The sequence below is a fragment of the Pagrus major genome, chromosome 22, assembly GCF_040436345.1.
Source record: "Pagrus major chromosome 22, Pma_NU_1.0".
NCBI classification, from domain to species: domain Eukaryota; kingdom Metazoa; phylum Chordata; class Actinopteri; order Spariformes; family Sparidae; genus Pagrus; species Pagrus major.
Window position 1 is genome coordinate 17348155 of NC_133236.1, and position 121896 is coordinate 17470050.

Consider the following 121896-nt stretch of genomic DNA (forward strand, 5'->3'; position numbering starts at 1 on the left):
ACTGAGGGATTCGTCTGCAGAAAGCAGGACCAACCCGACAAAATGTGTAATGATTATCGTGTTCGTTTCCGCTGCCATCCCCCTTACTGTGGTGTAAAAGGTACTGTATGAGCACATTGTACATGTGCAGTGTTAAGCTGCTAATTCAAAGTACATTTCACCTTGTCTTTCATTGTTCAAGTGCATAAACACTCGTTTAGAATGGCACTTTGGTGCCGCAGCTTCCCACCTGTCACCGTGTCTCTCTTTATCGCTTGTCGCAGTGTGCTGGACAAAGTGGTATGACAGGGACGATCCCAGTGGAACAGGGGACTGGGAGCTTTTGAGCAACCTTAGGAGTGAAAACCCTGGACAAATCTGTGACAACCCACTGTCCATTGAGGCTGTTACCACTGGCAGTAACCCCCTTCAAGCCAGCAGCACTGGGGAGACCTTTCATGTGTAAGTTGCCTCATAGGGAGAGAACTAAAACGTTTATGTGTGGTAATTTTAGCCCACTAAACAATCAGTACGTCTTAACATGAACCTCTTTTCCAAAGTTTTCGAAAAACCTTGAAAATGTACTGCCTGGAGCTAAAGCCTAAACAGTGAATGGAAACTTTGTAGATGTACAGTTACATTAGATTAGATCAAATTTTAATGAGCCCCATGAGGAACCTGAGTAGAAGGCACATGATGTCTGAAATCTGAAACGTAGCTGAGCCTTATTTTATTCTTGAACAGCTCTGACTGAGAAAAAAGTATTTGTGCTCAGTAGAAGAAGCACAAATAACCCAGTGTGTTGATTATTGATTCATTCTTTATTTATGATTATTTTCTTTCATTTTCCTTGGATTTCTGAGACATTTAACTTTGAAAAGAGGTCACACCTGACCCTACAGAATCAAGAACAAAATGGTAATAAACAGAATGATACGTGGATCTTCTACTTTGACAAATTAGATCACGTTATTATCATAGTTAAAGAATGATTTGTGGTTTTAATAATTTACTTTTTAAAGCTGGGGTTGGTAAAGTTGAAGAGAATGGGTTGTGTACTGTTTATCGTTGTCATTGTTGTCGTATCCAACTACCTCATGTCTCTTTCACATGCAAGAAAACTGTTGATGAATTTTCATTCATGTGATCAACCAAGGCAAAAAAGGAGATTCAGGAGATGTGAAGCCTTACGTGATAGTATTTAATGAAGCTCAATGGAGGAGAACAGACTCAATGTGACCATTTAACCGCTACACAATACTCTTTGGAAACCTAAGTCACGTTGTAATTGGTGGGAGATTATGAAGTTCGGTCTATCATGAAGCCAGGGCATCTCTCCTATGAGATATAGTGAAGGTTAGAGTAGGTTGCTAATAGTTTTAGCGATACGTGAATACCAGATTGGAGTATTGGATGTATTGATTGCAGCCAGGATGTTCACAGATTTTCAACAAATATGACAAAAAATGCTTCTTAAATGAATTACCAACCCTAGCTTTAAAGAAGTTCTTGTCATATACTGATTCATTAACTGCTGGGTATCATTTTTCAGCTACAATCCAACTGTAGGATTCGTTTGCCGCAATAAGGACCAGAGATCTGACAGTTGCCGTGACTACAAAGTTCGCTTTGGATGCCCGTGCTCGGTTCAGCCCTGACCCCACAGCCAACACTGAGAAGAAGAGAAGATATTCGATTTCTTATTCCTAATCTGCTTTTTCTTTTCTTTTATAGTCTAGTTTTCCTGCGCCTGATGAAGGAAGTGTGATGAGCCTGTTTTTTTACAAAATACATTTTGACTTGGATGAAAAGCAAAGGTGATACAAGTAACACTGAAGGGACGCTGGCACCTTTACAGCTAAATAGGATTCAGCCACAATTCATTTTATCTTGTACGCCTGTGCTTTTCCCACAGCGTCGAAATGTCTTCTGTGCAAAAGGCCCATTAAGTGATTTATCATTCTATCTTGTCCTTTTAGTGATCATGAAATTATTACCTTGTAGAACTATTGTAAGAAATAAATCAACAGTCAACAGCAATAAAAATACTAATGAACAGCAAGTCCCCTTTGTCATTAACTTCCGCTCATAACTCTTCACAGCTTGTTAGGATTATACAAACGAGCTCACGGGCTTTCACAAAGTTATGATTTAGTGTGAGCGATGCAGACTTGTGTGTATTCAACAGATGGTGGGACCTGATATGATATACAGACAGTAGGCGGTGCTGGATAGCAGTGCTGTTCAATGGCATTGTGGCCATGTGGAAGAGCATAAGCCAGCGAATCTGAATTTCATATCCAGAACACATGCATGCATTAACGAGCACAGTTAATGCAGGCGCAGTTTCTCTTCCTTTCTCAACCTTTAACTTCCTCTCTATTTATAGAAGTTTGTGTTGTCAGTGCAGGTCTTCAACCTCTTCTCTTCTGACCTAAATCACACCTCTGCCACGTTTCTCTCAAAGTCAAATGCTCCTGATGTGAGCCTACACCCACACTAGCTGCTGCAAACCCTTCAGTGTACACACACGCGCACACATCGAGGGGTGCAGGGAGGTACAAGGTGATTCCTGCTACATCAATGCCGTCAACATTTCCTCCGGAGATGAGCACTCGTGATAGGTGCTGCTGGAAAAGAAAACTCTGCAGTGCATCATTCAGAATGTAAAATGAGGGGAGAAAACTTTCCCACTGTCTGCTGTGGGGAAACCTTGTGTACTTTATGTTTTGCTAATGCCTGCATGTTTGCACTGCATCAATATTTCTGCCAGTATATATATGTATATATATATATATATATATATATATATATATATATATATATATATATATATATATATATATATATATATATATATACATATATATAAATACATATATAGGCGCCATTTAGCTTGAAGTGCACGCATGTCTGTCCTCCAGTATGCTGGAGTAAGCAAAATGTGAAAAGAAGACAGTAAAGAGGAGAAGGGAGGGAGTCAACTGGGTGCAACCTGGTGAACTTCACTTTTTTTATGATGAAAGTGAAAAGGAGAAATTGTGCGATTGGTGGTGAAGTAAAATGAAATCTGCTTTGAAGCGTTATGGTGTTCCATTCTCTTCTATTAATCTCCCAATATTCCATGGTTGTGGAGGCCTATTTATAGACCAGGGGATGATTAAGTGGTGAAGCACTGTGCCAAAGAGGGAACCAAGCTCATTTTCTTTTTTCCCGTCCTCTCTCTTCCTTACTCATTCTCTACATACTCCTCTTTCTTTTCCCTCCCTTGGTGACTTTATCATCTCACTCTCGCTCCCCATCCTCCTCTTTTCCATAAGCACATACAGTATATTACACACCAAGCTTCTTTCACATAGTTTAGTTGTCAGTTAAATTACGTTAAACTCAAGGGGGTGGGGATAAGGTCCTTAAATTCCATTTTTTTTTTTCTATTAAGCATTTAACAAAAGGGTTTATGCAAGTGTTAATTGTTATGAGGCTTCAAGAGGAAGAGTGACAGCCTTAACGAGAGAGGATAAACCCCAGCGCAGCGTTTTCATCGCTAAGTCAAGCTGGATCAAAACTGAAGGGTGTCCATTAGCTGGAATTGCAGGAGGAAAAATATGCACAGAGAGATCCCTACTTACACCTGCTATCGCAAGGTGTCCTTGAGTGCAAGTAGAGCACGTGAAAAAGGGTTTAGCTCATTTTCGTGTGTACAGACGTGATTAATGGGGGAGAGGAAAGGAGGAAAGGAGAGGAGAGAGGAGAGGAGTGACCTCGGCAAGCTCAAGACCGGCCTCATTTCATCACCTCCAGAACAGCGAGGGCATAAATGAGATCAAACCCTTTCTTTATGTTTCAACGCTGACGCTCTATCTGCTTTCTGGTCCACATCCAGATTTTATTCTCCGGGTTTTACAGGGGCTTAAGTGGCAACATTTTCCTGCAGGATGGACTTTGCACAGGGCTTACTGTGTAGATGCTAAGGACCTTTGTAACAAGTATTTGTCTATTAAAACCACACCAAGGATTTGTGCAAGGAGGAGAAACCGCTGACAGTAATTCAGACGGCATGAGGCTTGAATATGTTAAAGGAGACATATTATGCATTTTCCATTTTTTTCTTTTCCTTTTGTGTTTAAATGGGTTCTTGTGCATGTAAAAGACCATGAAAGTTAAAAAGGCCGAAGTCCACAACAACAGAAGCTCCACTTTCCCACAGAGAACACTGCTCCAGAAACGCCTCGTCAGTAGTCCCGCCTTTAATTCCGTGACTTTGTGTCATCACACTACGTCAGCGTATCACACATTTGCATAATTTAAGCCTAGTGGCTAGTTTGGCATGTAAGAATGAATTAAGCACAGCTGCTCTGTTGTTGTCAACAGTGCTGGCTCAGGCATGTGTGAGCTGACCAATCAGAGAGGACTGGGTGTTCAGGAGGGGGCTAAAACAGAGCATTTTGAATACAGTGCTGCAGAACTGGACAATATGAGAAAACTGATGTGTTTTTTACATTTAAACCTTCTAGTAGTAACCCCAAATAAACCTGAACCTGTACCTGAAAATGAGCATGATATGTCTCCTTTAAAATGACAGGAAAAGCAGAAAAGTGTCTTCTTATGATCGTGAGTGGGATGTTTAGAATTTCATACTGAGAGTTTATGCCAACATTTATCTATCTCTTATGCAATGAAATTGCATGAGCGAAAGAGATGTATTTCTGTCACTCAGCATAAGAGTTTCAGATTGAAAGTAGCTACATTTATTGCGCATCTCATACAGTATGTCCTTAAATCTCTCACAGCTCTTTGCGAAAAGCGAACAACCGGTGCTTAACAAATCTGTCACACTATTTACTATTTCTGTTTATCTGTCCAATATATTTTTAAACTACTGCAGTCTTGGCAACCCATGAAAACACTTGAGCTGTTGAAGGCACAGTCCATGTACCTTGAGTTATATTTAATAAATCCCTAACCAGGCAATTTCATAATTCTCAAATCCATGCATCAAATGTTATTTATTCTAAAGACCCAAATTTATCACATTTATGATGCTATAAATTTGATTCATGCTGAATTATGTGTAAATGAATGAGCTGAGCCTCCATCACTACACTCTCTGGATAGTGAAACAGCAACTTTAAATCCCTCTTACCAAAGCAGTATGAGCCTGAAAAGCTATTAGAGCATGACTCCTGAGAGATGAACAAGACAAAAGCGTTATGCCTGTACCTTTCCGGAAGGTGAGAACAATACCAGGCTATTTTCACTCTGACAAGCCATATTAGTCGTGCCAGCTTTTGCCTGCCGGCAACTCCTACATGATAGCTGTCTGGGACATTTTGTTTCCAGTCACACTAGCTGATCCCTTGATTGAAAACATTGAATGCTGAGAGGGTGTTATCCCTGTTTGGAGTTTCTGATCCTGGATGTCTGAGGCGAATGCTGGGCCCTCTCATCCCTCGCTGCAACAGTTGATCCCCGGATCTTTGTGGAAACAGAGTGGATTGCATTACTGAGGTGGAAACGTAAAAAGGTCAGGGATGTGTTCCTGCTGTCACCCCTCCCTGAGAAGATGACTTAAAATGTTCATGTTACAGAAGGTAAAACAGATTTTAAATGGAAAAGTTGTGGCATTCTTACACTAATAAAAATATCCTGCTAGATCTACTTTAAAGATATTAAGACAGGTTTTTGCATCAGATTGTTATATAGGTCAAGTCAATTTGTTGTTTGTGAGTGATACATTTCTAAGTAAATTCATTTTATTTTAATTTCTTTTTGTGTGTCTGTATGAGCTACTTAAGAGAATAAAATGACTAATTTTAATTGGGATCTACCTCGTCTTTTGAAACTTGCTGGTGTCCCTTAAGTGACATTTACTCACATTTTCTTGTCAGCGAATGAGTAATGTTTAATACTGTAAATATCAAATAGTTAATTATTAGTTAATTATTTACTTCAGTAATGCAGGTAGGGTGAATGAGGTTATTATATTTAGCCTGAGGTTGGCACTAGAGGAAAGGTCATGTGGTCACCAAAGGGTTATGGTTTTCAACTTATGGATGGGCATTAAACTGCATTGAAATAATTCTTGTTCATTGAAAAAAAGCCAAAGGTACAACACTCATTCAAAGATAAGTCAAATACGAATCCCATCGTGCATTGCCCCAAGTTGAACAAATGCAGATTAATCCTGAATCTTCGTTAAATCTATCTGTGAAACCTGATTTTAAGTTAAGTGAAATTGAGAAAACAAGTCATGTCATGTAACCTTAAGATATACAAGTGGCCCAAACGATTCTGAAACTCAGAGCTCACACGTGTCCTTAACGTCTCTGTAAGGACACTCCCGCACAGTTTAAAAGCCTGCAACTCCCCTCCAGTTAGTTAGAGCTGAAGAAGCCTCTATGATGAGAGGCGAAACGTCTTCAAGAGACGCACACATCCAGTTGCCTACAGCACTTAGAATCAGACTAATGAATATTTAAAAAGAAAATAATATTCCTTTCACATTTTCTAAATTTGAAGAGAGAAATCTACATTTCACCAGAGTACAACTGCAGCACCTCTCTGTCGGAGCTCCTGTTGTGTTTGCAATTGGTGCAATAATAACATGTCTTAAGAACATCAATCGTGAGAGTGTAAAGACTGAAGTCAATACTAACCGTTGTCATGGTTAGCAATATCTTCATTATTGTGAAAACAAACAACCATGACTTATTTTAATGTTTTGAAAACACACAGCAATTTTCAATCGCACGTTTTCTTCAGACTAGGAAAAAGAAGGAGAGTTTTAACTCCCAAACATTGCATGCTGGGAAGTCTGCTAATATGCGTATCGTGTTTTCTTTAGAAACTTAATTTAATAAGATGATTTAACTATGTAAGGTACATTCATCCAACTCATCATAAGAAATATAGAGTTTAATTCACAAAGTATTTACATTAAGTTAATGAAAAAGGATTAGTTGATTCCACTCAATTCCTGTGTGACTTTTTACAGTCTAAAGACACAAACTTATCTTCTTATAGTTAATATCACAGATCTAATTATGATCTGACATGCCTGAAAGCCACCCTGTGATTTCCTGCATTACTGTGTGTCGGTTTTATGTCACTAGTTGATGTGTGTCATCATGTTTCCGCCATTCTTTTGTCAATAGTGTGTAAAATGGTGAGCATTAGATCAAGCCCTGACGAGTCACTAATAGGCACCTAGAGAGCCCATTAACAAAGCCCCAGATGTGCACAAATCAGCTGTGTGTGTCCGCTCTTTATTTACACTTCCATGTCTGCCTTTGAAAGGCCCTTCTCTTACTCTTGTTCACGGACACCACAGATTGAGATGTTTTTGCAGGGGGAAAAAAGGAGTGTATTCGAGGCTTTCCTGTATCAGAATGTAGAGACTTGTGAGTTCCTCTCTGATTCTCCAGTATCTTTCTCTGCAGGCTAACCCTTGGCACCGACTAGTCCGATGGGAAAAGTCACTTTTTGCAAGCAGTGCCAAGATTTCTGTTTGATGGCCAAAATACTATGTAGGCAGACAGATGCATCTGTCCACGTTCTGTCTATTCCTCACGTTCAAACTTTTCTCTCCCGGTCTCTATCAGTCTCTCTCTCGCTCTCTAATGCACACATGCACGTACACACACGCACACACACACAAACACAGGGGGCTGTTTCCTCATCATTCACACTGAGAAATGCCCTGTAAGGACGTCCTTATCCTGCAAACCAGACTCTGCTGGATGCTCTGTAATAACAACTCCAGCCGTCTACCATCCAATCAGCCTGGCTCTCTGCTGTGTATGCCTGTGTGTGTGTGTGTGTGTGTGTGCGTGAGTGTGTGTGGGTCTGTGAATATGTATGATTTTTCCCTCAGATCTGAAACCACAAAGCACAGAAAGCATTTATTTTCCTGACAAGACCAAAGACACAAACAACTCATACAAAAATGAAGGGGGAAAAAAGGGAAGATATTTATTTATTTAGACTTATTTGTGTTGTTATGTGATAATGTTTAGATGTCATTATTTGAAATATCTCTGCATATTATATTTGTCCTATGAATAATGCTGTTGGCATCTGGCTAACTATGCAGAGGACCATAAATAAAGTGAAAAAAATAAAATTTATAATAAATGAGTTGGGATATAGTGAGCGTGCAGATGGACGGAAGTGGATTATGCTGCAGGAGAAGTTTGAGAAGTTTGGACATCCTGACTTTTTATACGCAAGAAAACTGGGTCAGCTTTGCTATCCAGAGGAGTCAATTGTAAGTGACTACAGCCACAATAAACTTTTCAGTCCTAACTTTCCTTTATTCCTTTGCAATGGCACGGTACAGATACATTATAATAATGGTAACAAGGGTCGTCATTTGTAAATGTTGAATACACAGTCTGTTGGCTTTTATTATGTACTTTTGTGCAAATGAATATGAGCCCTTTAGGACTATGAAGCATAATCCTTTAATTCTTCTTGTTCATTCTTGTCTGAAATTATGATGCTATCTTCAGCTAAAACTAATTTAAAATTATGGACCCAGAGAGTGAAATCGATTTAACTTAAGATACACAGTCCAAGAAAAATCTGAGCATGGGCCAACTTAAAAGCCCTGCAAAACCTGTGGTGTGTGAACCAACACAGATGTTTTCACTTGTTATGCCTGATTAAATGTCTTCTCAGGGCTACGTGTGCATGTAAGCAGAGGGCTCGATGCTCCTGCGCTCCACCTGCACAATGTAGTGTGACGTATATCTGCTTTATGACCTGCACATCCTTTTGCTTCCAGTGCCAACTCAACAGTACACGTCTGTGATTATCTCAGTGCTTTTTCATCCCTAACTTTAGCGCCTGACCCAGCTAATGTCGCTGATTATTATTTTAACTAAGTTACAGATGAAAAAGCACCCAGATAACTACAGATGCATACTGTAGATAGACAAATAACTGTTAGCGAAGTTAGCTAGCAACACGCTAAGTTGCTATGGCTCATTTTTAAACTCTCTGCTGATGAAGAAGCCAAAAATGAAAGTAAATGGTAGCAGTAAAGCTCCGACCTCATTTCTGGATAAGGGATATAAATCAAGCGGTTCCACTAGTATGTGTATATGCAGAGCTTTTTAGGAAGCCAGCTAGGCTAGCTGACAGGCTAAAACACCCACAACATGATCAAAAATGTTAAAAACACTATATACAAAAACAAACGGTAAACTATTAACAATATATGTATATAAAGCAGAGTGTGAAACTAAGTTATGGATGAAAAAGGTACTGAGATAACTGGAAGCAGATATAGACTGTGTTGTGCAAGTGGCGAATCGTTGCACCTGTTTTGCTGGGAGAAGTTGCATCTTTATCATTTTACTGGTTTGTGAAGTTTAGTTCACTCATGTTATTCCAACGAGGCGCCACCTACGTTCAACATGAGCACAGGTCTAATCAGGCAGAATAAGCAGAAACACCTGCGAGGCTGAACAGAGGCTTTCAGTGTGAATACACCCCACAGTGGCAGACATTTTGACTTGTCATAGCAGGAAAAAGCACAGGTGGAACTAATGATACTGACAATGGCTCAGTTCCATTACGTGTCCCGGTGAGCCATTACACTGAACCAGAATGCACAATATCAAGAGCCCTGGCTGGAACTGCTACTCCGAATGGAAAGCATGTTGTTATTAACGTTATTGATTACATCTGTGCTTTTCCTGCTTTGACCTGTCAGAATGTCTGCCGTGAAAAAGGTCCACACTGGTCTCATTACAGATCTGGGCTGTAAGTATCTATGGCGGGCGGAGGTGTCGCAATTGTCAAGGCAATCACTGGTATTGATTTTTATGATACGATACACTGCAATGAGGATGCACAAACATGACTTGACTACACCACAATGAATAAATACACACAGACTTTACAAACCAGGGGTGGAAGTAACTAATTACAGCCACTCAAATTACTGTAATTAAGTCATTTTTGGGGGTGTACTTTTTGTGCAAGTACTTTTTTTTTCAAGTCTGTAATATTAGGTATGCATTACACCATGTAGTCTACTAAGTTACTTTTAAAATCAACTCCACAACAGTGTGCAGCAGGTGCAGGTTTGGAGAGGTGACCACGACCACTGAACGGAACAGGGCAGAAGTTTGGGAGTAATTTAGACTGAAGATTTGGAGAATAAGAAACCCTTTTGATTGAATGCCTGCTATTGATTATGCATTTAACATCAACTGTGAAAAAGTAAGTAATCTGAGTTGTATTTGAGAAGAATACTTTGTACTTTTACTTATTATTACTTTAATACCAGTACTTTTACTTGTAATTGAGTAATATTTCACTGTACTTGTACTTGAGTACAGATTTTCAGCACTCACTATTTTTCCCCCAAAGCTTTATTCATCATTCATCAGTGACAAGGTAACAATACGAAAACAACTAAAACAAAGGACATAGGCATCATGATAGCATAAAGTTCATATAGTGGATAGCTTTTCTCTCAGTGAGACGTATCTGTATTATAAGGAAAATATAATATAGTGATATAAAATTATAACTTAACAGAGACTTCAGGATCTCTATGAAGATTTCTTGCAGCATACTGACTGTAATTGCACATAATTTGGGTAGACTCATAGTATCTCTTAAATTCAATCCTTAAGGGTTCAAAAGATGGGCAAGACTTTGAGAACTTTAGCTTTATGGATGTGAAACTTCCCCAGTAGAATTATTAAAATGACAGTCTGCTGAAATTTCTGGGTTTTATTCACATAGTACAATATTACATCTTTGGCTTCCAATTTAACTGTATAGTTGGTTATGGTATCAAGATAATCTTCTACTTTCTTCCAGAATCCTGACGTGTACTGACTAATAAATTAATTTATTATCAGTATCAACACACCTTGACACACACGGTATATTAGTGTGATGAATGTTATGCACAACTTTGAAATTAACTTTAATGTGTTGGGGACACCAAATTTATATGGTAGAAGCTATGTGTTTTTCTCTTGTTAAATCCATGCCAGGTGTGACGATGGTCCCGCCCACAAGTAACCTGATTGGACAGGCTCTCGAACAGCCAATCCCTGAACAGTATCTGTCTTCTCCTGCTTCACGTCACGTGATCTCGGTAAGCAAATTGTGATTTAGTCCATCTGATGCTTTCATTCATGCTTTGATGGGGATGTCAGTCAGAAAATGCTAGCTTAAGAACATTAGCTCTGATTCAGGACGTCACAGCATGTAGGCTAGTATGACAGGCTAAAAAAACGTTAGCTTGTCATTAGCATTAGCTATAAATAGGACTACAAATCACGTCGACCTTTATGACTTTTACCACGTTGTGGAGGTATTTGCCAGTGTCAGGTAAGCTAGCTTTATACTTCAGCTGAACTTGCTGCAGTTTGTCTCTGCTGTATTTCAATGTTTATGTCATATTTTAATGTTGAGCCAGTTAGCTAAACATTTTTTTCTAAGTTATATTAGCATTAACTGTATGTATGTTGCATACATTTCAACCTAAATTGACGAGCTGTAGAAGTAACATACATTTTCTGTTGTCTCATAAACCTACAGGTGGGATTTTGTACTGTGGTGCTGTAGTATGCTAATTTGGATGAGTGAATGAATTAATACATTTATTTTGGTAACATACATCTTGAGAAACAAAAACGCAAATGTTCTCATAGTCATTGACTGAAAAGGGATCAGCCCAAGGCTTATTTTTGCCCATCCTAAGAAAGAATATAAATTAAATACTAAATGAATACATTATAGGCTACTCCTTAATTATGTAACATTTTAATTATTTAACATTATAATCTGTGATTGTTTTGCATTTGAAGACTTTTTTTTAAAACCCAACAGAGAGAAAGTCCTGAAACACGTCTGTATTTTACATTGATTCTCACTTTACATGTTAAATTATAATCTCCTGTAAAAAAAAACATTTTGAATACAGACAGGAAGGCTTTTGTTCACAACTCGAAAGAGTATTTCCAATGTTTTTAAACACACAATGTCTCGATTAGCTCAATTTGCTCATTATAGTCCTGATAAAGCTCACAGAAGTGAAGTGACAGTGGTAATTTGCACGCAATTATGATCATAGAATTGGTAGAATGTACCATATTACTCAACCATCATGCTTCTGACAACATTTCCATGCCATTTTTGGCAGTATCGCCATGATAGATGGAAGTTACAGATGGCTGTCACAACAAAGTCAGAGTGCAGCTCCAGAAGTAAGTCTGTCTGACTGCGACTGCTGGAGGGGGGGATTTGCGGGCATCCGTCAGCACTAACAGGAAGTGACAGTGTGCAGAGAGGTCCTAATTACTGTCTCACTTGACTAATTGTCGTCTCTGAAGAATGTATTCCCACTGAGGTCCCGGGGAACTCATTGACAGCATTGCTCAAGACATATAGGCCACTGCTGACTTCAGCATGCTGTTATGTTCAAAGGCTCTGCTGAAGCAAAGCCACAAGTGGGAAAATGTATTGAACTCAAAACAGCCATGATTACGGGCTCAAGTGAGGCGCATGGTATGGTGCATTTGCAAGGATGGACGCTGTTATATTGCAGCTGTGAAAAAGGAACAGGTTGACACGCTTTGTTATGTAAGTGTGAGTGCTAAAGTGGAAAGTGTGCATGTTTTTGTAGGGCCCTTCTTCAACTTGCAAAAAAAAAAAAACGCCAAGACATTCTTAGCTACAGTCATCCTGACATAATGGGCTGATGAAGTGAGACCACTGTTGGATCTCTGGAAGCAGCCGTGTTAGAATAAACTTGTAGCATTCAGAACAATGCAGTAGAGATGAGCCTTTAGTACAGGCCGACTGAACTGAATGAATGTCTTCTCTTTCAGGGTCTTAACCATTCAAAGTGCATCAGCTTCTCGTTTCCATGGTTTCCTTCCCTGTGCCAATGCTATCTTTCCACCAGTCTGACTGCGAGAGAGAGGGAGGGGGAGAGAGAGAGAGCAACAGAGAGAGAGAGAGAATGACAGAAGGCTTTTAGCAGTGGTTATCTCTCCTTTGCATAAAGTCCCCTTTGCATTACCCAGCGCCTGAATGGCGTCTGAATAAACACACCAGCCCAGCTCATGTGGAAGCCTCCGTGGGTTACAAGCGAGTGGGTGTGTATAAAGTAATCTAATTTGTGGTCTCCTTCAAAAAACGACACGTTTTGATCACGGATGAAAAAAAAGAGAGTACATCTCCCAAATGGCGTTTTTCCTATTAGTCACAACGGCGCTGAAGGAGCAGGAGTCATTTTAACACCATAATGAGACAATTTGCCATTCCCCATCACCTCTTCTTGTCGAATTGGTTTACACACGCAGTTATCTAATCCTCACTGGCTTAAAGGGAAGTGAAAAGTTTGTTAAAGTGTGATTTCTCATTTATAATCAAAATATCAACAAACATAATCTCAACAGGGGTACTTACAGGGAGCGTGACTGATTCATTTGTCCTTAAATGCCCCGTGCTCAAGCACAGACATGCAATGCTGTTTAGATTTATGTTAGAAAATTAAGTTAGAATCATTTGTGGGAACCTTAATTCTATTTCACAAATTAAATTGTGGGTGCATTGAGTGTAGGGGGTACCTGAGGACTTTTCTCAATGTAATACCTTATTATTGAGCCAGAGGGCGCTGTGACTTTAAGAGGAAACCTATGTGCCTGTCAGTTGATGTCTTCTCCCTGAGCTCAATAAGCATTCCTTTCATGCTGTGTGAAGCTCTGCTGACTTCCACGGAAACCCCTGAATTTCTCCATAATTATGCTAATGGTCCAGATGGTAGCATGATGAGTGGCTTTCTCTTTGATATCCTCACGCTGCACAGTGCTGCTTGTGTGCAAACCCACGCAACCTGCCACACGTTCAAAGTCAGTGCTCCCACACCACGTGTACTTGATCCCCTCTAATTGCTTCGGTGTTTCCTTTAGCTGATACACTCTACTCTCTAACTACTAAATGCATTTGCTTTTTTTTTTTTTTTTGCGAATGGGGATTTGTCAGATCCGATGATGTATAATAGAGTGGCACTCCAACAAAAGAGTGGGTAGGTGCCTGTATCATTTGCTTATCCACACATTTACTTTAATTTTCATTATTTTGCAGTCTCATAAAGATGCAACACATAAGCAAAATACAGTGATGAAACACTTAAAGAACACTTTAGTGACATCAGAGAAGATAAATATACCATAAAGTACACCAAGGTCACCTGGAAGCCCAATTTTAAACAGGTCATACAATAATATTGTAAGGGAGAATGGGATTGGTTGTCACATTCGTCAGCACTTGCTCGATCTTCCTAGAGTGCGCTGCGGTCAGAGGTCACCTTCAGGGTTTGTCATGTCAAAATGTAAATATCCAGCTCTTGTGTGTTTCTTTTCAATGGCTTTATAATAAAACAATTACGTATGAGGAGTATAGTAGATAGTGTTTTTTCTTTACTGCTACAACATAGTGCTTGTCAGGGATGGTTGCCACAAGTGACAGTGAGTGACTGACAGAAGGATGAGTCGAGTATTATTGCGCTCTGTATTGTTCTTTTTGTTGTTGTATCAGAAACGTTATAAGAGTAGAGACAAAACACTTAAAGCATTTTGAATAGCAAGAGATGGCAGTTGTACGACACGTATCCCGCCCCTTCCCCCCCAAAAGCCAATCATCTGCTTTATCACAGGTGAACCAGGAAACATGTCAGCCAATCGTGTTGAGCGCACAAGTTTGGATTCATGTCGAGTTTAATCGACTTGGTGCAGCTGCAGACGAAGCTTCTAATAAGCATAGAACAGGAGGACGTCACACTAATGCACAGGATTACCAAGAACGCTGAGGTTATTCAAACATTAGACTTTCAGCTCGCGTTTGTTCAAGTGCTCTGGTGGAATGAGCTGACGGCGTCATGTCACGGCACTGTGGTTTGAGCCATAAGAGAGGTTGGTGTTGGGAAGCTGTGTGCTTGCGTAGTGGGGGGGGCAATAAACCTTATTTTTGGGTAAAGTCACTTATCCTTTTTAGCTGTATTTCATCAGATTTGACTGGTGATTCTGTTGATGCAGTTTTTCTGTCCTGTTGACCACTGAAAGGGAGGTTCTGGCTCTCTCTCTATTCATTTAGATAGAGGTCCGGTCTCGTTAGCCAGGAAGAACTGCCCAGGTGTGGCAAGACTATCTTAAAAGGACTGTGGTTATATACTAATTATACTAGAGTATTATACTAATACTCTTAAGGATAGTCCGTTAGCTTGATGCTAATTCATGATGGGAATTACCCTGACGTGCTTACAAATTATCCATTTTACTTCCCCTTTAAGATAAACATGACCTGTGCTTATGATCAAAGGCATATACCTTCATTATCTGCAATGTGGAAACAAACTATTAACTGCTGACTTCACATTGTCAACTCGCTCTGCTACTCTGTAGCTTCAACTGAGCAGCTACAGCAACCTCAAAGGGTCAATTATATTATTTTATATTTTATGTATTATTCTTATTGCACTCGTTTGATGAGCAGGAACAGCTAAATGACCGACATGTGATATGTGTAGCTTTTGGAAATATGAGGAGGCGTATGATTCTGATTCTGATTCTCTTGTTGAGGGCCGATGATTAGAAATCAAGGAGATTGAAAACCGATAGTTGGGACTGATTCATTTGCAGTAAAAATGAAACTCTTTGTGTCCAAATTTTGAACGACCAGTGATGAAATTAGGTACAATTTTGAGGAACTTAACTTAAGTATTTTCCTTTTCTGCTACTCTATACTCCCTCTGCACTACATTTATCTTATAAATTTAATTGTGAGGTGTTACTAATCAGATAGTGTTGTTGGTGGAACATTGTGTGAGAGCCAAAGTAGCACATAAATGTATTCTGAGCTGACTGAAAAATCACCGATATCGATAATCTGAAAATGCTGAATATCGGCCCGATAACCAGTCTACCCTTAATAAGCACATCCACACAGCTCTTTTATATTCAGGATTAAAAAAAATGCACTTGTAGGAATGATTTTTCTCTTTATGTCCTCTCCATGCAGGAGATGTGTGAGGTCGAGCCGTTCAAATGAAATGAAATGTTTAAAATCTATTTTTAAGACTCGCTCCATTTGTAATTTCTTTCCCCCTTGCAAATGACAATGGGACATCCAACCCCCTAGTGTGTGACAGCAGTGCACAAGACGTATTAAACAGTCATCATCTTTTGAATAGAATACGTCTGAGGAGAGTAAGGTCACTCCATTTCTACCTGACACTTAAGGCTTCCATTACACATAAAAGGGGAATCTGTTAAAAGGCTACAGTTCTTGAGGGATTCAAATGGAAGTGAAGAGTGTGACGACCAACCCTGTTCTCCCATAGTGGCTTTATTTTGGAGTAGTTCTACACACACACACACACACACACACACACACACACACACACACACAGGCACAGGCCAACCATTCACACCGGAGTCACACAATGACGGTGTTCATTCAAGCCCCAGGACTCCGGTGGCGCCGATCAAAGAGCTCCTTTCACATCTCCGTTGGGATTAAGTAGTCCTCCACCCTCTCCCCTCGGCGGTGCACCACTGTATACCTACTATAGCTCCAGCTGATGCACCGGCCCATGAAGAGCTGCTTCGGTGGGGGCGGACGCTGATAAGGTGCATGTAGTGTTAAATCAATAGCATGTAGGCCCGAGCAGGAGCTGCAGATATCCATCTTCTCAGAGATGCAAGCCACATTTGAATTCAGTGATCAGAGATGGAAACGTGATAGGCCTACTTACAGTCACAGATATCAGGGTGGCTTCTGCTTTGAGAACTGTAACCAGCAGAGGATCATTCCTCTGTGTGTGTGTGTGTGTGTGTGTGTGTGTGTGTGCGCGCCACTCACACCTTCACATCGGAGGATGGCTCTCTCACACACACTCACACACACACTTGAGACTAGTCTGTTGCTGGAAGGCTTTCAAGTCTAAAGTGGAGTTATTTGCATAGGTTAAATATTCGTGCCTTTCAGCAGCTACTGTCGATATTACGGATTTGCTGTTCTGCCAATTTTAATTCCTTTCATCCCACTCCTCCCACATTTCTGGAATGATGCTGGAAATTGTTGAAAGGTCGCAGCTTGAGATCCCGTACAAGAGGTTTAGAGAGGGAAGTTGTGAATGATACAAGACAGACAGACAGACAGAAGGTGGGCATCCTACTCGTGTGTGTGCACGGGAGAAGAAAAACAATGCAATTAAATCCTGCAGGCATGAGATGATCTCGCCAGTGTGCAGAGGTTGGCCAGTTATTGTGTGCAGTGCAGTGTGTATGTTGTTATTTCTTTACGTGCCAAATAGACGGAAAACACGTCTGTGGACTTGGCCAAGCGCTTCACATCGGCTACATCGGCTGGTTGTTTGAAGCATGATGAGGATGACTTCCAGCAGACTGTGCTGTGTCTCTGTCCGTGGTGCTGAAGAGAGATCCCGCCTCACAAAAACAGCAGCGATTAAAAAAGAAACGAGCTCGCAGTGGCTCCTACTTCATTATAATAACTAATAAGTAGCCTAACTCTGTTTTTTATCCTGGTGCGGATCTGCCGTGCTTTTGAGAGCTGATGCGCATCCGGTGGCCATCTGGACGGATTGCATGCAAGCAAAGGTTCATCCTGAAGTTGAAAACAGTTTTATTTCAGACAAATCTTCTAAATGCGTCGCTCGAGCGCAACTTATGGAAGACACGGAGCAGCCCAGACAAGGTGGCATGAAATAAACTTTCCCACTCCTCCTCCTCCTCCTCCTCCCCTCCTCATTATATCTCTCTCCCCCACCTCTCTTTTCCACCTCTTTCTATCCATCTGTATCTCCATCTCTCTTACTCACTCTCCCTCCTCGCTCTCTCTGGTGCGCGTTCACAACACTAACCTTGGCTCGACGTCAGAGCCTGTGCAGCAGTGCAGTATAATGGGAGCGCAAGCAACCCAGAGCGCCTCATAGGGGGGCTGCATATCGCTGCTGTATCCTCTGCTTGGCGCTCTCTCTCTCTCGCTCTCGCTCTCTCTTGTCTCTCGACCCTCTCCAAGCCTCTCTCCCAGCACCTCACCCCACAGCCCATGCTCGGGCTCCCCCCTCCTCACTGGATCCGTACCCTTCGACATGGATGTCCCGCCGTCCCTCGACCCGGAGGATTGTTGTTTCTTGGCGCAGTGAAGGAGGAGAAGGGGAAGGGAGAAAGGAATCATGCCGGGACTGCTAATGGATTTAGGGAAAGCGCAAGTGACCATGCCGTGATCTTGCGCATCCAGGGCCGCCGTCACCCTGCCTTGCCCAACGACCGTAGAAGAATTCCGGGGGAATCGAACCCGCGCACCGGGTGGATTAAAAACCACTGTGCATTTTTTTAAAAACAACATGAAGATTACCTCCCATCATCTGATGATAACCAGTCTCGTTTTCAGGTCCAACCTCAGGCTGATCCCGCTTCTGCTGCTGTTTCTTGGTTACTCTCGCGGGATGCCACACGTTTTAAGATTTGGTAAGAATCTGTTTGTTTATTAAGACACGATTTCATCTGTAGCGATGTCCGGCCGCACCAGCTTGGCCGTGTTGATCGTGCAACCGTGGGGCGACATTCACGGCACGCAGAGGCAGATGTGAGGAGACGTACATGGTCTCACTCCTGCCGTGTTCTGTCACGAACAGTCGGCTGTAAAAAAGAAGAATTTTGTCGAGTTACAGTCTTTCGTGTCTGATCGTATTTCGTGACAGTTATTTCGGAGGCTTATAACCGAGCGCAACACGAACCTCCACGCACCTCCGATCCGGTCTTACAGTAACTTTGAGTGTAAATGAAGTGTTAAAGGAGTTTCTCCTATGCAACAGTTCACAGATACGTGCAGCTGATGAAACTCCGCCACCGGCAGCAGCAGAGTCTTGTATCTACACGGCCCTTTTTAAACTGCTGACACCCCGACATGTCCTCTGCAGCAGATGTTTACATGTAAACATTACACCTCCGTGTAGGCTGCCGATCAATCACTGTGATCTCTCTGGCGTAGGGTCGATCAATAGTTTACTTTTCATCTTTAATCCCGCTGAACTGCCATCCAACGGGAATCCCCGTGGTTTTGATAAAAAAAACTGATGGAGGGCATAAAAGTAACATGCTAAAATAAAAGAATAATCAGCCACGTCTCTTCAAGAAGAATTATTGTTGATTATGAAAGTGCTTCCTCAACAGTTGCTGATTCATAACTTTAAAAAAACAACAACTGTGCTCTGAAAAATCACTAGATCACATCCTCTCGTGGCTGTCGCTTAATTAGATCCGTGTCAGGCTGGCTGCTCAACGTAGGCTACACACAACATATTGGAGTGACAGGGGAGCCCCCACCACCACCACCACCACCCTCCTCCTCCCTCCTCTACCCCTGACTAGCGGATGTCATCAAATGTTGACAACACATCCTTACAATCCCCCCCCCCACCCCCCCAAAAAAATCCTCCCCCGAGGGTCCTGTTTGAGAGTCAGGCAGCGTCCGCAACAGCCGCCGCTATGGCAACGGGATGTGCTTGTTGTCTTCCTGCTGCATCCTCGGCCCGATGAGCGATTTCCCGTCTCACACGTTGTCTGACAGACGCCGGGTGTCTACTCACTAATCCTCGGGGGCCGGAAAAAGTCCCCGAATGATAGTATTGTGCACGAAAGTTTCCAAGCTGGAGAATAATGAGCACATTCTTGGGAGAAACACTGAGGGAATAATTGATAATGTATCTGTGGAGGGAAGTCTGGTATGTGTCCAACAATATAAGATTAGATTCGCCTCTACCTCAACTTGCATACACAATATGCCGCCTACGGTGACATGCTGGATCTGGCATCAGATTAATTATTTTTTATTTATTCAGCCCAAAATCACGATCACATTGCCTCAGTGGGCTTCACAATCTGTACAGTGAACGACGTCCTCTGTCCTTAGACCGGCATCAAGCACGACAGACACAACATGCGAGATAAGAGGTGATTCGTGTCCCTCAGATCTTGATCTCTCATGCCCGTGTTCAGGTGTGCAGAGATGCTGCCAGAAAACGCTGCTTAAAAAAGCCAGATCTCTGTCCGTGGTCCTGAAAGAGCAGCTGCACAAGCTGCTGAAGCGCCTGCTCAGGACCACAGACAGCGAGCCGGCTCCTCGGTGCCTGTTGCTGCACAAGAAACACGACACTAAATGCCTCCTGTAAAAGCCCTCGTCTCTGGCTTTCACATCTCTCTGTTGTAACAAGGCTCCATTTCGTGTAGCGTAATTCATTCCCTTTGGTAAAGATGATCTGCTTATCTTGTCTGTGTTTGCTTGTACTGCGAAGGAGCTGAGTCTCCAAAAGAGAAAGATAGATGACGATAGAGTTGTGTGTGCGTGTGGCTGATTTTTATCAAAAGAAGAAAATGTATGTCAGTGTGTGAGAGAGAAGAGAATTACAAAACTGCCTTGAGAGACAATAGAGCCCACTGGCCTTTTTTCCTCGAGCATTTCCTGTCCTGCAGGATGTGCTTGCTCAGCAGATCATCCCAGCTGCTCCTTGCAGGAGGCTGGCTAAATGAGGAGGTCAGCTCCCTTGGGTCTGCCTGTTCCCTCACTGCCCCAAGTTCCATTCTGCCTAGACAGGCGGCTCACATTGTACAACCGCTGTTCTCCTGTCAGGCTGAGACCTTTACACACACATACACACTGTAAAAGCAAAGCACAGTCAGCCCTTTGTATGTATGTAGAGCGACAAGTGTCAGAGGAAGAAAAAGAAAATCATGAGAAGTGTTTTCCGGCCACCAACTGCAGCCAAATACGCTGAGCTAATTTCCACACAGAATTGGATTATTGTGCTCAGTGTTCCTCGTTTATAAATCTTACAGGTAATTAATTTACTTTGATTCAGAAATGGACCCGCTGCAGCCCTCAGAAGGTATAATAAAATACCTTCCAGTGAAGATTCTCCTCCTTCTTACTAGCTCAGACTTGCCTTTTGGGAGCTCTGAATGAGACTCTGTAGCTACCGATACTGCTAAGGGTCTCACAGACCCGGAGAAAGAACTGAATGTTTTTTTCTTTCAATAGCCACTTTGGCTTTCGCTCCACTTTCACTCACACCGTAGGCTGAAGAAAAACGCTGTAAAAATATCCACTTTAAACACGAAATGAAATCTTGCTGCTCAGTAGTGAGGCACAAAAGACAGAAGTCGGTGTTGAATTTGCAAGCTGAATTATAGTTTGGCGAACATGCTTCTGTTTTCCTTGAATTTTAGAATGTAGTCACGTCCGACCTTCGTCCTTAAATTATTTCAATACGGTAGCATTTTAAGATGCTGCTATTCTCAGTTCAAAAGTTCATCTTTCTCGTTTGTTGTAGATGAGCTGTTAGGACTGAGTGATCACAATCACAGTTTCAATAAATTCTGTGTTTATATGATAATATGTCAGCTAACCTTAATCCTACTGACTGGGGTACCTGTAAACTTTTTGTCATATCTCACAGGCGCTTTACTCTATTCCAGTTTTTCATAACTTCAGTCATAAATGTATTGAGGACTGCACCAAATTCTGCCTATGCAGTTTTAATAGATAGGACTATTTTATATCAGTAAGACGATACTGTTGGCCGATATTGGCCGATCACAGATGCATCGATATCAGCATTTTTATTGACCGATATGTGCCAATATAAATACTTAATGCAGAAAAAAAGACTTGGGGTCATTTCTTGACATTTATTATTTCAGTGCATTGATGTCATTTTAGGCTAAACAATTTTTTATAAAATTTTAAAAAAAGTGTATATATGTATAAATTCTACTTAACAAGAATATTGGCAGATATATCGGTATCAGATTTATTTAACCTCCTACTATCAGTACTGACATTGGCCACTAAAATCTAGTATCAGTAAAAGAATTTCCCTCAATCCCTCAAATGTGGACATGAAACAGGACATTCTGCCGTTTGACAGTAAACTTAATTGTCCAAGATGATATCAGTGAACTGAAACAGTAAACGTCACTCCAGATTTAATAATTATAAATCACCCCAATCTTTCTTTTCCGCACTGGTTTCTTCTCATATTAGCTGATATCGACAACACATCCACCAATACGATTTATCTGTGATATACCAATATTGGACGATAATATCAGCCAACCGTATATCGGTCGGGCGCTAGACTAATAATTGTGTTCATTTTGCCATGGGCTCTGTGACACACTGTCAGGGTGGACGGGCTCACTGTCAGTCATTTTTAAGGAGAAAGACAGCAGACATGCAGCAGACACAGATTGTGGAAGTTTAAATGACTGTGGGTTCATTTCAATTATCTTATATTGAGGTCAAAATTCCCTTGGTTAGTTTCAACATAATGTAAATATAACACAAATAATGTTTACTTGAAGGAATTAATGACATAAGAATCAAGGGATGGTAAATAAGCTTTTAAAGGGGCTCTATGAAACAATTTGTAGAAAAATACATGTATGAATCACTTTTTATTGGCCATATGTGAGCAGATTGTAACGTGACGTAAAAAATGAGACCTTCCCTGTCTCTCTCGGTCGCCTATACAAGCCTGTAGATGATTTTTTTAAGTTGTTTAATGTTGCTGGACTGCAGATTTCTTTGTGAAGGACTCGGGTCGGATTTTCCGTGACTAGTCTAAAGGATGTGACTTTATGCACGTTTGAGTGCCCCGGCTAACAGAGAGCAACAACGCTACCGCTAGTTTAGAAATGGAGTCCACTTACATAAACTAACCAGCTTCCAGCACAACACAGGAGTCCCACAGACCCTCTTTAAGTAATAATGTGGACTGTACGTGTGATAAGAGCTGCGAATCATATAGTTTCATTTGCAAATTAACTGTAACATTCCTTAAAAACATTTTTTTTTTCAGATGACATTAATTACATAACTAAAAATGTTAATAAATGGTAGATTCATAGTTAATTAGACTTCAGTTAATAGTTATTTCCCGATTAACAAAGATTTATAAAGCATTTGTCAAGCAGTTATTTATTGTTAAGTTGCAACTGATGTTGACAAGACTTTGGCAAATAAGTTAACAATTTGCTATGATGGTTGTGTCTTCCAGTAGTTTCTTCCCAGGATGTAGTGAGTTAAATATGTCAGGGTGATGGTTAAAGGAGCTCATATTCCATTCTACCATGGAAACTGTGCTATATGTACATGATCTTATTTGACTGTCCTCATAGCAAATGTTTAGTCATACGAAGAAGAGTCATCACATCTGCCATCCTGTCTGAGCTAATCAAGTTTTACTAACCGACATGTGTCTAAATCATAAAGGTGCCTGAGGAAGAAGTAAAACAGAAGAGGAATCAACAATGAAATTGAGACAGTTTTTTAAATTCTGATGGCTATAGTTGGTCTGCGGCTGTGAGGTTGAGTGATAACATTATCACCGCCATCTTCAAACAGCATTGGCAGACGCAGTGTGTCCCTGGGCTGTCAACTGCTGCTGAAAGCATTGTTGACTCAGAGATGCTCATTTTGTTTGTTTATTTCCTGCTTATGTTTAGATTTTCCCAGCGCAGACATGTCTGGGAATATTTATGACTAAAAATGCAACACTGTTTTTCATTTTGGAAAGGACATCAAGTCTATTTTTTCTCCCTCAGTCCTCTGGCAAAAGACACAATCCCCTCTGGTAAAAGCTATGTTTATCTAGCTACTTCCACAATGCTGTGCCAGGATAAAGGTCCTTTATTGCATTTCTAATATTTAACAGTCTTTTCATCCCCTCGACTGTGCTATGGTTGCGAAATTACAAGGCTGTCAAGAACAAGCAAGGGTAGAGGGAACAAATTCAAGGGGAGTTTGTAGTTAATTGACTTTATTTGCTTTTGCTTTTTCCGCCAGCCTGGATTATCAGCGCGCCGGAGTTTAGTTTGGGATTGCAGGAATTACGGATAACACCCTGTGCTCTGGCCCACTGCCAGCGCGTTCACAGCAAACACATTTAAATAGGCACAAAGCTGCTTAAAATATTCATGTGTCACTTGGCCCTGCTATAGCTTATAGAAATATGAAACTATCTCCTCTCTGCTGGCAAATGATTTCCATGGTTTAAAAATACCCACCGTGGGTTTCAAGAACAAAAAGGAGATCTGTCCTACATTAGCATGCAGCACCACACATGGGCTTCAAGCAGGGAACTATCTAGATGGATTTTTTAAAACATGTTTACGTTCCTGAGTCTTTGAAGGTCTTGCTGTCATGCATCAGTTACAAAAGGCTCAATGGTGATTAATTCAGGTTTTTAAAAAAAAATTTTTTTTTATCCATTTTCAAATGGAAAATATCTGTGAGGTATGAAATTAGTTGTTGTGCTCAGCATTAAGACAATCTTTGACATTTACCAGCTACATTCAAAAAGATTATTTACATGGAGGCGGCATTAGATGATTGATGGTTGCAAGGTTAACCAGTTCCGGCATAACTGCCTCTTCATATTGTCTATTTTGAAAATCAAATAGAATACATTTGAGTCTTTCGTTGAAGGCTTGACTACTGTATTCATTTATTCACAGGCTCTCACTCTCTGTCATTGTCACTCAAGGATTTTCCCTGGGTATAAGGAGGGTTAGGGGGTCATGTGTGCAATTGTTCTGTGAAACTGTCCCTTGAGAAGAGCCCTGCAGCTTGTCTTGCTGCTTGGTTGTCTGGCTAGGAGCTGACTGAAGGTCAGAGCTGAAAGCACTCACAAGGAATCATGTTTTTTTTGCATCTTTTAACACATGTGGAGCTGTCCTTCTCACAATCCCAACGAGCGAGATGGAAGAAAATTTGAAGCCACTGAGAAGTGTAAGAAAAACAAAGAGTGTTTGTGAGAGAGGAAAAAAAGAAAGAGACAATGGGGTCTGTGTAAAGTGTGAGCGAGAAGAAAAACAGCAAGTGTCGAGGCCAGCAGATACAGAGTAAAGATAGATTAGTTTGCCTCTGAGCAGTCCACTCTCAGCCCACTCTCAGTGTTTTATTACTGTTTTCTGATGGTTTCTGTGAAGAGAGACAGAAAGGACAGTGGGAGTCCAGGAGTCAAGCACTGCAACTCTGAATAAACATCAGCTGTGTAGTATTAGCAAGCTGAGAACTTGCAAGGGACTAGACTGCATTGATTATTTTCATTAACCATTCAACTGCCTCAGGCTATAAAATGTCAAAAAATTGTAAAAAAAAAAAAAACATTTTCCAGTCCAAAGTCCAAAGTCACATCTTTATTTTGCCAGTTTTGTCTAACCCAAAGTCCAAAACCGGAAGAAGAGCAGCAAGTACTTACATTTAGAAAGCTGTAACGAGCAAATATTTAACACTTTGACTGAAAAAAATTCATCGACTATCAAAATAGTGAGCGATTAAAGGGTAACTCCGCCAATTTTACACATTAAAGTGTGTTTACAGGTCATGGGAAGTACTACTGAGTGTGTGAAAAAAGTAGTTTAAGCTGCATGTAATGTGATAAATTGCCTCCAGTGATGTCACTTAATGGTTAAGTTGCATTGTGGGTAATGTCGGGGCCAGGGTTTTGAAAAGGAAGAAAAATGTGTTGAATAAAATAGGTGATTTCTCGTGTTCTGCTGTGACAGTTTTGGTCATTTGTTTTAAATTGTCCATATTATACATATACAGTATATACATCGTCCTGGTGCCTACATTACCCACAGTGCAACTTAACCAACAAGTGACATGACTGGAGGCAATTTATCACATTACATGCAGCTTCCTCTGGAGCCACAAAATACTTTTTACTACTTTTTCACATATGCAGTAGTACTCCCCGAGACCTGTAAACACACTGTAATGTGTAAAATTGGTGGAGTTACACTTTAATTGTCAAATCTTTGCAGCTCTGCCTGGGACTATACAGATACACATGAAAAAGCTATTAAAGGAAAGAAAAATGATAGAAAAACAAAAACATAAGTAACACAGTTATCCTTGGGGAGTTAAACCCGAAATGTGTTTTATTAAGATCTCATGCATTCATCTGTATTGTTTCATTACATACATGGCTGTCTCCACTTCCAGTAGACTGCAAAATGGTTGGAATCAATAAAAATCAATATGTTTGTTTTGCTAAGAGGAACAATAGGGGAAAAAAAGAAAAACTGGCAGCAAAGCAAGTAACCAGTGCCAAGTTGCGGTTGGCCTCTCCTGTGTGCATCTACCACAGGTTTCCTTCCATCTGTGAGAATGCAAACACATAAACCAAGAAAAAAATGAACAAATGTGTACTATAAGGAGGATGTGTGGGATCAGATTAATAATGCATGTAGCTGTGAATTAATGACGACTTTAAACAGCCACGAGCTGCAGGGACTTGTGTAGGACTATATGTTATTGATGTTGTCATTATCACATTTCTTCTTCCTACTCGACACCCTTCCGTTACGTTCAAACCCTCGATCGAGTTCATTTACGCTGACTGATATGCATTCTGAGCCGGCTGAGCTTTAAACGGTGTGAAAAATAGACCTTCCACTTGCTGCAATGTCGCACTACTGTTTGCGTCATATGTGGGAGTAACACGTGAGCCCTTTGACTTCATAGGAGCTCAGCTGCAGTGATTAAGTATTAAGTGATCGCTTAATAGAGGGAAACACAGCTTGTCAATGGTTTGTTATAGAAGCTGGTGATAGTGCTAATTGGGTGCCAGAGTAAATGTTTACTGTGTATCTACTCTAATACAGTGGAGGGTCATTGATTTTCTTTTGCTGGGTGTGTTTGTTGCCATAGAACCCAATGGTGAATATGTATATATAATTTTATTCCTGCAGCGTTATGTATTCTGTAAAACGGAAAACATCGCATGTGAATTTCAAGCACGCAGAGCAGATATTCGGAGGCACATAACACCGTAAATGCAAGCATTGACGTCCAAACTACCCAGGATTCAGAAGTCAATCGATTACAGAGAGCCCTCCTGTGCTTGCTATGATGTGAGGCACCGATCAGGTTAGGAATGTGGTGATTCACCTTCATCTCCAGCCAGCTGAATAAAAGAGTAAGAGGAGGAGGAGGAGGGCGGGCGGCTGACTGAAAGAGAGAACGCAGCAGAGTTCGGGCTCCCATTGACAGCACAGTCGGTCGGATGTATGAACGTTTCTCTGTGTGAACCAAGGACACGGGGGGAAATGAGCTCTGTGGGAGGACGTATTGAGGCAGGCTTACTTAAAATCATGTTCTTTGAATCAGCATGACACTCTATTGTCCGCGATCCACCAGGGCTATGCAAAACGTCTCCTCCTGCTATGTTGAATTTTATATTTCTGTCCTTCCTCTCCTTTTGCTCAGAGGATTTTGAAGTGTTTGTGTAGCTTTCTCAAAATCAGTCTTCTTGTTTTGATGATATTTTTGAAAGGAAAGGTGAGAGCAGAGGATAAACATGCACAGGAAAGAATGCACTTCTTTTGTGTCAGCTTTTGCCAAAGTAAATGGACCAGAGAGGAGCACGAAAGTGTCTTTATTTGAGGAATTAACACAATCTCCTAGGGCTGTGCGATACTGCAGAAAGTATTGTCACGATCAATTTAATCCCAATCATGATCCAAGATCTATACTGCAATCTTTTTTTCCTCAATTTTAAGAGTGTAGTCTACAGCCAGACTTGAAATGTCCTATAAATTCCTCCACTTGCACCAACAAAACACAACATTGTCTTAAAGATAGCTCCTTATTTGCCATGTTGTGATCCATAAAAATGTATTACTCACATGGGTCTTCTTTGGGTCTATTGTAAGTAATTTGTCCAATCAGCATAGCTATGAAGTTGGCAACATCATTGGTTTGTTTATGTAATGCGGATATGCTAGGTTATGTTAAGTTTGGGAGCAGAAGTAAGAACATGGTAAATACTGCAATCTCTATGATTTGCCTGAAAAGCATAGGCAAGGAGGCAAGAAGGGCATTTTACAGCAAGCTTGGTACTACTGTCTTCTGTTACAATAAACGTACCACGCAATAGTTGGACTGTATGTACTCACGTCAGTTGAAAAATGTTTGCCCTCCCTCAGTGCAATCTCCACCTATGCTGAAAAGTAGATTGTAGATGCCTTAAAGCAACATTATGTAGAAATTGGCATTTTGTGAGATTTGGCGCCCCCTACAGTTTCTGAGTGTAACACAACTGTCGTAGACAAAAATCCCAGGTCTGTAACAACTTGTCAGACTTAATGTAGGTGATAACTACGTCTTAACAATGTTATATGTTTAAAAATTGAAGTATGTTGAAGTAAACACATATGTAACGCTGTGATCCTTCCCTCTCACTGAAGTTACATAGTGCAGATACAAGTGATGGGGCGTGGAGTGGCTGAGACAGAGACAACATTCACCTTATTAGAAGGCACTGTACCATCACAATGATTCTGAAGCTGTTGTTTTAAGGTTATAACCTGCCTCATTTTGGAAAGCAAGCTGTAACACTAACTCAACTTTCTGGCTGCAGTAGCGTCTGTCAGGGTTCTGTTGCTTATCGCCCTCACCTGAGAAGACACATTTCCTCATTTGTTTGATATGACCCACCAATCCCCACCCTTATCCATGTGCACAGAGCATTACGGGGGATTGGAACAGACTTGGATTGATCTCCTGTCTTACATCTTTTTAAAGAGTTTGAGGAGACATAATGAAGCCAATCGACTCTGTTTCCCCTTTGCACAGCTGCCGGTGCGATTATACCCACACTCGGCCATTACTTTCTAAACATGACAAAAGACACTGAATTTCCTCCCCAGCAGGGTGCGGATGAATATGAGAAATGGTGAAATAAACAGTAGACTGCAGAACAGAAGAAAGATTAGAACAGCAATCTTGATTTTCACCTTTATTCTCCTTTTTTACATTTATCCTCAAGATCTTTTCTTATTTATTGAGAGGAAACGAGTGCACATATTTGAGGAACTTCATTATTCAGTAATTTCTTTTTTATCGGCAAGCCTCTGGCTGTTTCCCTCTGTAAAGTCGGGTCTCTTTCATTTGGTTTTCTTTCTCTGCTGCTGTGCAATTGCCTGTGTGTGTTTGCAGAACAAGCAAGACAAATTGACACACCTTTGTAGGAAAGTGTAGCATATTGACTTGTACCTGTAGCTGTGATTATCGGCTGGCTTGTGTACAGCAGTGGCTGATGGGATGCTGATGAACCCAAACTGGGAGCTGACATTATCCTGCCCTGTGGCTGAGGGAGAGGGTGGAGGTGGGGGGGATGCAGGTGTCCGTTCAGGTCTAATGGGCCATCCATTCAGTCGTTTAATTGAGTGTCTTTTATCTGCCTCCAGTGACCTCTTTTATTCTCCATTTCTCCCCCTTCGTTTCCTGCGCTCATCCATTTTTTCCATTCTCCCTCCCTCCCTTCTCCAAACTCTCCTCTGTGTAGTTGCCTGCAATAACACCTGACTTCAGTCATCATGGCCATCACCTGTTGTTTTCTAAGCACATCTGACGGGTTGTGAGGAAACAGTTTGATGGCGAGCTACACTTTCAGAATCAAATCAATACCCAGAATACAGAAAGTATTTTTTCTCTTCCTTTCCTCACATATTTTCCTCTCTGTCCTTCACTGTCCTTCTCTCAGTGTCATCTTTGTCTCCCTTTGGCTCTCAGCTTGTGTCCCAGTCCTTCCACTTCTACTTTGTTCTCTCACACTATCATCGAGCCTTACTTTCCCTCATCCCCTGGTCTCAGTGTCCTTGCGCACAAAGGCACGAATATGACATGCACATTCCAGACCATTTCCTATCGTACATTTGAATTTCAATGCAAAGAATACCTTTTCAGTCTCAGACGTCTCCGAACTGTGGGTTTTATCATCACAAATTTCTTTATAACATGTCTTAACATGTAGGGGAGCTTAAAATGAGCCCTCACATTGTCTCCACTATAGTGCCATTCTTTTCATGACGGAAATAGCTTTGATGAGGCAATATACTGAAGACACAGTATGAATTTATTGTGGTGAAAGAACTCAAATTCAAATGCAATCTATAGAAAATGGGAACCTCTAGCAATGACTCTCCTTGTGCTTGTAATTTAATTTTTGTGGGTAAAAAAATATTGTCCGATCAGCTGTAATAATTATATATCACTTCATATATATTTGACATATTAAAAGTCAGGGTTAACCAGCTTCTGGGTCATTACCTATCTGAAAAATGATAATCACCTTCTGTGCAAGCATATCTAAATTTATGAAGATTAAAAATTATTATAATCAGATTATCGAAAATCCTGTAAAATGTCTTCTTTTCCTCTCCCATCGCCCTTCAAAAACCCAGCTGTGAGCAATAAAGAGCCGCCTCCTGAATTAATTCTTGACCTTTGGCTCTGACGGGAGATAACATCTGCCCTTCTACAAGAAAGAAAGTCTAATTTTACAGCCATTTTGTTCAGAATTACAATGGGAAGAGTGTAATACAGGGCCATTTTGATGAGCGGGAGAAGAGCGAGAATAAGAATGAGAGCAGCGAGGGGAGCAAAGAGACGATAAAGTCTCATATAATTTGCTGTGACCTAATTGCATCATTATAAATTGAACTTCTTTTTAGAAGTTTTACACCAAGGTCGGCTTGGCTCCATATGATATATGTTAAATGCATGTTGGAGATGTTGTAATTTAAGTTTTTTGCTGGTATCGCTCTCTTTTCTGATAAGAGTTCATGTCTAAAATGCAAATGTTCAGAAATGGCACAAGTGTGAGAGTATTCTGGCGAGTGTGCTGAGAGACAGATGGAAATCCCAGTGCTTAACTTTCAGAGAGTTAGTATAAGACTCCAAGATTACTGTTAGTCAAGTTCTCATCTATATTTATTTTGGTGAGCGATGCAGCTTGAGGGCTGCTGGAGTATTGAGGGACGCTCGAGACACCCAGTCCATCCTGCCTTGTACTTCTCTGCTGCAAAGCCATAAATGGATGGAAATGCCTTTATCATAATGTGGAAAGTGATTATAAACCAGAGACACACATTGTGCATGCAAAGTCACAATGTTCTCCAGGCTGGACTCCTGCCTCTCTCTTAGCCTGCAGTGGATAATTAGCATCTCTCACACGTGCTTAGGCTTGATTAAAACTCAGTTTACAGTGAGCAGCGCTGTGAGGTCGCCATCTGTCACCTGCCGAGGCCACCGTGAGATGTACTCTAGTCAGAGGCAGTGGGGAAGGCGGTGTGTGTGCGTGTGTGTGATTGTGTGTGCGTGTTCGGTGTGGTCGTTTGATAAAGCAGGCAGGGGGAAAAATAAAAATGGGGCACAGAAAGAGAAATGGCGGTGACGGGTGCGGCAGTAAGCATTAGGATGCATTCTGTTCAATAACTGGTCCCTCTCACTCCCCGGCTGTATATTGCAGCCAAATCACATATTTTCTGTGCTGGCAGAAAAAGCTCCCGAGTGCAGTTTTGGGATTTTGTGTTATTTACTTGAACTTATAACCTTGCGACGGCAGTTCTGGGAATACTCATGTTTACACTTGGAAGTCAGATGGGATGTGTGAGAGCTCATAAAACCCAGTGTGTGAAAGCCGCGGTATTTGTCCCTAAAACACAATGTTTTCATGCCACAGACGCAATATACACTCCTGTCACGGCAACTACTTTTGTTGGAGGATATATTGTCTGAGAAATAATTGCAATAAACAGTATTATTGTCATTCTAACACCATTCTAGGCCATTTCAGTAATATAAAAGTGAAATGAAAGAATATTCAGACATTGGATGTTGCAATGAAACAAATACACAAATATCCTAAATAGATAAAACATAAATAAAATAAAACCACACAACCAAAACATTAAATAAAATGGATTCTTGGGCACTGTCAACAAAATCACATGTTGAATATTTAGGTCATATATCAGAAAGTCACAACTTAAAGGTATCATATTCTGCTCATTTTCGGGTCATACTTATATTTTAGGCATCTACTATAACATGTTCACAAGTTTAATGTTTGAAAAGCACATTATTTGTCTCAGACTCTCTATTGCTGCAACACATTTATTTACCCTCTGTCTGAACGCTCTCTGTCGCTTTTAGGCCCCCCTCCTGAAAAGCCTTGTCTGCTCTGATTGGTCAGCTCTCACAGGCGCGAGCAGACACCGCACACCATGTTTCTACATCAGCTCTGCCATCAGTGCTGGGGGCGTGGCTGAGGGCGGTGACTGTATCCTTGTGACATCACAACCTTTCAGAAGTCACGATGGGTCGTTTAAAGTCACAGTTTCCGATCACTGACTGTGTGCATTTCACCGTGGATTGAGCGTTTTGATACTTTTACAGTATTTATGTGGTAAATACATAGACCTGCACTATAATTTAAAAAGAAATGTACATCTCACTCTCAACAACATGGGACCTTTAAGATATCTACAATAAATTGATAAGACCATTATCATGCTTATGTTGTTGACAAACTTGAATGAGTGCATTTACATACCATGTGCTATTGTGGAAAGCTTGACTACATTTGCCCTATATTTACAAAAAATGTAACGGGGAAAAAAGATTCCCAAAGTGGCCCGCAGGGAAACAACATAAAGAGCTATATTTAGAAGGATATTTGTCAAACTGGCAACCCTGAATGATGCCTGAGGAAGCGCTCAAAAACACGCTGCCTGCATGTCATTTTACTGTCTTCTGGTCTTCCGTTTATTTTCTTCTCAATTTCGACAGACTGAGAACTTTAGGCATTTTCCACAAAGGAAAATATTTGATTTATTAATTACATTTTTGAAAAAGCAATTACTATTTACTTCACACTATGATCTTTGCTTGCAAACTGTTTTGCTTGGGTTGATAAAACACCTCATAAATGGATGACATTATCAACAGAAAATTCAGCTGTAACTATTTTGACTATCATTAATCTTTCTTTCATTTTTCATTTAAAACATAGTTCCAGCTTCTCAGTCCTAAGACTGCATTTCTTTGCCTTTAGTAAACTGAGGACCTATTGGTCATACAAAACAGGCAATTTTAAGATGCCACCTTAGGCAACTGTGATGGACATTTTTCACTATTTTCTGATATTTTACAGACCAAACAATTAAACAAAATTTGGTAAAGCAATAAGGGCTCTACAAAATGCCATTATTTTTTAATTTCAAAGCTTCTATTGAGGTTTTTGAATGTAACCTTGAAAGTCTGTCGTCATATTTTCTTTAAAACATCCTTGAACAAAATCCTCAATGTGAACAAAGGGATGAATCATCAGCAATCTTAAAATTCTTACAAAACCTCGAGACCTCAAAACCTTCTTTGAGATCTTTACGCAGTCGTTGTTGCCATGAAAATGATGACGTTTTGATATAGCTCCGAGCAAATGCAGATAAATAGGCCAATATGACCCCTTTTTGTAAAGCCTTCATTTATTTACTATAGTCGTGTAAAAGCACAAATTTGCCTTGTTGAATGTATTTGCATGACACTGCAAATCATGCGCTGGCCTCTCACTTTGTTTCTGTCTTTGTCTGAGCAGGTAGTTGAAAATAATTAATTTCAATACAACACATCCCACATGATGAACTCTAGTTGTGACCTCATGTTTCTGTAAGAAGCTTTTATAATCTCAGGAACAATCTGTCAGTTCTTTATAGTGTGTGTGTGTGTGTGTGTGTGTGTGTGTGTGTGTTTGATGATACTACAGAAGCACCACAGCATTTGACTCGAGCTGTGTTCTTATGTTTCTTTAAGGAGCTCGTCTAATCTCAAGAGCGGGCACATATTTCAGTGAAATGTGTTCGTGTGCATCCGTGTAATGTACGTGTGTGTGTGTGTGCGCGCGCGCGTGTGTGCACTTCCACATCTTATTTTCTCAGTCGTGTTTCTTTTCAGTTGCATTCACAGTTTGAGAGCGGTGGAGAGGTTGGAAACTGCGAGCAGACAGAAGTCATTTGGGACTTCAGCAATTCAAGGCCCGTGGAAGTGTACTCACAGTTTGGCACAATTAGTACCAAAAGGGGTCCCTGCTTGACAAATTAGCACACAAAATGTCAGCCGGTAGTTTAGCACATCCACAATGAGCCCTTGCAAATTAGCACATATTTTGAGGAGGGAGCTGGCACATTATTATGAATAGAGAGAGTCTGGCAAATTAGCACATCTGTTGCCAGCGCTCAGAATTAATAGATGTTATATGATCACTGGTTTCCCACTTGGAGCTGGGTCAGGGACGAGGGTGGTGGCACACATTTCTAATTGAAGACTGTATGTGTGCTCATTATAAGAGATTGATGAGATTGAACTTTTGGCGATGGTATAGATGATTATCACCCTGAGTGTAGCTGAACTTGGTTACCTGCGATCGCTGCAGGCATGGGCTTTAAATTCTCACATCGCTCACATTTTCCCTCGGTCTCAGTTGTTTCTTACCTGACACATTTGTTTAGGCTCAATCTTCAAGAGTGTGTGTGTGTATACACACGTGTGTTCAAGTGTGTGTGAGTCAGCCCGAGGCTTAGCGTCCAGCGGTGGCAGGTGACAGTCTTGTCCAGTGTCAGGAGGCTTTAGGGTGACAGGAGTGATTCTATTCTGGAGGAAAAACACACAACAAGCCAAACAAGTCGGATAACAGGAGCTAAACTGTTGTTCACGTAAGCTGCTTTCTAACGGTTTCATGTTCAGTTTCCATAACTCCAACAGAGTGATTGATTAAGCTATTGATTGATGGCTGACTCGCTTTTTATTGTGCTCATTTGATTTATGTTTTCATCTGCTTTTCTCGGCTTGTGGTTCCTTTTTCACAGCCTATATAGCTTTGTCTTACATGATATATAACAACTGATTTCTTACTCTAGTCATTAATGGGAACATGTACAAACATATTTTACAAATACAAGTAATTTACTCTTTATTTCTCAGTTTTGACCCCTAAATAAGTTTACAAGACTCAACCAAGATCTCTATCATGTATCTTCTTAGAAAATGTGCCTCTATTAACAAAATTTACTGCTTTCCTTATCTTTCTCTTACAAAACCAAGGCTCTATATGATGTTATCTTCGAGCCACAGCCAGAGAAGATATAGCTGGTCAAATAATACACTGATATATCACCTCTGCAATGGTATTAAAGCAGTGTTTGGCTCTGCCCAATACAAGAGAATACACTAATGGTCTTCCTTTTTATTAGAAATAAGGTCAAACGCCAGGATTTCATTTCCTTTACAGGCTGCATTGATGATAGTTTGTTTGTGTGATATCATAGCACTGGCGAGCATCCTGCACAGTGGATGTATCCAGTGCCCATGGTCACATTTCTGGGGATCTTCAGGGAGAAGGAGAATTGGCCCTTGTGCAACATAGGAAGGTCAGTCCACCGCAAGGGGAGCTTCAGATTAATGACCAGGGGCGGCGACTCTCTGCAGGCCTTCATGCATCATGTCCCATTCACCGCCAAACATGTCAGGGAGCGCTCCCACTGGGAATTTCGGGGATATTTACGGAGCATTTCCATCACTTTTTGCCTCCTGCCTGTTGGCTCTGAGTGCCGATGCTCAGCAGCTGAAAGACTGAGGGAGACAGAAACAGGCTGGGGTGTTGGGGCGTGGTGGGTCGAGGTCTTAAAGCCTAACTGACTTCATACCTGGGCCGCTCGCCCTAGCGACAGTGTTGCTAGCTGGTTGCTATGGCAGCCACCCCGCAGCCCACCGCCATCCTGCAGCTGCGCTGCTGGTCATTAGTCACAGAGACAGGCCGTATGCACTACTATCACAATGCTCTTCCTCCACCAATCAGCTGCTCACATTCCGAAACTGCCGATGTCTCTCAGCCATAGCATAGATGTATGAGTCACCATGGCAACATATCTGTCTCCCATCTCCCAGCGTACAAGAGCATCCTTGAGCAGAGAGGGCTAATTATATTTTCATTCATAGTTTAGTAAGTAACAGCTTTCTGTTAGTTGTAAATATATTGTCTCTGCTGGTACTGACGGTGTACTGACTTCTCAGAAATTTGGAGTTTAATCTAAATTTAATGCTTTATTTCCATATCAACATGATTTATTGGAATTTGTCTGATTGGACTTACTTACACAAAAACAGAAAAAGACAGAAATCATAAAACGGCTCTCTCCTAAAAAATGTAATACATTAAGTGAGTCTAAAGCAGTCAGTTAATATACGACTCACTAATCCCAAAAGCATAAAACATGTGAACAGTAGAATATATTTTACCGAAAGTGAAAGGCATTTTGATAGCCGCTACATGATCTCCAAGGTTAATCTCTGTCCTAAATGAAGCCAAGTTACTTTATAATGTTAAACCCAAAACGCACTTGATTAACTGTGGACAAACATTAAAAGGGAGTCAAATTTACATAGAGGAGACGCCCTCCCACACGGCCTTTTCATTTCCACTTTCAGCTCCAGCTCTCTCTCTATCTATCTCTCTCTCACACACACACGCACACACACTAAGACACTCAGATCAGCAGGCCTGTTTTCTCGTCAGGGTGATTATCCAGCTCATAACTCACTCAGAGCTTTCATTTGCACGATAATTCACACCGGTCCCAATGATGGCGGCTCCATAATTCACACACGCGCTGATTATCTCGGCTGTAACTCACACACCTGCAATCAGACGGACCACGACGCCAAGTCGGGAGAGGAGGATGGATAGATAGATGATGCAGACCGAGTGTTATTAGACTTTCAGCAAGATACATTTATATAATAGGGATAGACCGATTATAGGATCGGATATTCAGCTAGGACAGCAGCTAATGGTTATTATCATTTCATCCAAATGCCTTGTTCTGTTCACCAAACCAAAAGATATTGAGTTTACTTTCAGAGAGGAAAAGAAACCGCAAAATATTTACATTTAAGAAGCTGGAATCAGTGAATTCTCCTTTTTTCTCTTAAAAAAATTACTCAAACCAGTTAATCAACATTCAAAATGGATGGCAATTCATTTAATAGTTGACAATTAATTGGTTAATCAATTAATCATTGTAGCTGGTCGTCGATAATTTTTCTGGCTATTTGTGGTTTTTGTTGTCCGATTGCCAAATTTAAAAGTACACTACTTGGGCTCTGATTTAGCCCCCACTCTCACAACACTAGTCAAGTCATAGTCTGTCTGAGTTTGTGACTAGAATCTGTAACTCGTAACAAAAATTATCAAATAAATGTGCAGTAAAAAAGGAGTGAAAGTATATGGTAGCAGAAAATTTTAATATTCAAGCGGTGTTGGGTAACGCTACTTTTAAAGTAACTAAGATGAAGATGAGGAGCTTAGGACCCCTTGGAGGAAGAGGTTTACAGGCCCAGGGCTAGCTGGTTAGCATGCTAACTTTAGTGCTCTTCAACACAATACAGAGACATCTTTGATCATTCTTGACATTTTGTTGATAATTAAGTTAATTTTTGAATGTTTTGAACTTAAATTCTTACATATTACACCTTTTAAATCAAACAATAACCATTTAATCTTCTACATATCATCTTGCAGTGAAATCTAAAGCTTGACATCTCCTTTGGAAATATTAAATGTAACCCCTTTGCGGGCTTAATTTAATGTTCCCGCTCGCCTGTGTACTCAAAGGTGTATGATTTCTTTTAAACCACCGTGTCCAATGCATACAGTGTGCCGAAGAAAATCTGATGAGCATAACTTAATACCCTCACGCTCATTTCCACACTGGTTGAGCGGGCCCATGGAGCTCAGGCGGCTCCCTCAGGGCAATAGAGTCATAATTATCTATTAGGTCGGACTGACATGATTCCAATCATCTTTAATGGTGATTCTCGGGTATTCGTCCTTTTGAAGATTGATGTGCTATTTCAGTGAGATGAAATGCCACGAATAGCAGCATGTTAACATCACATCACAGTATAACGGGAGGACCAACACATGAAAAACTCATTATAGCTCACTCAATTACAGCGAAGCACAAAACATGTACTCACGTTCTTACACTGTGGCATCTTTCTCTCTTCCTATTCACCTCCTTTGATTCTCTGCTGGACTTTATATAAAAGAAAGTCCAATAAAATAAACCAAGGAACCACAACATATGATGGTGACAGTGATAAAGCTCGCTTCCCTAAGTTAATGACATCTTCTTTGCCCTCCTGCACTTTCGTTTCTGTCCCTCCCTGCCATGGTCAGATGCTATTTATAGCGTCTGTGCCTATAATTGCACAGCTCTCCCTCTCTTTCTCCTCTCTTTTAGAAATGCGTCACTCTCTCTGTCTTTTTCTCTTTCCGTCTCACTTTTCCCCTCACTCTCTCTGTAATTGAATCAATAAACAGGCTTTAAACTTTTTTCTTCAGTTTTCAGGATTTCGTCAAACTGACTCTCTGTCCTCAGTGAGGACGGGAGCCGTGGACAGACTACTGAGCCGAGCTCTGGACGCAGAGAGTGTTTTCTCAGAGCTGCTCTCACAACCTCCCTTTCATCTTTCCCCTCCCTCATCCATTCTCTTTTAAGTTCGATTTCTGTAAAGCTTTCTCATGATTTAGTCCATCCTCAAAGGTGTCGTAGCTTTTCCGAACGTGGGTGTCGTTTTTTTTTTTTTTTCCGTTATGTTTACTGTGAAAGTTGAAAGTAGTTGCTCGACTCTACAGCTGTTTCAGCTGTTTGACATCGAGAATTTCAGTGTAAAACTTGAATGTGCTACATACCCCGCAATATTGCATCAACTACAACATGACTCCATCATTCCAATAATGGATGTGTGAAAATACTGACATCATTCTCACTGACTCCATTGGAATCAGGGATGCAAATACGATACCTTCACATAATTTAGCATTTTTGCATTTTAAAAAGAAGTATCTCCTTCTTCTTCTCCTTCTCCTTCTCTATGTTTATTGGCGGATTGTAAACCAACTTTAGAGGTGTATACTGCCACCTACTGTATGAGAGTGTGTAGACGCTGAGTTTATTAAACGTACTGCAAGGAATCTTTAACTGCTTTTGAAACGGTCTTAATACTGATGCCTCTTTATGACCTACATGAGCAAACAAGACCATTAGTGAGAGGATTCTGTATTTCTGTGTAGTTATTGTAGTTATTTTTAGTGCCTGACGGATTCTCAGATAACTCATAAAATTAACTATTACTATAATTAACTATTTTCATTGCGCAGTAGTAAAGTTTAATTTGTTTCACTGTTGTCATATTACAGTTATTATTCGTACATATTAATAGATATGTTACCTCTGCATCATGCATCCTGCAAACAGCTGGATCAAGATCTTTGCAACACTAGGTGGTGGTGCTCATACCACTTCTGACCACAGGGGCCGCCAGATTCAACTAAAAATGAAAGTTCCATGTCGCTGCTTTAAGTCAGTGAAAGAAAGTTAGCTTCTTATTATAAATTGCTATATTTATCAGCTATAATTTCATTATAGGAATAATACTTAATGATATACATTTTACATTACCAGGTCGATATACAGTACATCGTGCTAATTCATTTAAATTAAATCTGTCCAGACTAACTGGTTTGTAGATTAGAAATTGACATATTTTGTAAATGTTCCCAAAAAGATGTGAATTTGATTGAAATCAAATTTGACAAGCAATTTTGTCAATTGTCAAATGAATGCAGATAAATTATGTCCTGACATAATCTTGAAATGAGACACGTGGGCAGGTTTGAACGTTGCTTCCCTTTGTTTTTAGGTTTCTGAACCATATTGATGGACCATCTGGAGACTTAAACGTTTTTGTTCAGCTCAGAATAATTGACAAGTCTGAAGGGAGCTGTTTTAAGTTGACAACACCTTACTTTGTGTCGGTAATTATATTGTCTGGCTTGCGTGGCGTGGTGAAACAGCGTGTATTGTTTGTTTTTTGTGTCGAGGCTTATTACTTCATCAATTATTGGGCATCACGAGGTGTGATTCACATACATCTCAAAGGCAACAAGATTTCTCTGGCAGGCACAGCTTGAAAATCAGGATGCTTTTCCATTAAAAACTAGCAAGAGTAACAGAGAAATATGATGTAGAATTAACAATCTGATCTTTTTAGAGTAATTTCAAAAATCCCTTATGGTTTATCTCAATTTCTGAGGTTTAATGATCAGCTTTCTCCTTCACTATCTCTGTCTTTCTGTTCTTGGAGCCCTTTTTATACCACTTTAAGTGTTTCCGATTTTCCCATCGCTTTAATTTTCTCTTTCTCAATTTTGCATTCGTTTCTCTGCTCCCTGCACACTTTTTTTTTCTTTGCTCTCGTCTCATTTGAGAATCTTTGAAATCAATGGGACAAAATGGAAGAGTGAACCTTCCTGTCAAGGCTGAGTGAGGAAGTTAAAGAAGGGCACCCACCCCTGAACTCACCTCCCTTTGTAACTAATTGCCTATAATTACACCGACGACTGCCACAGAATGCAAATCAGATGAGATCTGATGGCCTAATCCGAACTGTAAATCAGTTTCATGTCATTGTATGACTGAGTTATGTCAAGTAAACACGATGCCATCAATAATATGAGAATTAAAATAGGAAAGTGTTGATATCGATAGCACTGCTGTGGCTGTGGTTGCCTGCATCGTATCAGTCATTTTCTTGAATGTCACTTTTGTTAAAGAATCTATTGCAGTTACAGGAGAACGAAGTGGCTATTCATAGGTCTTTCATCTTGGCTGATTTTTTTATTTTCTTTTTATCGACCCTCAGGAGGAATATTTGAATCCATTGAGAGCGGCCCCTCCGGAGCAGAGGAACTAGCCTTTAAATTTGCCTTGAACACAATCAACAGGAACCGCACCTTGCTCCCCAACACTACGCTGACCTATGACATCCAGAGAATAAACATCTTCGACAGCTTCGAGGCCTCCAGGAAAGGTGAGTCATGGGAAAGTATGCACCATGAGTGCATGTTTTGTTGCTTATCACTTTTAGTTGCAACAAACTATGACGTAAATGAAGTAATAAATGGTGTATGGTTCCCATGGATTTAAATAATTTATTCTTAAAAAGTAATGAAAACTACTCCAATGATAAAAGAGAACATAAATATTCAGTGCGAGCAAGTAAAATTCATCCGTAATGAATATATAAAATGTAATACATCCAAAACAACATTTCTTCAAATCATTTTTAATGTTTGACATTGACTGTTTGGTGTAACAGCTCTCAGATTATGTGAATTGAACATTAACATGCTGCAGCATATAATACCATATATAAATTTAACATATACACATTTTCATATATGTACCTATGCAAATTTTCCTATGGGTCTTTCCTATCTTACAGGTAACATATGGTAGCATCACTCTTGATATACAAGCATACAGTATGTTATACATTACAGTTTCATATGGGAAGTCAATTTACAGTACTGCAGTCTACTGTATAGTGACATCAAAATGTGGTGCGCGTGGCATCGACACAGGTTTAAAATTTCCTAATGTGACGTGTAACATTTGATAGATGCAGAAATTACCACAGCACACAATGAGGATGATAAATAAGTGTCTGAAATCTCAATTTACTGCTCACTATAGTTTCTAAAAGGAGTAGTGGATGAGTGTACACGACGGTGATTGTAGTCACTGCCACTATGTCAATTTGATTGACAACATATGTATAAACACCAATACAGTCTGTATTATCAAAATCTCCATGAAGGCTAGACGTTACAAGATGAAGAATTTACCAAAAGGAAACGAGAGGGGAAAAGGCTGAACAGTGTCCCCGCAGCAGATTGTTATTCACACTAAAGGTACCTTGTGGAGTTTTCTTGCAAACTTCCAGTGTTACTCTCCAAAATTCATCGTGCTGCTTGAATGACACGGATGGAAACATAAAGGTATCCTTAACTTCAATGCACATCACAGCATGTCACTGGAAAAGGGGCGAAAATTAGGTGTCGTATTTCCATAACTGCTGATCAGAGCTGGAGCCAATGAATAACAATGACTATAGGGTCATTTGATGTGGGACTGAATGCCGATTGTACCCTTTCCCGCTGAATACAAAAGCCCTATGTTAGAGTATAAAATGGGTGTTATTGTTTTTTTGGGGTGATATGTGGGCAAATACAGAACAACAAAAAACGTTACAAACAGTGACATTTTTCAAAGCCCATTACACTGACTTGTTCCTTCTCACTCTTTCTACCTTATCAGCATGTGATCAGCTTTCTCTCGGGGTGGCGGCCATTTTTGGCCCCTCACACAGCTCGTCAGCCAATGCCGTCCAGTCCATATGCAACGCTCTGGGAGTGCCCCACATCCAGACCAAGTGGAAGCATCAAGTGTCCGACAACAGGGACTCGTACTATGTCAGCCTGTACCCCGACTTCTCCTCCCTCAGCAGAGCCATCCTCGACCTGGTGCACTTCTTCAAGTGGAGAACTGTCACTGTGGTGTATGACGACAGCACAGGTACAGGTACAGTTGGTGTCTGTCTTCATTTTCCAGTTGTGCATGATGAGCATGATAATGTTTGCAACATGCAGCCTTTACACCTTAAATTGTCCAGAAAAACAAGAGGTACCATGTGAACAACAAAAAGCAGCACTGCTGCTCAGAGTTCAGTGAGTGCTTTGTAACCTGTCAAGTTAATTCAGAAATCAATAGCTTACTGTTCTGCTTCAGTCCTGCAGGTGCTGCCCATGTCAGTCTTCCAGAAGAGTGAGCAGCAGCTTAGAAAAAAACCACATTACCCAGAATGACCCAGTGTCTCTTCAGATTAATGCCATGCAGAACTGTAGTATGTGGGGGCTGACAACAGCCATTAATAACACACAGAGACACTTGATCTCTGAGGGTGGCCATCAAATGTGTCTGTGAGCCATTTCATCAATGCTGTGACTTTGTGGAGAGGCTCATAATATGCATTTTAAAAGACGAGCTGTATTTTAGTGGGAGTGCCGTGATATTTTTACGAGGTAAAATGTAACCGGCGCAGAGAATATAACGATATTCAAATTCTCATTCGCAATTTATGAGCTATTTGGCATGATGTGGTTGACAAGTTAATGTAAGTAAATTAGATAAAGTTGAAAGGAGGCTGAAATTTTAGACAGATTGAATAATGAATTCACTCCCTACTGAGCGAATGAATATCAGCTTGTAGATGACATCCTAAATGGTGCCGCTAAATAGGAATTTGAGCCCCTTTCTGTTCCTTTAAAAACCATCATTGTAACATTGTAATAGCTTCATGTTATTTAGCTTCCTCCAGCATCTCTACTTTCACATTTGTTGCATACATGCATGTTAGCACCCGTACGTTAACCTCCCTATGACTCGTCTCACTTGCCACATTATTCTTACTCATCTCCTTGACCCTGAGTCACTTCCTGCCTCCAAGCTCAGTACGTTAACACCCTCATTCCCTCACAAACTGCCCCGGCGAGTTGCCAAAGTTTGACCTCTCGCCTCGCTCTCTGTCAGATAGGAGCGGCTTGGGCCTCAGCGGTGGAGCATTTCTGCTGCAGCACACCTGACGCCCTGGAAAGTGTGACAGCTGCATAGCCGCGTTGCTTCCCCCACCCCTTCCACCTGGTCCCAGGCTGTAATCACACAGCTTCATGCTCCAGGGCCCCGCGCTGCTGATTGGAGCCTATCTGACGGCTGGCAGGAAAAACTATCGGAGGGGATAAAATATTCACACACAGCCGTTAGAAGATCCAGGGGGAAAGTCTGAAGGCATTAGCCAGAGCCCACAAACATCTACACTGACAGTGTTTCCCAAATGTTGAGCTCCCTTGACAGATTCTTTTTTCTTGCTTAACACCTCCCAAAGTGTCAGTACGAACAAAAACAGGGAGACGCTGACATGCCCTAGAGTAGGGATCTATTGGGATTACCTGAGGAAAGCTCTAGGAGGTTCAGTATTCCTCCCTACAATGCCACTTTTCACAACAAGACCTGCATGTTCCTATTTCACACCAATCTTTCCATAGGCTTCAGGGAGACCCAGTCCCACTCACAGTAAGACCATTAAACTGCTCACCCAGCACTTCATTTCAAAATAAAAAATAGGCTGAGCTATCTTAAAGTGGTTCCACGGAAAGAAAAAAAAAATCCTATCTCTCCAGTTCCCTCTCAAACTATCCTCGCTGCTCCATCCATTTTTATACCCATGACAAGTAATCATCTCTCCCATCAATCCAGCCTCTTTCATCCCTGTACTCTGAAGTTCTTTACTGAGGGAGAAACTCATTGTAATCTCATCACAGTATCTCCCGGAGAGCTTTCTACCTGAGCGTGTGGTCGAGAAATGAAAGGTGAAGATTGTAGCTCAATATGTGACGGCGGCATCGGGCTCCCTAGGGGCAAGTACAAGCTGGGCAAACAGAGGCTCTCTCATCAGAGCACATCTTAAGTGTGTGTGTGTGAGAAAGACAGGAGAGGCAGGATTGACCACGGCTTTCCATCAGGATAAAATTGAACCCATTCCACGCTGCTGTACGGTATCATGGAAGACGCGAGCGGATCAACATTTGTGAGGCTTCTGTGGGATTGGAAGTTTCTGTAGGCGGGTGCAGATCGAGGCTCTTTTCCATTTTGTGCTTCTGGTATAAAAGAGTGCAATGTGCTGGGTTGGTGTTAAATTCTCTTGATAGGTCTGTAGCAGTCTGTTTGCCTGCCAAGCGTGAGTAGGAGGATCAATAGACTGTGGATTAGGAAGGCATGCATATGAGCCTTTTTCTGCTGAGAAAAACCTGAATCCAGTTTTTTGTTTTTTTTGTGGCCTGCTCAGAATAAGAGATACTTCAAAATGGCAGCAGATCAAACACGTAATGTTGCAGCATCTTTAAAATTCCCTTTTCACACTATATGTATCCTCTTTGTCTGCAGGTCTCATTCGACTGCAGGAGCTGATCAAGGCACCGTCACGATACAACATTCGTTTGAAGATCCGACAGCTGCCCACAGAGACCAAGGACGCCAAGCCACTTCTGAAGGAGATGAAGAAGGCAAAAGAGTTCCATGTCATCTTTGATTGTGGGCATGAGATGGCTGCCTGGATCCTAAAGCAGGTATGAGCTCAGCTAATGAGCCATGATAGTTCATTAGAGTACTTTCAAAAACAGAGCCTGGGGTATATTTAGGGCGCCCCACAGTGATAAATATTAAATGAAGAGATGCATGAAAAATTAAAATTGAAATGGAATTAGAAATTGTGTAACATATGTATAAATATGTGTATATATATGTGTTTGTGTATATATGTACATATGTATATGTGTGTGTGTGTGTGTGTGTGTGTGTGTGTGTGTGTGTGTGTGTGTGTGTGTGTGTGATAATTTGGGAAATTATTTGGAAATTATTAATTAAAGTCATTATTATGAAGGGTGTTCATTATTCTTTTATAAGTTATAATAATAGTTTTTATCAGAGTTCATTCAAATGTCTGTTTTTATGTCATAATAGCATTTCTCCCAGCGACACTATTCATAATGTCACTTCATGAAGTGTTTCCACCCTCTCAACTTTCAACCAGTCATATGCCTCTTAAGCTAACAAGCTCAACAGCTGCCACCAAATTTAGTCAGTAAAGCACCTGTTAGCTAACGTAACGTTAATGTCAAAGTAATTTTGAGTCACTTACATGGCTGCTGCTCTGAATAACACAGTACACAGACACAGAGAGTAACATCTTTCATTCACCCATCTAAAGAATGCTTCACATGCTACCCACCTAGCTTGCAACTGACTGAGGTTGGTTTATTAACTTACTCAGCGTCATTGACGACGCAGTGTTAACCTCAGTGACTATCGTTAGCCGGGTGACTCCGAGTTAAGCTACCTCAGCTATGTTTTGATTCTAACTCAGTAAAGATCAAAAAGACAAGAGTCTCTAACATTGCTAACATTAGTTCAGGCTTGAAAAGCTAAAGACAGACTATCTGTCTCTGTGTGCTGATTATTTACAGCAGCAGACTCTGATTCAGAATAACTTTGACATTGTTATTTTATTATAAGGGTACAAACTAACTTAATGCATAAATTAGCCTGTTGCTAACCATTAACAAATGGTAAGTTTTCCTACGATGACTTAATGTGATTCACACCTAAGAAATACATTCCCAGTCATTTCATACATTAATTGATCAGCTGGATAGGCTAGTGTATATAATTACAGTTACATAAATCAATGTTTATGTAAAACATAGGAAATTCAGCTGACTTGATGCATATAAATGAATGTATGAAGTGACTGAATTCCTTAACTGATGATCTGTGAGTCTAACTGTGGACTCATCACATAATGTTCATAACTTGTTCATGGTGAGCAACAGGAATTCATGACACACCCTGGATTAATTAATGCACTAAATCATCATGTGTCATGCATTAGATAAGCTTTACTTAAGTTTATGATTTGAGCTTTTATTTTGAAGGGTTATTTTGACAAGAAATGAAAGCTCATTGGTGAAAATGCAGATAAGATGTAAATACAATCTTGAAAAAGGAAACAAAAAAATGAATTATTTTATAACATTTCACATTGATATGTTGAGTTTTAAGAATTCCTTTAATCATTTCACACATTGTGAGTTCATTTATATATTTTGCGCAACTTATTCATATAATAATTGAATTCATGATGTCTATTTTACTGAACACTTTGTGGCTCCAAATCCACCTTTAAGTTCAGTACGTGAGCAGTTTATTAAGTTTATTGAACGGTCTGTTACATTTGTGTACACGTAATTGCATCATAGCGCTTCCTGAACTGAATGAACCTCAAAATGTACATTATTTACCCTCACAGAAACATAGACTCAGTGCTCAATAAATACACTCATAGTTCATTCATTATGAATATGTACTAAACCAACAAGCTCATATGTGTTCCCATTCTCTCTTTCTCTAAGCACTGATGCGAATGATTCAGATACCTACGTTCTGCTCTGTGCATCTTTAATCTCCCTGTAAAATATTGGATCTCTTCCACTGACCCGTCATAATGGATGCTCTCCATTGGACAATAAAGGTTTTTTAATTAGAAAGTCTAATTCTGCTCACAGGCATGTTAAATTCATTTAACAGAGGCACATTATTTATGAGAATGGAGGGGGGTTCTTATTGAATTGAAGTCTTCTCAGAAGCATATTGCACTGCATGAGTTCTCTATACAGCCGTGAGTCGAAGGGAAGCAACAAGAATGATTATTTATTGATGTTGAATATACTTGGTAGACGCCACGAAACTGTGTGTCAACAGCTCAATTCGGTGTCTCTTTCCTGGATTCGTTATGGCCACAGTGTTTTCTTGCCTGTGAAGAGCCGTAATAGTGCACTCACAGAAAATAACAAGGACATCAGAACGTTTATTTTTTGCCTTTTCACATCAAGCGGGAGCTGTGAAATAAACAAAATCACATCAGTACAAACATCACATGTTGTGCGAGAAATATCTTCTTAAAAATCCTTTTTTCACAACAGGAACAAGAAGCTTTAGATGTGTCATTGGAGCTGTTGTAAGATGTTGGTCCACTCCTTTTATTCATATTTTAAAATAGATTAGATGATGCCATTTCATACTTTTGTGTAAAATGAAGTCAATATATGTTTTAATTGTTTAATTATTTAATTTGAATTTAATACAAAGTAGTCTCTTTTAATCTGAAGCTTTTTCTCTCTCACCTTCCTTGATGATTAGATGTCAGTATCAGAGTGACTGTGCAAGTTCTTTTAAAGCAAAATGATGATCTGAATGAAAATAATAGAGTAATAGGCTCATAAAGTGATAAATCTTTGATTTCTAGTTACTGTTCTTTTCTCCCTGTAGGCACTGGCCATGGGTATGATGACAGAGTACTACCATTATATTTTTACCACCCTGGTGAGTACGCTGGCACCTCTTTTTTTATGTTGTCAAAATGCAATTATATGCAATGTTGTTTTATTATATATTATTTATTTATGTTTCTTATGCACTGCGCCGTCCGCTTGACAATGCATGTGTGCGGTTTGAACTGTTTTCTTTTCATTGCATTGCAAACAATCACGTTTTTGGCTTTTTGCAAGGCAAAGATACATCCATCTGTCAAAGTGTCTGACAGCCGTTTTTCTTCTCTGAGAACAAAATTAAATACGACTCAACCGGGAGGCAGTCGAAGAAAAACACGCCATTATTTTCGTTTTGTGTGAAGCGTTTTGAACCCGAGCTACAACCTGAGTGTGCGCTGATAGAAATAGATGGTGTTCAAAAGCCGACTCATTGTCATGTGGTTGATTTATAAATACACTCTTTGCATTTTAAAGGATCAGTCTTGAAACTTCTTCTAGTTTATTTTCTAAATTCTGTGCCAACCTTTTCACCCCACCTGCCTGTCCACAACCCCGCGTGTAGGAAACCAAAGCACTTGGATATATTTTATTCCGACTCTGGCAGCGATTGAAGTTTTCCAAAGTTCTTTGATCTAGCCACTACAAAGATTACTTGCCACGCTGCTGATGAACAGCAGTGCATCTTCACTGAGCCGTGGAGAACAGAAGACTGAGAGCTCTGATAACAGCCCTCAGCAAATGAGACTGTCACCCATTTGGTCCATTATATAACAAACAAATGGCATGCTCTGAAAGGCTGAGGAAAAGGTCTGACAAAACTGACCTAAAACAGACATTTACCGGTGCACAGGACACGTAACTACCCCTTGTTCGTCCACATAAGAACCTGGCTAGATGAAAGGGGAGTGAGTGACAGCAGGTATGTCATTGGGAAAAGGGAAGAGAATAGTGATTATAGGGCTGTTTCAGTGGCATGCTGCTGCTTGTCGGGGTGGAAACATGCCTACTTTAACATCAGCCAGTGTTTGGCAGGTTGGAGGCCGCTGTGCTGGCCAAAGCCGCTGTACACTGGTACTAAGCCATCCATGCTGCTTTCGGAATAGGACAGCAAACATTGACCGTGGCACCCCCATTCTGCGTCCATCACCTGCTGTTGCTCTGTCAACTGTGTTGCTGCATCCCAGAGACATCTGCCTGGTGAGATGCCAGACATGCTGTATGCAGGACAATTGGGTTGTCCTTTCACTTCCACATGATAGATGGCAGTCCACCAAAAGCCTGCCTGTAACCTTGAAAGCCTTGCCTTAATCAAAGCTACTGCCTCAGCATGAAATAAAATAACCCCTGAAAAACCTTCAGTGGTGCTCCTCTGCTCTTCTTTTGCTAAAGCTGCCACTCAAACAGAGCTGCGACCATCGAATAGAAAAAAGTAATCTCAACTATCTTGCTAATCATTGAAGTCACTTTTTAAGCAAACATTTGCTGGTTCCAGCTTCATAATAGTGAATAGATAGTAAATGAAGAGTTGTTGGATTGTAGTCTGTTGTTTGGACAAAAGAAGCAATTTGAAGACGTCACTTTGGGCTCTCGCACATTGTGATGAGCATTTTTTCACATTTTTTTTTAACATTATATAAACTAAAACCACTAGTCTCAAACTGTGTTGCGAGTTGCAATAGTGGTACACGATCTTCCTCTAGTGGTACCCAGAGGAATCCAGAAACTATCAAAATACTGCAGAATTTTAAGAATATTTGCCTTTCCTGTAGTATTTTTGTTTTAGCCTGTTACGTAGTCATGTTCATGTTCGTAAATACATCATCCATGATTAGTTACGAGCTTAACTCAAACTGTGATGGCAAGATAAGCGGAGGTAAAATTAAAAGTTCAAAAAACTACAAACTAAATGGGACCTGTCAGGAATAGAAGTGCAGTGCTGAAGGGGAACATTTTGAGCAGCCCTGTTGAACCTGAAGTTGTTGACAGTGAAGCCATCATGAGTGCTAATGGCTACTTAAGCGTCCATTGGCTAACATTAGCAACAAATGAAAAACAGTAAGCTTATTGATAGAGTAGGCCTACGCTACTATATTTTAAAGTTGGTAATAATGATGGGACTTGGACAGCCTAATATTTATTGAGGTGGTACACGATGTATAAAGTTCGAGACACACCGAACTAAACAATTAATCTAAAATGAAAATAATCATTAATTGCAGCTCTGCACCCAAATGACTATTGACGACAGATGAGAGATGTACATCATCAAATATGAATATTTTCTGGTTTCTTTACTCCTTTATGACAGGAAATTGAATATCTTTGTGTTGTGGACAAAATAAGAAATTTGACAATGTCATCTTGGACTTTGAGAAACACTGGTTGACATTTTTTCACCATTTTCTGGCATTTTAGAGACCAAACAACTAATGGATGAATCGAGAAAATACTACGATTACTTAACAATGAAAATTAGTTGCAGCCCTAAGTGAGCAAAGTGTCTCTGCATCTCTGACTGTTATCTTCATGCATCCAGGACCTTTTTGCCCTCGACATGGAACCGTATCGTTACAGTGGAGTCAACATGACGGGTTTCCGCATCCTCAACACAGAAAACTCTCAGGTGTCGTCGATCATCGAGAAGTGGTCAATGGAGCGCCTACAAGCCCCGCCCAAACCGGACTCAGGCCTGCTGGATGGATTCATGACGGTAGGCTCAACACTTCTTATACTGCTGAGGTAATGCATATGTTATGCTGTGTTTGCAAAAACACGCTTAGAGCTGCACTTCATCCTTGTGTGTCCATATGACCGAATCAATTGGGAGCCATATGTAATTTAACAGCACCTCTCAGGGTTTTATGCTGCAGGCACTTGTGTTAATCTAGAATGATCTTTATGAAGCTAGGTGACTGTAGATTGAAAAAAAAAATCAATTCTTTGAAATACACAATAATTTCAGAGCAAAATGAACGAGCAGCAGTTGTCAATCACGAGATCCGTGGCGCAGAGCTCCTGGGGTGGGCACACGAGCAGCATGAACGCCCTCTGCGTGGAGCCTTTGGGTTGGTGCTCCTGGGTCTAAATGCTCAGTAATGAGCCGGTGTGAATGGTAATAGCCGTTTATCTGCCCTCCTGCCTCTCACAACTCTCCTCTGGGAGCGTGGCCAAAATATGACAATCTGTCAGTGCTCATGCAGAGAGAGGGAACAAATTGGATGGAAATTATGGCCTTGGTTTTTTAGGATGGCGTCCAAAAAAGCATGGGATAAGGTGATTTGAAAGTGAAAAAGGGAATGGAGCTCGTCATGGACGTTCAAGGTCCTTCTCCGGGTTTGTTGTCGTAAACAGTCAATTTACTCCACCTCCCGCGCAACACCTTCCTTGCAGACAAACACCTTTTTTTTTCTCCGTCTTTCAGCCAGCCTTTTCTTTCTTCTTGCCAGATTTAAGATCGGGTATCTGAAATTGGTGTAATGAAAGAAGTGTCTTTACATCATAGACTGAGGGACAAGCCTTTTGAATGGTGCATGGTGTCTATTCATGTATCTGTCACAGCCTTAATTCGCACTTACATGTGATGAAAGATGGAAACACATAGCAGCAATAGAAATCAATGTGTTCCTTTCTTTACATAGCTATGTAAATGTACCACAGTTTACTCTCAAGTGTTGCCAAGAACATGTTGTGAATATAGAAATATTACATTTTATTTCCCTCAAACTAAAGTGTGTGCCTCCCTTTCGTCAAGCAAAGAAAAAAAGATTAATGCAACGCACAAAGAGGTTAAACCACTTGTGCTCTTTTTTCCCTCCACCGGAAATTAATGGACATTAGTGGAGAATGTTGAATTGATTAATTGCATTGCATGAATCATTTTGTCAGATCCTATAGTACATATTGACATATTTCACTGGACTAGAACCACCGTTGAATAATAAATAATAAGTCCGGAGGCTCATGCAAGTTTGATAAAGTACTTCATTAGAGTGCTCTATTTATGAATCCCGGCTCTGTTGTGTTTTATTCTTTAGAGTGTTTCACCCTAAGAGGATTCCTTATAATGAGTGACTGAAGAAATAGCAGCCTGAATATAAAAACATTGTCATTTTAATGTTTTAACAAGCAGATAATGGAGACAGTTCTGCTTGTGATTTAACAAATAGCCTCTACCTACATTTTAAATGCATCCGTAAGAATAAGATTTCTCTGTATCTCAAATACTGAATTCATAAGATATGCCTGACATATATGTTACTGTGGGATGAGAGGCCACCTTGAAGGGCATCGTTAAATGAAAGCAAGAGAAGGCTGCAGCAGTCAGCGTTTGACCTTCCACCCCCGACCCTCCCTCCGGCCTTTTATTCCCTCTCCTTTCATACCTTCTCCTTCTCTCTGCAACACAGAAGCCTTGCTGGGCTCTGGGCTTGTTTGTGCTCGGTGACCAGGCAACAGTTGTATAGCAGTGGTTACCAGGACAACGCCGTCCGTGTCACCTTGTGATTTCATGAAGGATTGATTGACTGAGATTGGGAGGAGGGAGAGCGGGATGGGGAAGGTGAGATTGTGGCAACAGCAAGAGGAGGGCTGATGAGAAAGAGGGGGGATGGGAGGATGTTCCGAGCGTTGAGAGGTGCATGCGATGTTTTCTCACGCCACAAGGCTCGCATTAATGCAGGGTAGTGTATAATCACAGTGACACTCTGTGCCCTGGGTGAGGCCGAGTGTTGTCTCAGGGAAGACTGCATAATGAGGAGTCCCTCCTCGGTCCAGGCAGGCTCGCGGCCACAAACACGTACGGCCTCTGCCTCCTAACTCTGTTTGTCAGGGGTATCTCTGACGTGGAGGGATGCATAATAACAAGGGGAGGATGCTTATTAGTTCAGTTCATTTGTGTGCCGACGTGCAAGTGTGGGTGATCTCGTCTGTTTGTGTCGATACTTGAACCGCATCCCCAGAGTAATTAGAAGCTCAAATTGTTGTAACCCTCCATCTCTCCCTCATGTGAATTAACAGCAGTTAGAGACCCCACCGCTAGATAGATAGATATACAGACAGACAGACAGACAGATAGTTTGTCTCGTCTGTGAATAATTGCCGCTTGCAGCTAATGAGATATTTGGTTTTAATGTTTTGTTGTAATTTGAATTCTTTTAAATCCCCATTCACAGAGCTAAGTATATCCTTGGATTTAATTGAGGAGAAGAGAGAAAAGAAAAAAAAACAGCATCCCAGTTGTGCTCCTCACTAAGGGCCAGATATTTTCTACATCTGCATCATTTCATTAATGTCTACATCTCAGTGCGCTATAATTACCACAACAGAGGGCTGGGTGTCTTCAACGCAATTGAAAATTCTGGTGTAATAGCTCAAAAAATAATGACTCTGTTATTAATAGAGAGCAGTCGTTTGCGTAATATGTATGACACGATGGGGCTGGTTCACATGGGACACGGTAAAAAAGCGTGTTGGTGTAACGCGGGCTAAATGCACTGGAAAAACACACGAGGATACTTCTAAACCTGTAAATCTGAGCAAATGTGACTAATTTTCTTCCTTCCCATCAGCAGCTACTTCTGAGATATCCTTGTGCAAGACACTTCACTTTAAATCAGCGCAAGAACATGCATGCTCGGCAAACTTTTCCGGGATACTGTAAATGATAGCTAATGACAAGGATTTTAGGAAACAACAACGCAGCATTTGTCTCTTACACAGAACTGTTAATTGCCTTTTTTCTCCCCCCCTTAAAAAAACATAAAACACTGTTTGACTGCACATAGCACACCAGGCAATCTAGTTTTGGTGGCATATAGATGATGAAAGAGGGGAACAGAGAGACAGATACACAAGGGAATTAAAATGTTGCATATTTTCCATAACTACGTTTTATACAGCAATACAGTATTCACATTATTGGCTTTCTGAAACTGCCGTCCTATACTCCCCCCATGATAATTGCAAAACAGGAATACATGCATGCAGGTACTGGGTAACCAGTAACCTTGGGGATGGAGCCTTTGGGGATGTCAAAATATGTCTCCCTTTTTAACCTGCCAACTCTCCCCTTCCACCCTGAGATCACTAATAGGCACACTGCTATCCTGGTCTGGATCCAGACACCATCTAATCCAGAACCAGACCCACAACAGATGAATTATTGAGAATTATTTCATTTTGAGAGAACATTTCCATTTCTATCGGTGCAGCTTTGCCAGCTTTTACAGCACTAGTGGCGCAGGGAACTCACAGATCAATTGCATGCATTGTAAATTACTCAAGTGATGCTACTCAGCCAATCAAATCAGTGTATTGCTTTAAGCATTGTGATGTCAGCCAGACAGATGCACAGACGAGAGACACTCAAAAGACTGTAAAAAATTAACAAACCGTCTTCTGCGTCTGGGTATAAAACTACCTGGATCTCCCAAATTGCTTCTGCTTTGTGCAGTCCATAGAGCATGTGCACGAGAGAACTTCCACTCTTGCCCTCTGCTAACATGGATGGAGATCTCGTCTAGACTTTCCAAATGTTATCAGGCCGAATGGGTCAAATATTGATTTTCAAACAAACCATTTCACAGAGGACACTAAAAAAATTGTGCAGCTGCTTCTTTCACAATGTAAACTTATGAGAAAAAGTCTTTTTTGACCCCTGCACATCAAGCGACCATATATAAATTAACTTCAAAGCCCAGTACGCCTCCTTCCTCCTTGGGGCTGGGTTGCATTAGCGTTTGAAAAACGGTTCCAACGTTTGCAATCTGCATGTAACACAGCCCCATCGATATTATTCTTGAGACAAAATCTAGAGCACGCATGTGGCACAATTCAAACGCAAGCTTGGCTGACTCCTTCATTAGACTTCTATATTAAAACAGTGACAATGAATCCTCTCAGCCACAGCTTGTTCGGGTGAACTCACTAGACTGTGAACACATAAACAGGTCGCTCGCCACTCCAGGTGTATTTACTGTTCCCAGTGGACGACACATTTAATTTGGACTGAACTCTGGGACCCGTTTTGTTAAAGCATGCAAGATAAAACAAATTATATTAAATTATATCAGCTGGTTTTTATGTAATGTGGTAGTAGTGGTAGAGGATTTGTCAATATTAGGATTGTGCCTTTAAAAAATAAAATTATTGAGAACTACAGTATGTATAGTTTTCTTTGACTTTTCAAATTAGGAAATACAGTCTGCAGTGTTGCAGAGAAGTGTACAGTGGGAACGATGAGTGGGGGGAGAGAGCCGGCACCTTGCTGAATTAACAAGAACTACTGGGAATAGAGTAGAAGCCACCCACACAGTGAGAGCAGGAGAGAGGTTAGCTGCTAGTTGGCAGCCACACTCTGGTTAGAAGGTGTTTTACCACCATGCCTGTTTACATACATGCGTGTGTTTGTACTGTACTGTATGTAAGTGTGAAGCACACTGAGCATGTAAGATGTCTGATTCAGTTGCCCACGTTTGGTTGCGCCTCCTGAGGGGAGGACTTGGCTCAGGTTTGGTCTCGATGGTGGGTTTGTTGTCGGGAAGCACGTGGCTGACAATGGGACGAGAATGCCGACACATGAATCCCTCTCCCAGCGAGCTCCATTCATACAATATTTCAACCAAATGAGGGTCCTCGGTGTGGGTATTGAGCCAAATGTGGTGTTGCCCAGTCAATATGATATTGAATTGAGGATACACACTGTAATTTAGCCCGATATGAATCACTGCACAAATGAGCTTTACTGGAAATTAGATTCAGTATTTGGGGATCCATTTTGTTTGTTCAAAACTGACTTCAGCTTTCTCCCTGCAGCTAAATGAAGTACTACAGTGGATTGGAAGTGCTCACATTAAATATCCACATTGTAGTTATGTGCAGCTGGTTCTGTTTGGTTCAGCAGACAATTGATTTATCAGCATGATTGATATTATTAGCAGATTTTAGCATCATCATGTTAGCTAATTAGTAACCAGAGATTTTTTTAACTGTAAAATGTCCTACAGTATCTGCACATCTTATTCATCATTAATACATGTATCTGTTTGTCACGTGTGTATGTTGTAAAAAACAAATATCAGCATATATATATATATGTCATGATGGATTTTTTTACTGAAACATACATTTATCGGCATGTGTCAGGCTCTAATTAGGTGCCAGTGCAAGCTGCCCTCCGGCGCTTTGATAACACACCTATTTTCTTGCAGCTACATATTATAGTGTGATGCTTTGATGTTGTATTTGATTCAGGATGGACAGAGCTAACAGACCGGGCTCCACACAGTTTCACAGGTTGGTTGCGTCCATTACAGCACTGTGATCTCCCTCCCTCTGATCCCAGTTGGCAGAGGAGAGAGCCTTTTAAAGACAGCAACTGTGGAGAGCAGACACTCGATGCCCTGTGCCGGGCACCACCAGCTGGGCTTGGCACAGCATCAACATTATTAGCACCGATGCTCCCTTGGTCCATAGAAGGCTTTTGTGAGTGCAAACAGCCAGCGGGAGAGAGATGGGAAGGGGGAGTTTAAAGAAAGAAATGTATTATCTTTTTCCCCTTGGTTTTGCTCCCTTTAACACATTTCACTTTAATGTCTCATTTACTGATTGTCTTTCCATATTTATAAAGTAATGCGAAAGAGAAATAAAGAGGTTTAAATGACAAAAAGAAATAACCTTAACAACATCGCCATACAGTGGCACACACACACCAGAAATTCCTCGACAGTAATGCAAGCAGGCGCCTGCTGATGTTATATAGGACAATAAAAGCCTGTGCAATCAGGGACTACAACCATCATCAGATCACTATCATGCAACTCCCCCCCGGAGGCGTGTGCAGGCAGCGGGAGCTGTGAGTGTCATGGTCACACTCATGCTCAGGGATACTGACTGGCCTCGGGATCTCTCTGCAAGTTATCATCTTTGAGAGCCCGGCCCACCCACACACCCACACACACCCACACACACCCACCCACCCACAGGCATACATTATACAGTATGTATATAGTATGAACATAGCGTGTAATCAAGTGGAATTGTGCATGCAAAAGAATGCAGTACATACTACACACAGACATAGGCCAACATCTACGGTCTATATAGGGTCAAACAGGCATGTAGACACAGAAGCAGATATGCAATCATACATGAGCAGTGGTGGAAATGATTTAAGTATATGTAAATATTCTGTATGAGAGGTAGCTTGGTCTGTGGAGTGTATTTTGAGCAGCACGGACACTGAATACTACTGAATGATCATAGAAATATTATAAGATAAGAATACTTCAGGCAACAATGTTTCTCTGTGATGCTGTTCTACTTTTGACCCTGCTACAGTTATTCGACAGATATATTTAGCGGTTATTATGCAGATTAAGGTCTGTGACACTTTCTCAGACGTAATGTAGGTGCTAACTACAAACAAAAGTCATTACATCATATCAATGTTATGTGTTGAAAATGTGTATCTTGAAGTAAACATATATGGAACACTGTGATCCTTCCCTCTCACTGAAGTTACATAGTGCAGAAACAAGTGATAGGGGGACAGAGTGGCTGAGACAAAGACACCATTCACCCTATTACAAGACACTGTACCATCATAATGATTTTGAAGCAGTTTTTTTAAGATAAAAGAGTTGCAGACAACTTTCCCCCTCCCTAGTGTTTCAAAGTGGTGTCACTGTTGCCGCCATTGGATAGCCTTCCATTTTCCAACCGCCAACATCACAGAACAAAACGAGAGTCAATTTATTCATTTAGTTTATAATGGAAATGTGAAAGCAGGTTGAAGTGGTGCCAGGCTGCATGGATCTCTGATCAGTCTTCATTTTCCTGGTAGATTTCGTGCCTGGTGGCAGAAAAAATATTACATCTATTCTACAGCCAATGTATTGTGCAATCAACATTTACTTCATAATGATACGTTAAAGCAGAACCGTGTCCATTGCCAGTTTAACTATTCAACATATTTCAAATTAACTATACCTCAGCTACATTAAAATGCCACTTATATGTTAAGTATTAATGATCCAATAACATTTCAATCTAATAGTGGTCATAATGTGTACTTTTACAAAGTCCATTTGATTATACTTCAGTACATTTGCAGTGGAGTATTATTTTATGCTGGGATATTGCCACTCTTACTTATGTAAAGGATCTGAAAACGTCGACACCTTATGTACATATACCAGTATGTGCATAGAATACAACTTTAAAGAAATTTAAGAAGACATGTCTCCTGTATGCATATATGGAAAACAAGCAGGAACACATCAGCATAAAGTCAACCAAAGATGTTGGTAGTACCTGTTTTTAAGTTAATAGACTCTTCCTACCAATGTATTCTGTAGAAGCCCCCGCAAAAAAAACGCTGTTTAGCAGCAACCCAGATGTAATTAACACTGCCCGTGCTGTTTACACTATGAATCAAGTGTTGACTCGCTCAATACTGCCTGCATCCTCTCTCTCTCCCTCTCCCTGGCCACAAAGTCCACCAGATGGTGGCGAAATGCACAGAGCTGTTCAGCCCTCCAACAAACTCTCCTCTCCTCCTCCACTCGATGGAGTCCAGCTCTAACCCCTGCCTGTCTCCAATGAAGCCTAGTTTCTAAATGACCTACCATTTAATCACAGGTCATGTTTTACTGATGTTTACAAGGGGTGTGAATCATAAAAGCTTTGTTGTTCCCGGAAATTTTAAACAGTGTGACTGATGAACTTACTGGAAGAAAAACCTGTAGAGTAGGCACCTACTAGCCTCTTTAGCTAAACCTAGCTGGAGGCTGATTAAATATGAGGAAAGGCCATCATGTTAAACAGCCACTTAATCAGATGTAGGTTAGGCAGCGTGGTGCTAATTAGAGTGGACTCTGAAGAGGACAGTGCTGCCAACTGCATGCTGTTGCCTGAAGGGTCTGGTGGGACACCACTGCTCAGAGCATTCACACCCCCTTTTGTCAGATTTAATAAAATAGTTAGGCATGCATCATGTTTGATTTTGCTTGTGTGCAGATACTTAGAACAAATATCTGTGACATTTTTAGCCATGCTAGCGGCATGGCTCAAGGCTATCGCAGTGCAGGTCTGTCAGACAGTTGGTTGACCGCTTTGGTCCGGACTAAAATATCTCATCAGCTGTTGGATTGACTGCCATAAAATTTGGGACACAAATATTAATGTTTCTGAGAGGATAAATGCTACTGACTTTGATGATCCCCTGTCTTTTCCTCTAGGACAGGGGTGCCCTTGAGGAGTTTTGCCCTTGGAGGACCAAAACTCAAACTTAATGGTGGGCGAATGGTCAAAAGCAAACGCTTATTGTATTGTAGTGTTAACATGCAAAAATTGGATCTGAAATTCCCTTAATTGACTGACTTACTGCACAAAGGGTCACTCTTCCCACCGTGCTCAGAATATAAAAAATAATTGATAATTATGGAACCTACATTTTAAAGAGGCAGTTTTACCTCACAAAAAATGTTATATAATAAATTATAGTTGCTTTTTATTTTATTTTTAAAAATAATTTTATATTTTTTACACTCGAAACATTATGAAAGACCAAATTTGCCTCAAGCTTTGTTTATGTAATGATCATGAGACGATAATTGCTTGTTTTCTTGAGATCTCAAGAAAATGATCTTGTTATCTCTTGTTATTCCATGATATTGACATAAATTACTTTTTTATCTCAAGAAAGCAAAATTCAACTCGTTATTACTGGAAACAAAGGAAATATGTTTGACCCAACCTTCCTTCCAGCCTCTGTGGTATTGTAATAATTGTGTCAATCCCTTTAATAATAATAAAAAACATCTTGCAAGACATCACATTTTGAATTTGTGACCAAATACCGTCAAAACTAACAACATTCCCAGCTGCACTTGGTCATTAGTGCTTATTATGCTAACAAGCTAAACTAAGATGGTCATCATAGCATCATCATCATCATTACCTGCTAAACATCAGCATGTTCACATTGTCATTGTGAGCAGGTTGGCATGCTGACATTAGCATGTAGTTGAAAGCACTCTTAAATGAAGCCTCTCAGAGTGGCAAGCGTGGCTGTAGACGCTTACATTTGTTAACTGCTAAATTAATACTTTGTGCTTATTGCTTTGCTCAAACTATTATTTTTTTTAGAGAGAAAATCTGGTGCACAAAAAGTATTTCTGGCAGCAGCACCGGTGGTTTGTTTGGAACAAACAGAAGAGGGACTAGGTAGTTATCATGAGCAGCCTGTGCATGTTTGAACTGCTTCTCCCATTTAGCTATTTAAACAAACAGTTTGTTTTCAATGTTTTATGAGATCGCTAACAATCTCCCCTTTTGACTTTTTTTCCCAAAGTTCAGATATACTATTTACACAATCCTGTGAGTATCACTCAGACATAGTGATATAACAATGCAGGGTCAGAGAGGAGGTTCATGTATCTCTCAGTATTTGATAATATACATACATCAGAGTTCTGCTCACGACTCCCACAGGACCCTCTCCTTTAAACCAAAAAACTCTGCAGTGTAGTCCTTCATCCCCCTTTAAAGTGCGCTTAAATCTACAATAAAACCACGAATGTGCTTTCACATAAATCCAGCACCATCAATGGATCTGTTACCCAGGGGTCCTCGTCAGAAGAAGCCAGCCTTACATCCCTGTGACAAAAACCTCATTTTGAAAAAAATGAAATGCAGCAACTCTGCTCTGTTGCCTCAGCATGTGGAAATGCAATGTGAGAAAGGGATTAAACCTCCAACGCACAAAAGAAAAAGAGGAAAAATGACAGTGACTGCACTGGCAAAGCCCCCCTTTTACCCACAATCTGGGCAACACTCGCACACAGCTCAGTGAAATACTGTAGAGAGCAACCAGGGAAGGCAGAGAGAAGACACTGGAATAAAGACAAAAGGGATAAAAGAGAGGAGTAGACAGAAGTGAAGGGAGGAGGGACTGTGGAGGGACTGGGGCAGAACACAGGCGGTCAGAAAGAAAAGGACGAAGGGAGACAGAGTGGAAAAGTAAGGGACAGGGAGAAAGATGGCACTACGCTGAGCTGCAGTCACCCGAGGGCTTTTTTCCCCACCAGAATGATCAGAAACTGGCTGCACTCCCTTCTTTGCTAGGAGGCCTGAAACAGCCATAATATGCCCCATAAATCACATCTCACATTTCAGAGTTTTTCCAACTGTTGTCTTTTCATTTTTGTGCTAGAAGTGAAAGTTTGCACAATTCTCAATGCACTGACTCAGTTTGCATCACACAGGGTCTCATGGTGCACATCAGTGTCAGAAATATATGGTGACTTTTTACAATACAATTTAATGACTATAATAGTAGACCTCTAAAAGGAGCAAAAACAGAACATTGCAGCCAAGTCACTAGAAAAGTGTTGGCATTTTAACGGTCCTGCTAACCACATATACGTTAATATGTACAATAGGCTTGTGTCTGCCAACAGCTTTGTGGTCTTGATACTCTGTGCTAAACGTAGCCGACAAAGGCAACCAATCAAGTTGGATCTTGCAAGAAAACCAGTGAAATCAATAATAACGTGGAAATAATGAAATGATGAAATAATGAGATCTGCCTGCCAGCACCTGTTAATCTCACTTATTTTATGGTATGTCTTGTTTGTTTGGTACAAAACCAGAAACATACAAAAGACAAGCTGACCTGCGAATAACCCACAGGAAAACCCCAATGTGCTGTATTTTTGTTCCCTCTGGACAAATAAATGGCAGCTGTTTCGAGTCGTTATGGTAAACTAAGCTAACTGACTGAATGCTCCAGCTTTATGTTGAACGGTTAGATTTAAGGGTGGTCTCAATATTCTGTTGCAGAATGAGGGTGTATATCCCAACATCCTCATCGTAGGTGATATAATTGGAAGTGTTATGCAGCCTCATTCATTGTCAGAGTCTCCTTTTGTTTGCGGTTAGCTCGCCAACTAGCTGCTCTTCAGGAGGCAGTATTTCCTTCAAAAGTGGGAATTCATCACTAATTATGTACAGACAACTCTCAACAGTGTCCATGCTCCCCATGGGAATTTCATTTTTGTCAGATAAAACAAATAGATAAAACATCGTCTCACTCAGTAGGGGAGTGAGTGAGATTGGGTATTTTGATTGAAATAGAAGCTCTGAATCATGGCGTATTGTTTACAGAAAACTCTACTTGACTAGTGAAGATTTAATTGCCAAAAATCACAAAGTTGAGAAACGGCGTAATTTATCTGACAGCCTGAAATTGTGACTCGAATAGCAAATACTTGCACCGACGGTGCAGTGAAGCAGCACAAATACATATAAACTATGGAATGAAATGAATAATTGCCTCCTTCTTCTATCAAATCATCAAACCCCATGGGTCTGTCTGTGATCTGAGGGCAAAGTGACTTCAGCTTCAAGAAAACAATGAGCTTCTCTCTCTCCCGCTGACACTGTGACTCTGATGCTGATGGCAATGCTGCCTGTGTGCGTGTCTGAGTGCATGTGTGTACGTGTGTGCGTGTGTGTTGTTGTTGCTCTGTGTCTGGCAGCTGCAGCCCAGCGATGCATGGTGAATAACAGGTCAGTGCTAATCTCATTAGGGCTAATCAGATGTATATGATATGTATAAACAGAGGAGTACCACTGTACACAAGCAGGCACAGTACACGTCCATCACCAGACGGCTAGTAGTGTGTACGCGCGTGTGTTTAGAGGAATTCTGGGAGGAGGATGACTGATTGAGAAGAGGTGAGAAGAGAAAGGGAGACGTCGTTTTTCAGGGTGCAACATTATCAGAGGAATTATGGAATTATGCACAGGTGGAGAGCTGGTGTGAATACTGATGCAGTGGAAAGGAATATATTTGTGTAAACACACACACACACACACATACACTCAGCAGGCAGCTCCAGAGAGTTTGCCGTTCACCTGTTCTAAATGAGGAAACTGCATGCAACTACGACAAATGAGGCGTGCCTCTGGGAAGCTTGCGGTTCGAGGTTTCTTCGCTACATCTGATTGTGCTCCTGTTTTTGTGTGCGGCGTACACACATCTCGCTAATTGGCTCTTGCGCATGCGTTAATGTCTGTATGTTCCTCATGTATCACGTTTATGATAAAGGGAAAGTGCATAGGCGAACTAAGAGGTAAATGAAGGTGCGGGAACGATGTGAGTCATTAAAAATGAAGGCAGACAGTGTCTGGACTGGTATTTTAATTGAAGCAGAAGGGGACTGTGTTATTTCAGATGTGGGTGTTTGACTGAGAGAGACAGAGAGTGAGAGAGAGACGGAGAAAGACAAGGCTACAGGAGTTTTGGGCATTTTGTTTGAAACCCTTTCCCCTCGCTGTTTGAGTGCCCCAGGGGTTCGAGATTGGTTTCACTTAAAGCACTTAAAACACCCCAAAGGGATCTGTGCTTGGCTCTGAAATAAATATCAAGATCGCTCTTGGATTGTTTTTAAATTGAATGCAATCTGCCAGAGCTGTGAGCCATCATTTCACGTTTTCCTCCCCCCTTGATCTCTCCGTCTTCCACTTGATGCCAGCCTCTCTTTGTTTCCATCACAAAGGGATTTTCAGGAATTGTTCTGCTCTGAAGGCAAGTAGGAAAAAGATCTTTGCCATATAAATCATTTGAGCCAGACAATATTTGATGTATCACGGCAATCAAAAGTTAAAAGATGGAGGAAATATATCCAGGAATGGTTGGTACGTCGGAGGAGTAAGCTAATAGAATGGCATAAATCATTCAAACAAAGAGGCTGATGGGTGATTTGGCGGAGTGGTTTGTCCTCAGAGTGAAAACACAGCAGTACGGCATTTATACTGTAAAACATCACATAAACTCCTGTTCTCAAATAAGCTGATGCTTCCTGCAGCCAAATCCATCTTTATGTTACAATAAACAAATTCCTGTCTTTAATGTAGCCCATATAAAACGCTCTTTACACTGCTGCTGATGAAGCATGTATATATCGTTTTTGCATCGCTCTATGAAATTGTCATTATAGCATGTTGTAAGGCTTTTTTTCCCCCGAGTGAAACAGGATACTGCACACATACTGTATATAAACCATCATACAGAAGTCTCTTTCGTTTAGACAATTCTCTTGTCAAGAGTCTGCTAAAATGTCCAATCCATCTATCCGTTACCTGCACCCACTGAGTCTTTTGATGGTCGTGGAGGGCTGGAGCCAATCCCAGCTGACATTGGTTGCACCCTGGGGACACTGTGCTAAAATATGCCAGCAGGTTTTAAAAGGGCAATTTTTATGATACGAACAGAATTGTAAAACATAAAAAAAAAATGAACTAACATTATCAACAGAGTGTGAAGAAACAACATTGATGACATTACATCAAAGACGTCTTTGTCTTGTGTTGCAGATATGTCTACTGAAGATAGCATGCTAACCAGCTAGCCCGAGCCCATCCAGTTTTGTAATACGACTTTTGTATTGCAAGAGGCGACAGCCCCCATTGTTTCATCTGGCAGATAAATACCGGCTGTTAGCGTAACAAAACAAACTCACAAAATGTCAACACATGAAAGCTCTTAGTTCTATGTTCCTTACTATACCGAAGTTCCTCTCGTTTACTCAACTAAGATGAGCTTAATTGCCTCGTTAACTCAACGTCAAACACACTTCATTCAAACTCAACATAAACTAAATTAAACTCACCAAAACAGTCTGGTTTGTCCGTCTCCAGTCACCTCTTCTAATAATAAATCCTCAATTCACGACTAAGATGTGAAAATATTCCAGCTCCACGTCGTTTTCACCTGCTGCAGATGTCCAACTGTCTGTCGTTTCTCTCACACTGCACGCTCCTCTCATCGTCCGTGAAGTTAGTCTTGTCAACGTCCATACTGTATCCCCTGTTGTCAAACTGGCCTCAGTCTGTCCTGAAGTCTCAGTTCAATCCCAGTTCAGTGTCCTTCAGTCTTTACTCTCACCTCAGGCAGCCGAATCCAGTTGAGCTGGACCCCGTCGCCCCGTGGTGACTCCCCCTGTGAACCAAGGTGACAACAACAGCTAACTGAGCTGTGATGATAGCTACCAAAGAGCAGCAGGCGTCAGTTACTTTGGTATCTTAAATCGTTACCCCCTTTGTTTTTGGAGTGACCATTGAATTCTGGCCATATTCTAGAAATTATACCTTTAATAATCAGGAATAAAACAGTATGAAAAGCACAGGTAAACTTCCAAGCAAAACTTCAAAACTCTATCAGTGTTAGTGATCTTTTGTCAGAAATTTTAAGCAAACAAGTTGTCAGATTTTTCTTCCACAGACTATATTTATACTGTATATATAATAACCTACTGAGCGAGACCCTGAATGTTGTAGTTTGACCCGAACGAATAAAGAGTGTGTCGATAGAAGAATAGAAATGTGGTGTCGATTGATTCTGGAAGGAAAGAGTCAGGGTTGTTGGTGGAAAGTTAAAAGGTCAAAAGCAAAAGTGAAGGGGTGGTAGAGGGCAGATTTTATTTGAATTGCATGAATTGCACCATGACACGGTCAAACTATTATCATTTCCAAAGTGAATTCCAAATGTATCGTGTACTTGTGAAGTAGAATGAAACTGAATGTGATTAGTACAACTTTTCTGAAATCGGATCGAGCTGTTTGTGAGAACGCATCTGTAAAACAAATAAAATAAGTCTGGATTCAATTTAGTTGCTAACACACTAATTGGATAATAGCATGTGATGAACTTTCCCTTCAGTGGAGAAAATAGTGTTTGGATATTGACTGTGTGTATACTCCCCCCACACTATTCAAGAAATAGATTAGCAGAATGGCTCTTTTCCTAATCAGTATTTGCCATGAAACCCACAACATTAGCACGCACACACACACACACACACACGCACACACACACACACACACACACACACACACACACACACACACATCAACACATAGCCTGCACTGGGAGAGCAGATATGGCACTAGCTGTTCCCGTTCTCGAGGAAGCAGTGGGGATGAAAGAGTGCAGAGATGGCTTTACCATCCTCTGATCTGCTGCTCCCTTTGACATCAGCAGTCGCCAGCTCCAAAAGCACAGGAGAACCGAGGGGAAAGCTAAAAACCTACAATCTGCCACAACCACACAAACTCCCTCCCTTCCTCTCTGGTTTGCTCTTGGAAGTTTATTTCTGTAATCGAGCTGTCACCATACATATTAGTCGGATGAATTCTGCATGTAACATAATTTCTGCCCCTCCAGACCCTTCATGCTTTCCTTTTCTCCCACATGGATGGCACGGATGCTCCACTGCACCTATAGAGGCAACATAGGGAGCTGATATGAGCTGAACAGCAGCACACTGGTCTCCTGCTGTGTGCCTAGCTGTTCTGAAGCCCAGCTCATTCTCTCTGACAGCCCAGTGCGTTCACAAAGACCCTATAGCTGCAGATGCTCTGTGGTCTCAAAGTCATTTTTCATACTCCCTCGCAGGTTGGTCACCCAGGACTTGTCAAATAAGATCACCACAGTGTATTTCAGCCTGCGCGGGACCATGGAAAGAGGATCTTAGCTGAGCTGTAATGTGTAGACCTGGGTGAATGTGGAGAGTCTCGAACTGTGAGGACAGAGAGTGTGAAAGGAGTTCATGTGTGCTGGGCAGAGCTGTGAAGATAAATCTCAGCATGTCGGTGTGATAAATTCCAGCTCCAGCATTTACTCCCTTTGATGACTTATTACTGAGGTCCTATGGCCTGGATGTCGTCCAGGCTTTTCAATGCAGTTCACTGTGTATCCCAGCTCTGCTTTGTGCCATGTGCTTAGCATGTTACACCAAGTCTGTCAGTCAGAGTCGTCCCATCTGCACTGGCGCCTGTTATGCGTTTCCCTCTTTCTGGAGAAGAAGCACACCCATCAGGACCCATTAGTCTTCACCGTGACAGGCCAGCCTTCCACTGAGAGACTCTCCCTGGCGGAGCTTTCTCTTTGCCTCAGACAGTGGTCGGGTATTTTTACTAACAGGCTGAGACACTGTGCCATTTGTGCAGGGCATTTACCGCTGGCATTACTCCTAATTTATGTTCTCTTGTCCCGACTAAAGAGTAAAGCAAGTCACCCGAGACCTCACACAGTTTCTTATGTTCCTCTGCAGGTGAACAAATGGGCCGATTAAAAGGTCATGTGGACAGATGTATTGGCAGGTGTTATAAAAATGTCTAATGATATTACCCCTTCTGTTTGCAGACGGACGCGGCGCTGATGTACGACGCCGTGCACGTGGTGGCCGTGGCAGTGCAGCAGTCGCAGCAGATCACCGTCAGCTCTCTGCAGTGCAACCGCCACAAGCCGTGGCGCTTCGGGGGGCGTTTCATCGGCCTCATCAAAGAGGTACATGGCCCATCAGTGTGCGCCCTGCCTCGACCTCTGACTTATATAATCTGCTGAACGCTGTAGTTTGGGCACGTTATATTGATCGGTGCAATCACGTGTTTGCAAGTATATCCTTTGTAAACCACTGCGGCATCGTCTTTCTCTTGTGATCATCATGCTAAAACCCATTTAAACATCGTAAACAAGTTTATTGCTTAATCTCAGTAATGTTCATGATGATGTCCTCTAAACAATCCACATTTAATGACGTGTTTTTTGTGATGTCTCATTTCCGTTCTCCCACTTTTCCTCTGTGCATATCTCAACCGGTGCCTATATCAAAGCCTCTGTGTGTCTCCTTAACTCTAGTCAGGGTCAGCCATTTGCTTTGTTCTACAAAGCTCTTTCATTCTGTGGATGGTATCATTGCAGGTAATTTTCAGAATGAGCCATTGTAGTAGCTGCACTTCCTCCCCCTCCTGTGTCGACTATCACTCTCCATGCCCGTCTGTTCCTCCAATGGCTTTGAAGTGAAACTTCAAGCACAATGAACCACATGCATAATGAACTCTTACCTGTCAAACCTGCTTCTATCCTCGCTGCCTTATTGTTTCTTGTTATGTTGTCGAGATAGACAGTGAGGGGAGAGCCAGACAGAATTCATAATTGGGACAGAAAAAGTTTAATGGTTAGTGGATGGATTGATATTGTCGAGAGAGACGATACCTTAAGGTTAATGGAATGACTCCGCTGAGAGCCGAGGATCTTAGTTTATTATGCTGCTGTCTGCAGGCTCACTGGGATGGTTTGACCGGACGTGTTCTCTTCAACAAGACCAATGGGCTGAGGACAGATTTCGACCTGGACGTCATCAGTCTGAAGGAGGAGGGGCTGGAGAAGGTGTGTCACACAGTTGATGCGTGCTTCTGAGCCAGAAAGTCTGGGCATCGTATTGCTATCAGTAGACAAGACAAGGTGATATAAACTTGACATTGAATTGTTTCAACAGATTGGAACATGGGATCCTCCCAGCGGCCTGAATATGACAGAGACTCACAAAAGCAAGACTTCCAACATCACAGATTCTCTGGCTAACAAGTCCCTGCGTGTATCCACCATCCTGGTAGAGACAGAACAAATGAAAACAAACACACACGCACAGTCAACAAATACACACAGGAAAAAAAAAAAAGCTCAATATCTAATACAGAACTGGCAGACGTGCTACTACACCAATTTATTTTTCCCGGTACAGGAGGAGCCATATGTGATGTTTAAGAAGTCAGACAAGCCTCTGTATGGGAATGATCGCTTCGAGGGCTACTGTATCGATTTGCTGAGGGAGCTCTCAGGTATCCTCGGCTTCCGCTATGAGGTGCGATTAGTGGAAGATGGGAGGTACGGGGCACTGGACGAGGGCACGGGTCAATGGAACGGCATGGTGCGGGAGCTCATGGACCACGTGAGTCAACTATATCACCAGGGTTACACATAGTAACATGCAGAAAGAAAAAATGAAGGAGTTACCATAAATCTCTAAAAGCACAAGTCATTTTATATAATTATGATAACTAAGGATGCAATGCAGCAATCTTGGCTGAAACAATAAGAACTAAACATGTTATATGTTTCTCTCTGAATCCCCATTATCTCAGCTGCACATTGGTGGTAGTTGCATGTTTCTATCCCTATTTGTTACAGTGTAGCAGCTGATAAAAGACTACCCTCTATGAAATCCTATTGAAATCTGTTAGATCTGGATTTTAATGAGGATCCACATCAAACTGTTCTCACTCATAAATACCAGCCACCTAAATACAGCTGATTTTTTCATCAAGATCCATGTATTATTTCCTGAGAAACTGAAGAAAATGTCGAAAAATCTGACTTAAGAAAGTGAGAAAACATTCCTGGATCTGTCCCTTTTTCTGGATCTGCACCAAAAGTTAATGTGATCTATTCTGGGCCAGGACCCAAACTCCGTCCAGGTTTCGTAGAAATCTATTTAGTAGTTTTTGTGAAATCCTGCTGACAAAGAAACCAACCAACATAACCTCCTTGGCAGAGATAATAAAAACTCTCCGTTGCTCAGTTTATAAATGTTCTGAGGTTCTACAGCCTGACTTGTTCTGGTATGACCAGTAGCTTATGGTGGCTAATGTTAGCAAACTTCAGGTAGATATTGCTTTTTAGCTGACATTGCTGAGTCAAGTTGCTAAGTTAATTACAGTTCTCTTCATGTGCTACTGTAAGACTATGTTTTAGCATTCATCAGCAATAATTTTAATAAGATGGACATTTAAAACCTTCATCACATTGGAAGGTACTGTATATGTCTTACTCTCCATCAATGTGAATTGTAATTTGTCAGTAAGCATGAGCAGCAGAAAACGAAAAGGGCACCACCATCAGAATCTCAAGAAAACTGAAGGAGAAAACAGAAAATTCACTGTAAAACTGTCTGTGTTAGAGGAACAACTTATTTCTTGAAGGGTTTATGCAAAAATATCTCACAGAAAGCGCTTAGCACCAAGGACGCTAATCTTATGTTGAGAGGGGACATAGAGTGCACTTGTCATAGATTTATCTAATCCCACAATAGTTACCTTCGTGACTCACCTCTGACGCCACGTAAGAAGGATCAGACATGTAACCTGTAATTTCCAGAAAAACTCAGCCTCCTACCTGCTAATCTATCTGAACTAATGACCCCAGCTATTTTCTCTCCTCTGTCGTGGCTCTTCCTCCTCTACATATTGACCCGACCGGCTGTCGACAGAAATCAGATGGTAATTCAATTGGTTGTCTTTTATTGGTGGACTCAAACCCCTAACCTCCCCCACTCCACCCCTATTATCTCATTACAGAAGGCGGACCTGGCGGTGGCTCCTCTGGCCATCACCTACGTCAGAGAGAAGGTCATCGACTTCTCGAAGCCCTTCATGACACTGGGGATAAGTATCCTGTACCGCAAGCCCAACGGCACCAACCCCGGAGTCTTCTCCTTCCTCAATCCCCTCTCGCCCGATATCTGGATGTATATTCTGCTGGCTTGCTTGGGTGTCAGTTGTGTGCTGTTTGTCATAGCCAGGTAACATGTCAACCCTCCCTCTCTTTCCCTTCCTTCCTTCCTCGTTCCTGCCTTCCTTCCCCCACTTCCTTCCTCCCTTACTGTTTGCCTGCTTTGACTAACACACAGCAGTTGCTCCCTCCAGACCTGAGAAGGGGAATTCATTCACCGAAAATCATCAAGCTGTGACTGCTTGAAAAAGCAGTCCTGCAAGAGGCAGCCTCTTTATTCTTAGGTGCCTTCAGGGATGTAAATATGGTCTCCAACAACAGAATATCAAATCTAAAGGCCTTACTCTAAAGGACCATACCAGTGTTTTTGCAAGCTTCCTTGTACTTCTTACTACTGTTGATCTTTTCCCATTTGCTTTGATGCAGAATATGAAATTTCTGCAGCTAGGGTTTTCAAAATCAAAACAATGAAAGAAAAAGATGTCATTTGATGATATGACACAGCATGGAACCATGGGAGTTGTGGTCTTCGTCAATAAACAAACCACCACTGCTGATGAAAAGCTATCTGACATTAGTTTTTTTTCTTGTTCCATTTAGTAACATTAACTCTCTAACGCAGTGTTTCTCAACAGAGGCGTTACCGCTTTGTGTGAATAGCAAATGTACCTGCGCCCACCTGTGTGCCACTGGGCGTGTTGGTCTTAAAATGAGGTGTAGTTGATGGTGCATTGCTATCTTTAGGCAGCAGGAACTGACCCAACAAGAAGCTGGTCTATAGTCAGATGCGCAGTATTTTACCTGCTATTTAAAGGGCGCATTATTCATACAGTAAGATTTGCCTACATGAGAGGGTTAACAATGCGTGCACAGTATGATTTAATGATAAGAGAGGCTGCTTTTAGTTATTTTAAATTTTAAATTTCAGAGCCTCCCACCAGCTCATTAACTCCCCCCACACACACAAAAAAAATTGCATTATTACCATTCACTGATGAAGTAGCTCTGATAATAATAACAAAGAAGGTAATAAAAAAGGAATCAGTGTTTACTCTGATTTTGTTACCTCACAGTGAGTTTGCTAAAACAAAGAAAAACACTGGTATGGCCTTTAAATCTGCAGATTCTTCACACTGTTTGGGGCGTATTCACGCAAGCCTCAGCAACTGTAAAACCAGCTATGCGTTATATCTCTTAATCAGCTGTAAGAAATGTACAAGTACAACGCTGACATTGCACAAGTACAATTCTTACACATATCTTGATGAATCCACCCCCCCAACCTCCCAAAACCCCCCTGATGCATGACCGATGTAGGAAGATGTGTGTTAACCCCAGGGCTCCTCTTCTTTTGGGTTTGGGTTTAATGCACGCTCCATCAAATGTTACCGGCAAAATGATCACATGAGAGGAAAGCAGCAACTGTCACCTAAGTTAGTTCAGAATATGCAAATTAATCCCCTTTTTTTTTCCACGGTTGGTCAGGGTAAGTGATTAGCATGCAGTTACATTGATATTCTTCTGCTTGGAATTGAAATGGCCTCGGTACTTATTAAATTATAATGCTCTTGTCTGAGTGCATGCATTGTGCCCTTTTTTGCACACCGTGGCAATAAATAGTGCTTGTCCTCACAACGAAAAAATTCAGCAGTTTAAACCTGAAGTACAGTGTTTTTTTTTACAGTTCGCTGAGCTGGTTTGTCTCATAATTGTAGTATTGATTGCACGGCCACTGATTGATTGGTCAATCCCCCAGATGCAGAGCATATTATTTTCTTTAATCCCCTGACGAGGGAGCTTATGAAGTCTCGGTTTTGCACAATAAAACACTAAACACCTCAATCTCACCGGGGATTCACGTCTTTGAGCAGCTTCCCACACATATACATGCTTTCTTTTTTCACTGACTAAATAAGCGATCTCATTTCAAGCTCCAGAGAAATACAGTTCACTCAGCGGCTTCTTCAAGCTCTGTTTGTGGTTGAATTGATTCCTCTCTTTATTAACAAAACAAATGGCATTCTCTCTCAGATCGCAAAACCTTTTTCCCTTGTACACAATGTCCACCTGCCAGGAAGAATGGACGAATGGATGATTTAAATTGCATTATAACATGTTTACATGTAATTACAGGCTGTCACAGTTTTCTCCCGGTCCCGGACCCTATGATTATAACACCCCCAACACAGCCTCCTCAGTTGGCCTGAGAGAAGAAAGGCAGCAGATCCATAATGCCAGCCAGAGTAATTGAATCCAACAGACAGTTAATGGAGGGAGCGTGTTGTGTTATTGTGGCCGGGGACGGGCGAAGGAGGAGAGGAACAGGAGCATAGGAAATAGACAGGGAGAAGAATCGTTTTAGAATTCTGTGTGCAATTCGACATGTCCCTTGTGCTCAGTGTGAGGAGGTGACCTTACGTCCGCATGTTCCACATTGCCTTCTTCCTGGTGATCGGTGTGCAGAACACGGCCCGCAGGAATACGGGACGGCTGCAGGCAAAGGTCATACAGAGGAGCCGTCGGGCCCGGTGCATACAGAAGACACGTGTAGACGCTGAGGGGGACAAACACAATCCAATCAGTGTGTGTGTGTGTGTGTGTGTGTGTGTGTGTGTTGTATAGATTTACACAGATTCACCTGTCCTCCGGCACATATCGGATGTCACCCACAGTTTGCTTCAGGCTGCAGCTTAACACTAAATATAACGTCCGACAACTGCATAAATAAATCATCAGAGAATATGTTTGACTTTGAGATGGATGTGATTGAGCCAATGCAAATGCACCGACACAGGCACACCCACACAGCTGTAAAGGCTCAAACATTCATGCGCCAGAGGCTTGACACACACAGTCATAAAACCGTACACGCATGCGAGCGCACACGCCGCATTCGCACAGCTCCGCAAGGCCATCGTGCCGTTTCTGTTGCCGGTGGTTTCAAGGAGACCGAGCTCATTGACATTCCAGCAAATCAGGCATCCTGATGGGGTTGACAGGAAGAAATATAATGTGTCATCGCAGCCACGTCCACATAGATGAATCTCATGGGGGAAGGCAGAGGAAATACATGACAATGTGACAAAAATGTTGCCGCATCCACGATGCTTGTAAAATAAGATAATTAGGCTGCTGCAACAACAAAGAAAGATCAAATGACATATCTGCATGTAGATCTACAGCGGTCTCTGGCAAATAGTGCTGCCGTAAAACCGCCAACATATAACATTTGGTTTGGTAATGTGAAATGCTGCTCTGTGTCTTGTAAACACGGTGTATGTACTATATATACATAAATACGTCTCTGAAAGCTTAGCTGACAAATGGCATCACATTTCTGCACAGTATGAACCTTTAGGACTCGGCACACGGGCTCATTAGCATGCCACGCGTCTGAGGGGAAAAGCTCCCCAAACCGCCTCACCTGATGGGCCCCTCGACTCTGCATAAGCAATGTTCTCTCCATCACCCACTTCAGCACAAACTCAATCAGATCCTGATGCTTAACGCTAACCCAATCACCCTGCGCTAATGCCATGCCACTTTTGCTTAGGATAATAAATGAGAAATGTCCACAACTGACCCAGAGACAGTGACAATCAGCCGAAGGCAGGCAGCAGGAGGTGAAAGGGGGAGGTTCATGGGGCAGGAAAGGCAATCCAGGGGGGAAATGAGGTGTAGGTTATTGGGGTGGGGAAGGGAGTGTGAGAAAAAGAGGGAAATGAGCTAGGGAGTGGAGGAGCAGAGGTGGCTGCTGGGAAGCCAGGAAGAAAAAAGAACAGTCCCGTGTTGGGGGTGTGAGGGAGGATGTGGCATCAGCAGAGTAACTGTGATTGCACTTGCTTGGGGAATCACATAAAGGCTCCTGAGTCAGTGAATCCAAATGGGCTCCAGAGATCATCACGCTCTGGGACATTATCACCAGTGACAGTGTTATTCCAGCCTATTGATCTGTTCTCACAATAAACTGATGGCATTTGAATATGCCAATAAGTTGATCTCGGCGAAAGCCAGGATGATTTGCTTTGGTCTCTGCAGAGGCTCTGACCCTGAGGCCACAGCGCAGCATTCCTACACATTTACATTCCCTTTGTTCCTGCTCACAATGTTTTAAAATGTATGTTTTATGTGCCGTTTAATCTGCACCAGGGAACACGCTGTTCCTCTCTTTGTGCTGACATATTTCTCTCTGTGCTCTCTCCTTTTTATAGGTTTAGCCCTTATGAGTGGTACAACCCTCATCCATGCAACCCAGACTCGGATGTAGTGGAAAACAATTTTACCCTTCTCAATAGTTTCTGGTTTGGAGTTGGGGCTCTCATGCAGCAAGGTAGTTGCCTCAGCCTGTGGCTGCTGTTGCTCTGTGGAGCTGGAGCTCTCTATATCCCACTGTCTCTGAGGGTTGGGTTGTTTTATCCAAGCCAGCGGCAACAAGAGAGACCTGAGGGTTCCTGTGCTAGGAAGAAAGAACTTAGTGTGAATGTGCATATAATGTTTTTTGTTTTTTTTATTTCATCAGCTAGTTCATAGGAACATAGAATAAACCTACATGTGTATAATTAGCTTTGGTTTCAAAGGTCCCATAGTATGCTCATTTTCAGGTTAACACTTTTATTTGGGGTGTCTACTAGAAAATGTTTAAGCGCTTTAATATTCAAAAGTTTTCTCAAAGTGTTCGTTGCTGCAGCACCTCTGTTCACCCTCTGTCTGAATGCTCTGTTTAAGTGCCTGTCTCTTTAAGGCCCCTCTCCCAAAAAGTCCGGTCTGCTCTGATTGGCCAGCTCTCACAAGCCTGAGCAGGCACCGCCCAACATGTGTCCACGTCAACTCTGCCGCGGTTTTTGCAAACACAATCATGATGGGGGCAACGTTGCATTTGAATTGAGCATTTTGATACTTTCACAGTATTTATTTAGCAGTTAGACCCACGTTATGATAAAAAAGACATGGATATCAAACTTTATTCCATTTGGGAGCATTAAAAAACTGAATTTATTTGAAAAAGTCTGTATCAATGTTTTTATCAGCAGCAGCACAAATAGCCCAACTACTGAGATTTATTCCAATGATATACAGTCTATTATTCTTTATCATAGTAATGTTAGTACTATAATACCCAGTGTCCTCTCCTCTTGCCCTTGGCCCATCAGCACCTTAGAGGTCAGTGGGGTGTGGAGTCAGGATGTGAGGTTACCTTGGGTACATGACTCTCTGGCCCAAACAGCCTGTCACTTCTCCACCCTGTTCTGAGCGACTGGTATTGAATGTGTTTGATTTGATATGATTGATTTAAACGACCGTCTTGTTCTCAGGAGACAGTTTTTAAATAGAATTTTATCTGAGTCTCCTCCATTATTTCAAGTTCTCACAAGATAATTTCACTTGTTTGAAATCCGACCGTCATCTTGTTTTGATAGCTCTCTCGAGAGACTCCTTCTTGAAGCGAGTGGCACATCTGCCTGAGCTGAGAAGAGAGTTCTTGAAACAAGTTTAGCTGTTCTTGCAGGAACTTATTTTGTTTTTTTCACGTGTTAAAAATACATTTTAATTATTTTATAATTAAATACAAGATTAGAATCATAATGAGGACATGCTGAGATGAACTCATTTTGCAGTGTAACATTCACTCCTGCCACCCCCCCTCACACCAGGCTCAGAGCTCATGCCCAAGGCCCTGTCGACTCGAATAGTGGGAGGCATCTGGTGGTTCTTCACCCTCATCATCATTTCTTCATATACGGCCAACTTGGCCGCCTTCCTCACTGTGGAGAGGATGGAGTCGCCCATAGACTCAGCCGATGACCTGGCCAAGCAGACTAAAATCCTGTACGGGGTGGTGGAGGACGGAGCCACCATGACCTTCTTCAAGGTAGCTGGGTCTGCCAGAGTGTTTATAGGCGGGTTTTATGAGGAATCTTCCTTTCTGAGTAATTAAAGTTATAATCCGTAATATTTCGGTTCTGATTTAATTGGCAACACCTGTCATTAATGGTGGTAACTGGTGGGACTTTGTCATAAACACAACACAAGAGAAACTGGTGCATCTGTTTACTGTGTGGCCGAACAAGCTCATGTTGTTTTTCGAAAGAAGTCAGTCAATAATAATTAAAACTGCGAATTTCATGATTCACACAGCAAGAGTAGTTTTCTAACCAACAGCAGGGCGCAGTAAAGGAGGAGTTGGTTACCTTACTGATGAGCTGGAGGTGGCCTGTCATCTGCAGCTCTTCATCTACCGGCTCACCTTGGCTACTCCGTCTTGTTCCATTACTCCCCGCAATATTTAAAAATGATCCGCTGTCAAAAAATGCTGAAAATGACCATGTCCTGTTTTGTAGGTGCATTTTTGATGAACGATTGTGGTTAGTGACGACCTTGGTGACAGATACATTGATTTTCCTGTGACTGCTTCACAATAAAGCCGCACCCATGTTTTGCAAGATAAACACCTTTAATGTTAAACTACCAGCAGTAGGAGAAAATTCAGTCATTGTCTAGTCACCTTCATGCTGATGGAAAGTCAGGTGATGTTTCATAGTCCGCAAAGTTCCACCAACCTGCCACTGACTACCATTGTATAAAACTGTATTTACACAAAGTAAATACACTGAATGGCTATTTCTGAGACAATCCAGACCATAAGTAGTATCTAAAATAGGTTTGATTTCATGAAAAGCATAATGTTATAGCTCTCACCTCCTTTTTTTTATATAGATATATCAGTGCACGTGGGTATTTCTCTCTCTTTTGTTTTTTAAATAATTTTGGTAAATGCATTATGCAAAGACATTAAACAAATAGCCTGCACATTTAAAAGTTCATAGCAGCAGAATTAAGGGCTGATCACCATATTTATTTTTATCACACCGTTACCAATCTCATTCAAATTCTGTTTTCTGATATCTCGTAGAAAACAAAAATCTCCACCTATGACAAGATGTGGGAGTTCATGAACAGCAGGAGGCAATCTGTGATGGTCAAGAACGTGGAGGAGGGCATCCAGCGCGTCCTGACCTCGGACTATGCCTTCCTCATGGAGTCCACCACCATCGAGTTCGTCACCCAGCGCAACTGCAACCTCACGCAGATCGGAGGCCTCATAGACTCCAAAGCCTACGGAGTGGGAACACCTATGGGTAAATGACCTCTAAGCTCCCCTATTTCAGTGCCGCCTGCTGTGTTATGAAAGATGTTGGCCAGGGAGAGATACTACATGACAGATAAAGGTATATAGTGTAGATGATGGATACGCTGTGAGAACTGGGAAGGTTGACCTTTATTGATGGGGTCGGGGGTGTAATGGTTCAACAGCATGAGGTGTAAAAGGTTTAGCTTAATGAAAAGCGAATGGTTGAATTTATGGATAAGGTTAAAAAGTGCCCGGGGCTCAAGAAACAGGCTCTGATCGAGCTCTGCCTTACCGAGTGTGGGTTTTTTCTTGACCATAATGATTTTTTTCCACAGGATTATTTACAGAGTGGAGAAGCAAACCTGGGTTAAAAGAACATTCAGACACACTTTTAATGGTGTGTTTTTCCCTACCTTGGAGTGCAAGACAGTGCAACAATCACACAAAGCAACCAGAAAGTCAATTTGGTGCAATTCCCTGTGACTCACTTGACGCCATCTGAATCGTATCTGAGCATTAAACCACAACAGAAACTCACTTCAAAGAATATAAAGAGAGCACTTAGAAGATTTTCAACTTCTTATTTGATGCAACTCCTGTCAAGAATTAGTATTCTGACATTTTAAAGCACCTTAGAATGAGGCAGAGGAGCTAAAACCATCAAAAGAAGTGTTTTCTTTTTAGCAAATTAGATCATAAACTTGAAACTTTCCACTTCCTGTTTTATGATACCAGTTGTGCTGCATATAAAGCAGTCTTTGTCAGTGTTAATAAACATGCAGCTTACAACCGTGGCACTCCAGGGGACCGTAGTGGAAAATCTGGTGATGACTCCAGTGTCACAGAGGTTAGACTGGTCGTGACGAGGCCACGGAGAGCACTGCAGCTGGCCGTAATGGCCACATCTATCATCAGTGAAACGAAGGCCATCAAAATATGGGGGATTCATTCGGGCCATCCACATCTGGACCTGGCTGCTGCTGATGAGTATGGGGCAGTTATGGATCTGCAGGGATGCAGTGATTGCCGAGGCTATAACAAAGCTGAGGTGATGCTGTGAAATATAGTCCCACTGTGGCTACATAAATGCAGAAGTACTTACACTGATGCCCTTGAGATGAACACAAAGACCTAGAGCGTGGATCAGTCCTACTTCCATTCATGTGCTAACACAGTGTGTGAGATATACGACTTGAAAATTCATCCCAAATCACTTTAATTCAGCAATAAGTGGTTTAGTTTTTTAATGCATAAAAAATAATGATTAAAAATGTCCGCTCTCAGAGTTATTACTGCCCACTAACTCATTTCATTCTCTAATCCTGATGTTCATTGCTCAATATTTCAGAAATAAAGCTGATCACAGCCTCTAAAATGTTTCGTCTGTGATAGAAGAGGTCTTGAGCCAGTTAATTGCTTCATTAATTCAAAGTGAGTTCTGTTTTCATGCCAGCGCTCATTTTGGAAGAATAGTAATATTTTATTTCATCAAGAAGAGTTCGTCACCATGAGGAGCAGTGGTGGAATGTAACTAAGTACATTTACTCAAGTACTGTGCTTAAGTACACATTTTCAAATTACAAATTGAAGGCAACAGTTAATCGGCTAGCTGTCAACTGTTAGATTAATTGCTAACCATTTTTATTATTGATTAATCAGTTTGAGTAATGTTTTAAGAGAAAAGAAGTCAGAATTCTCTGATTCCTGCTTCTTAAATGTGAATATTTCCTGGTTTCTTGAGTTCCTCTGTAAACGTAAACTGAATATCATTTTTTAAATTTTTTTTGAGAATTACAATCAAAATAATCACTAGTTGCAGTTCTTCCTGTACTTTAATTGGGTATTTCCATTTCATGCCACAAAATACTTCTAATACACTGATATTCAGAGGAAAATATTGTAATTTTTACTTCACTACACTTAAGTCACCTGTTACTTTACAAATTGAGATTTCTGCATACAAAACATGACTAAAACATGACTGTTTGGATCATTTATCGTCACTTTTCATGCAAAAAGTCCAAACATGTCATGGTTAGAGCTTCTAAAATGTCAGAATTTCCTTCTTTTCCTTTTAATTATTCTAATAATTTTCACTTGTTTATGATAATTTTCAAGAACAAGTATTGTGAAGGTGTCACTTTGGACCCTGAGTAATTCATCTGCATTGAGTACTTCTATTAATACTTGAAGTACATATTCCTGATTATACTTACAAACTTTAAACAAGATTTTAAATCCAGGACTTGCACTTGTGCCAGAGTATTTTATACAGCGTGGTGATATTAATACATTTTCCAAAGTGAAAGCTTCTGATAAAGACCTCAGCCTTCATGTCAACCTCTAGCCTATAACTTTCGCCCTGCTCAACACTGTTTAGCAGCTCGTTCCCTGTAGGGCTGTTACAGCAATAAACCGGAGCAAGCCGTATAATAATAAGTCTTAACCTCTTAGTGCTTGTCGGTTTTAACGCGTCCTGTTCCCAAAACGGAAATGCGTCATCTGAAGCTATCGACTTAAACTGTGATCACATTAATACTCGAGGCCAGACAGCGTGGGAATGATGGATGTCCTCTGGTGTTGAACATCTGTCAGGTAGTTGTGTATGCACAGTGTGTCAAGCACAGCGCTTTTTCCATTTGCCCGGGCCCCCTCTCCATATCCTCCTCTCTAAGGACCCATCCTATTAGCATTTATCCAAGGCCTGCTTTGTTAGGCCATCATTAATCATCTGAAATATGAGCGGAGCCAGAATCAGGGGACTGGGATACTTGATAGATCTCTCATCTTCAAATGAAGCAAGCATATGCTTTTCTCATGCACGTGCACATGCGTGTACCCGACAGAGCATAACATACTGTACATGCACAGATTGAACGTGTGCACTTTTCTCATAGTCGCATAGAAAAGCACATGTACATTCACAATAATACAAGACTATTTATGATCAAAGCAGCAAGCACTGATGCTCTGTTCAGGAATCAGTGGTAATTTACCGTTTTTGTATTAATGCCCCCTCTGTCAGTCTAACTACTCTGAGACATGGAGATGAAAGGATGATGGATGGCGAGTGATGAATGATAGATGAGACAGAGAGGGAATCAACTAAAGGGGCTGACAGGCAAAACTGTATGAGAGCAGCAGACAAAGTGATGCTACCTGGAGCCCCGGAGTTTCAGCACAAAATGTTCCCAAATGGTTTCTATTATAAAAACGGAACGTTTTATTGCTCTCTTTTACGTCCCTCTGAATGAGCACATGAGCCCGAAATAGAAATGTTCCACCAGGCGTCGTTATGAATGCGTTCTATAATCACATAAATGCACTAACATGTTTTTAAAGCAGTCTATAAATGAAACATGAACGCTCACTGTAAGTATTAATCTTTCTTGGCCTGGTTGGGGCAGAGAGTGTGCGCTGCGCCTCCATCGGCCCCTGTGTTGTGTCACACGCAGCGGATGGCAGAGGAACATGACCCCACTCGGGTACTCTGCGACGATTACTCCTCCTTTGATCACGCCAGCACCCACTGCGCCTTAATGCGTCGTCGCTAATTCTGGCGTCTTCCCCCCTGTCTGTGGATTTGGGCTCTTTTACTCATCGTGACATTAAAATGCATAAAAACACACTGATAGAGGCAGCCCTATCTCAGATGCACACATATAATCCCAAACACACATGCACCCATGTAATGTACACCCCACTGGGCTCCTCTTGTTTTTCCTGTTTTCAGGCGCCATTTATGGCATATGAAAGCGTGTGCAAACAGCAGCTAATTCGTCAAAATCAACAGCAGCTCTGCTTCACAAAGCCAAGTCTTTGTTGCCAACTCCCTGCGCATTATAATTCACACACTGCAGAGAGGAGTGAGAATTTTAGAATCACTCTGTGAATATAGGGATTAGCGGGATTTGAAGAAGGACTTACAAAAAAACTCCCTCTAAGCAGCCAACAATAACATGACAGGTTATATGATCACATGCAAGCCAGAGCGTGTTTCATACACCCACCAACACTTATATATACCTACTCAACAATGACTTTGCTAGGCACATTTCCTTTCATATCTGGCTGTTATCCATGCTGTGTTTTCCTCCTCGCAGGCTCTCCGTACCGGGACAAGATCACGATAGCCATTCTGCAGCTGCAGGAGGAAGGGAAGCTGCACATGATGAAGGAGAAGTGGTGGAGAGGGAACGGCTGTCCCGAGGAGGAGAGCAAAGAGGCCAGCGCTCTGGGGGTGCAGAACATCGGAGGGATCTTCATCGTGCTGGCTGCGGGACTGGTGCTGTCAGTGTTTGTGGCTGTGGGGGAGGTCCTTTATAAGTCTAAACAGAACGCCCAGCTGGAGAAGGTACTGCAGTCTTCTCTGATGCACGTTCAGAATATTTCAGCTTTATTTTACTTTTATATCAGCTTTATATCTCAAAGGTCGTCAGTTCAGATCTCTATTATATTATTGAGGATGATCTCTTAGTCATCACTCATCCCCAAATTTAAACATACTTCTCATCTTGATACAAATGTCTCTATATGACCTACATAAGCAAACAAGACCATCAGCAGGGAGATATGCATTAGCGCTTCACTGGATAAGATACCGAAAATTAAAACGATTTTTTTATGACGGGTGCTGAGGATTGAGGTTTCTCACAGCCTGAGGAAAGAAGATGCTCCGTAGTCTGCTGGTTTGGCAGCAGATACTCTGGTATCTCATGCCAGACGGCAGCAGAACAACTGGCTTTTAGCGTAACATTTAAAGTCGCCTTGCCAACAAGCTTTATCTTGCTGCTGGCTTATCATTATGAAGACATTATTATACAAGGGAATTTTGATTGCTTTAGCTTTTTAACATGTAACCTACATGTATGAACTTTACTAAAGCTAGTTTATTTTAAGTTTTTAGACAGTAGGGTTTAACAAAGAAAAAATAGTAAAGAAAAAAAAATGATGTTCATCTTTCTTCTAAAAAAAAACACTGGTAAGCCAGATTAAGATAGTCGATCGCTATTTGCTTCAACATAGTATTGATTGGCATGGTATTATGGTAGCCAATAGCACTTTCTCCATAAAGTCCGATTTAGATTTACTCAAATCAGAGAATTAAGTTGTAAAGTTGTGTTTTTGTACAGTAATTCATGAAACTCTCAACTCTGGCATGGCGCCATTTTTCATTTCATAGCTTCATAAAAATTGAAATTAGTATACGCCCCCCGGTGCTGGATGAGTCATCAACACTTTTTTTGGTTTTCTAGGACATTCGGCACTCTAAAATACCATTTAGACTATCTACAAAACGATCACCACTATTGGGACTGACGCTGGTGTGTAGAAAGAGCAAGACATCTGTGATTAAAAACACTTAAACATCGATTTTGTCTTCGTGGGGACTTAAACTATCAAATACAGCACAACACACGTACTGTATTGTACACTTGTGTTTTTAGTTTGCACGTTTGTTCTGTTTTGCAGGTTCGGGAATGAGTTGGGGATGAGTTCACATTTTTCAAGTCTTTCTGAAAACAATACCCACATGCCTATGTGTACGTGTGCTGTTGGTAATTCCTCCTCCTGTCCATACCGGCTGAGAAGAGATCCCTTGAGCTGAAGCTAAAATGGTGTTTCAGGCGTCTTATTTAGCTAAATCAAGTGCATTTAAGTTAGTCTCTTTAGTTCAATATTCCTCTTTGTGTTTCCTTGCTGAGCTGCAATGGTGGGATGATAATAAAGTGTCAACATTTTCTACTAAAGTTGGGAGATAGCGTGCTAACTCACACTGCATTTTAGCCTGAAGGACTGGACGGGATCTCTTCACAGCCAGTATGGACGAGAGGAACGATCACTGCAGCCAAAATCTCTTCCATTGTACGTTTGGCCATGTGAGCATTCTTTCAAGGCAGACTTGGAAAAAAAATAAGCAAACTTATCCTTTAATCTTGAGATGCAAACAGTGCAGCATATTTGCAGCTTTTTTTCTCCCCCTCTGGTTATGTTTCTTTCTAGCAAAGGACTGAATGCATTTCAGGCCGTTCTCTGCTCTATTTTAGTCCTGAGCGCACATGATTCATCACACAGTGTGGAGTATGTATTTTAGTGCACTTTAACTTGTACAGTGATGTTTCCCGATAATTGTGAAAGTCCGTTTGATAGCATGTTTTAATTATTTACATCTACAGAATTAGCACAGCACAGCGGCGTGTTACTTTATTGCGATAGTAATTAGTTTCTGGCTTTTTATACGCTCTGCATATGTTTCAGAGCTCATCTTAGCCATCATTAATCAAGAGCTGCAAGACTGGGTCACAATATTCAGATAATTTGCAAATGCCACAGTCTCTTGGCTGCCAAGGTGCTAGTAATTTACATGCTGACAACAAGCTTCCCCTTTTCTATTTTCTTTCCCTGCCAACCTCCTCCACCCCAACATCACCCGTTTTCTTACCCCCTTCTTTTCTCCATCACTCTAATCCATATCCCTCCTCATTGTTTTTCCACCGTTTCTCTCACCCTTTCCTGCCCCTCTGTGTAATCACTCATCTCCTCGAGGATGTAAAATATCTCATTCATTCGCCAGACACATATATGTAAATATGGAGGAGAAAAAAGCAATATGTGGTGCATAAGCCACCTACAGATATCAGCCTCACACACCTACGCTCATACACAAACTGAAAAATAATAGCTTCATACTTCACTGCTCTCCCTCTTCTTTTATATCTTCTCTCATAATTTGAATTAGATTTTGCATAATCAAAAAGTGAATGTATGGGAATTTCTCTGGCACACGAGATATTGACGTTTTATGGGATTTCACACCACATACATAATGCAAGGACAACAGAGGCTCATATTACAGACGTTACATAACACGTGTCACTGCGGGGGGTTGATTGATGTTCAAAACAAAGTACCAATATTTTTGGATTTAATCTGCTGAAGTGTTTTTTTTTTTTGTCCTTTACTCAACACCTTTACATTTTTTGCTTGCAAGACGACATTACAAATGTTTCTCTCAGTTCTTGGCAGGGTACAGAAGGCTCTGAAACAGCATTCAGACTATTGTGTGACAGTAAAGCTTGACGAGGGGAAAATCTGGGACGGATCAGACCTGTAAATGATGTCCTGTAATTCCCAAAGATATTGTGTAGGAACTAAATTAAGAGGTTTCCAGTGCTGTCAGTAGCTTGAGTAATCCCTGGTGCTATACATCTACTTTTCTTTCCTTATTTTCAGCTAGTAGATGAAAATACAAAGGCAACGTTAAAGGGACACATCACCAATTTCATACATGCAGATCAGTGAAGACATCATGAGGAGTGTTACATAACCTGTAAAAACATTGGTTCGTTTTCTTTCTGGGCTCTTGAGGACCTGTCAAACCTGGAAAAATTATTTTTGAGGGTTTTGTAAACATGGAACACATTCACTCAACAGACAATTATCTTTTTGAGTATAAAGATAATAACAGCACAAAGAACATAGAGACATAAATAAAAGTGGGAAAGTTGATTATGAAATTTTTTCCACACTTGGTCTCTTGAGATCAAGATCTTTTCTGGCCAACAGCAGCAGGTTTCCTCCTTTCTTTCCCATTAAAGTCCTAATCCAAATCGTAAAGCCTTGTAAAGCTCTTTGCAATTTGTGATTTTGGGCTGTTTAAACTAGACTTCTCACATCAAGTCCAAAAGCATGTCTACATAATTTTATGTGCTTTTGGTATGAGGCTGTTTTTATGGTTTGATTTTCATGCTCAACAAATGAGTACATTCTTTGGGTGTCCACAGGCAGGTTAAAAATACTTTTGAACTAAGTAAGATGTTACAAATGTTTTTGTCCACATTTTTCTTGTACAGTTTAATTCTGTGACTGAATATGCATCTAAGGGTATATTCTGTGTAGTTAGATTCTGCCTTATTTTGTCTATTTTATTTAAAAGCCTGATATTATTTCCACTTGAATAGTTTTATTAAACAGCAAATTTAAATAGTCTTCAGATTTTATCCTAATCAAGGTCCATTTATGTAAATATAGGCCGAGTTGACAGAATATACCCTTTGGCATATAACATCAACTGGAGTGGACAGATGTATTCCAGATCACAGGAAAAAAAGATTAATCTCTACAGTACATATTGGCAATGATTCTCATATCCAGTATCAATATTCAGTGTTTTCAATGGTTGTTGGCTGAGTTGAACAGTTTTGACTCGTGTGTCAGACCACACGGTGCCAGCTCTAACTTTTCCCTCTTTCCTGTTGCCTTCTGCAGCGTTCATTCTGCAGCGCCATGATGGACGAGCTGCGCGTGTCTCTGAAGTGCCAACGCCGCCTCAAACAGAAGCCTCAGCCGCCCGTCATCGTTAAGACAGAGGAGGTCATTAACATGCACACGTTCAACGACAGGAGACTCCCAGGAAAGGAAACCATGGCATGAACACTGAGCATAACCCCCCCGAACACACCCCTCGATTAAAACCACGGAGGGGTGACGGCGGGGTCAAATTGATGCTGACTCAGCCACAGACTGAGGTTAGCAGTCCAAAACAGGATTCTTTTGAACCCACTTGCTTATGTAGACAGATGTTTCCTGTGGAAATATAGATACCTGAGCAGTGTCACCTCACTGTGACGTTCACTTTTCGAAGAGAGCTGGAAGGGAAGGACCCAAATGTATGTAAAATGAAAGATTATCCAAGCAGGTTGGGACAAAACATAAGTCTGGTCCACACTAGAGGTGGACTTAAAAACACACACATAACACATATAGGCACACACACACACACACACTCTCTCATCTGACACCCGTGCAGAAGGGAAAATTCTATTGTGACAGTAACACCAGATGTAGTTTTTCTGTTGATGTCAATGCCCTTTTGTCTTACCTCCATGTGTGTGTGACCCCATCGGTCCCTCCCTTCAGTGGCTTGAGTTTCTTTCAAATGATTCGAACAAACACTAATCTCACACCAAACAAAAAGGGAAACGGTAGTCAGTGCCAAATGGTTTACTATGAACTGATGTATAAAAGTGATATTTAGTTTGGGATCATCTATGCTGACCTTGTCGAATACTCATCATTTTCTTCTGTAATGCCTTTCTCGTGCCAAAGTTCTGCCATTGTAAAGAACTTTCTACCATGCCTGTTCTGTTCAAAGCCTCTACAAGCAATGTAAACTGTCAAAGTCCTTCTTCATGTCCGTCCTTTCACGCGGTTGCAATTGTCACTCTGTATCAGTTGTTGTTTAAAAATGCAGGATTTCTACAAAAATGTTTGTTTTTGTACAAGAACAAGAAGTTTTGTAGTACTTTGTATCATGGTAGCCCCTCCTGTGGACAAAATATGTAGCAGATACCAACTGAGCCCTCAAACTCTGTCAACTGTTGGCCGTGGGGCTTCAAACTCTGCTGTGTAGGGTTCATTTCTCTCATCAATCAGAGATTCAGTCTTTTGTCTGTCGGTATCGTGGGGCCAGCTGTACATACTGTCTGGGGACAATGTGGTGCGTAAGAACAATGAAACCTGTATATCAAGTGGTGCTGAAAGTAGGAAAGGTGGTGACTCATTCTAGAAATTGGAGCGGTTCGTCTGTTGGCAAAGTCCAACTGACAGCAAGTGTGTTTGACTATTGGTAGATATGATGAGTCACCATGAAAGACATAGTAAAACATGCAAATCGCTTGTTGCTTGTGTTTCTAGTTGCCAGGCTACAATGCTGTTACCAGACTGTGTTTTAGCCGTAGTAGACTGCAAAATCTAGTTAATAAAGACTGATGTGAAGTCCTAAAAGTTTTACTTAAAGGGAAACTTCGGTTTTCCTCAACCTTGACCCTTTTTTCCCACTGTTTTAGTGACTCATGGGGACAACAATTTTTGAGTGAGACCACTGCAGCTGGTAGCTGCTAAAAAGGCTGCAATGTCTCTAACACAGTGAATTATTTCAACCAAACCAGAGATGATGATTTTTGGAGGGTTTGGGGTTTGTTTTTTTGTTGTTTTTGTTTTTTTGTCAAATCTGATTGAGGTTTTAAAACAGTAAAATTACTGTTTTTGCAAATGGAGATTGGTGGCTTTGGTGTGCAGCTGTTTTTGGTTTCACAAAAAGGATAATATTCTTCAATTTAAAAAAGGTCTATCTCTGTAGGCAACTATCCTATAATGTTATCAGACTGTCAGCTGTAGCTGTCATTAGCTAGTTCGCTCAGCCATACAGCTAGCAGTACTGACTTGGAATTCAGAGCACCGGGGGAGTGTTGGGGTTAACGTTGCTTAAACGGGACCTTTGGACCAGGATGAGTTTGGGCTAGCTGGTTAGCATGCTAACTGCAGTAGATATAAAACACAACACATAGACGTCATCACATCAAAATTGTAAGTACTTGACGTTCTGTTGATAGTTGTAGTTAATTTGCTGAATGGATGTACTTTGTTGGTTCGCAGTCGCCCCCTAGGGGATTACATTTTAGCCCGCTGTCGCTCAATATTGGACCAAATTAAAAAATTGTCTTCCCTTTGAATCACTTAGAAACAAATCTTGGGAAAATAGGGTCAGTTGGAAAATACAGAATTACCTTTCAACAGAATAACACGAATTCCTGCACTAGAAGAAGAAAACTTGATTCAAGATAATGATTGAAACTAGTTAAGATCTTTGCATTGAGGACGGGCAGTTTAAATTAATATTCAGCTTTGAAGAAAACACTCCCAACACAAGATCCAATGAGTAGCTGGAGCACATCACATCTTCTTCAGTCACCTTGTCAACTTCTCACTGTGAACTTTGAAGCCAACAATGGATGAAAGTTCCCATTAAAAAATGTCAATATTGAACATCTACTATCCCAACTAGACATTTATCTGCTGAGGAAGATCGTGTCAACTGGCTACCAGATGACAAGTTTGTTTTATAAACTGCCTCATCCAAGATCAGGAGTGAATTCTGAACCTCAGTAACGGGCGACTTGTGAATGTAAGTGCAGTTGCAGTAAATCTGACAGGGGAATAATCAGCAGCTTTGAGGTAAATGTCTCACCTTTGGGTCGCTCCTCTCTTGTAGCCTTGAGTGGACGGAGCAGATAATTTATCCGCTAATTGTCTCCAGATGTGTTTTTCTCTTCACAACCGCATTTGGCCCCACGACACTTCCTGTCTGTTGTTCCATGTTGTGAAATGACAAGCATACTTGGTAGGTTACTTCTTCACTGCCCCTGTCTTCCCACCCAGTGACTCATTTGACCTGTTAATCCAGGGATTTCAGAGACGGGCACCCAAACACGGGCCGGCGCTAGTGCTGAAATCTCTGCTGTACATGTGTGGATATAGTTAACGACTTATTTAAAACCGCCACATACTCAACACATGATGAAAATTGACAGGGAAGACGTACTCCTGAAACTCATTGGCATTCTACCAGTGTTGCTTGTCATTTTCCACGCAGCTAAATCTCGTGGTGCGAGCTGCAGTGATTGAATACTTGGAAACATTTATTAGAAGCGACTCCAAAGGCTTGGCTGTCCTGTCGAAAACAAATATGAGCTCATGGAATTTGACATTGATGCAAGGTTTTACAAATAATGTCATTAAAAATGTCATGATTGTAGCACTGCCTTATATTATTCATGCGGCTTTTTTCCTATTCTCTGAGTAACAACTGAACAGAAGACAGGGTATGTTTTGGTAACTCATTTTAGAGTGCATCAAGCATAATGATGAGCATTATGTCTTGCAATATCCTGAAATGTCAGCCTCTTCTAATTGATTAAGTGCCCAAAGACGTGATTTGCATTATCCAAGGGAATGCATTAGGTAATTGCTAAGTTGTTAATCAAATCAAGATTGTAAGCATGTTGAGCAGCTATTTTTTTTTCCAACTGGCCGTGTGCCGGGCTGCGTATCACTTTCTCTGCATTTCTAAAATCACCCCTCTGAGATCACAGAAATCCAGATGACTTGCTGGTATACAGAATTCACAATGATGCACAGGAGGCTGCTCAGCCTGACAAAAGGGGCCCGAGAACGTTCCACGCCTCCTGACTCTCTGATTTTTCATTGTTTATTGTTATTCTCCCTCCCACAGGCGGCGGCAGGCGGTCAGACAGCACCGGGTTTCTGACAGGGTTTTTTTGGGAGTAATGATGAAAACTGTTTCTGCAGCCCGGGCTCTGCCGCCACAACATAAATGGCCACCCTGTCTGCCCTCCAGATTGACAGGGAAGGTCAGTGTATGCGTCAGTGCGTTCAGCAGGGACCGTTTAGTCTGTCACACTTATTTCCATCATATTAAGTCCTCTTCCTCCTTTTCCTAAGTGGTCATTGGAAAGGTATCCTTGGATAACATCTTGTTCATTAGGCAATTAATGGCCGAGATTGCGTTGTGGACAGAAAATTGCTTTCTGAATGTGACTTTGGTTTGTCATACAGATATTATAGGCTAATAGCACCTGCCATGGAAGGTTTCGTGAAGGAGGAAATATATTCCTCTGCTCATTTCCCGGTGGTTTAATAATTCAGGATCCCAGATTAAGAATCATGTACTGTAAACCCACTTTGATTTTTTTCCTTTTAAACAAGCAGTACATGTGCTTCTAAAGTCATTACATACGGTAGCGGGGGTCGATTGTACCCAAAGATGTTATAAGATTGTCTACCATCACAAATTTTGCCATGCTGTTTATACCTCGGTGTTTATTCCCTAAATATCCCTTTGTGTATTAGACCACTGTGGGCAACGGTACAAATCAATGATGAGCACTTCGTTATTGCAAAATTGAATTTTATGTATTATCTTTGCACCAATATGATTAAGTACCTTGATTTGATTGTTGAATTACCCCAACAAACTCTGTCGGTTGGTCGGTTCGCCAGTTTTGTCCACTCAGGATGAATTAAAATAACTTTGATCCCCTGATATTTCACTTAGTGTCATCAATCATCAGTCAAATTTTAATTTCCCCAGTACTTAAGTCAACAACTAAATACATGTACCTGCAAAACCAACCCGACCACCACAGTGTGCATGTGGCGATGCAGCAATGAAGCCCACCATTCCCATCAACTTAAGTTGTGCTTTATTATTATTATTGCTAATCAGCAAATGTCGCTAATATGCTAAACTAAGATGGTTATCATGGTAAACATCAACATGTTGGCACTGTCATTATGAGCATGTTAGCATGCTGACTTTAGCATTTAGCTCAAAGAACTGCTGTGCCTACACGTCTTACAAAGCTGCTAGCATGGCTGTAGACTTTTTGTCTTGTTTGCTTGGTTTTCAGTAAAGGGACAATATCCCAGTGTTTGTGGAATAATATGATTATAATCACATTAAGGATTTTATCCATAGGCTCATCCCTGCAATTATGTATGAATATGCAAATCACTGCAACTCATATACAGAGTAATGCTTGGAAATATGACTCATCTCAGAATGTATAATTGATTTTATTACAAACTGTGAGAAAACTAAGTCTAAATATGAAACGACATAAATTAAATAAAATAACTTGCTGCTCAGTGTTTCAGGCAAGAGCAAATGAAAGTGCTGACTGCAAAAGCATCTGTTGCTTTCGAATAAAAAGGCAAAAACTCAATAATTCAACGTTTTATTCGCCCTCCCTAAAGCAAATCGCTGATCTCTGGCATGCTCCGCGTAAATAATTTAATGATTTGTTACCATGTGGCTCATATCAACAAAGCTAGTAGCAGTTTTTCGGCGCAATATTCAGCCTGCGATGGATGATTCCCCTTCTGTGGCCATTTCGGGTCTCAAAATGAGCTTTGACTCCTTTCTGTGGAGTTCAGCATGTATAATATGAAATCCTGGGGAAATGCAATAAAAGGGGAATTGCAGTAACTGGCTGAGCCGGGCAGGCGTTGTTGGTTGAAAAGTGATGATTTGGTACGCATTAGGATCCTGCCCAGCAGTGGCATGTGTCTGCCCAGAGATAGCACAGGGAGGCGCATTGGAAGAGCCACTGGTCCCACGTGAAGAAATCTAATGGTCTTACTGGAACTATGTGTAATGTCTGTGTGCACAGTCTCCACTATTTGCCACCTGTATGTGGGTTTTGCGTACCCATGGGGACAAACCCCCGTTTCGACTGCAAATGAATTTCAATTTGAAGAAGTGATCTTTTGTGTCATGTAGCAATTTGTTTGGATGTGGTTTTCTATCTGAGTGTTTTTTTCCCACTGGCAGATGTGTTGTGGTGGGTGGCAGCTGCAGAATGGAGGAGCACAGCTTGCTAAGTGATTCACCCTGCTCCTGGCGTCTCCGTTACCCCATGAGTCTTTTCACTGACAATGTTTTCATTTCTATTTGCTTTATGTGTAACTAGGATGGTGGGCTCGATGCTTTGACAGCTCTGTCAGAAAAATGACAGTGCTGGTCGTCTCTCAGAGTAGGGGTGAGAGAAAGTAATGGGATGTTTGGAGGCTATTTTATTTTCATGACCTATTCTACACTTGTCCGGGGGAAAACAAGGTTGTGGCTGAGTATGACACCAAATATTCATTTTGAGGCACACATTGCTCTGATAAAAATCCCCAGACTGATCCTGCAAATGAGCTCTCTAGCTGATGACATCTGCTGCCTTTTTTTCTATATGCATACACCGGAAATAACAGCGCTGAGTGTCGAACCAGTCGCATCTCCTGACAGGGGAATCGCTGTTTTCTCCACCACTGTCAAATAGCACTCTCGTTCCTCAACAAAAAATTGTTCTCTCAAACAAATGTTCTCTTTCTAACCCCCCTCCTGTCTCCTCTGCCTTTGAGTCATTCATACTGTTGATTCCACCTCTGGAGGAATACATCAGCCATAACGCCTTTTTCTTTCATCAAGGCAGCAGCTTTAAAGTAATTTTCTTCCTCTCATAGGGAGCCAAATGGAGACGAGAAGATGTCGATTCTCTCATCTCTTTGTCTGTCCCCTTTGATCTCTTTCAACATGAATTCCCGATGCACAGAAAGTAAATGGGATTTTTTTTTTTCCTCTCGTCTTTCTCTGGAGCATGGTTGATCATACAAAATTGACCAGAAATGACTCCTAATGACCCCTGTGTTCTACCTCAAACAAAAAGAAAACCTAAAAAACACACTCCTGGCTATCATTACTCATAGTGCATTTTAATGAGGGATGAATAATTCAGGGGGCACTTGTAGATGTAACAGCCAAGTGCGCTGATGCTGTGGACATCTTTATGGAGGCATGGCCATCTGCGAACATGCGTGCATGTGTGTGTGTGTGTGTGTGTGTGTGTGTTTTTGGGTTTTGTAAAAAAGGACAGAGGTTTTCGACAGTGCCTGCATGCCAGTGTGTGTTGTTGCCTGTCGCATTAACAGACAGCAGTTGTGATTTATCTTGTATTCCCAGTGCAGGGGCCCCTTCTATCTCACTGGAAAGGTTAAAGCATACAGCCTGGAGGCGGTACTACAAAGGTCAACATGCAGTTTAGGAATGAGGAATAGGACGATGGGGATAAAGACGGAAAAGATATGTACTCCTCTCATCTCTCCGGCCTGCGTTCTGCCTCTGACGTCCTGAAAACACACACCGTACTGTTTGCAGCAAAAGCCCGGCAGTATTTATCCTTTAGCTCTCCATATCCTTTCTCCCCGGTCTTTCTCCTTATCACCGCCTCACTGCAATACCTCCGATATCGCATGCCATAAAAATAGCCTGACCTTGACGAAGCCATCTCCAGAGATTGTGTATGAAAAAAAGGGGGGAGCCGTATAGGAAAATCATGGTGGGTAACAAAGGGAAACTGTAAACAAAGAGCGTTCATTTAATGGACCCCCTCAAGCCTGGATGTGCTTAGCAGTGAGACAGTGAGAGAGACAGCTGGTTATAAAAAGCCAGGCGCTTGGCCATTAAAGAGGAGCAGGAGAATAGAGAGAGGGCTGTGAAGAAACACCAGAGTCTTTGGTGAGTCAGATGTGTTGAGGTGATTAATCTGCTTTGGCTGTGTCCTTCACAGGCCTGAGGGGGAACACTGTTACAGCGGCACTAGGTTGCCCCCTAGTGGAGAAGATGGGGAACTGATCAAATCAAGAAATACATTTTTTTCCTCCACGTTGAACTCTGTCATCACTTACTTTGATTTGATGTGTCTTGCTGTTTATGAAGAAGTGACTTACAACGAGGTCAAAAAAGATGGAAATTAATGAGTTGAGCTGGTGTCAAAAAGCGTTTAAAGGGTAGCTTCACCAATTTAACTAATTAAAGTGTCTTTGCAGTTCTTGTGGAGGACAACATGTAACACATGTAAAAAAAAAGAAAAAAAAAAAGAAGCTTTTTGTGGCTCCAGAGGAAGCTGCAGAAACTGCAGCTCCTCCAGTGATGTCACTCAGTGGCTAAGTTGCATTCTGGGTAATGTAGGCGCCAGGTTTTGAAAAGGAAGAAGAATGCATGGAATAAAAAAGGTGATATCTCTGCTTCTGTTGCATCAATTTTATTTTTTCCTGTCAATAATGAGTCCAGCAGTTTTATAGGAGTACAATGATGGACCAGTGGACTGCAGTGATGCCTAAATTACCCACAATGCAATTAAGCCACAGAGTGACATCACTGGAGGTAGTTTATCAGGTTACATTCAGCTTCCTCTAGAGCCATACAAGGCTTTATACTACTTTACTCACATATACAGTAGAACTCCCCGAGATCTGTATCAGTTTTCACAGGTATAAAACAGAGATAAGCGGTGAATCTTCACATTTGAAAAGCTGGAAAGAGAAAGTTGGATATTTTTGAGTTATAAAAGTCCAAAATATATGGTATTTTTTGTGTAGACCCAATGAAGAAAAAGCTACCACAGGTATTGAAGTTACACACAAGTGACTTGCAAGGGAGAAATATAAAAAGAATATATAGATATATATATATATATTTTGAACACAGAAATTCGCCCCTTGGATTAGCAATAGATAAGGATTTAGGTGGCAACCAGGCAGCTACCTGAGCTGTTCTGGTTAGCCAAGTGGCAAACTGCCTATTCCTCTACTATTATAACATTATTACTTATTGTTTTATAGATCTCAGGTTGAAAAATGCCTGAATTTACCTTTAAAAATAATGGGCACAATTAAAGCAGCACAGGAAGAAATATTCTGATTTTTAGTCCTTAATCTGGGTCAAGTTTTTAAAAAAAATGCCAGATCCTGTACAAATGCAAATGTAACTCGATAGTAGCTTTCATTAGACCACTCTGTTATAAATTTTAAGTCTCCAAGCTCAGATAATCACTCGCGTTATGTGGTTAGACTACAGAAGAACCTGACTTTCATGTGTAAAATTGGTTGGATTCACCTTTAACTCAGAAACATGAAACCCCCAAAAAGGTGAAAAGCAAGCCTGTGTACAAATGTGTATGAGTGAATTTTAAATTATGAATAAAACAGATATCAAAGAACACAATCGACCACTTCAGTGTCTAGTAGGAAATTATACATACTTTAATGCCAATATAATATGTTTATTTTCCAATCAAGTAAAACATTTCTGACATATTTAAAAATCCAATCCAAGAATCACAGAAATAAAAAAGGCAGTACACTTATATTGGGGCTAAAATAATGTGTGATATGCACATAGAAGAAATTTTTTTTTCCCCATTCAAAAGCAATCAGTGCTTGGCTCTAGACATACTCCAGAGTAAGAGAGCATGGAAGACTCCCTCTGGCCACGATGTAGAGAGTAAAAACATAAACAAACATGAGAAATGTGAGGTTATTAGTCAATACAAGGAGGTATCTGCACTTTTAACTGCCTTGGTTGGATTTATAGGTCCTTTAGAGGTCCGATGTTCCAGTATGATTTCATGTACATAAACACAATATGAATCCGACATGATACAGTTCAGTTAAAAAAAAATAAAAATAAACATCATAAATGATCATCCACTAGAATACATTGTTTCTCCAGTCAAGGCAAAGCACAGAGCAGCTGACAAAGGCAGCAGTTGAGGTATGTGAACTTCAGCCCATCTGCAGTCATCTCCTAAACAACCACATGAGGGAGCAGCGAGACGGACTGCTGAGGTTTCCATGTCTGTGAGTATGCAGTACAATCCTGTCTGTCTTCAAAGGCTTTTGATACATTAAGGATAATTCAGGTTTCTTTCTTAGTGATGAAGGCCTAAATGTTATTTTTTTCTTAACCATCCCAACACCGAATGTACCCACTAATAACAGATGATTATAATTTAATCCGGATTAAGTCACTGTCCAATAAAAGCTCAAATTTAGTGATTTTGAACCTTTAAAATAAACCTACGTGCTCCTTTAACGTCCAAGAAAAGGCTCATTAAACCCTTTGTAATTCAACTGTATCAAAAAAAATACAGTGCCATGAAGCTTAAAGCAACAGTTAGGAAATATACGCCATGACAGCAACTAGTTAGCCTAGCTTAGCACAGAGACTGGAAACAGAGGGAAACAGCTAGCCTGCCTCTGTCCAAAGATAACAAAAATCCACCTGCCATTACCTCCAAAGCTCACTTATTAAATGACATGTCGTTTCCACTGGTTAACTAACATGTTTGCTGTTTTAAGAGCTTCAGAGGTGCTGCAGAGGGCCAAGCAATGCTTTCCACTGCCTCCAGTCTTTGAGCTAAAATAAGCTAAGCTAACTAAGTGCTGACTGACAAGTGAGACTTGTATTGAATCTTCTCATTTAATTCTCCACCATAAAGCAAGTATGTATATTTCCTGAAATGTTTGACATATTAATATAAAACAAAGGTGTTTTCTTAACATTTGGAGACACGTGGTTTGAACTTGACAGCGACGAAACTGAGAGCCGAAGAAAAAAAGCGAAACTTCCGGGTTCTGTTGACGTTTGACGTTTGTAAAAACACTAATAATTAACACTACGTCCTTGGAACAGAGACGTTATCAACGTATCATGTGGCTGGCTTCACATGTTTATATAAGGACGGTAGTTTTTTGAAAAATGATGTTTTTGCGGCCTTTAGAGAATATTTCCCATAAGCCCCCAAACGTTCGTGGGCTAAATGTCACAGGTCTACAGAGAAAGCGCGTGGTTGCAGCTCGCTCAGAAATGTCTGTAATGACACAGGACAGAGCACTGAATGCTTTGACAGCCGAGCGTTTGCTGGTTTTACGGATATCTGCAAAATTGAGGTCTGATTACTTGAATACCTTCGCCTTTTTCTCCAATGGGAGTTGTAGTTTGTTTTTTTTTTTGTTTGTAATCGTTCTTTCCCTCTTTTACTTTGTTCAAGTCAGGAAGGTTTCTACTTTCAACAGTGGATGCCGATTTGTCTTAGAATAAGGCAGGTACACTTCAGGAGCACGCTTAATTTTCTCAGACGGACTGATGAAAGAAATTGAGTGAGCTAATGGAACAGATATTAACCCGGATGTAACGCCATTACTTCGGCTCTCTAGGAAAAAAAACACTAAGAGCACTCAGCCTGAATTATCCTTTCATCTCCCACAACTTTACACATTGCATTTAATGAAATAAAGGACTAAAACAAAAAGCTTTTCAAAAGGTAATCTGATTTATCCCCATATCTCAATAAATATTACAATCTTTGCCAACATGGTGTCACATGAGCCATATAATCATCTCTGCAGTGCCTTTGAACACTGCACAACGCCATATATCTATCAGGTGTATCCCTCTTCGTCTTTTATTTCTCCATAACGCACCAGTGTCGACTCTCAGATTTGCGTGAATTTCAAATAAAGAAGCCACAGCGTTGTAATGTGGATTAGGGTCCAGAGAAATTGGATTTTGTGGCTGCAAATTATTGAGAATGCCATGTTCCCTTTTCAATGCCTGAGACTCAAACTGACCGTTCTGCTGAGATACAACTGGTGCACGATGTTTGGTCAGGAGTCAAAACCCTTTTGATGATTATATGAGACTCTTTTGCTTGTGTTGTCTCATGTTTGCATGATTCAAAACTTAAGACAAGTGGGAAAATATTAATAACACAATTCTACCAATTTGTTATCCTACATGCAGCCTTGACAAACCTCTACAATAACCATTTGTCTCCTGTATGAGAGGGTTTTCTTGGCTGTGTCGAATACTGAACAGGACAATAAACAAGAGATCAATCAGTAGTTACATTGATTGGAAGAAAATATAAAGCTACTAATAACAATAATATCACTATTTCTTTTTTTTTTACCACGGTCATGTATTTTGTTCACTGGCATAAACAGGTGTTCAGTTCCAGATGCAGGCTGCAACACTGCAGCATACTGATTCGTTCAGTTGAGTGTGAGTCATAATACTACGGTCATATGTAAAAATCAATCTTTGATCTCATGAGTTAGTTTTAAAAGAGTACTGATAACAATATTCATCTTCATAAACATTTTTTTTTTTTTTAGGAATGACACCTATGCAATGTCACCATTAGTACAAAATCTACTGATTTCACGTTAACTGTTAACAGTGTCGCTCTAAACTACAAATGTAGTTTCGCAACAAGAAGGGGCATCCGCTCCGAACCACACAACTTCTGATTATCTGAGGCTGTAAAAATGGCTGACAAAGGCCATTAACCATGGAGCCCAAAAAGAGGAAAATATCTATTTGGTAATAGGGTCAGACAAACAAAACATAAAGATAGGCACTCCTTGTGCGAAGTACAATCCTATTCTTCTCCACCTTTAAGCCCATCATATCAAGTGGTTACAAAAACGGTTATGATAAAATACTTACAAACTAAAAACAACAGTCGACGTCTTTTTCAAAATGTGTTCACACGGAAATGTAAAATATTTAACGTGTCTATAGCTAGCCCAACAAAACTGAGGTAAAACTCACTGGCTGTCTGCAGCTGAGTGATGAGTGTATACTGACAGTATAACACAGAGCTGGCAGAGAAAACGTCACCCTGGATGGGACGCGCCCATTCTGAAAACTTGTGTACAACCTTCAAAAAGAGCTTTGATTGTAAGATATATTTGGAGTCACAAGTGACGAGCCGTTTCAGGGCTGATTCGTTGAAAATGCCGTGTGTGACTCTAGTGCGACAAGTGGCAATTTCATTAACAACTGCATGGAGGAGGTAGAGGGGGCTGGGAGGAGGTAAGGAGTTTGTGGAGGAACAGCGCATATGAGGTAGGCTTTTGCTGTAAACAAAAAAAGAGAGAGTTTTGCAGTAAAAGGGGAAAAAAAGCAACTCATCAGATCTGGGAAGGAAGACCAGGGAGTCTGTGGCAACACTAGGGAACTTCTCACACCTCAGTATAATAGAGACCTACAGTTAATCGTACAAGCTCATCAAAAAATATACAAAACAAAAAGAAATGCACAACTATGTATAACTCAAGAGGTAGTTGCTAATATCAGTACATGAGTCAGTTACATATGTCTCTTCACCGTTGCTTAGCAGAGTTTGTTGAGTCAGTCAGTGGATGATTCCCAAAAGAATAAAATACACTTTTTTTGGTTAATTCCCTGAGAACAGTTCATCATCCTGAGAGGAATTGTGTGTAAAAATGTAAAAATACATCATACAAAAAGATGTTGCTTCCATAAAGATCTGAGCATGGGCTGTGCTCCTTATGTGGTTTGGTCATTCACTTTTTTTTCTTTTTTTTCTCTTCTATCATGCTGCATTGTTGAGATTTGATTTTTAACGCACGCACACATTCAAAAAGCTGTACAGGAAAAGAAAAGAAAAGAAAAGAAAAAAAAAAACAACCGCAGTGTTGCACTTTCAGGAATAAGTCCCTCTTATTCTGAAAGGGGCGAGGATAGCAAGCACTTCAGCAAGTTGTAACGTTTAAATGCCTTCAAAAAATAAAGCCGAACTCTTTGGTATAGAAATATACCAAAAACAGTTGGTTGTCTACTTTAGAGCTTCTTTTTTTTTTTCTTAAAAACACACAAGCTAGTTTGATATCATCATACAAAGTTATTTTGATTTGTCAGAACATTAAGATACGACTCCAAAGCGACCCGACGTGAACTTTTTTGTGAGGCGTCGACTTCAGATAAGCTCTTTTCACATTCAATATGGTCAGAGAAGAGTTGTTAGGTCACAAATAAGTGCCACTAAAGCCATGCTTGGGATTCAAGTTATACCAAAAGCAGCACTCTTTCTCTCTCTCTCTCTTTTTTTCTCCCTCCCTCTCGCTCTCCCTCTCTCAGTGGCGGCGGCGGCGTGTCATCCCGAAGAGGAGTGAGCGTCGCCTGGCTTGTGCCGACTAACGACCGTTAGGCACAGATGGAGGAGGAAAAACGGGTGGTTCGGTCTTACTGCAACACAGCTGGGAGAGCAACGCGGCTTCTGTGACATTCATATCCGGAGAGGAAGAAACTGGTGAGGTATTAAGTAAGTAGAGCAGCTGCGATGATACCGTAATGGTTCTGACACGACACCTGTAATCAAACGAGGCGAGTCTTTGTGCTGGGTCAGAGGCGATTGCTGACTATTTGAACTAGTGAAGAAGAAGAAGAAGAAGAAGAAGAAGAAGAAGAAGAAGAAGAAGAAGGCGTGGAGTAAAAAAAGGTGAAAAAAAAAGGTGAGTTTGATTCGAATGAAAACGGTTAAATAGAAAGAGAGCTACAGGTTTTCACACAACGACAAAGTATCCCATGCAATATACAGGGCTATCCACCTATGTCAGAGCTAATTCCTTATAAATGCATTACTTAAAGTTAATAAAATTTCAATTATATCTCGTGACTTTACATATATATTAATGACTTATACTATGATTTATAAACTGTAATGTTATTTTCAACTAATTATGCAACAACCAAAAGTGGAAGTCTAATGATCAGTTCATCACCTTAAATCTAAAACTATGACCTAGCTGGATTATATGATGTCTTATCTAACGCGTGTCTACGTCTAAAAATAGGAAACCGCATGTTAATGGTGTTGACTCCTGGAGAAGAGGCGTTCCAGTCTGACAGTTTTGCCCCAACACGCATACAAACACACTTTCTCTCTCTCTCTCTCTCTCTCTCTCGGTCTTGCACACACACGCTCACTCTTTGACAATCAGTTGGTCCAGTCCGTTTCATGTAAGAGAGAGGTATGTAAGTGAGTGTTTCAAGGTTATAGAGAATGTGTTTAGCAGCCCCACCGTCTTATGCTTAAAAAATTCCCTCTGGAATCCGTAAAGTTTCCCTAAAGATCTTCATAAGCCAAGCTAACAATCCTACGGGGCTGGATTATCGCTTAGAGGGTCTCGAGCTTTTTAAAAAGTCTTCTGCTAATCCTTCTTATAATGAGCTACCGTGTGTGCTAAAAGGATGCATCGTGATTTTTCGGAATGATCAGGCCTACAGGATATAAAATTGGTGGCTTTAAAAGTCGACAACAACTGTATGGAAAAAAAGCATTCAAAATGGCCAACACTTAGGTCCAAGAGGAAAAAAAAAAATAAATCATCAAAACCAAGATTCATACCATGTTGTTTCACTCTTGAGCTGCACTGATTGAAACAAGAAAAACAGTCATTCCCTGCAGTCACCACTCCAGCGGTGTTTGCCGTAGACTGCGAGTCAGTCACACACATTCACGCACGTCTGTACCCCGGTGATCGTTGCCATAGCTGCGCTGGTTAGAAAAATAAAAAACAAATAAAATAAAAGTAAAGAAATCAAGACCTCCCATTTTTTTCACAGGTGTGAGGTAGATGAGGGGGGGGCTTTAGGTATCCTTGATTGAGGGGAGACATGAGGGTCAGGGGTTAGCGGTGAAAAGGTTCACCTCAGGATTTCCTCCACCTCTGGGTCCGGGGGCCGCGCGTGTGGGGCTCCTCGGGGGAGGAGGAGGAGCCCTCCAGGGGGGACGAGCCGGAGCGCTCCTCCTCCTCCGGGGGGCAGAGGTAGGGCCCGGTCCCTGGGCTGAAGGCCGAGGTAGACGCATGTTGGTCCTGAGAGCCTGTGGCAGGCGCCAGCGCCTTGTGGGGACACTGAGCCACCATGTGCGTGATGCTCTGGCAGTAGTGGCATTTCTTTGGCTGGGGGGGCAGGCCACACTCCTTGGCATGGTGATCCAGACCTCCACAGTTATAACAGCTGCAGAGGAGACAAGGAGGGAAGGCAGAATATGTGAGATGATGACCAACATATCCAAGAGCAAGAAATCCCTGTCACATTGTTGTTTCATGTAACAGAACATGGAGAAGAAAAAAAAAAAATCATATTACAATTATTTTGACAGCTATTACAATGTGATTCACGATTAGTGAGAGCAATCATTTTGTGCATCACGATTTATATATTTTCTTTATATATATATATATTTAAATATATTTTAAAAATAAACTATTACAATTATGATGATGTGACATTTGTTGGGGTCTGCGCCAAACAAACATGTTTTCTCACATCTAGAGAACTAAATGTGTAGGTCAAGACGTCTCTACAGTACCTCATTGTGATACTATTTTATTTTAATCCAATAAATTGCTTCTCGGAGATTGCACTATTACAATATGGCAATGTTGCAATCTTGATAATATTTCAATTGACTGAGGAGACAGTTTTATAATTTGAAAAAAGAAATCTAGACATTGAATCCCAAGGTTCCCACGGATACTTGAAACCTGTGAAAGTTTTTTAAAATAGACATAGCTCATCGAAAATAGACATGGTAGGGCCGCAGCAAAAGGTTTACCTCGGCATGAAAATTGACAGTTACCATACTGTCTACATTTACTTAACTATGGGATTCAATTCCATTATATTATAATACAATATTTCATGTTTATATCAAGTTTCATGTCCGTCAGAACATTATATTTTGCGAAACTGAGCTAGCATTAAGGGAAACCTGTCAGTGTTGTGACAGTAAACTAACTAGATCAGTGTCTCGAACTATGCGGTCCTTGAATTTAGAGAATTGAGCCTGGAAAGTAGAAGATGATGTTTAAAAAAGGTGTGGGGAAACCCTGGCATCTTCATAAAACGTCAGAGGCCGGATGCATTAAACTCACAACTCAGTTTTAGATTCACAACTAAAACTGTGTACGCACCAAGGCAGACGTACGCATAGGCTTTCTTTTCGTCACATTTATAAAGCTGTGCATACGGCTGATTTACATCTGTTCTATAAATCTCAATCATTGTGGAAACTGGTGCACAGGCACAAGCTTCATTTCAACTCCCCAAATTATCGATAAATGGTTGTAGAAACGCTGTTAAACATCCATTTGTATATCGATACTTGTGCCCACTCCACCAGTAATTATTTCTAGAAGGACATAAAATAAGCAACGCAGTTTATCTGTTTGTGTGTCATCAGCGAGGTTCTATATCTAAATGTGGTGAGATATGATACTAATGATCTAAATATCTATAATAATATTTTAATAAACTAACGGTTCCAGCGATAAAGTTCATCGCTCATTAATCATTTATGACGTCCTAAAGTGACATTTTACGGAAACCTGTGTAGACTTAAAAATAATAACAATCAGTGAAATTGGTACACAACCTAAACAAACAGTGTCTTACTGTAGGATTCTCTTATACACCATGGCCACCTCACTTCAACCACAGCCGTTTCTGAAATACCCGCTCCAACTCAGCTTCACCACTAGATGGTAGTATGACACATGCTATTGCTCCGGATCAAACAAGAGCAGCACTGTGGTGTGCCAAACTACACAGTGTTATTAAATCTGACAAGAAGCAGTTGGCTGCTGAAAGAGTGTAAAAAAAAAAAAGTCAAGGCAAATGTGTCCGGTCAGGATGCCACCAAGTGTTTTGACAACAAATCAAATAGACAATTTCTGCCGTTTTAGACACAAGATGCTTTTATTGAAGGCTTGATGTACAAATATGTCACTTTTCAGTGTTCAGGGTTTTATTCATTAGTCTGTTGTGCAACGTGTAACACACCTCAGGCCTGAAAGTCGAGAAAAGGTAACGCATCCACTGTTTGTTATAAAATGTACACCAGTGTAACACTGTGTTTTATGCAGATATTAACTGAAGGATTTAGCCAAGAGGTCTTTATGCAGAAGCTGAAAGCAGCAGACGTACATGATCATGAAACGATAGCTCACTGGCTGCCATAAAACAAATCATGCCAGGTTAAAGTCTGTTTCAGTCTTCATTGCTTTTGAACACAGGCTGAATTATCTCCAGAGAACTTTGGATCAGCCTTTGGATCAAACGCAGACATAAGTGGACCTGAGTGCATGTTTATTACATGTGAAGGATATTTTCAATATTTTTTGCAATGCCTCCTGTTTGCAGTTAACTTCTTGGTTACAGTATTAAAAGTGTAAAACCTGGACAAAGTATAATAATTGAGAGCTGGAGGCAAGTTTTAAGGATGCGTTTAGCAGGTGTCCTCACAACCTGGATTCATAAAATGACAACTAGATTGATCGCATTCAAAATGTAAAATTAACAGCCATAACCACAAAACAATAAAATATTAATAATTGTGTATTCATCTGTAGGATTAAGGTTTAATTTTGATTGTTTATTGCAAAAATCTTAAAAATAAATTCAACACTTTGTATGTCTTAGATTATGCAAAGAGTAATTATGAGACAAACTGTTCTATCTCAGATAAATTGATTTAAAGGTTTTAAACTACTAAACATAAAACAAATGTAACTAAAACAAAAATATTCCTAAACAATTTTTCATTGCAATGAGACATTTATTAAAGAATCATTAATGTTGAAGCACAGGTTGTCGTCTTCATCTTACTTTCTAATCAATTAAGATTAAATTTGTATTCTGTAAAAACTCATTTAAAAGGTTACTGCCTTGAAAACCTTGTGTTTATGGGGGATGTGCAAATTTACCAGCCAAACATCAATACTGACTGATATTTACTGTCGCATCAATATTCAGCTGGTTTAACAATTTATAATAATATCATTAGTAAATGGTAAATTTATAGTTAATTAAACTTTAGTTAATAGTTATTTCACTTTTTACAAACTATGAAATGCTTCATAAACCATTTATTTAGCATTTGTTTCTCTGAAGTTGCAACTGATGTTTATAAAATTTTGTAAATTGGTAATAAATACGAGGGCTCAACAGATACTGCTTTTTCAGGGCTGATACAGATTATTAGGAATCAAGGAGACTAAAAAATTATATTTGGCATCGATATTCGTAGTAAAAATGAAACTCTTTGGAATAAACCTTTACTCAAGTACTGTTCTTAAGTATAATCTATTATTTCCATTCCAAGTATTTCCATTTTCTGCCACTTTACATTACATTTATTTGATACATTTATTTACTTTGCAGATTGTGTGACGTGTTGCCAATCAGATATAGTTGTGGGCGGGACACTGAGTGAGAGGATGTTTCATCAGAGCCAAAGTAGAACATTTTTTAAATCAGCTTATTTCTAGTCAGCAATCTGACAGATAAATCAACGATACCGGTAATTGGAAAAATGCTGAATATCAGCCCGATAATCAGCCAGGGCCGATAATCGGTCTACCCCTGATAAATACTGTGTCTTTAATCTATAAACAAATCATTGTGATGGCCATTATGTAGTTGGAACGGATGTTTATAAACTTATCGTTGCTTCATAAATGACTTGTAAAGCATGTCATCGTTTGTTAACAGTGAAATAACTCATCAATAAAGTTTAATTATAAATGTACCATTTATTAATTTTGGTTGTTTTGAAGTGTTACCTCAAGAGCTACGGGCTCATGACATCCCTGCCATCAGTTTGTAGGCAAATCTAAGTACTGAGTAATACTTCTCATCGAGTAGGCGGTTGTATAGCTGGTTAAAAAAGCTTTTGAGGCAGCTCGCAAAAGAAACAATTTCATGTGCAAGGTTGTATTAAAAGTTGCAAATCTGTATGAGCAAATTGGAGCTCTTTCTAAAACAGTGTAATGACGGGCTGAATAACTAAACAGTTCAGTTATTTCTTTTATAATGAAGATTTCTTTGATTCCCTGGAATAAAAGGGGGCAATAAATAAAAAGAAAACAAAATTAACAACAACAAAAATCTAAATTGGCCTAATTGTTATTTTAAACAATCCGTATATGTACTGGCCCAGAATTTATCCGTTGTTGCAACCCTAATTTATGGTGACACCACCTCTGAAACCACACTAATGAAGACGAGAGAGCTGAAATCATTTGAGGAATAACACACCGAATATCAGAGTCGAGCTTTGAGGTGCGTTTCACTTTGATGGAGACAAACAATCTGCTGCTTTCATAATCAATCCCCTCCGTTATTATTTCAAAAGCTGAATATCTTAACACAATTCTTACATCAAACAGCTTCAGGCGACTACAGAGCGCCAGTGTAAAGACTGGGACTGCACAATCCTTGGTTGCATGTGACCAGCAGGGGTCAGAGCAGCGTAACTGCCACAGGAGCGCGCTCACAAAGACTGATGACATCACAGACATCTACCTGCCATCTCTGAATCCAATACTGCCTTGCTACCACCTTAGTAGAAGGCAGATACACTTGACCTAACACTGGATCAATTATCCCAAATAAACTGAATTATTCAGCGTTGTAAAACAATCAGGGAGCCTCCTCTGCCTCCCAGATACTGTTTCCTCCTTTCTAACAAAAGCATCTCTTTTCACACCTTAAAAACTGGAGGCAGCTGTGGTGAGGTGACGGCAAGCTGCATAAAGAGTGGCAGAGCTGGACTTTCTAATGTAAATGTAGCCCTGTTGTCATGTGATGCCTTCCTATAACACATATACTGGGCTGTACGTCATTCTCCATCAGAGGGAGGACGAGGAACGCAGCCGCCCTCTGCTTCAACCATCAGGCGTTTTCAAGCAGCTCCATATGGCTCCCTCTGACGGATTTTAGCAAAGCACCCTTCAGGATTTTGCTGAGGACAAAACAATTGATTGAGCTAGTGCCGCATTGAGATGCATATAAGCCCAATACATCCCTGTGCTAATGCCGTCCCTAATGTAAAAGCTGGCAAATTGATTTAAAATAGCGGCAATGGCAGGCAAAGTGCTCTATTCAATTCCTTATTATGGCGCACAATAACCATAGCAACAGGCATGTACTCGGGCAGATTGAATAGATTTAATCTATAATCTCAGCCCACTCAGAAATAGCTCACTGCGGTGAGATGTACATACAACATATGTCTCCTTCTGCTATAGGCAGCGCTGCTTTCTGGAAACAAAGCTCACACACATTTAGGTTTTGTTCGATGAAGCCGGTGAGATGTGCGTGTGTGTGTGTGTGTATGAGCCATTTCTGCAGACACAGAAATCATTTTAATTCCTTTTTATCATTTTTCCAGTCACTCAATTTTTTCCATGAACTCACCGGTCTCCCTTTGGTTTGCGTTTCTGGAGTGGGACCTTTCCTTTGGGTCTCCTCTCGCTGCCTGCACAGGGTCCCCCACCAGGTCCGGTCACCCGCAGGGACTCCAGGCCCTTAGAGGACTTCTTATAGGTGAACTCCACCTGCTCACCCTCCTTTAAGCTGCGGAAGCCCTCCATCACCAGTTTGCTCTGTTGGGAGAAAAAAGCAATTATCCATTAAAGAGTGGCAGGCGCTTATAGCAAGATGAAAAACAATACACAAGGGACTGTATTTAGTTCAGGGGATGCAAGGATTGTTGTAGGCTAAAAGTCTGATCAAAGTTAGCTGAAATGGTTTTAATTTTAGCATGAAAGCATAAAGTTACTCCCGTTTTTGTGGAGTGATTATTGCGACGATCTAAGAGGATATAATAAATATTCTAATGGGCTACTTAAATGTAAGAGCTCAATTCATTGTAACAGCAGTACGACGATGGACATCTGAGTCATTCATTTTGTAGACATCGACATGTCCTTGAATAGAGCCAAATCATTTGGGAGACGATTAAAGGCAATTCAAATATCTCCAACAAGTCATTTTTAAAGGGCTTTATATCCACAATGGTATAAAAAAGTAGACTCTTCTATCATGACTGGTTCCACTGGGTATATATAACCTTGAATGATGAAGTGAACTGACAAAGACCGCATGCTTTATCTTGTGAAAGGTGCAGAGAGCCTCTGTCTCGAGCAGAAAAGGTCATTTTTTTCAATGAAAAGACTCAATTTAACGCCTTAGTTCTTATGTCCTGTCCGCAGAGCATAAAGCTCAGCTTTAATGTTATACAAGCCCACACCTGTCAGAGCTCATTTAGAACTTAAATATTGAAAAGCTGTCTGAGAGCAAAAAGAAAGAAGTCCCTTAAATAATTGTCAAAGAAGCAGCAGCACGTATCGACACCAAGAACTTTGCTGTAGGCGTTCGCTGCACGCAGCGAGCACAACATCCAGCAGCACATACTGCACACAGAGAGGCATCACCTCAAACATGGCGGACTGACTGTATGTGGTTTGCACCAACTGCCATGACAGTCTTTATCTCACACATAGCGTCCTTGCTGTACTCCCTTTATCTACTTTTCGCACAGGCACCACTTCCTATTCCTTCTGCAGGAAGAATAGACAAGCATGTCGCACCCGTGCAATCATTTTCTCTTAGCAACATCCACCATCCGTCTTATCGGCATGATCGGCATAATTGATTTAGTTACTACATAACCACCGGACAATGATTTATGTCTTGTTGATCGCACAAAACGTACAGCTGATATGCAGTGCATCCATGACCTTCATGAATCGCAGCGAGCCCTGTGGATCTCGGCGTAGGTAAACACACCCACACAAGCACGCAGTGCGCAGAGCAAACCTACTACCTACTATACAACGAGGCCTAAAAATAACACGCAGGCTATCTGTGAATTCTGCTGTAGAGACAGATGTGTAGGAGACAGGAAGAGAAATGAATGAGCAAAGGGAATCAGATGTGAAACTAGAGGAAGGAGAGAAAATGTTCTCAGCAGCAAATTCTCTACAATATGTCTGCAGTTACAGGAAGCTAAAGAGCCTCTATAGGTGGTCTATTATTAGATTGAAATGAATATGTAAGAGACTGAAAGAGGGGGAATGTATAAAACAGTGAGAAGATGGAAAGGGAATCAAGAAGTGTGAATTAATTACAAACTAAGAATAGTATGTGAACTCGCTGCGCTCTGATGAATATCTGTCAGACTACTTCTGTACAATGACATAAAGGTAAATGTGTCAAAGGGAGATGCATGGAGAGAGAAAATGCACACAAAAGAAAAAGAAAAGTATTTTCTGGTTCATTGTATGCTTCTGAGAACAAACCCGAAAAAAAGTCAAATTGTTTCCTTAAGTCGCTCTTTTTTATAAACAATTTAAAATAAAATAAAACAATTAATAAATGAAAAGGAGGAACACGGTAAAATCCTAATTAAATAATTGCCTTTGCATCAATTAGTACTGATTTTAAAAGTCATAACACAAATGACTTCAATGCCGTCTCACTGCAAAATGTTCACAAGAAATCTATTCTTATGATATTTTCTAAATCAAATACAACTCTTATTATATGTAATGATGTAAAATAGGCCAAGACTTCCACATAATGCATGAAAGCTTTTCAGGATATAATTCAATCTCACAAGCTTATATTAAATAAATCTTTAAAGGAATTACATTTTAAAAACATTATTTTCTGAAAGTTTAGGTGACTTAAATTAGTTTGCTTGGTTTTCCATAAGTGAATAAAAGTTTTGTTTCAAGGACAAAAAAAAAAACGTTTTATTAAAAAGAAAAGAATAGCCTGATACAATTTATTTTCAGATTTTGCAACTAAAACTCTTTATCAAGAGCCATGAAATATACAGCATCCACTGTTAAAATGGGTAATACCCAACACAAATACAGACATGGACATGTATTTGTCTTATTTCATTTAATTTCAAAGTAATGTCTATATTTAGGTTTTTTGTAACATTTATTTTTTTTGGAACATCTTTCCTGAATAGTTCTCAATACAAGTAGCTGCAAATTCAAAAGGCACTCCACAGATATCACACCGAATCAAAGCAAATTGTGCTTCAAATGAGAACAAATTAAACATGGTTAATAAAAAGATTTAATTTGGGTTTATTCCTCTTAAAAACTGTCTTAATATCAAACTTCTTTGGAGCCATTCTTCCTCCTTATTTACACGCTTTTTCCACAGTTTATAAGAGGGGGAAATAGCTGGGATAACGCCGGTGTTCAATACATTCAGATTCATTCTGTCTCCCTCAGACGTCATTTCTGATTCTCTCCCTGCAGTTTGTGAAGGATAGAGCCAGGGTCCCCTTTGATTCTAGTCGATTGCTGATGGACGATTTGTCCGTTTCGGGCCGTTCAGGTATTGGATTTGGCTTTGAGGAAAGGACGAGGATCGGGGAATGGAAACGAGCGAAGGCGAAGACTTTGCACAACAGATGTAAGGGGTGGAATAAAACAGAAGGGGCGACGACGTGAGTCACAAATTGAGCTTGTGGCTTTATGCAGCCAATAAAGGATCAATATCAAAATGCTGTGCTGCAAAAAACAATGAATTGGTAGACTCAATTTATTAAATAAAACTGCGATGGCCTTGTATTTTTATAAACAACAAACCTCAAGCAGTCTGAGTCCTGTTTTCTAATTAAAACACAAATTGATTTCATGATTACCATCATTAGACCATCCAAATGACTGAAAGGCATTCCTGCGGCAGAAATCAGTACAAAGCAAATAAAAAAAAAAAATTGCGCCCATCCCCCACAAAACAACACGCATTCTGAATAATGATGAATAATCATCAACTGCTCTTTAGACTGTGTGGCACATGAGCTCTTCCTGTTCCTCTCCTGTCTTCAGTCCACCAGCAGCTTGTCTCTCCAGGTCAAAGTTGAGTGGTTTGTCTCAGCACCCTACCCCCTCTCCAACCCCGTCAATGCCCACAATGCACCAGTGAGGAAACCACACAACCCCTTTTGTTCTGCAGAAATGCAGGAAAACACACACACATACGCACGCACACACACATATCTCCAACATGTAAGAGGTGGTGTCACACTCATGCCTTCATGTCTCACATGAGTTTCATTCGTGAAGCCCGCAACAACTCCACAATTACGTAATGAAACGCAGCATGTGGATTTACGTGAGAGTGTGTGTGTGTGTGTGTGGGTGTGCTGTTGTATGCATGCGTCAACGTGTGTGAGAAAAAAAAAGAAAAAAAAACTTCACAAATCAGAACCTGTAACCCGAGTCCCCTCCTCTCGAGTGACCTGGCGGGTGTCCTGACCCGTTTCAGTTTACGCACAGAGGTCAGGAAAGGGCACGGCCGGGGAGAGGGAACGAGAGAACGTCAGAGAGAGAGAGAGAGAGAGGGAGAGAGGGAGAAAACAAAATGGAGGAGTGGCCTGGAGCAGGGGGGTGGTGGATGAGGGAGGGGAGTTTGGAGGAGGAGGAGGAGGGGGTTCATGGAAATGCCTCCAGCGCATTCTGTTCAGCTCCAATGGAGGAGCAACTCCTGATCAGTGGCTGGACCTGGGGGGAGCCCAGGAACAAAACCCCCATTTGATCAGGAGCCCCACAGGTCAGCTGCAGAAATCCGGGGGTCAGTGGTATAACCATCCCAGCACCACCCCCTGCCCGACTGGCGGACCACACCAGCTCTCAGCGCTTTAACAGCAACTGTCATCCTAAAATCTGAAGAAACCGAGCCAACAAAATGGATACCGACACACTGTAAAATGGCTTGATTATGCTTACGAGCTTCCTTATATGTAATAAATATCTTCCTATAGCTCCACATGTGTGTGTGTGGTTGTGTGTGGGAAGGAGCCAGCGATCAATACAGCATCCTGGATAGAAATAGCCCTCCTTTTCATCAGCCAGGCCCTCGTCATCACCAGGCCCAGCAATCGATACAGGAAGCTGTAATGTGAGGGGATGGGGAAGCGGAGAAAGGACACCCACCGCCCTCCACCACCACCACCAGTCTCTCTCCGTGGCGACCACCGGCTATGGAATGGCTAATTATGGGATGCTTTAAATCTGAGGTGGCCCACGCAGAGCCGCGCGCTCGATCGTGCTCGTGGCAAGAGAAAAAGGGGGTGTGTGTGTAGGGGTGAGCGTGACGGAGATGGCGGTCACCATGTGGCGTGGTGCCATTAAGTAGCTTTTTACACACAGGAAATGCTAAGTGGACAAAGCTGGGCCAGATCAGCTCAGATGGACATAACCCAACAGGATGCATATAAACCAGAGAAGAAAGAGGAGAGAGAGAAAGCTGGATGGAGGAGAGGAGGAAGAAGAAAAAAAAGCACAAACACGCCGATGAAAACCACCAACAGAGCCGCTCTTATGACGCTGACACCCAAGCCCTCCTCAACACGTTGTCATTAGTGGCCCTGACCTTTGAACCCTGCCCAACCCCCATCAAACACTTAAAAGCCTTCACATTTCCCCTGCCTCAAATTAACAACATCCAACACCCCCGATTATGACTGGGGCAAATATTTGATCTGGGGGAGGAAGCACTAGATCATCTTGCTACGTTTATCAGCACGAGAGGGGAAATGAACCTCGCTGAGGTGACTGGTGATAAAACACACCGCCTGCTAATAACTGGACCCCTTCTGAACAGAAGCACAGTCACAAAGAAGATCTGTTTTGTTTTTTTTACACATATGGCTGTGTTCTTTCAAAAAATACAATAATAACCACTTAAGGAGGTGACACCAACTCAGAGGAAATTATTCATCGACTCCATATATGCATGTTAATTCTTCGTTAAGTCTTTTGGACATTTGTATTGTCTACAACTTAAAATACTTTGCAGACTTGCACGTAGGGTTGCAATGGTACGAGATTTTCACGGTATGAAAATATCACAAATATATTTCCCGGTATACGTTATTACACAATTATTATTATTATTATCATTAATATTATTAAAAGTTACAATCACAACAGAAATGACGACATAAGGTTCTTTTTTTTTTGATTGAACAAAAAAAATTGTGTCCTGAAAATACATGAAACTTCAAAATACACATATTTTTCATATAAATGATAATGTGATAGAATTCAAGCAAATATACACAGTACAATAACACGGTATACCTTGATACCAGTAAATCACGTCAACCCTAAGTGTTATACAGACTTTCATTTGTGTTTTGCACATACAAGCGTCCACTACAGTCCTGACCATTCTTTGTTCTCAACCATTCTTTGCCTTTATTTGTTCACTTTTGTTTGGCCTTATTCTCAGCTGTATATCTGTTCCAAGGTAATCACATTGTAAGCTACGAGTCGAATCCCTTGTTTGTGTTCCAAACTTTTTGTGGTTTTGGTTCCGATTATAATAATAAATATACTGTGTATAAAACAGGTTTGAGAATTAAAAAGGCTCTGAGTCGATTTTTGGGGGGCTAAACAATAAACTTGCACCACATGGTACAGCATTAACACCCTCTTTCAATATTAACTGTATTTGTCTTTAAATTGTATTAGCTGTGTAATATTATTATTGCACACGGTTAAATCAAAATCATTATCTAATTGATTTTGTTGCAGCAAAAAGCAGCAAGTACTTTTTTTCCCTTCTTTGTACATTGGCACAGAATTCAACACACAAGCACGAACATGATGCATAAAAGGGTCAAACATAATTGAAGTGGGATGAGGGTTACTAGCTGATTTGCTTGCTTATGACTGATATGAAGAGATTGACGTGAGCAAAATATGATCAAAAACAGGTTTATCTAGTGTCTTATGCTTAATGACAACCATGTTTTTTTATCTGAGAAGTTATTTTATTTCTTTCTCTGCCTTTTTAAATAGAATTTGTGAAATTAAAGAATATCACTGACGCATTTCAAACACTGTCTAAAACAAATGAAATCTCTCCAGACATTTTTTTACACATTGGCATTACCATTTCTTATATATTCTTTAAAATGTGTTTTTTTCTTTTATCTGTTTTGAAGATGAAATGACTAGTCAACCAATCAATTATGTCCCAGAAACTAATCTGCAACAATTTTGATAATTGATCCATTTTTTCCAATTGTCAATTTTCAAGACAAAAACACCAAACATTCTCGAGCTTCAGCACCTTAAATGTGACAAAATTTGACTTTTTCATAAAAATTCTTAACTAAATATATTTGGCTCTGGTAGAAAAAAAATGTAGTAAGTCATCTTGGACTGTGGAAACTTACAGTTTACACATTTTAAAAGAAAACAATAAATACAGAAAAAAGTCTGTGGATTAATCAATGATGTAAATAATTGCTAGTTGCAGCTCTGTCTGTTCAAAGCCAGATGAATTATTTCGTCTCCTAAGAAACAGACAAAATTGAACATAACTCCACGTTTGCATCAGCTTTAATTAATGTTTTCTCGCTAAATGTTTCAGCCTGTTTGGATTTTCAAAATCAAATGAAGTTAAATAATGTGAAGGGAGCAAACACAGCCGACACTGTGTAGGCGCTCTCTTTGTATTTCAGGTGAACTGCGACTTGTTTTTAGCCCTTGCTCTGCTCTCTACTCCGCCACCTTTCCAATTACCAATCATCTCCGCTGTATGTGGCCAGCTCCTCAAAAGGAAGTCACATGACTGGTCTTTCTTCTTCTTTTGCATTTTTTGATGTGCAGAAGAGAAGGGTGGGTTCGGTTGGAGGAGGTGCGGGGGTGAGGTGGGGGTGGTGGGGGGGTAGTGTTGCTGCAGGAGAGACAAAGCCTGATACTGGCTATCTGGAGGCAGAGATGGGTGGGGCCTGCATGCCAAACGGTGACACGGACCAGAGGTTAATCTCACTAGGGGCCCACTTTAACCTCGCTACACAAAACACACACACACACACACACACACACACACACACACACACACTCACTCTCTCTCTCTCTCTCTCTCTCCCGCGTGCACACACACTCAAAACCTAAAACATCTTACAACGGTTCACATGTAGACATCAACAACCTAGGGGTTCAGAGAAGAAAGTAAAGAGCCACACACACTCACACTCGCTGGCTCCATAAATTGAACACACACTCTTCTGGAGGTTTCAGGAGAGCAGCAGCAGCAAACTGTTCAACATTTCAAACTGATTACCGACAAAGGGCAAGCAGCCCCCCACCTCACCGCCACACACACACCCCCTCACCCCACCCAACGCTCCTGCCTTTTTGTCTTTAAAGAAATTCCTCTTTTTAAAGAATGCCCGAGGAGAGAGCACCCCCCGTGTCCCAGCAGGAACTCACGCACGCACGCTCACACACACACACGCACACACACACACACAAACAGAAAAACGCTCAGTCCAGGTAGAGAAGAGGTTGACAAACAGATATAATGAAACAGCTGTGTGTGTGGAATCACTAAGCAGAGAAGTAGAGCGGGTGAAGAAGCTTAATTACTCTCTCTCTCTCTCTCTCTCTCTCTCTCTCTCTCTCACACACACACACACGCACGCGCGCGCACACACACACACACACACACACACACACACACACACACACACACACACACCTTCCAGAAAGGAAGTGATCAGATAGGAGCTCCTGATGAAGAGGCCTCCCAGGAAGAGAACTCGTGGTCGGGCGGGGACCCTCTCGCTGACTCATACGCCCTCCCTCTCTTACCTCCTGCTCCTCCACTCACTCGTCTTTTTCCAACCTCTCGCTCATGTTTTCCTCCTTCGGCTACCAGCACCCCACCCCCGCCCGCCCGCCCGCCCGCACCACCACCACCCCTCACCAACACTTATTTTTTCCCACATCCCTCCTCTTTTCCCTCTCCTAGGAAAACTCCTCCTCTTTCTCCTGTCCTCATGCTCCCTCTTCCCTTCCTGTCTCTCTCTGGTGGCACATACATAATAATTGTTATGCAGGAACAAACCTGCACTATAACTGACAGCTAACCTTGTACCATAAATGCAGAATACTTCATGACCTTTGTGTGAAGCCAAACTCTCTTTCAACAGCCATTACAGAAGTCTGTTCTATTGTGCTGCTCTGCATGCTTGGAAGTCACCGAGTTAAAGTATTCATATCCTAACAGAAATATTCCTCATTACAGGATTTGGATACCGTAGCAACACAGAAGATAACGAGCAGGATTTTAATTCAACATTTACTAAACATAATGAAACGGCATCGATTAAGTCCAAACAGCTGATCGAATTATTATCGGAATCACAATATCCAAATCCCAGAAGCTACAATTGTTTGATAAAAGCTAAATTTGGGACAAAACAGTATGTTTTTTTCTTGGTCTTTAGGTGCAAGTAAATAGAGCTACAACGATTAATCGATTAGCTGCCACCTTAAATTAATCACCAACTATTTTTTATAATCGATTAAATCAGAAAAAATACTATCCCGATAATCATCTAAGTATTCTCAAACTAAAGACTCAAACTGAATAAACAAACCGGACAACACAATTTCATTCATTTACTTAGCAGGAACCACCTTTCTCACTTCAGCGTTCTGGGGACCTAAATACAGTCCGAGGACAGCTTGTTTATTCCGGTTTGGAAATATATCGCATAAATATTTCTTATACATACATTTTTGAGTTTGTATTATTTCCTTATTAATGATGTAAATGCTACCTAAAATTCCACTACAACATACTGGAATCACTTTTGTTGGGAAACAAATATTACTATTGCATCACAGAAAGGACACACATCTTTTTTGGTGATAAACAATCGAAGAATCTTTAAAGACGTAGTCATAAATCATAAGATCTTCCTGCACGAATAAAGCATAAACAAATGGTGGTAACCTTTTTTTGTTTGGAATCGGTAGTATTTACACACATCTTATTTAACATGTTTTTCGGGGGGATAAAATGTGCATCAGCCACGGTGACGCGTTTAGGCAATTCAATTCTTGGACCATTTTCTGACATTGTATAGACCAAACTACTAATCAATTAATCAGGGAAAATAATCAACAGTGGAAGTAATTATTAACTGCAGCCCTATAAGAAAGCATGCTGGCTTGGTAAATCATCACGACTTAAGTAGTTTTCTCAGTCAGAATGAAAATCGGGATGCAAAAATCACCCGCACTAATCTCAGTCATAATACCTGTCAAAATAATTCTTAGCATACCGTGCAGCCTTAGCATCAATGTGTCCAACTGGCTGCAGGCTGACAGCAGAGACACACACAGTGTACAGATGAATGCAAATACTGGCAGAGGAATGGCGTGTTTTGCATTCAATATGACAATGTGCTTATGAATGCATATTGTCTGCTCTTTGTGCTAAATGACAGCTGTATTGTTGTAAACACGAAGCTGGAAACGCTGGGGGGAAATGGACTAGTGTAAACATAAGATTCATTGTATGCTAGTTAATTCTTCTATAAGGGGTTCTGTGGAACAATTTGCATTTTTTTCAAACATGGAAAATGCAACTAGCCGCACACAATTTAAGATAATCATTATACAGAGTTGTAACTGACAGTTAATAAATGCAACTATTTTTTATCTCCACACCTTGAATATCTATATTTCTAGTAAAGACTGAGCATTTCGAACCACATCAAGCATTGGATGCATATTCCCACAGACACCTGCATGGCACCAGTCTGCTCTGTCCTCTCCATCCTTTTACAAACTGCCAACTTATGCACAGCTCTTCAAGCACTTTCTCCATCTCTTCGAAAACATCTCCGGCCAGCAGGGAAATTAGGGGCCATGAGGAGTATGTAGACAGATGCAGTGGATGGAGCCACAATATGGAAGTATCAATCAGAAATATATAAAACACACACGCTGCAATGCGCACTCTCCTTTTAGCCTCTCTTTGATTTCAAATACTCGCAGCAGAGATCGCATGTGAAAAACTGCATCTAACTGCAACTGCAAATAAAGACTGACAAAAATAATTTAACGTGCGTTATTTGATGCCGGATGAGCCGTGCTCGTGGATCCATGCACCAACTGTTTTCATCGATGATTAATTTCACGATTAATCATTTAGTCTGTGACCAACTGCTTCTTTGTTTTTTTCCAAAACCCAAATTCTCTTCATTTAAAAGCATGAATGAAAATAAAAAGCAGCAAATTCTCACATTTAAGGAGCTGGAAGCAGCAAATGTTTGACATTTTTGCCTGAAAAATAACTGAATCAACAAACTGATTGTAAAAATAGTTTTTATCGACTAATGTATTAATCATTGCAGCTATAAGTAGCACTTATTTATATTGTTTAAGGTTCACTATGTAATTTTGGGAAAGACATTTTAAATCAGAAGAGAAAGGTCTGTTATGCCTTAATAAACTAAATAAACAAACTCGTTTTCATGACTGACCTTAGAGGAACAATACGATTTCATACTGTTTTACTTTGTTTATATTTGGCGGACCCTGCCACCTTTCTAGTTTCAAACAGGGACCTTATTTTCCTCTGAGATCAGCTTGCTTATCCAGTTATGGAAAAATACATTTCTGAGTTTGTATTATTACCTCTTTAATATTGTAAATACTAATTTCCTCTCAAAAACTACATAGTGCCCCTTTAATCATTGTCAATCATTACATATTGCAATATTATGTACACTTGTTACAATGGGGGCAGACGTCTCTATTTCTAGTATTTATATGGATACAAAGTTGTCACATACTATAGCTTCAATGCACATATTTTTATTTATTATTTTTATATTTTTGTACTTTTTTATATTTTACTCTTTTGTCTCATTATCTTTCTCTATTCATATCTTCTTTATATCTATAGCGTGATATTCTTTTCCAGGAGAGGCAACTGTAACGTACCCAATCTTCGTCTGAGGGATCAATAAAGTATTTTTGACTTCTGATAATCAATGCCATGACAATGGAAACAAATGGAGCAAAGGTCAACACATTGCTTAAACATAAGTCTCTCTAAATGTGACCCTTTTCTTCAGCAAATTCACTGCAGAACTACAATTATTTTATATATGATGGCAACATTTTAGTCAAGGTTACACAGTATGTTTATAATGATCAGAAAAAACAGGCTATGGATCATTTAAAATATATAAAAAACACCAGAATAAAAGGAGGTGAACGCAACAAATCAGAGAAACATCAGCCCCATCTCATCACTGCAAACTGTCGTATTCATGTGAAACTGAAGCACAACAACGCTTTTCTATTTTTTACTGGAACGCAACTTAAAAATATTTTTTAAAAATCACACCATCAAAGTTTCACCAGAATAAGCCGACGAGGAAATAAATTAATGCTGCCTTAGTGAAACTATAACTCCTCAACACACTAGTTTGCCTGATACTGACCAGTGGCCCCATCTTTTTTTATTCACCACTACATCACTGCTGACATTTGACCCCTGATGTGCCCGCCCCCACCTCCTCCTCCTCCTCCTCCCCACCACCGGTTCAGCAGCACAACATCCAGTGAGCCCACAATAAAGACACCTCTAGAGGAGGGTGTCAGATGAAATGGTGAAAATGCCTCTCCTCGTTTCAAGTATTTTAAGGCCACTTTACAGGACCGTAAAAAAGAGAGGGGAGACTGGAGGCAGAGAGGACTCCACTACATCTCTTTGTTTGCTGCAGAATAAGTGGAAAACAAGGCCTCAGACATGAACTCCACGCACAATAAATCAAACAGAACATGCGGTGGAGAGCAGGCCAGGCTCCACATCACAAAATGTAATAAGGATGTAGCAGCAAAACAACAGCAAGGGGCCAAACGCAGCCTCACATAACACAAACCATAAGGCACAATTTGACCTTATTTTTTTTATTATTATTTACCTAAACATGTTCTTCAGACATGTTGGCTGGCTGGATGTGAGGCCAGCTCTGCTGTCCACTGGGGCCAAGTGTGAAACTAACCGTGTCACAGCCACACGACATGTCCTCCCTTCCCTTTACAGTGCAGAGGGAGGGGAGAGCTGGACGCATGTGGCTTAAAGAGGAAACTTAGCATGTTTTTTTCCCCCCCCCCCCCCCCCCCAAGCCCGTGGACAACGTGTGATTACACAGTAACGTGTTGGGTAATGCAAAACATCCGGATGATACAATGTGGCTGCAGGAGAAATAAAAGGGGGCCTGCGGGTCTCTTTCAGGATGGGATTTGAAGCTGACAGTGAAATTGTTGGGGGGGTGGGGGGGGAATCAAACTAATCAATCACTGATCGCTTTTTAACACGTTTTGGGGGAAAAGGAGGCCGAGCAGGGCGCACCGCATCATCACCAGCAGCAGCAGCAGCAGCACAAAGCAGAGGTTTACTCCTCGGGGTGTTGGTTTGTGTGTTTGATTTTGTCGACGTCAAACTTACTTGGTGGACGAAAACATCCAGAGGGGGGTCGACGGGGCTCCCTTCGCTGCTGGTCATTGAGATAAATCCGAAGCCCATCCGGACGTTGAACCATTTGCAGAAGCCGGAGCCCGACAGGATCTGAGGTCGAGTCCGGTCCTCCTGCTCGGTGGACTTGGCGGGGTCCTCTCCGCCACCTTTACCCGGCCCTCCTGAAACAAGAGGGTGGAGGTGGTGGTGGGTGGGGGCACATGAGAAGCAAGTTAGAACATTTTACAGGCTCAAGGACACACAGCATGCAGGGTGGCTGGAGATACAGGTTTATATAAGTTTAATGGGCTCTGTTGCGTAAAGAACTTCTTGAAGAAGAAGAAGAAGAAGAAGAAGAAGAAGAAGAAGCGTGGGGGGAATCCCCTCCACTTTGCAAACACGGGCTATGTGAAGTTCAGGGCCGGTAGAAATTTCCTATACTAGTATTTTCGACACCACGGGGGCGCGTGGTGCTGTGATCCGGCGTGAATCGAGCCTGGAAAAGTTCCTCCGTGACAGATGACCGCCTCGGATCCGTGCACGGCCAGGGGGCTCGGGCTCGGGCTCGGTCTGTGCAACTTGTGGCGGATATTTGTCTCGTGCATCTGGAGTTGTGTACGCTACGAGATCCGAAAGGCAGGTGTACACATGGCTCCTCGAGCCCTGCGAGTGTGCACAAGCCAGCACCCTCGCCATGCACGGGTCTTATCGCAGCGAAACACGGCGAGGGTACGGTGCTCGGCAGGGGCGGTTCAGGTCCATCTAGTTGTATTTTTTTTTTTTTTTTTTTTTTTTTAAAAGGTTTGAAACAACAATCAACGTTGCACCTTGTCCCCCTCCACCTCCACCCTCTCTCTCTCTCCTTCTCCCTCTCTCCTTCTCCCTCCCTCCTTCCTTCCCCTTCCCCTTTTCCTCGCGCGAGCACACATAGGAAGGAGGAAAAAACTAAGAGCAGAAAATAGGGAGAAAAAAAAATAATAATTGCAGAATAACCTTCGGCCATGTTTCCCCGCGGACCCTCTGCGCCCAAGTTGCAATAGAGAAGCTTCCTCTGCGAAAACGGGCTGCGGTAGTCACCATTAATCCGACATCCTCGATCCCATCGGTCACCAATTTAGCTCGCATGGTACGGCGTGCTTTCTGCCTTTTGATATTTTTGTCATGTCTCTCTGTCTTCCCTTCCAATCCCTTCCTCACTCGCACCACCTCTGTACTGATCTCTCCCTCTCTCTCTCTGCCTCCCTCTGTCTCTCTCTCCCTCTCTCTCCTTCGCTCTCATTCGCTCTCGAGCTGGCTGTGCCCGTTCCCGTAGTGGGAACACGTGACTTTGTCAATTACATGCTTTCTTGCTACTAATTTCTGCCCTGTGAGTCCAGGGGAAGGGAGATGGAGGGAATCGGACTCGCAACCCCGCGGCAGCATTCACGCCAGCATCGCGCGATCGTGAGAGAAAAACAATCACAGTGTTGGATTGTGCTCGTGCTGCGTTTTGGTGGAGCAGCCGGATAGAACTGTATCATAAGGGGGTTGGTGAAGCTACATAAGGCTATTATACTGTGAGATTAGATTAGATGGGATTCAATTAAAATTTAATGATTCCTTTGGGGGAGATTGGTGTAGTCATAGCAGCGGGAGAAAAGACAACAAACATGACAAAATTAAAAAAAAAAAAAGGCAAGAAGTTTGAAGAGTGTGCATGGACGTGCAGCAGTGTGTGTTCTTGTATTTTGTGCTTCATGGAGCTGGAACCAGCATGTGAAAAGATTTAAAGAAATATGCTTCTTCACTTGCATGTTGTTGAGTCAGAGGCGAGCCCACATGGCCTCATAAGATACCATAAATACCAGTGCAGTGGAGTCACATATGAGTACCACACTGCAGTGCAAACAAATAACTTCTGTCCAAACCACAAACTATTAAATCTATATATATATATATCCAAAAGCTAAAAGATTTGGTACTCATACCACTACGACACAGTGACACAGATCACATTTGTTTATATCCTTGCTCATTTTCCGTCATACCAACAAGACAGTGAGACAAAAAGTGTATTTTTCTGTATCTTTTGACTTATTTTACCCCAGAACACTTGACTCAAATGTACCAATACGACACTGAGACCAGGAGCACATTTTTCTGTATCTTTGTCTTATTTTACCCCAGACGAATACACTCAAACCAATAAGACATGCAGACACAGAGCACATTGGTCTATAGCTTTGTTTTATTCTACCCCAAACTACAGACTTGTACCAATACGACACTGAGAGCACATTTGTCTGTATTATTTTTTAATCTATAAACAAAATACCTAACTCCAAACCTATAAAGAATCCTGGTTTCTAGAGTCTGATTGAATGAACTCATGTCTTAAAATAGCACAGTGAGACACCTGAATTCCCTTTACCTGGGACCAGAGTAACTTATAAACACAATAAAAATGCAATGCTCACTTTTCTATGCTTTTCCATGCATGCACATGTTGTTTTTAAGCTCATGTTTCTAAC

The 121896-nt window shown here is 41.0% G+C and overlaps 3 protein-coding genes across 4 annotated transcripts in view; 2 read left to right on the forward strand and 1 right to left on the reverse strand.

Annotated features, from left to right (window-relative positions):
* LOC141018313 (uncharacterized) overlaps positions 1 to 2035 on the forward strand; it is a 3834-nt gene extending 1799 nt beyond the window's left edge. Inside the window, exons 5-7 of the mRNA XM_073493247.1 lie at positions 1 to 100; positions 264 to 441; positions 1532 to 2035. The exon at positions 1 to 100 is cut by the window's left edge and continues 10 nt beyond it. Of these exons, the coding sequence (XP_073349348.1) occupies positions 1 to 100; positions 264 to 441; positions 1532 to 1637 (384 nt within the window). The 3' untranslated portion in view covers positions 1638 to 2035. The remainder of the gene's footprint in view (positions 101 to 263; positions 442 to 1531) is intronic.
* A 9132-nt stretch (positions 2036 to 11167) lies between these two features.
* Positions 11168 to 86986, forward strand: LOC141018492 (glutamate receptor ionotropic, kainate 2-like). 2 transcript variants are annotated; one of them, XM_073493483.1, is made up of 16 exons: positions 11168 to 11337; positions 40654 to 40821; positions 42111 to 42374; positions 44793 to 44974; positions 47733 to 47786; positions 50271 to 50444; positions 66945 to 67088; positions 67863 to 67970; positions 68080 to 68193; positions 68326 to 68532; positions 69938 to 70161; positions 74303 to 74421; positions 75743 to 75960; positions 77002 to 77227; positions 81324 to 81574; positions 85489 to 86986. In XM_073493483.1, the coding sequence occupies exons 1-16, from the start codon at positions 11298 to 11300 to the stop codon at positions 85651 to 85653; spliced, it is 2658 nt and encodes an 885-aa protein (XP_073349584.1). In that variant the 5' UTR covers positions 11168 to 11297; the 3' UTR covers positions 85654 to 86986. The 2 variants fall into 2 exon arrangements, with proteins under 2 accessions (XP_073349584.1, XP_073349585.1); XM_073493484.1 differs by having other exon boundaries at positions 42111 to 42368.
* A 13946-nt stretch (positions 86987 to 100932) lies between these two features.
* Positions 100933 to 120537, reverse strand: lin28b (lin-28 homolog B (C. elegans)). Its single transcript, XM_073492340.1, has 4 exons — positions 120380 to 120537; positions 119378 to 119568; positions 106487 to 106674; positions 100933 to 101242 (listed from the first exon to the last, which is right to left on the reverse strand). Exons 1-4 carry the CDS (start codon positions 120387 to 120389, stop codon positions 100933 to 100935), a joined length of 699 nt encoding a protein of 232 aa, XP_073348441.1. The 5' UTR covers positions 120390 to 120537.
* Positions 120538 to 121896: the final 1359 nt, after the last annotated feature.

What these genes read in the sequence shown, in the direction of transcription:
- LOC141018492 (XM_073493483.1), top strand. Translation starts at nt 11,298, where the DNA reads ATGACTTTTACCACGTTGTGGAGGTATTTGCCAGTGTCAG. An exon ending in CTGCCTGGATCCTAAAGCAG is followed by an intron (nt 44,975 to 47,732) that starts GTATGAGCTCAG and finishes TTCTCCCTGTAG; the next exon opens with GCACTGGCCATGGGTATGAT. An exon ending in CGGAGTGGGAACACCTATGG is followed by an intron (nt 77,228 to 81,323) that starts GTAAATGACCTC and finishes TCCTCCTCGCAG; the next exon opens with GCTCTCCGTACCGGGACAAG.
- lin28b (XM_073492340.1), bottom strand. An exon ending in TGGATGTTTTCGTCCACCAA is followed by an intron (nt 106,675 to 119,377) that starts GTAAGTTTGACG and finishes TTCTCCCAACAG; the next exon opens with AGCAAACTGGTGATGGAGGG. An exon ending in CGCAAACCAAAGGGAGACCG is followed by an intron (nt 101,243 to 106,486) that starts GTGAGTTCATGG and finishes TCTCCTCTGCAG; the next exon opens with CTGTTATAACTGTGGAGGTC.